This window comes from Siphateles boraxobius, unplaced genomic scaffold, assembly GCF_051911475.1.
Source record: "Siphateles boraxobius isolate OS27281-9 unplaced genomic scaffold, OSU_SipBor_1 35, whole genome shotgun sequence".
Classification (NCBI taxonomy): domain Eukaryota; kingdom Metazoa; phylum Chordata; class Actinopteri; order Cypriniformes; family Leuciscidae; genus Siphateles; species Siphateles boraxobius.
The window spans coordinates 4,215,417-4,359,595 of NW_027508975.1; the positions used below are offsets into that span (position 1 = coordinate 4,215,417).

The 144,179-nt window shown below is 39.3% G+C and overlaps 2 protein-coding genes and 1 long non-coding RNA gene across 7 annotated transcripts; 1 reads left to right on the forward strand and 2 right to left on the reverse strand.

The window, feature by feature from the left end:
• Positions 1–14,632: 14,632 nt before the first annotated feature.
• LOC143702626 (uncharacterized) lies at positions 14,633–16,904 on the forward strand. The gene is made up of 2 exons (XR_013190475.1): positions 14,633–14,850; positions 15,859–16,904. It is a non-coding gene; the product is annotated as an uncharacterized LOC143702626 (long non-coding RNA).
• Positions 16,905–25,104: 8,200 nt separating this feature from the next.
• Positions 25,105–28,465, reverse strand: LOC143702344 (uncharacterized). Its single transcript, XM_077196117.1, has 2 exons — positions 28,046–28,465; positions 25,105–26,587 (listed from the first exon to the last, which is right to left on the reverse strand). Exons 1-2 carry the CDS (start codon positions 28,324–28,326, stop codon positions 26,020–26,022), a joined length of 849 nt encoding a protein of 282 aa, XP_077052232.1. The 5' UTR covers positions 28,327–28,465; the 3' UTR covers positions 25,105–26,019.
• A 729-nt stretch (positions 28,466–29,194) lies between these two features.
• On the reverse strand, positions 29,195–59,940 carry sfpq (splicing factor proline/glutamine-rich). Of its 5 annotated transcripts, XR_013190427.1 has the most exons (12): positions 59,120–59,914; positions 58,467–58,655; positions 58,081–58,382; positions 57,876–57,971; positions 57,541–57,737; positions 57,339–57,423; positions 57,144–57,258; positions 57,004–57,052; positions 52,434–52,543; positions 30,031–30,083; positions 29,870–29,948; positions 29,195–29,310 (listed from the first exon to the last, which is right to left on the reverse strand). XR_013190427.1 is itself a non-coding variant. In XM_077196086.1 (11 exons), the coding sequence occupies exons 1-11, from the start codon at positions 59,753–59,755 to the stop codon at positions 46,482–46,484; spliced, it is 1,809 nt and encodes a 602-aa protein (XP_077052201.1). In that variant the 5' UTR covers positions 59,756–59,893; the 3' UTR covers positions 46,100–46,481. The 5 variants fall into 5 exon arrangements, 4 of the variants coding, with proteins under 4 accessions (XP_077052202.1, XP_077052201.1, XP_077052200.1 ...); XM_077196086.1 differs by lacking the exons at positions 29,195–29,310; positions 29,870–29,948; positions 30,031–30,083 and adding an exon at positions 46,100–46,601 and having other exon boundaries at positions 59,120–59,355; positions 59,446–59,893; XM_077196085.1 differs by lacking the exons at positions 29,195–29,310; positions 29,870–29,948; positions 30,031–30,083 and adding an exon at positions 46,100–46,601 and having other exon boundaries at positions 59,120–59,379; positions 59,428–59,893.
• Between the last annotated feature and the right edge of the window lie 84,239 nt (positions 59,941–144,179).

The following is a 144,179-nucleotide window of genomic DNA, read 5'->3' on the forward strand; positions in this document are numbered from 1 at the left end:
ACAGCTTTTCCAAGGTTGGATTTGGCCAGGCTCTCACTATAAACAGGAGAGTCCTCTCAAAACATCAAGATAATGCGTTCTTTCTCTCAAGGATAGCTAAACTTTAGTCTAACTGGAAAGAAAGGCTTTAACAAAGAAATGGCCCCTTAAACGATTGACTTCAATGACCCCTATATGTTTAAACACATTGAAGACCTTTCTCAAACACAAAACAAGTCCCCATTTCATTTCTGGAAGCTGTGTTAAATAAGCAAGCACTGCATTCAGATATCAAATACAGACATTAAAGAATACATGAAAAGAACATTTCAGTAATCACACTGGTAACTTATATAAATAAAGTAAAATCTCCAGAGAAGTCATTCAATTCATTTGATATTAAGAAGGAAAAATATTGATTAATACCTTAATTATAATCAATCATTACATATACATTGAAGCAGCAGTGGATTCCAATCCACCCCCTTCAGTACTTATTCATGGATTTAATCAGGTCCCTGATACATCCAGTGTATCCTATCTACAGGACCAGTCTGCGGCTAGTCTTGGCAAATTCAGAAACAAATCGATTCATGTCCAGACCTTTTGTGATTTTCTTTTCGTGTGCCAAAATGACCAAATCTCTCTTCCTTGAATGCAGCATTGATCTTCGGAGAGGGGTGAGAATGCGGCTCAAGGTAGAAAAAGAACTTTCACATGCAGCTAGGGGTGGGGGAAAAAATCGATTCTTAGATGCATCGCGATGCGGACGTGGACGATTCTGAATCGATTCACAAATGTCAAAAATCGATTTTCAAAAAAAAAAAATTTTTTTTTTTAGATATGTAGCCTATTTATAATGACGTAATATTGACGGAACGCAAAAGACGGAACTCTGCAGCGCGGAAGTGCAGTGCCCGGACCGTCTGTCTGTGGCGTGCGCACATAACAGAGACGCGATGGCTGAGCGCGAAATCCAAACACCCTCCTCGTTAAAAGCTGACGACGTGTGGAAATATTTTGGCTTCTATGAAGTTGAAGGGGGAAAGGAGCTGGACAAGAGCCACACTAGTTGTAAGCTTTGTAGAATAAAACTAAAATATTTCGGCAACACGACAAATATGAGAAGCCATATGACACGCTTCCAGCCAGAGGAGGAAAAACACTCGGCTGTACCAGAGCCGTTTCTCTCTATGGCTCTGGGCTGTACCGGTGTTCAGACGATTTCTGCTGCCTTGTCGAAAAATGCTACCCAAACGCGAATCGATCATAGATAATGTTGATTCATTCTCTATTGTTTCCATAATGGTGTAAATCTCACAATATTATAACATCGTTATTTCATTTTAATCAGGGTAAGTGTATGGGGAGCATATTTGGATATTTTAAATGAACTAGCAATTATCACATTTGATATAACAAGTAAAAATGATATTATTATATGAAATAAAATTATAATAAAATTCGAAGTTAAGAGTACAGTATAATGTACTGTTTTTATTTTTAAAACGGTGTGAAAAGTAAAAATTATCATCAAATATTCATCTTTGACCTGTCAAAGTTTCCTACAAGTCTCCACAGCAAGGATGCATAGATTTATGGGCGTGGTAAGCAGAAGAAAAATGAGTCTGCACATGCACCAGTAAGTAGCACATCTCGATGGGTAGCATGAATCGTCAGAACACCTGTTGTTGTTATATTATTAATTTACTACAAGTATGCTGCTAGTTCAGGCACACATTTATTTTCCTGTTGGTTCTTTGCAATGTTAATAAAATATATTGTACGTTAATTCTTTATGGGTCATTACTTTGTACTTTTAAAGCAAAGTATTTATATTCACACACACACACACACACACACACACACACAAAAGATTCAGATAATCGATAATCGCTTTTGAATCGAATCGCAGGCCTCTGAATCGTAATCGAATCGAATCGTGAGGTGCCTAGAGATTCCCACCCCTACATGCAGCTGAGGACACACCTATGATGAGTGCTGTGACATACAGCTTATGCAAAATGGGGAAGGCCTCTTTGTACTGCTGAATGCACTTGCATACTTCAGAGAGGTTAGCATCAGTGCACTTGAAGTGGCTTCAGGAGAGAAGGGTCAAGGAAAGACGCTGATTTTGGAAGGAGAAATGATGTTGCCCTCATTAAATCAACATTTCTTTGAGAGAATCTCGTCTCCATCTCCACAATAGCCCTATCAAGGATGTTGAACATAGCCCTTTTAAAAGTCTGATTAGGAGCAGTTTGGTCATCAGAGTCACCACCATGCCCTATTGTAGACAAGATAACACTACTGACAACTTGTGAATTAACTATCCGTCTTCTTTTAGGTGGGTTGGTAGGCCTACTTCCACACTGAGAGAAATGCTCCTCCCAGAATGAGTCGCATCGCATCTCCTTCAGTGTGCCCAGGGAAGCTGTCACCACTTCCCCTGCAGTGCATAAATCCACTGTTTGGTACTGCAGAATTGAATTGGCTGGCTTCACCGCACCAAGCACATGCAGAAGAAATTTGCCAGTGTCAAAGAAGTTCTGTCTGTTAAGCTGAGTCAAAAGACCACATGCCTCTGTGTTAATGTCAAATGGAGCACTGTCATCCTCTGCTATCTCAGACAGAAGCCTCCTGATGACATCCTCATTGTGAACAATAGACTTGGTGACATCATAATGACTGGTCCAGCGAATTTCTAATAGTCTTTTCAGTGTGGGCGTACTGTATCTATTTGCAACATAATGTCTGTGACAAAATGTGTTTAGTGAACTGGACCAGTCAAAGAACTTCTTTGCCACAGGTTCTGCATGCATTGCATGTACCACTGCCAAATGGAGTTGGTGGTTGTAGCCGTGCACATATGGGATATCTTTACCCACTTTGTTTTGCAGCAAAGCCTGCACACCGCCCCTCACTCCTGACATGACAGAAGCACCATCAAAACACTGAGACACTAAATTGTCACCATTGTAACCCAGGTCAGACAGATTAGACAGAATTTGCTCACACACATACTCAGCATCAAGCTGATTCAATTCAATGAGGCTCTGGGATTGAGTTGTGGACAAATCTAATGATGACTGACAAATTCTCAATGTTACACCGATCCCTGGTACCATCACTTTTAATACAAAGGCCAGGAGAGTCGGCCTCCTCATATTTGGTCTGGATGTCTTTTAGTACCATTTTGGCAAGAGTTTGAATTATCTCGTTCTGAATCAAATTGGACCTGTATTTTGCGTTTTCGGGAATGCTTTTTGCAATCTCTGCGAGTTTAGGGTCTTTTTGGAGGGTGTAATCAAATAGCCGAATTAAAAGACCTTCCTCATCCCCACCCCCGTGATGGTGCCCACGTAGAGCAAGTTCATTAACCGCCAGAAACTGAATAACTTCCCCAATACTTTTTACATAATATCTGTTTTTTTCTATGTGAGTTTGACCAAGCTGGTGAACAATGGTATTATCGGTCTCTGTCCGGCACTGGTATTCCTGCCACGCAGACATGCCTCTGACATGCGCAGTGCCGGAGGCATGTTTCTGAAAACCACTGTTTTTTATCAGCGCTTTTTTCCAATTGGTGTAGCCTACTTTTGTGAATGCGTCATCTCTTTCTGAATTGGAGACACTAAATTTACGGCAGGGAAAGCAAAAGCTGGCATCACGTAAGAGAGAATATTCGAGCCATGGTCGAGACTGATACCAGCCCGCATTGAAACACCTGAGAGCCTGTCCAAATGGGCGCTTAGGATAGCTACTTAGCTTGGGCTGGGATGGGCTATACAAATCTAAGTCAGGGGGAACAGACACGCTAGAGCTGGAGGAGGATTGTCTGTTTTGGGGAGGGCAGAATGTTGCTGGCTCCGACACAGATGCAGAGCTGGAGGATGGTGCATGTGGATTTTGTGGAGGACATGCGTTTGGAGGATTTACCGTTGTGGATGCAACAAGGCTCTGCTCGGTGTCGGAAGCAGAGGTACTGGGCTTGTCAGAGGCAGCATGTTCACTGTTGCTAGCAGGTGAGCTGAGCTCAACAGAGACAGTTTGTCTGGAGGGCGAAGGACAAGGTGCCTGTTTTTTAATGAGCCACTTATGCATTTTTTATGTTTAATAAAAACTGGTCTAATTATTAAATCCAAAAGCCTACTTCATTGACTTCAGTCAGTCAGTGCCAACTTCAGTGACTAGAGACTAGCAACTTAAGTGAGTGACTAGCAGCTAGCTAAGCAGCCTGAGCTACCCAACAAATTAATAGCCTGCTAAAATGACAAAAAAAGTGCACACAAAACTTAACTGTTCAACCACAAGAATTTCAGGAAAAGCTTATAAGCACACACTAGCATTAAATGAGAAAAGAACAAAGTTGTGATCAGTGAGACTTTTAACACGAGCTGCCAACAGATTCAAAATCTATATCGTCTGTGTGCAGAGTGACTGTGACTGCTGCGCTCTCTGGTTGTTAAAGTGATCCGGCAGCAGACTGACACACCCCCAATAACGGCCAATAGAAAAGCAATAGGTTAAAAAAAATATTAATGAACGTTCTGGTTAGGACTGTTCGTTTTTTATTTAAGGGGCTACTGGAGGAGTTTTGAGATCTATAGTCAAAATAGACTTAGATAGATGTATTTAATTGCATACTTATATTTTTCACAGTCATCTTTTTACTTTAAGACCGGGGTAAAGCAAGGAAGACTACAATTTACCTCAACAAGGCGACATAATGAACGATACTAGTCTCATTCGTGGAGGCGGAAAAACAAGTTCTTTGTGAAATGCAGGATTTATTGTATTAAAATTTAAATGCAAAAGAAAAGGTATGAGTCTGCTGTTTTTGTCAATTTTAAGTTTTAATTTAAAATGTTTGCGAATCAGATTTTAATATAAATACATGGTTAAATATTTTACCACTTGCTTGAGCAACTAAATATATTCTACATATAGCATACGCACTGCACACGGCTTTCTCTCATTCATCATTTGGCCATTTCAGTAGATTTACTCACTAACATTGTTGTGGAAACACATTAAGCGCATGGAAACTAAAATATGATATAGTATAATATGATAGTATCGTGCTGCAGCGCACATTCCATCAGCTGCAGTCCCAATACTCGACGTACATTCACATCACATGTTAATGCAGCGGTAGAGTTAAACTCACAGGACACTGCACTTATTCGCAATCACAAAAGTTCATTATTTGCTCGTGCTTTAAAGCTTTGACAGGTAAACATTTCATTGGCGTTCTGTTCTCACATTATTATGCACTTTTTCTGAGTGCGTATACGTCCGAAGCACGCGCACACTGTCAAACAGCGCCTAACTGGATTTTTGTTGGGTCAGACCCTTCCGCTAGCGATGGGAAAATATGCACAAAACAATCCACTTTTATCTTAATTTATCATCAGATGGACAGATAATTTCTCAGGGGAGGCAGGGCTTATCCTAGGGGAGGCACTGCCTCCCCCAGCCTCCCCCTAGACACGCCCCTGCTCCAGACGCGTGTGTGAGCGCGGCGCTACAACACCTGGCTGAACAAATATCTGAAACGGAACAAAGGCACCCGGACTCTCTTCTAATAATTATTGGGGATTTTAACAAAGCAAATCTTTCCCGTGAACTACCAAAATACAGACAGCACGTTACATGTCCCACCAGAGACAGTAATATACTGGACCACTGTTACACCACAATAAGGAATGCGTATCACTCCGTTTCACGAGCAGCTTTAGAGCTCTCTGATCACTGTTTGGTTCATCTTATTCCGACCTACAGGCAGAAACTGAAATCAGCTAAATCTGTGTTAAGGACTGTTAAAAGATGGACCAATGAAGCAGAGCAGGATCTACAGGCCTGCTTTGATTGCACTGATTGGACTGTTTTTGAAGCTGCTACCACCGATCTGGATGAGCTCACAGATACTGTAGCATCATATATAAGTTTCTGTGAGGATACATGCATTCCTACCAGGACATTCTTATCATTCACTAATGATAAACCATGGTTTACTGGGAAACTCAAACACCTTCGTCATGCCAAAGAGGATGCTTACAGAAGTGGGGATAAAATCTTGTATAACCAGGCCAGAAACAGACTGACAAAGGAGATCAGAGTTGCTAAAAGAAGCTACTCTGAAAAACTGAAAAACCAGCTTTCATCCAACGACCCATTATCAGTCTGGAATGGCCTGAGGAACATCACCAACTACAAGTCACCATCCCCCCGATCTGTTGACAATCAACACCTGGCTGACGATTTAAATTAATTTATTTGCAGGTTTGAAAAGCCCTCATTCACACCACACACCGGCTCTAACCTGCACTTCACACATTCACCATCACCTCCTGCACCTCCTGCCATCCAACCTGAGCTCAAGGTCTGTGTTGAGGACGTGAGCCGAGTCTTCAAAAAACAGAAGACTAGGAAAGCCTCAGGCCCAGACGGCATCTCATCTGCTTGTTTAAAAGCCTGTGCTGACCAACTGGCCCCGGTCTTCACACAGATCTTCAATAGATCATTGGAACAGTGTGAAGTTCCCTGCTGCTTCAAACGCTCCACTATCATTCCGGTCCCCAAAAAAAACCAAATCACTGGACTTAATGACTACAGACCTGTCGCTCTCACGTCTGTGGTCATGAAGTCGTTTGAAAGACTGGTGTTGGCCCACCTGAAGGACATCACTGGACCCCTGCTGGATCCCTTTCAGTTTGCTTACAGAGCAAACAGGTCTGTGGATGATGCAGTCAACATGGGACTGCATTATATCCTGCAACATCTCGACAGACCAGGGACTTATGCAAGGATCCTCTTTGTGGACTTCAGTTCAGCCTTCAATACCATCATGCCTGATCTTCTCACAGCCAAACTGACCCAGCTCTCCATACCATCCTCGATCTGTCAGTGGATCTCCAGCTTCCTGACGGACCGGCAGCAGCGAGTGAGACTGGGGAAACACACATCCAGGACTCTCACCACCAGCACTGGCGCCCCTCAAGGGTGCGTTCTCTCCTCACTGCTCTTCTCCCTGTACACTAATGACTGCACCTCTAAAGACCCCTCTGTCAAGCTCCTGAAATTTGCCGACGACACCACTGTCATCGGTCTCATCCGGAACGGTGACGAGTCTGCTTACAGACTGGAGGTTGAACAGCTGGCTGTCTGGTGCAGTTACAACAACCTTGAGCTGAACACGCTCAAAACAGTGGAGATGATCGTGGACTTCAGGAGGAACAGCTCAGCACTCCCCCCACTCACCATCATGAACAGCACTGTGGAAGCAGTGGAGTCATTCAGGTTCCTGGGCACTACCATCTCTCAGGATCTGAAGTGGGACAATCACATTGACTCCATTGTAAAAAAAGCCCAGCAGAGACTGAACTTCCTTCGCCAGCTGAGGAAGTTCAACCTGCCACAGGAGCTGCTGATTCAGTTCTACTCAGCCGTCATCGAGTCTGTCTTATGCACATCCATCACTGTCTGGTTTGGTTCAGCTACCAAATCAGACATCAGGAGACTACAACGTACAGTCCGGACTGCGGAGAGGATCATTGGTGCCCCCCTGCCATCCCTCCAGGACCTGTACTCTTCCAGAGTGAGGAAGAGAGCAGGTAAAATCATCACAGACTCCACTCACCCTGGTCACCACCTGTTTGAACGGTTACCGTCAAGACGGAGACTTAGATCACTGGCCACAAGAACATCTCGGCACAGGAACAGTTTCTTCCCACAGGCCATTTCCCTTCTGAACAGTTAACACTCCTCCGAAGGCATATGCCTCTAAGTGCAATACTCCCACTGTTTAGTGCAATATCCTACAACTCAGGTGATACTTATACTTATATTTAGATTTATTTATTATAATATTCAAAACACTGTAAATATGTTCATAATCTGTAAATCTGGAAATGTCTATTCTGACTAAACCTAACTGATACTTTTTATTCTCATATATTTATATTTTTATTCCTTATTCTTATAATTTGTAGTATTATGTTTCATGTTTCTTGTTGTATTTGTATAGTCCACTGGAAGCCTCAGCACCAAAACAAATTCCTTGTGTGTGCAAGCACACTTGGCAATAAAGCTCTTTCTGATTCTGATTCTGATTCCGGAACGATGTGTATGACGTCATTGACATTTAAAAAAAACTTTTTAAAGCAAATGAGTGACTCTAAAAAGTCTAACACCCAGCAATGAGTAATTTCTTTGCATCTCATTTCGAATACAAAATTCAAATTACTAGACAAAAAATGAAATCCTGAGAAAAGTTGATTTTTAGGGGTATAGCTCCAATGACCTCTATTCATTCTGCACTCGTCCTGTGAGCGCCTTCATATGGAACCAGAGTGGAACTGCAACCACTTCAGAAGCCGGAAGTTTACGGAGTGAACGTTCTCCCCATATTAGACATTCTCTGATACTACGTTTGTTAAAAGTGGTACAAAGCAAGAGGTTGTGTATTGTATTCCATGATGACTAGGAGGATAGTTGATAAATGATGGTGCATTTGTGGTTCATGTTAGCAGATGATAAAGCAAGGCCACATTGCATGAATGAAATTATATTTATTTTGTTTTCAATTAACAATTTGCTTTGACATTCTGTACATCTTTTTACATGCCTTTTTAAAATGTTTGTGAATCAAGTTTTTATATAACTGCTTAATAAATACATTAAGTCACTTATCTGTTTCTGTACTGATTGCATCCACAAAGACTCTTTAAAGGGTTAGTTCACCCAAAAATGAAAATTAAGTCATTAATTACTCACCCCCATGCTGTACCAACCCCGTAAGACCTTCGTTCATCTTCGGAACACAAATTAAGATATTTTTGATTAAATCTGAGAGGTGGATCACTGCTACATAGGCTGCCAGAGGGAATGAAACTTGACGGCCCAGAAAGTCATTAAAGAACATGTTTAAATATTCCATGTGCCTACAGTGGCTCAACTATAAGTTTATCAAGCGACGAGACTACTTTTTTCCCGAAAAAAAAAACATAATAACGACTTTATTCGACTATTCCTTTTCATTCCTTGTGGGCCTGAGACGAGAGTTCAAGAGATTTCCACGACGCATGCGCGAGAACTGAACAAGAAGTATTAGAAGAAGAACGTTCTCTTCTCAGTTCTCGCGCATGCGTCGTGGAAATCTCTTGAACTCTCGTCTCAGGCCCACAAGGAAGAAAAGGAATAGTCGAATAAAGTCGTTATTATGTTTTTTTTTTCGGGAAAAAAGTATTCTCGTCGCTTGATAAACTTATAGTTGAGCCACTGTAGGCACATGGAATATTTAAACATTTTCTTTAATGACTTTCTGGGCCGTCAAGTTTCATTCCCTCTGGCAGCCTATGTAGCAGTGATCCACCTCTCAGATTTAATCAAAAATATCTTCATTTGTGTTCCGAAGAGGAACGAAGGTCTTACGGGGTTGGTACAGCATGGGGGTGAGTAATTAATGACTTAATTTTCATTTTTGGGTGAACTAACCCTTTAAGTACACATAGACCGGGATGGGCAAATATACATCAAACTATTTTAAAATAAACTACCAAATACCCTCATTTTTACATGTGTCAACATTAACTGATGACAATAAGGCACAGTTGTATTTAACAAGTTACTCCATCTTGTGGCATTATAAAGTAATGTACAACAATTGTTTTCTTGCACAACCTATGAAAATTTAACATATGCTGAAAATAGCAAGCTAACATTAACTATGAGAGCTGCTTCTCAGGTCAAATAGCTAGAACATTGTGTACAATGGTAATCAACTTAGCATAGAACCAAAACCAAAATGTTCACTGCAAACCTTGGAGTCAGCGCCCATCGGAGGGCTCTCTCCTCCTCAGTTTATGAAAATGGACTGTTTTGTCCTTGGCTTTGACCCTGTAAAATTCGTTTTTACACCCAGGAGCAATACAATAGTGACCTCCCTTTTGTCTTCTGTCCTGTCGCTCCTTAGTCTCCATATTCCTCTAAGCTACTGTCTTTCACTGACTCATCCACTAACTTACCTCTCTCTTTCGCTATCTTTGTCTTTCGCTATCTTTGTCTTTCACTATCTTTGTCTTTCACTCTCTTTCACTATATTTGCCTTTCGCTATCTCTGTCGTTCACCTTTATCTCTGTTTTTCACTGCGTTTTACTAAACTCAGCCCAGAGATGTCACGTTATAATACTGCACAATGGCGGCGCCCTTGCCACGAAAGATATAACGGTGTTTCTTTTTTCGTTTATATCAGGGTTTCCACGTGTCCTGGAAAGCCTGGAAAATGAAAGACCAATTTTCCAGTCCTGGAAAACGTGGAAAATGGGGAAAAAGTTAAAATGTCCTGGAAACGTTTGTGTTGTCCTGGAAAATAATTTTTCCTCCTTGTGGATGAACGCAAACGGGTTAAACCTTTTACTCATGAATGTCTGTTTTCAGCTGCCTTCAACAGGGAATATTGGCCTGAAGCGCTTGTCTGCTTTCATTTCTGCATGTAGCCAGCACAGCGCCCCATGTGACAAAAACCTGCCAATATGTACGCATTTTGCGTAGCAAGTACGCAATTTGACATCTCAGTACGCTGGTAGGACTTGCCCCTCTAAACTACGGACATGTGAGTTCTGTGGCAAATGTGCATGTGCGGTACTCCTGTCTAACAACACGATGCAGCAGCGTAGTGAAGCAGTTTCAGCTAATCATTGTAGAAAAGCGTAGAATAAACGAGTCTACCGAACCTACAACGTAACATTGACGTCCCTCTCCTCCTACCCTCTGCCTCAGCGCCGCTCTACTCAATGGCACTCTGCCTCACTCTCTGTACCCCGTTCCCCATTCCCCATTCGCTGCAGTTGGGCATAAAAAGGTAGTGTGTGTGTGTGTGTGTGTGTGTGTACGTGCGTGCGCGCGTCTTGCTATACACAAGTTTACGCGGCAAATCGTGGGCGGCGCCATAACTCTACACATATGCACTTAATTTCCGCCGGAAGTGGTTTGCACAGCGTCTGCCGGTGTAAACACAGCTATTAAGATGCTAGCTTGGGAACACGGTTCCACTAATTTAACTGGAGATGGCGTTACTATCCCCCACCCGAATTCAGTACAGAACTGGGAGGATAACATGATGACGTGGCCCAGGATAACGTACAGTAATATTTGCTCCTACTTTATACAATCCATGGCAATAGACGGAAAAGCAATGGACAATCTGAAAGCCTCCGAGGCGTACCAATATCTGCACAGCAACAAAGTCGGTTGTGTTATGTCATACAAACATGATCACTTTATTTATCTTAAAGCAAATGTAGAGCCTAGCCAGTGTTTGAACAATGCGTGGCATAATGCTTGGGTGCTGGTAACTGAAGCTGGAGAAGTTAAAACTACGGGATGTACGTGTGTTGCTGGACCAGGTAGATCTTGTTCCCACTCATCTGCGATTCTGTGGAAGGTAACTAGATTATTTGACCATTGTAGCCTAGGCCTTTTTTATTGTTGGTATCCGAACTACATCATAGGCGACTTGGCTAGAGTGCAAAGTGTGTGTGCCATGATGATAATAATTAGGCGCGTGAGATGTGCGGGCGCGAACGTAACTGTGTGTGTGTGTGTGTGTGAGAGAGAGAGAGAGAGAGAGAGAAAGAGAGAAAAAAAGAGAGAGAGAGAGAGAGAGAGAAAAAGAGAGAGAGAGAGAGAAAGAGAGAAAACTTTACTGGCATGTTATTTTTTATTGTAACAAATACTTTTTATTAATGTGAATACATTTTTATTCATGTGATGCAATAAATGTGTTTTTAATTGACTTTAATTGTATGCATTTTCATTGTAAATGTATTTTAATTAATTGTGTATAGTGTTTAGTGTATATCTGAAGTTAATTCAATAAATACGTGTTTCATACACCTCAATGTAGTCCATTGTTGATTATTATGATTATTATCTTATGCCCCGATTCTGTAAAACCTACAATATAGGCCTGTCTTTTTAGCGCAGGGGAATTCTAAATTCCATTTTAAATTCTCAAAATTAATTAAGGCATAGACCATTTCTTTTACTGTGCGTCTTTGTTCCTGCCAGGTAAAAAATACATTCCAGGAGAGAAACGCATGATTGAATTGAAAGAAAAGGCACAATGTCTAAGAAAGTAAATAATAAGAAAAGTAAAATATAAATTTTTCCACAACACTACAAACATCACAATGGCAAAATTTGTATTACAACATTGCACTCACACTCACACACACACACCATCACAACAGCCTGCCACCTTGCATTGCATTTATGATGTAGACTGCGTTCACATGCTATGGAAAATATGATATTTCCCACTTGTGAACTGGTATTTACCAGTGTGTTGCGTTCAAGTGCTTTTGTTGTTGTAATGTGGTAAAAAGATGGAGATCCAGACCTGTTATTTAGCTAAAACTATTTTAGATTGCTTAAGTCATCTGCAACAGCAAGAAAATGATGCATCAAAACTCAAAAGGTAATAATAATAAAATAATATGCTATATATTTTTTATATCATGAATAGTATATATATTTTTACCATTCACGATTCTTGGGGTGCTCTCAGCCTTTTTGAAAAGTTCAAAGGTTATTTCATCTCGGCAACTCGTCCATCAAAATATTCTATGAGTTGCCCAGTGGAAAATACCACATGAGGGGTGTTCATGTGCATTTTCCACGTCGGCTTTTGGTATTTACCATAATTACCATCGCACATGAACGCAGCATACGGCACACACAGGCATGCACACACACACACACACACACACACACACAATTAATGATGTAGCTATCGTGGGCATTGTTTGTCCCATATCCAAAACAATCAACTGCCTCAGCAAAATACCGGTAGCAATGTTAATGTATGACAACTTGTTCATAATTAACAGTATTGTCAAATTCATAGCTAAATTTGCTTTACTTACCCTCAGATGCAAGTCTGCGTTTCTTTCTCTGGGTGGAGACAGTGGTCCGCTGGGTGAGTTGACGCCTCTTTGGCTGGGGAGGGCGATTGTATCCCAACCACAACTCTGGGAAAGGATTATCCTTGGTTGGTTTTTGGTCAACAAAGTGATAGGAACAAACAAAAACGGTGCGGGGTGGTTTCTTTAGATTCAATGCCTTCAGCCAGGTCCTTGATTCCGAGTCGGTATCAGGCTTGCGAAAAAATGTAAACAATGGAGCGCATGGACATTGCCTCTTCGTAGCTGGTTTGTGGTCGTAACACTCTCTATCTAACCACTCGTTCAGGTGCTTTCGCGAGTTTTTGCACCCAACTACCGCACACGTCGTTCCCGAACCACTTTTATTCATGTTGTAAGTTAATTGTTATCCTCTTTGTCACTGCGATATCAGTGCTTTGTCGGCACAACGGAGCTAGGTAGCATTACCAGCCCGCCAGAACGGAAGTGGATTGCATAAACGGGAGGAGTTTAGGATGTAGAGCGGAAACGGCTCAAAAACTTGTGTATACTTGTGTGGACCAACCTTTGACAGGCCACCATCATTGTGTGGACATTTGTAGTTGTGAGGACATTTTGCCTGGTCCACACAATGTTTAACAAGCGATTAAACTCTACCAGTTAGGTTTAGAGGTATGGTGTGAGAGTTAGACAGTACAATCAATGGAAGTCAATACAATGTCCACACAAGTATAGCAAGACAGGGGTGCTTGTGTGTGTGTGTGTGAGCGGATCTGCCAGCTTTTGGTAAATGTGAACCGTTACGGGTAAGGTTACTTTGTGGAAACATTCGAGCCGAAGTCTAAAGAAAAATAAAGTTTTGGGAGGTGTTTTTTCTTAGCAAATCAATCATGTTCAGCAACAAGTGTGTGTGAGTGTGTGTATGTGTGTTTTGCAGACTGTCGAAGCCATGTGGACTGTGGAGGGCAAAAATCTTTTTAAAGATTGTGGCCAGTGTACAAAATGTCTATATTTTCTTTATTAAAAGTATTGTAATCAAAAACATAGCCTAGGTTTTATTGTTTTTTTTAATAACCAATTTCTAGCCAGTGAATGGGGAAATTACTGCGTGCAAAGTAATGGAGTTGCAAAAGTCTGCAAAAAAAAAAAAAAAGCCTGCACAAGTACCGTACTCAAAGTATTTTGACGAAGTTGGCAGGTCTGTCTGGTCACGCAACCAACCAATTAAATTGCATATTTCCTTAGAACAGTTCTGCTTCCCAGTGTTTTCATCTGTCTTTGTTGCTGGATTTATTGATTTTTCAGACCCAAGCAGTGCTCGAAGTGGGGCGGTACTCACCGGTACGCAGTACCGGCACTTCTACATTTTTCTCTTAAGCTATGGAATTACTTTTGTGCCAATAATAATGAAAGTAACTTTTCAAGAAACTAATGAAAATATAAATTGAAACTGAAAAAAACATCTTTGAAACTGAAAAAGAATAAATCGCGGGCACATTTTTTTACTTCGTTCTTAATACACGGCATGTTTTGCTAACTATTTCTCATATTTCTTTCGCTAATCTGAATTTACAAATGCGCTTCCAGAATTTTCAGTTACGCTTCTGAAGTTTTCGTTTACGCTCCCTGAGTTTTCGTTCGCAGTTCTGACACATATCTCTCGTGGGGGCGGGGCTAGTAGCAGTGTGTTCTCATTGGCTTCTGAGTTTTTGATTGACAGCTTCGTGACCTGGAAGTGAAGACGTCAGTGTTGTGTTTACATGTTTGAATGTGAGCGTCTGTAAGCGCAGCTTTCTATTTCATTTTACTGATATTAAGTTTGTGTATTTATTTGCTGGTACACTATATTGTTGAGATGATTTCTTATAGAAGGAATAGTTGCCTACAGACGAATGATATCATTATCATTAGTCATCGTCACTATCAGGATACTGGATACTCGTGGTAAGTCTTTTTTTTTCTTTTTATATATACAATACTAATACTATTTATAATACAGTACTTGCTTTTTAAGGTGGTGAGGCATTTTAGAGCTCAGTGAGCCTATAACATTATTCTTTGTTGTCTTGATTCAACTGTTAGCCCAATCATTACATGACTTGTTTATCTACATACGATTATGTCTTTGATTAGATCATAGTTGCTTCGATTAGATAATATTCCCCCCAGCCACCCCAAACAACATTGGGCTAGAGTACTGTACAGTATCTGTACTGTGTAGCCTACAGTACAAAAAGTACTGTATCAGACAATGACCGATGCCATTGGACCAGAGCGCTGTCAATCACTGCCTGATTCAACCTTGGCAATGTAAAGCCTTTTTTTACCATGCCAATAAAGCTATTTAAACCTGAATTTCTCAATTTCTGATGAATTTGTGATGCAGAGTTTTTGAACTCAGACCACGTCTCTGTTCATGATATGTAAACACACAATTATTTTGAAGTATCACCCTGGTCACAATATTTATTCTGATTACTTTTGTGTGATAAAGATGACTGATAAAGCTATTATATGTAGCTAGTATGAGTAACAAAATGCTTTTTCTGTGTCCATATTTGACTAATAATAATGCAAAAATGTTCACTTCAAATTAACATTTCTGAGAAAAATGTTTAATCTTTAATACTCTTTAATAATAAATATATGTCCAAATTCAAAACTTAATACATGCAAGTAATTATGACTGAAAACATCCAGCAACTAGGGAATACACAGCCATGGATATATGTTTATATATAGGGCTATAACACCCATCTACTGGTTACACAACAGTATTACAGATGATAAATGGTGCATGACTCACATGTAAATATTTAGTACTGTAAAATCCCTTAAAACATTTATATAATTTGTTTGAAATAAATATTTTAAGTCTTCAACTTGTTACTGTATGTGGGAGTTCAAATCAGTTTGTATTGATTATAATATGTTTCCTTTCTCATTTTCCAGGGAGTTGAGCAACTTTTCCATAAACAAACTTCTGATGCTGACACAGAGGATGGAGTGATAGTACCAGAGATACACTGTCCACATCAGACTTTGTTCAGACACATCACATTTGAATGACTGGGATCTTGATCTTCAGACACCTGATAATTTTTTGTTTTTATAAAATAGCAAATATTTTAATTTCCTCTAGATCAAAACAAACACAGTTCACAAGTACACAAGAGGTTGCACTTAATTTATATTAGTTTATGCTGATCATGGATTAGCATACCAACAGCATATGAATGTTAAGGGGATAGTTCACCCAAAAATACAATTCTCACTTATTTTACTCACCCTCATGCTGTCCCAGATGCATTTTACTTTCTTTCTACAGATAAACACGAATTAAGGTTTTAAGGAAAGTAATCCATCTCTGCGAGTCCTAAAGATGCTTTAAAACCACACACAGTGACCGTGATGTCCATGCGACCTCAGTGGATGAATCAATCACTTCTGGAGGGAAACAATAGGCTAGACAAGAAAAATACTAATAATGTAAATTGTAAACCGTTTAAAACTATTAAAAGTCACTTCCGACCAACTATCATATGTACATGAATTACAATCCACTTGTATTATATGGACTCACAGAGATGGATTATTTCCTTAAAAATCTTTGTTTATGTTTATGTGAAGAAAGAAAGTCATATACATCTGGGATGGCATGAAGTGAGTAAATGATGAGAGAATTCTAATTTTTTGGCCGGACTATCCTTGTACCCACCCAGTCACTGCTTTGTTACTTTTACTATAACAGGAACTGTTCAAAGGATCATAGCATCATTTAAAATGTATATGAATTTTAAATATGTATTCTGTATTTGTAATTGTGCATTTTGTATAGTAATGTATATCATGATAATACTGTGCATTACATGTATAGTATGCAGGTAATGTTTTGTGGATTCTGGTCTTTCCTGTCACAACATTATTGCATCCAAGACTTTCACTTTGATACTTGTGTATATGCCGTATTGACAATAAAGAATGTACATTTATTTGAATTCATATTTGTAATTACTTTCATTTAACTGGTTGTATAAATCACAATTGAAATTGTTGATTGTTAAAATTTTAATTTTAAATTTTAAATGTTAGAAGATAATATTAACTAAATTAAATAACTAAATAAAATTATCAGCATGATAAAAATCATTCTTTGTGTGACATATGTAATGAAATGCCCTTTGAGGTCTGTATCATTTGACAACAGGCCACGATTGTAATTTTTATATTGTTTAAATTCCTCTTATGTAAGTGATCATTAATGTTGATGGTGTAAATGCATATGCTGACAATGAGTGATGTGATGGACATGGTTGCCAACCTTGATTACCTGGTTGAAGTGAAACTTTCTTCTCGACGACTGAATATCACACACTATGCTAGTATTATTTTTAAATTGTAACAGCTCAACCTAACCAGAGCCTAACATGCAAAAGAATCATCAGGAATAAACAAATATTCTCCGAAAACATTGGACACTATACAATATTTTCAGTATTATACAGTAGGCCTATTTTAATGTACAATTACACCTGAATAGTGAATAGACTCAATAGATCTCTTGCACTCCTAAAAGCTTCTGTCGACAAAGTAGTAGCAGCAGGTAAATACAGATAAAATTAAAAAACAAACATAACTTAATATCAGTAAAATGAAATAGAAAGCTGCGCTTACAGACGCTCATATTCAAACATGTAAACACAACACTGACGTCTTCACTTCCAGGTCACGAAGCTGTCAATCAAAAACTCAGTAGCCAATGAGAACACACTGCTACTAGCCCCGCCCCCACGAGAGATATGTGTCAGAACGAGTAGCATCTGCCTGCAAAAACGGAGGCTGCATTTTCAGGACCCCACTTCTAGGACCGCATTTCTAGGACCCTCGGTTTTTAGTGACAACGCCACCTACCGAATTAGAGGACCAGCGAAGATGGATGACATTCAGAATGTGAGTATCAAATGCGAATAGATTTTTATTTGTTTAACTTTAAAAACAATTGTGATGCATTTCATTGGAAAGTTAACGTTGCCAACGTGCTGGTGATTTGCTGAACAGTCTTGAATGCATAGCCATCATATATTAGCCTAGCTGGAAAATGAATTGTTAGCACGTTCATTAAACGGAACTGTTGCATGATAAGCCTGTGTTGACTTATTTACAGCACAATAAACTATAGCATGTTCGTTCTGAAAGCTTGTTAATTACTCACTGTTTTTCCATTTTAATGCAGTTAAAATAATCTTAATGTTTTCACTGTCACGTTCTCACAGTCAGCCTGTTTAACGTTACCCACAATACATGTTATGTGTAGCCTACATCTCTTCATTTTGACATGGTTTTATAAAGTTGGTTGTTGGATCTTTTAAATATGAAATTTAAAATTAGAGAGTAGAACATGTTCAACTAAATGTTCCTTATTTAATTCACTTCTCTTTCTCTCTCTTAGGAGTCAGTGATGATGTTGTCCATGTGTTTGTCCATCCATTGTAGTTCTGTCTATGTGGTTCACGTCATGATCAAATTTGTTTTTGTGTGTGTTCAAGTTCAGTTGTTATATATTATTTTGTAAAATATTTTGTGTTCAATTTCAGTTGTTATATATAATTTTGTAAAATATTTTGTGTGTTCAAGTTCAGTTGTTATATATTATTTTGTAAAATATTTTGTGTGTTCAATTTCAGTTGTTATATATAATTCTGTAAAATATTTTGTGTGTTCAATTTCAGTTGTTATATATTATTTTGTAAAATATTTTGTGTGTTCAAGTTCAGCTGTTATATATTATTTTGTAAAATACACAATCTTAAATCTACCCCCAGAGTCATCCTTGTCTTCCCTCTGTACTTGAAAATGTGGTCCATCTAGTGACTGAAAAGACTATAACGTGATTCCTTGTTTATTTTACTTGAGTTATATAGTATGCTACTTAGACCCAATAATTTCTCAACATTCCTAGGAACCTGGTTTAATTGCAATAAAGAACGTAGTATTTGGGTGTAATAAAACTTGAAAAAAAAAAAACTCTAATGAAGTTAAAATTGGGTGGAAATACTGCCTTGGTGGCACTTTTTTCGGTCCTCCAAAACTAGGGTCCTGGAAATGCGTTCCTGGGACTGCGGTTCTCCGACTCGGTAGGTGGCGCTGTCACAAAAAACTAGGGTCCTAGAAATGCGGTCCTAGAAGTGGGGTCCTGAAAATGCAGCCTCCGGGACTGCAGACAGATAATATTGGTCAGAACTGCGAACGAAAACTCAGGGAGCGTAAACGAAAACTTCAGAAGCGTAACTGAAAATTCTGGAAGCGCATTTGTAAGTTCAGATCAGCGAACGAAATATGAGAAATAGTTAGCAAAACATGCCGTGTATTAAGAACGAAGTAAAAAAATGTGCCCGCGATTTATTCTTTTTCAGTTTCAAAGATATTTTTTTCAGTTTCAATTTATATTTTCATCAGTTTCTTGAAAAGTTACGTTCATTATTATTGGCACAAAAGTAATTCCATATTATGCGTACCTGCACTTTTTCTTGCGTACCGCTACTTCTCGCATGTAGCCGGTACTCGACCACTGACAGAAAAGGCGCCAGTGTCACGCCCGTTGATATACTTCGTTTGCAGTGCGGATGCAGTGCGTATTTTTTCCGCACCCACGTTAACAGGTTCGAGCTTTCACACAGCACGCGCATGCGGTCCGTCAATGCACTCCTGGTGCTGTGCGTATACAGCAGTGCAGAGATCGTTCCGAGTCTATTTTTGCTGTGCTGCACGCGGTGAATTAAAGTGACAGCTCATGGTTCGTGGTCAAAACACAGATTGACATGAAAATATAATAATCTCACCATAAATGCATTTAATTAAATAAAATGTACTGTAGTAATCTAAATGTATTTTTGGACTTGCAGGCTTGGAGGAGTTCCGTTTTCGCACGCACGTGCACACACGCATGACTTGTTTTAATACATTTATGTTGTCAATAAATAACAATATTAATAAGTTTTGTTCTAAGTTTTGTTTTTCACTGTAGAAATCTCAAATGTCATGATTTGCCAATGCAAGAGAGTACCGGCACCTTTCTTTTCCCACTTCAAGCACTGGACCCAAGTGAGGATTTATTTATCCAAAGAAGGGCCAAAGCTAGCGACTTTCTGTTAAACATCTTCAGTTTCTGTTAAAGATTGTTGCTGTATCGCAGTATATCGAGTGAGAGGTTTTTCTCCCTCTTTCTGTTGAGGAGCAGTGGAGAGCTGTGGGCGTGTCGTCACTCATACATTTGCGTGAAAAAGTTTATATTAGTTAATATTTTCTAACGTTAGTGACTGATTGCGAATCAGCTTGACTGTGAGAGTTTGGACTTTTAAACTGATATCAGCAAGTAAAATAGCAGTGTATGGACTAAAGTAGAGAATAACTTTTATTAGTAGGGTGGCATTGCAAGTAGAGGAAAGCAGGTGGCATTGTGAAAGACAACAATCTTTGCACAACTATGATACAGATATAACGGTATAGGTACAATATCACATCTGTTTCAAAATATATCTCGATATGATAATATCGGTATATCGCCCAACCTTGGTTGTGATAACTTGATTCGCACTGTAGCAGCTGAACAAGTCTTGAAAATGTCCTGGAAAAGTCCTGGAAAATCATTTCAAGAAAAGAGTGGGAACCCTGTATGTTTACATTTGTCATGTTTCTTATATAATTGTTGATTATAGTGGAAATCCATCTTGTTAATCATGTAAACTTGACAAAAAGAATGTTCCCCATCCCTTATGATTGGGACATCTCACATAAATCAGCCGGTTTCGGCTTTTCAGCGAGCGGCCATTGCCCAGAACTCCGGATCAGTTTCACAAGTCCGCAAATGGTGGCGATCTGAACCCGGAGGCCATTCGCCCCCTAGCGGCTCACATAGCTGCGTGGGAAACTATCCCAGGGATTTTAGAATGGGTGCTGAGCACAATAAAGCAGGGCTATACACTTCAATTCATTCGCCGTCCCCCGCGCTTTCAAGCCCGGACCGCGACGATAGTGAATGCGGAAGTAGCACACCTACTTCACGCAGAAATAGCAAAGCTGCTGTGCAAAGGGGCGATTGAAAAGGTGCTGCCTTATCTGAGCGAGTCAGGCTTTTACAGCCGATATTTTTCTCTTACCCAAGAAGGACGGAGCCTTCAGACCTATCCTAGATCTGAGACATTTGAACAAAGTGCTTGCGAAAAGACCGTTCAAAATGCGTGCGACCAGGAAAATCCTCGCGCACGTTCGCCCGAGGGACTGGTTTATTTCTCTAGATCTGAAGGATGCCTATTTTCAGATTCAGATAATACCCCGTCACAGGCAATTGTTGAGATTCGCCTTCGACGGTGAGTTATATCAATACACCATCCTGCCGTTCGGCCTGTGCCTAGCACCCCGTATATTTACGAAGTGCATGGACGCGGCGCTCGCCCCCCTGAGAAGTCAGGGGCTGCGAATAATGAACTATCTGGACGATTGGCTGATATTGGCACAGTCAGAGACAGAACTGCTGTCTCACAGAACAGTGCTTCTCAGTCACCAGGAAAGCTTGGGTCTCACGGTCAACTGGACCAAGAGCTCATTACTGCCCAGCCAGTAAATTTCCTTTTTAGGAATAGAACTGGAGTCGGTGACCATGACGGCTCGTTTATCGACACGGCACGCACGCCGTGTTCGCCACCTAGCCGCATCTTTCCAGAAGGGCAGCTTTCTCCCTTTGAAAACATTTCAAAGGATGTTGGGCTGTATGGCATCAGCTGCAGCGGTGCTTCAGCTGGGCCTACTGCGCATGCGCCCGCTCCAACCCTGGCCGGCCAGAAAATCAGAGTGACTCAGACCTGCATAGCGGCTCTGCAGCCCTGGTTAGTAGCCGACTGGTACCAGTAGGGAGTGATGATGGGAACCATCTCTTATCGGTAAGTCATTTCGACAGACGCGTCCAACTCGGGTTGGGGCGCGCTGTTCGAGGGCAGACCGGTCTTCGGCCAGTGGTCAGACCAAGAGAAGTGTTTTCACATAAACTGTCTGGAGATGATAGCGGTTGAGAACGCGCTGAAGCGCTTCCTCCCGTTCATACAGGACCGACATGTTCTTGTCCGTTCGGACAACATGTCTATATTATCCTATGTAAACCGTCAGGGCGGTGTCAGATCCAGAAATCTCTGCAATCTGATGGAACGCCTCCTTATTTGGTCTCAGATGCACCTGCGCTCGCTGAGGGCGGCGCATGTGCCTGGCCATTTGAACGACGGCCTAGACAAACTGTCCAGGGACAATGTTCCCCCAGGGGAATGGTCCCTGCACCCCCAAACGGTCCAGAAGCTGTGGCGCCTATTCGGCAGAGCAGAAGTCGACCTATTTGCGTCAAAGGACAACGCTCAATGCCTGATGTTCTTCTCGAATTACGGGGACGCGCTGGCCCAGGTTGGCCCAGCCTCCCGCTATATGCTTTCCCTCCGGTCTCCCTGTTACCACAGGTGATCAAGAGAATCAGGGAAACGCGCCACTCGGTGCTCCTCATAGCCCCGCGTTGGGAGAATCAGATTGGTTCCCGGAACTAGCACGGCTGTCACAAACAGCTCCGTGGCCGATTCCGGTGAGGGGAGATCTCCTCTCTCAGGCTCGCGGCACGATCTGGCATCCCCATCCAGAGCGCTGGTCTCTGCACGCAGAACCGTTGATCAACGGGTACTCGTTGCCCTGCCAGAAGGAGTGATGAACACGATCAAGCAGTCTAGAGCTCCTTCCACGAGAAGGCTCTACTCGTCTAAATGATCGGTGTTCTCCGGATGGTGCACCGACAGAGGTCTGGACCCACGGACATGCGGGGTGGCGCATCTGCTCACCTTCCTACAAGAGCTGTTGGATAAGGGGAGGTCCCCATCAACGCTCAAAGTATACGTGGCGGCCGTGGCAGTGTTCGCAGAATCGACGCACGAACAGTCACTGGGAAGACATGAGTTGGTCATCCGCTTCCTTAGAGGAGCTAGAAGGATGAACCCGCCGCGCCCCCCGTTGGTTCCTATGTGGGATCTTTCATTGGTCCTCGAGGCCCTGAAAGCCTTTCCATTTGAACCACTAGACTCCGTGGGGTTGAAATATCTATCACTGAAAACAGTCTTTCTGACTGCACTGTCGTCAGTAAAACGTGTGGGGGACCTGCACGCGCTGTCTGTTAGCGCGTCGTGAGTTCAGGCCGAATGACTCTAAAGTCATCCTCAGACCTAGACATGGCTATGTTCCTAAAGTGATGGGCACTCCATTCAGAGCGCAAGTTATTTCGCTGTCAGCTCTGACAGCATCTGACACAAAAGTGATGTGAATCTCCTCTGCCCTGTCAGGGCGCTGATATTTTACATTACGCACTCCGCCTCCTTCAGGCGTTCAGAACAGCTTTTTTGTTTCGTTTGGTGGGCGCACCAAGGGTCTCGCCTCCTCGAAAAAGAGCCCGTCCAGATGGATATTGGACGCTATAGCGGCTGCTTACGCAAAAAGTCTGCAATGCCCTCTGGGCATCAGTGCTCATTCCACGAGAGGCGTGGCCTCGTCGTGGGCATCGTCCAGTGGGATTTCTATCCATGACATATGTGTAGCGGCGGGCTGGAGCTCCCCGTCTACCTTTGTCAGGTTTTATAACCTAGAAGTTCCTGCCTTGCAGGCTAAATTGTTGTCAGTGTGAAGGAGAGGTGTATTCTGCCCAGATCATCCTGCTCAGATCACTCTCACGTGACTCAGCTCTCCTGGTTGAGCTGCACTAGTAGGGTATGTGCCATGTGCCTATACAGACCGGCGGGTGTATTCCCTATGTGTGCTTATGTACAAGTGATGGCCCGCGTGGCTGGCCACCTTATTTTTTCCACTTATGGGGTTCCCCTGAAAGTTCGGGGTCTCATGGTGGATGCTTGGCGCGCATGGCGTTGACAAAGTGTTCCTGTAGCGTAAGCTAAACTTACGCAATATGAGAGAACCTCTCGTAAGAGAACGATACTCGGTTACTAATGTAACCTCGGTTCTCTCTAGAGAGGGAACGAGTATTGCATAACCGGCCGTGCTCGCGCCACGAGCGACTTCGCTTCAGTCGACGAAAAACCCGGGAAGTCAGCCTACAGCCCCTATGTTTATACGCTAAGCGACGCCCATTCTGGCGGGCTGTTACACTATGAAGGCGCGGGCGCCCTTCATTGGGCGTGACGTCACGCCGTGCTCACTGGTAGGCTGCAGCAGTTGCCCGCAGGGCAGCCAATGAGCACGCGAGATGGCCTGCTCTAGGTCTGCTAGCTGCTGCACTGCGTTGACAATGAATACAAAATTAAGGATAATTTTTTGGCTTCAATATCTCGAGAAGATGAATCTTTCCCGTAGCGTAAGCTAAACTTACGCAATACTCGTTCCCTCTCTAGAGAGAACCGGGGTTACGTTAGTAACCGAGTATCGTTTTGTTTTCTTCCAGTTTCGCTCCATTTTTCTGGCTGCTCTCTCTTTGTCGCCATCTCTGTTCGTAATCTACAATTGCATTTATTCGCGGAATTATCAACTTTATGTGGGTTGTGCCTCGGCACGGCACAGCGCGGATGAATCCAATGTTTTGAGGAGAATGTGTGGCTGTCAGTCACCACGCCAGTGTGGATCATAGACATCATGATGTCTATGGTGTGGATACTGTCATTCGGAATCACAGATTCTAATTTTTGGAAGTAGGACCGACATAAGAATTTTCACCGGAAAATGTCATCTGAACAAGTAACATCCACTTTTGTTCTGACCAACTAAGGGAAAAAAAGCATTGCAGTAAATTGTGCTGATTAAATCTAACGATTGCTTATCATATCACGTCAAACCGTGCAAATTATACTTTGTTCTTAAATTGTTAATGTTAACAACATCAGCATTGCTTGACTACATTTAATGCCCTTCCGATATTTATCCTTGTTTTCACATGGGCCCGGTTGCAGTCTCTTTTTTTTCTATAGCCACTCCGAGGTAGGGTGACCACTATCAAACAAACCAAATGTGGGACGATTATAAGTTTGTGTGGTACATGTTATCAACACTAAAACATAACCTGAAACTGTTATACAATGTTTATCTAACTTAATAAAAACATTTGTATTCTGCTTTCAGCTGATACAAATTATTTGTTCTTCAATCCCTTCCAGAAAACACCATTACATCACAATGTAACATAACATGTCTTTATTTTACATGACTTTTAAATTCAACATCACTGAGCCCAAAGGCAGCAGGCACCATACAATATTTTTGAAACAGTTCTGACCAAGTCCAACTACAATCCAACACAATAAATAATGAACAAATAAAATATAAACCAACATGAATTTAGATAATTGACAGTCTTAAATATTAAGAATATATTAAACCAAAAACGTTCATATTTTTTAGTAATGATGTGAATTAAAACAACCACAGCAGACAACAAGTTGATAAATTCTGTTAAATGTAAAATTTAATTTACCGAATTATCCATTTGTTTTCTGACAGAAACACATGGAACGAATCATCGTTCCACATTTTGATTGACAGCCGTCACAACCTACTAGTGACCGTGTTTACTCCTTTGCTTTCAACCATTGGATAGGATTTTTAAAATGACTGTTGTATTTGTACTTCTGACGAAACGCTGTTAAATACAGGTGAAAAACTACGCTGCAAAAATAATAAATAAAATGCTTTATTAAAAAGGCAAAAGAGCGCATGCACGTTTTCTTAATATGATCATTAAAAACCAACAGACTAATGAATATTCTTTCTCAAAATGCGACATGCGGGACAAGGGGTGAAAATGCTGTGCGGTACAACGCAAAGCGGTGGTCACCCTACTCCGAAGTCCGAAGTCTTTTGCATTTTACAACGGGTGAATCTCCAGTTGTCACTGGTGATTGTCGTTTGAAGCTTTCTGGATCCGCCATCAAATTGATAAGTTTAATTATATCAAGTGCTGTGAGAAAATTTTGGCTGTTTATAATTTTTATAGTTTATCATTAAAGTTTTTGTCGTTGGTGTTAACAGGCCTGTATTGTAGTATACTGTATAACAAGCTGTAGGGATATTATAAAATATCCTTCTTTTTATAAATCAGCACACAACACTGTTTATTATACCTGTCAGGGATTTTTCTAAATCACACTGCTTGGGTTTCTTTGGATATTGTTGAAGCCTTGCCCTCAGTTTGTTGACTTTGCTATCCAGCTCATCCATGAAACCCTCATCAACCAACTCACTGTCCCTGTCTTCCCCCGGCACAGCGCCCTCTGCAGGTAGGAACACATGCAGCTGATGTGTGTGAGACCGAGACTTGGAAGATGAAGCGCCGTCAGGGGAATGGCGGGTGGGGAGGAAAGTATTTCCCCTGACAGATAAAGTCTCGAAGTTTACGGGCTGCTTGCACTGCCTCTCTCTGCTCTCCGTGGGCCGCCGCTGACTGCGAGGAACGGTTTGTCCAGGCTTTGGTACAGGCCTGAGAGGCTGAGCGAAATGCATGTACACTTGATGCAAGCTCTGCTGAGGTGTCTTTGTGTTCTCAGGGGTCTTGCAGGAGGGAGGAGAGGGGCCATCACGTTTGCGTAGAAGGGGGTGGCGGTTTTTTGAAAACCCCTCGAAAACATCACTCTGGCCTGGGGTGAACAGGGAAGGCTCACTGATACTGGGAGGGAGACCAAAAACAGACATTTGAGGTTAATCAGAAAATATTCATGTAAGCGGAAGGAATGGGAAGGAATGGACCTACCGTTCAAAATAGTATTAGTTTGGGGGAAGTTATTTATATGTTATTTTATTAAGTTTAATAAAGACACGTTAAAATGATCAAAGGTGACAGTAAACACATGTATACTGTGCAAAAAGAAAAAAGATTTTAATAATACGAAATGTTTCTTGAGTTGAGCAGCACAGGTGTTTGAATTGAAGCAGCGCTGCGTGCGCAGACCGATCAGTGTACGACATCAAAGTACCGCGAGAGTTCTGTATGTTTTCGCGGTACTTTGATGTAGGCTTATGCACCGATCGGTCTGCGCAGCGTCGCTTTAAGTTGAACAAACTAATGATTTTCTGAAGGATCATGTGACAATGAAGACTGGACTAATGATGCTGATAATTCAGCTAACATATATCATCTCACGAATAAATTGAATTTTAAAATATATTCAAATAGAAAACAGTTGTTTTAAATATTTATTTTTCCACAATATTACTGTTTTAACTGTAATTTTTAATCAACTAGATGCAGTGTTGTTCAGCATAAGATTCTTAAAAATGTATATTATTTACACCAGACTTGAAAATTAGTTAACATTTTCACTTTAAGATGTTATAATTTTGATAATTACGACATACCAACTGAGACTCCGAAAGAATACAAAGATATTTTTGAAGGAATAATTCATGATAGTTGTAAAAAACAAAACATTAATAATAATTTACATCTTTCCTTTCCTCTGCTGCTTTTAAAATATGGCCATCATACACGTGTACTGCTTGAGAAACCCATAGGAACCGAAGCTGCTGTCATTGGATAATCAGTGTAATATAGCTGTTGTTTTTTCCTGCGAGCTGTTTGGGTGTGTTGCCACACAAGAGGAGTGTTTCTCAGGTTTCTAGAGCGTTCTCCATAGTGTATAGAACTTTTTGACACTTCATGTTACTGGATGATGAAGACGTGCCTACACACATTTGTACAGCTTTGAAGTTTAATGCAAACCCCAACAAACTACTAATTCTGGGTATTGCATTGATGTAAGCATTAAACTTATACTGAATTTTAAAAATTATTTGAAACAATTAGATGAAAAAAATTCTATTGAAATACTATAAACATTAAACCTAAAATTCAATTTCATGTGCTGTCAATTTTCTTAAGAATATTAATATGCTTAAAGTCTCATAATAAAATAGAGTATATAATACATAGATCCTGTTATCCAATTATTTTTTGATGTAGCCTATCACAGTTTCCTCCTGATTTAATGCATTAAAAATAGCTTTGTTGGTATAAACCAATATATTTAGATGGATTCAGTGACGTTAATATTTTTAATTAAAGACTTTTCTCAATTTGATCCTGGAGTCCCAGCGCTAGACTTCGAGGCACCAGATATCAGCTTACCTGAGAGGCACCATGGTGTTCCGACCATGTGTCGATCTGGACAATGATGGAAGCCTGAAATCATCTCTAGTCCATGAGCCAGGAAGAGGGTTCGCGGAGCTGGAGAGCAGGTGCGTCCGGACCAGAGTGCGATTTCTCTGCATAGCCCACTGATGTTTTAACTCCACAGTGTTCACGCTCAGTGCAGAAGGTCTGGTTGCACTCATGTCTGCACCAACAGCACCAGACGGACTGCAGTCGCCCCTCGGGGGAGCATGTGTCAACATACAGTGATCAATCATTCATGCACATTAAAAATACAGCAGGCAAGCCCATTGGTCGCACACCACCAAATTCTCCCTTTCTTCCGTTCTGTTGTCATCTTACAGCAAAAAGAAAGACTTGAGCGTTTCTGAGACATCATGGCACATGGAGATATCTGATGGCTTCAATTTAATAAATCCCAACGCTGGCAAATTAATTCTGACATGTACCTCAGAAGAACCATTTAAAATAAACTAGAACGCATGTATTTAAAAGGACCCTGAAAAGCAGCACATCCCAAGCTAAATACACAAAAAACCTAGTCTTAGGATTGTGCATCACAGGAAAGTTTTTAACTTTTGCTGCTATAACTGCCATGTCAGTAAATATTTATGGTGATTCAGTAAATATATAGTGACTGTCAAATTTATCAGTCTAAAAGGTTGCAAATGTAATAGTTGTTAATCGTAACACTAACAATCCCAGAGAAAATCATTAAAACATGGTCTAAAAAGCCCAAGCCACATTTACCCCACAACACTTCTCAGCCTGCAGGTTTATTTTTCTTTTTGAACTACTTCCAGAAGCAGCTGTCAGCCAATAGAACACAACGGTGATAAAACAAGAGAAACATAGCACCTTGACCTTAATGGATGCTGGACAGCGGTCTGGATGCTACTGGGTTACAGAGGTCTGTCTGCGTTTATAGACCTCAAACATGTCAGAGTTTGTTTTAAAGAAATCATGCCGGTAAGTTTAATAAACAGACATTAGATTTATATGTTAACACCAAAATGCTGATATACTAGCAACACCTCTAAACCATCAAGTCCGCTAGTGTCTGCACGTACAGTTAAAACTTGCAATGGTTTGATCTATAAAAAAAATATTCACAAAAACCAGACAAAGGGATCCTGACAGTTTATTAAAAAAAAACATTGTATATAATCATGATGCATCCAGTGCTGCACTGAAGATTTCCCAGCTGCCACGTCTCATCTGTGCGTCACACTCCCACAGGACTATACAGGACAAAGAAAAATAAGGTAACAATTAATAATTTGGTTACATAACAGTATTCTCTCATCTTGGATTAAAAACAGCAAGATTTACCGCCAAGTAACTTTCACAAGTAGTAAAAGGATGTTTTTACACTATAAAAAAAAAAAGTATAAATATATATATATATATATACACACACACACGAGAGGGAGAGAAAGAAATGTGAAATTTAACAAGTAATTTTTTTTGGAATTGTAAATCTTATTAAAATACACAGGTCAGTAAATTTAAACCCATAAATTATTAATGGGTTTGTGTGAAGAGTTTCAAATTCACTTAATTTTAAAGTGTATTTTAAAAATGATACATTCAATGATACAAAAAATGATACAACATTCAATTATACGGTAATGTTGAACGGCTATAATTCCTTTGTACTTAGTAAAAAAACACAATAACATTAATTTAAAGATGTGAAATTATTTACTACAATATTAAAACCTAAATTTTGTATCAATTGACAGCATTACACACACACACTAATATAAAACATTTTTCTATTACAACAACATCACAGACCTGAACGTTATTGTCCACTGCGCAGGAACATCTCGTGCCGAACAAGTCGATAGTTCCGAGAACAGGTTCCTTGGTTGCTCTAAAAGACAAGACTTTTACTCCATCACACAAACACATGCAGGATCATCACTTGCTGGTCATTGTCTTCAGTGAATGCTTACCCATTCTTGAAACGGTGTGATGCTTCTTAACCTCCTTCAATCACCTGAGGCCCCTGCAGTAAGAGAAGGACAGTGAGGATACAGAAGTACACAGGCTATTATCATTTACAACAATATCTAATACTACATACATGAAATGGAAGACAAAAGGAATTATAGCTACTTTAGTTCTCTTTCCAAAATGAAAATTCTCTCATGAAAAAAAATAAAGCACATAATGTGCAAGTAAGTGGTTAGGAATATTCAAGTTAAACATAGCTAAGTCACTACTTTTTCTTTTTCTTCTTTAAAAAAAATGTACTGCTGAAGAGCAAATACAACTTCATGCAAAAACACGGTTGCTGTACAGATCACTAGCTGACATGGTAAATGACATTTGGACTCATTTCAATACAGACGACACCACCTCAAACACGATTGCAGATTTCTAAAAGATAAGGATGTTGGGTTAAAGATCTTCCTCTCTGAGGCAGCCACTAGGTCAAAAGGGCAGTTCTGGCATCACACTCCATAGAGATGAAAACTCAAGGCCCATAATAGGGTTATCAAAAATGACAGATTGGGACCAAGGCGAATGGATCACAGTGTAGATAAATAGACACCTACACATACATCCAGACAGTCAAAATGCTGATCAGATCCAGCATTATACACATGTTGTAAAGATCTGCTCCTATCATCCGCAGAGTAGGAATACACACACACACACACACTCACCAGAGTGAATTTAGGGCACCATTAATAGAGTCTGCTCAATGTTCAGTAACATGGCTGCGATACACTGCTGGAGAATGAGTCACTGGCATGAGTGCAATACTTTTATGAAGAATAAAAGAACAATAGTTTTGTGAAAACACCAAAGAAATGTACGTTAAAGCACTTTCATTACCCAGAGTATGTCCCACCCCAGTCCATATAGAAAAAGTTCATAAAGAGTGGAGGCAGCATGTTTCTGTGATGTATAAATATACCAAATAGTTATGAATATAATATATACACCAAATAGTTATGAAGTAAACAGACTGGAAAGACTGCCAGGTTTGAGGAGAGAGAGAAAGAAAAACGACTTAAACTGACAGATGCATTTTTGCAACAAGACAAAAAAAAAATTAGACTACCCAATATAGTGATTGGTTGTACACTACGACAGATGTTGATAGACAAGGTTTAAGCACTCAAGAGATTGGAGAGAATATGAGTGGGAAAAGTCTGCTGAGTTATATTGTGGAATCTAATATGCTTGGAATCAGAAAATAAAGCTGAATTAATAGAAATAGTGTAGTAAGATAATCTGAACATCAGCCATCATCAACAGGGGAACTATTAAATACAGACAACTAATAAATACAATTATAAAATTGACTCGACAAGATTTTGATATAAAAAATTCTATTAAAAAAACTATTATTCAAAGTATCCTGTAACAAGTATCATGGTGTCTACTAGGGCTGGGACGGTATGGATTTTTTCTAAGCGCGGTTGAAAATCAAGAAATTCCCACGTTATACCGGTAAACCGCTTTAAATTTTTAATCTCATTTATGTTGATTATATGAAAAGTGAACAGCATCAGTAAGATAGGATCATACGATGGGTCAGACATGATTTTGACCACTTTATTAAGTTTTGTAGAAAGCCTTTCTTTAAATTGAATTTCGTTTTGTATAAATTGTATCTTAATTTTAATCACTGTTTCATCACCCAATTGCCTGGAATTAATAAATAAGAAGCAAATATAGCAGACATAATCAGGACGTGGAGACGCCGCTGCGATCACTTGCATTGCACGTGAACTGGAGCTCGTCTCATAAACGAACCGAAACTCAGTGTAAAGGCTACTTGCCTCACAGACATGAGAGAGAAATAAATAGAAAGCTTGAAATGTCTACTTTTAAACAAAATTAAAAAACGAAATGATAAAATTGTGGAGTAGCCTAGTCAGGTAAGGTCAGGTTTGCGTTTTATTTATGCCATTTATTCATTTTTGTCCCTGTGCGCCGATCGGAATTCTGGGGATACAATATTAACAGGCTATTAATATGGATTAATATCCAACAGGCTATACTAAAGACTTTAGCCTTTAAATATCTTTGCTGCATTGGATCAGTCTCCTTTCTAGAACATCCAAGAGCTTTCTAGCCTCGCGGCAGCAGCGCCTTGCATCGATCATAGACCTTAAAACAATCAGCGGATGGCGGGCGGTGCGGTTTTGAAAATTGATCAAGAAACGTTAGTGCGGATGGATGAGTTTTGTGATGCAGTTGCGGATGAAATAGCCCATCCGCGCATCTCTAATACGAATGGAATGTTATTGTGTCATGGAACATTGCGCTCCCCAACTCAAGAAAGGTCAGATTTGCTCCATCTTTTGATAAGTTTTGTTTAGAAAACCTTGAATCCATGTAAGACATAATGTCATTAGACATAATCCATGTCATTAGAATCGATGAATCCATGTCATTAGATACAACGTGCACACATGTGCAGGCCAATGTTTTTTTTGCGGTGATGACGGTGACGAGCTCAGACCCGCGGTAGGCGTCACATGACCGCGGTAGTGCGGTAATTGTCCCAGCCCTAGTCTCCACAAAAATATTAAGCAGCAAAATGTTTTAGCATTAAGAGATATTTCTTGAGCAGCAAATCAGCATACTAAAATGATTTCTGAAGGATCACGTGACGCTAATAACTGGAGTAATGATGTTGAAAATTCAGCTTTGTTATCAGGAATAAATTATTTACATTTGAATATAAGAATTATTTTAAATTGAAATAATCTCACAATATTACTGTTTTCACTGCATTTTGACCAAATAAATGCAGCCTTGGTGAGACTAATACATATACATATATAAACAGACACCAAACTTCGGAAGGATAGCAGTGTATGTATGTGTATATACAAGCAATGAATTGTGTCGGATTTTGCCGCTTGACCACTACAGTTTCCAAATTTCTATATGAAAACAAATAGTATGATTTCTCCATGCACTCATCTATTCTGAAATCTGTTCAACAAGGCAAAAACCATGTTGCTATTTTTCATTCATTAAAAAAAGTGACATATAGTACACAAAAAGGAAAATAAAGGCAATTACTATGAAATTGAGTGTAATTTTTTTTTCTGAGTGTTCCAAAAGCAAAATCATGTTTAGGAAGTCCCCATACACAACAGTGAAATGTGTTGTGTCTTAACTAAAATCAAAACTGAACTGAAAATAAGAGCTTTATCTGAACATTTCTATTCAGATTATAGTTCTCAGCACCCTTAACCATCATAAACAGACCACATTTTGTTTCACTCCTGCTCCTGATAAGCAGAAAGAAGATAATGCTTCTCACAGTACCTCGAGTCAATAGAATGCCACCACCCCCTCGATCGTGAGGTTCTTGATATTTCATTAGTGTGCAGTGCTTAAATGCATGATGCCTGGTGAAGCAGTGATGCTGCTGCTGTCCCTGAAGACAGCTACTGTGTGGAAGACATTACAGAGCAGCTGAAATACACACAGAGGGAGCCAAAGTACCAAACACATTTCAAATATTGCTTACAAAAACAATTTCTACACTGTGAATCCATTTTCAGGAGTGTGATGCCAGAACCGTGGTAGTATTTCAACACAGCTGATGAAAGTAGTACTTTATTTTCATGGAACAAAGACGAGATCACTTACCTTTTCCGGTGATATGCAAGCACACCTCTTGATGTAAATAAGTCCAGGCTCAACTGTCCACTGATCTGTAGAACTAATCCTCAATGTTACCAACTGCTGGAGTCTGTGGGTAAGCTGGACACTGGCCCCTAATGCTCAGCTATAGCACCACCATTCACTCAATACACAGTACAGACAGAGACAAGCTCTTGTCATGATGCTAAAATCTCAGGAGCCTGAAAAAGGCAAGTATCCACTGTATTCTGCCAAGGGGGAAAACAGTCTTAACCATAGAGTCTGAGTCACACTATAAATAATATATGGAAATTCATGGTCCCAGTGTAAAGTGCTAACTACATGCAGGGGATGTCAAAAAACTGGAGAAAGTTGACATACTTGGTGTAAATTCCTGCTAGCCTACCAAAATTTCAGAAAAGGAAAGCAAGGAATTTATTCACTTTTAAAATGTGTCTTGAATTAAGGCCCATTTACACCTAGGATGATAACTATAAAGATATAGTTCTAAAAGTCGTTACAGAATGTGAAATACTCAATATTAAAGAATAGTAGAGTCCACACCACAGCTATAACTACAACGGCATAGAAACGATATCGTTGGAATCACTTTCAGAACGATTTTATTCAGCTGATGAACGATAGAAACATTGACAGCCAATCAATAGAACTATTACGAGCTCGAACATTTAAAGCGACGGACAAGTATACACCAAGAATAAACAGAACAATACTGTCCGCTGGTGTGGACGAAAATATCATTATAGTTATAGGTGTAAACGGGCCTTTATACACTATATCAAAAATAATTCCAATGGCTCAAAAGTTGGATGTGTCAACTATTTACCCAAAAATGAAATGTGTAGGCTATAGTTAACAATCCTTTGTCACTCCAAACCAGTCTGACTTTCTTCTGACTAAGCCCGTTTACGCCGGTATTAGGATGTGATTTGGTGGATCGGACCACAAATAGACGAGGGAGACACATTCCAGATTACATATGGTTTTAGCGGCATTTATACAACATCTTTTAACTAAAATAAAAAAACACGACAATGGTGTTTTGGGGGGCCTGAAGACGCAAACTTTTGAAAGCGGGTTTTAAAGTCAAGTTTTTGAAAACAACACCGTTATTGTCTCCATGTAAACTACAAAAACTCAAATTTGTGATAACGGTGACGTTATGCACATGTGTATTACATGTTCGGTCTATAGGCGCGGTTTCTTTACAAAATTACATAGCAAATTACTGCTTTTTGAAAACGTTGTCTTCTGTATACGAAAAACGCAAATGAAACATTTTTTGTTTTTGGTGCATTATTTTTATGTGTAAACATACCCTTAATCAGTCTCCTTTATTCACTTGAAATCACTTCTGTCCTGATTTCTTAGAGAGGAGGGTCTATGTGAGGGTAAATATATGGGCTTACGACAGAAATACACAGCAGCTGTTTTCATTTCAGCTCTGATAGCAGCAGGATCTTGCTGAACCCAGTAAGTGTGTGTTAGAAATCAGCAATGTTGAGAGAACTTTGTGTTTTATACATATTCTTCTCAAAGCAAACTTGGGTCTTCAGCCAACAAAGTTTAAATCCTGTCTAGCTAACGTGCTTCCCATAATGTTTAGGCATTAGGTCAGTAGCCAGAGATTAGGCATCTTTTGTGGCTGTTCAAAGGAATTTGATAACATAAGCATCTACACTATGAAAGCAACCTAGTCTAATGCATTTTTGACTACCTCTGGAAGAGTTTGAAAGTGGACAAGTTCAAAACGTTTTAGACCCCATTTACATGTAACCAAAACCATTTAGTTTTGTCCACTTGTGACCTGATCGACCAAAACATCTTAATACCAGGTGTAAATGGGGCCTAAAGGTGCGGCAACATTTACCGGTGATCTGTGAAATTTCACACAGTTGTCTTTAGTCAACCCTTGAGTCATCTGAACAAATTCTATTAAGGCAATTCTAAGAGGCATATGGAATCATGATGGGCCATTCCACTCATGTAGCCTACCTAAAATACGGAATGAACAACTAGTCAAAAGTTAATTCACTTTTTTTTTTTTTTTTTACTTTCTATTCATAGAATCGCGATTTCCAAAAAATCATCAAGAAATACAACTGTTCAACAAATCATCATATTGGAATGATTTCTGAAGGATCATGTGACACTGAATAGTAATTTAATGGCTGCTAAAAATTCAGCTTTGATCACAGGATCAGGAAATCACCCACACCCACCCCCATAAATTCTCCACATTGACCTCTTGATTTGAAAAGCGAAATTTTGCCTGTGTGACCATGCTTTAACACAAAGGCATGGAATATATTGTACATTTCCTATGGACTAATATTGGAGCTTTTTGATGAGCTTGAAAAATGCTTTCAACTATTTATTTGTGCAACTCAGAAGAAAATCATAGAGGTTTGGAATGACACAAGGGTGAGTAATTTTCATTGAATGACCCATCTCTTTAAATATGGTCTGAAGTTGATCAGTGATTTTTTCCTCCCTGACCCCTCTTCGCCCAGTGTGAATAAGGACTAAAAATGTAAGAAAAAAAATCCACCTTATTCTTCAACGCGGAAGCTATTTTCTGTGAATGTTCTGAGCCTTCACATTAATTTGCCGCTATAGAGAAACTACAAGAATAAAAAAATGCTGCAAATGGTAAAATAATTTTAAATTAAAATAATATAAGTAGTATCAGTTTGCAATATCAAGCAGCATAACAGCCAGTTTTTGTACAGCTAAAATAACTGAAAGTGGATGAGACCAGAAACCGACACATTCCAGTTGCAATGGCAGCGCCCGCTCTTACGTTAAAAATAAGGTGGATCGAAGTAAATTGTAGAGCTAAATTGATGGGGAAAAAGATTTTCTAATAATAATTCCTTAACTATCAAACAGACAAAATTCAAATGGTTTGATTGCAGGACTTGGCAGACTGTGAAATAATCATGCATTTTGCACTTACCAAGCCTGGAGGTGGTGTAGTGTTCTTGCAAAATGAGAAGCTAGTTAATTTTTATCTTTCTCTTCCTGCTAATATTCAAGACACTAGCTACAAAAGCTTCAGGTGGGAATTTGAAAACTCTTCCCATTCATTCAAGGCCAAAAGTATTTTAGAACGTGAAAATGCAGGAGAATATTCAGATTAATTCATTTCCTAATGCTTCTAAACAGCCCTACTGTCTTTGTTCAAACACTGAATACTCGAAATAATATTAGAAAACTGACTGGTTGGTTTAGAGTAGTCTTAAGAAAAATATTAGATTGTGTTTTTTGACAATGCATAGTAGTGATGCACGGATCGCGGTTATATCTGAGGATGCTGCGGTCAAGAAACAAAAGCATTCCAAAAGCTGCAGTTGGATGAAAAATAAATCAATGCGTTGATTTTAAAGACCTGGAACTCTCATTTCACAGTAAAACGCAAGATGATTCACTCTTACTTTCGTTTTCAACAATGTATATCTCTTCAGGGAAAACCAATCAAAGAAAACAATGTCTAGAGACCTCTTAGTGGTCATTATATAAAACAAAAGGAACCTACATGAGGCATTGCTTAACTTGACAGCTTTAACTAAAAAATAAAGTGAATATTCTGAAGTCCGTTTTCCAACAATGATGGAAGCAATTTTTTGTAAAGTCTTTTCATTTAATCATCAACTAATTTCACGATCAAAGACCACAATGGGAGAGAGAGCGGCATCAGCACTGGTAATATAATTTAGTCTCGCTATTATTAATGAAGTCAACTGTGTGTTCAGGATGCAACTCTGAAAATTGTTTCTTCAAGCTGACACAAATGAAACTTCACTGAGCTACTTGAAACGCATGAAGAGACCAGCAATAACAGAGTTTGCACATGCATCACCGTCATCGTGCAATGTGTGGAATTTTTAAAAGGGCTTTATATACTTCATAGCTCCGAAATGTATACCATTGACGTTGTTTTTCCCCCCCTCAAAGCTAAATGGATCAAATAGCGGAAAAAGCTGTCAGTAACTATTGTGTGCGATGCGCTGCTCATGCTTTGAGAGCTGCACGGTTTCATTGCTTTATCTGAATTAAATGCACATCTCTCACTTTTGCTCATGTACCAGCAATTACCCCTCCGTGTGTCCTATAGGTTGCCGACCCCTAATTTACGCGATTATAGAAATATAATTTCTGCAAAGAATAACTTTTGCTTTAAATAAATGTTGATTTAAAAGCAGCCTCCTTCAGTGTTAATGTTACCATATCATCACGCTTAAGGTAATTGTAATTTAACGATTGGCTGCGGATATATAAAACAGAGAAAATACATAGGTTTGCGGTGGATTTAATAACAGTGGATTCGAGTGACGTTAGAGCTGATCCGCGCATCTCTAATGCATAGCAATTTGAAAGCAATTCATCTTTCTCAAAGCTTACAAATTTAAGTATTATGCAAATGTGAATTTATGACTCAAACAAGACAAAACAAAATCTCCAAACTGCCTAAATTAAGGGCAATCCTTCGCAGTTCTCATATGGTTCATCACTTGTTTCTTGAAATCAGTTTCTGCAATTTGATGGTTTGATTAGCTTCATAAGAAGTTAAGACCTTTTAATCCCATACTCAGTTTGAATTACTCAAAGATCATCTCATTGAACCAACATTACCTAAAATAAAAAAAGAAACAGGTATGTCAAAAAATATCTTCATCCTCAATGCAGTCAAGGAAATGTAGTCTAAACTGAAAAAGTTGCTCAAAAGGGACCAGATAATAGAACAACTTCAATATCAGAAATAATAATAGTTGCTATGCTACAACTATGGACTACAATATTTTAATTCTAAAATTATGAATTATGGCCGGATTAAAGGTCATAAGTTAAAACAATTTAAGAACAGTCTTACAAACTCCTTGGAGTTTATATTGTGTAATTCTTGAAAAATTCCAAAGTTCTCAAATATTTAAGAATTGTATATTTTTAATTTTTTCTCAGGTCTCTCAAGTAATAATCGGCTATAATTAATCTTAATTGGTTTAGACTTAATGCGGTATAAAGCGTGCCGGTGGTCAGCTTCAGCGCATGCAGCTCAAACAGCAATGCATGATTAATAATAACTACGATTGGGACTGTCATATTACATATCATTATATGGAACAATATTGTTATAAAACGTTATGAATTCTTTGGATTTGCTGTGTTTTAGCGTGTTGCTCCAGGACAAGCACATCCACAACAGGAGTTACACATTCTGACTAGCACGTAACTTTGCTCAAACTTGTGTATTCACTTCATTGTGTGTAGATATAATTTGTAATGTTTATTTTGTATATATCTGATTAACCTCATTTAGGTTGTTTCGTTGAGTTAAAATAACCCGCTAGCAAAAGCTCTTCAGTTTACCGATGTTCATTCAGCACATACAGCTCAAACAGCAATGCATGACTAATAACTACGATTGGGGCTGACATATTATAATGAGAAAACTGAGAACAATGAGAATTGTTGCGAATTCATTGGGTTTAGTTGCCATGTTTCAGTGCATTGTTACAGAAGCATCCACAACAGGAGTTATACATTCTGACTAGCACGCATCTGAGGCGGTTTTGTTGACACGTTGTAGGCTATTGGTTGTTTGATTACATAACTAATTTAATTAAATGATCAATCACATCGACTCAATTTACAATTCTACTAGCCCTTTATTAGGCTAAAATCCTTCTTATTCATTTGGTGGGGAACATGTTTTGATCAGAATTTGCATTTACGGTCATGCAGTTGGCTATTTGCCACTGATGTAGACGCATATTGCAATATTAACGTTTAATCTATTAATTAATTTAAACGATGATCGATCATGGAAACTTGTGTATATTGACATCCCTGATGCATCCATTTTGATTGTGTAATCAATCGAGCCAATAACAATTCAGTCAATTGACTCGAGCGTCTCACGCTGGCCTCAGGTAGTTTTTATAGTCAAGCCCTGGAATGATATGTGTGTGTGTGTGTGCGCGGTCTTACCTTTGGGGATTTAAGACAAGTAGAAGTTATCTTAACTTTAAGAGTTTGTTCAAATGACTTTAAGACCTTTTTTCCCCCAGATGTTTTTTGTATCTATGAAACTATGAAAAGATTTATCAAATGTTTCATGAATTCTGGCCAAGAACTTTAAAATTAATACCAACACTCTAAATTTGGGACACAAAGATGTAAGGTGGCACACTAATAATTGTAATGAAGCAAAATAAACTTGGTTGTTTCAAATTGGACAAACAAGCCAACATGGATTTGGTCAATGATAAATAAATGATTACATACCATAATGTCAAATTTTGTAGTGGATTAGGCTCACATATTCATTCTGCCCAAAATCAGATGACCTAGAGCAAAAGAGGTGACAAACTGACATGAACTGACCAAGCATGGTCTGTTTAACACATGGTGCTTCAGAGGTAAAACTCAAAGAAATAGACGTAACATACAGGGTGTGGTCAATGATGACTTGTGTACTTGCTACCAAGTGTCTTGAACAAAGCTCTTGAAGTTTTAATGCCTCGACCCTCACAATCTTTGGTAAATCCAGCGTTAAGTTCTTCCCTTGAAGTGCTCATTGAAGAAGCCTGGGAAATAGTAAATATTTCCAGGTAGGCTGACAAAAACCTAAGCATCCTGAAAATTAAAAGCCAGCCAATCAGACTAGAGCCTGGTATTTTAAAAAAAACTCCAGCCATTTTGTGAGCATTATGCATTAGACAGCTGGTGAACAGTCCATGGGCATGCCGTATGAGGCTTAGATTAATAGTGGATAAATGGCTAAAATCCAAAAGAGTTCCAAACTCGAAGATACTTCGGAAGTCACGAACAAACCTGTTAAGGAAAAAAATTTATAGAAATCCAACACAATAGACAATACATTTTACCACAATGTATCTTGTAATATCTGTAAGTGAAGTTACCTTTTTCCAGCTCCAATCTTGATCAAGCCATGTGATTTAAACAAGCGGCAACCTCTCTGTCTCTCTCTTGAAACCAACACTGAAGTGAATTAAACTGCAATTCATCGCCTTGCCGCTTGAGGCTGGCAGCAAAAGTGAGTCAAATCTGTATCTCCCCCATGTTAAAATGCCCAACTTTACCACAGAAAAAAATATGTTTACAGCCTGGTGTCCTAAGTTGTTTTGGTCTATACAGCTAATTTTGCCCTTCATGACAACTGTGAGGGGGGGGGGGGGGGGGGGATGTTTTTTAGAACTCATCTGTTTAAATTATATTAAGCCTTAAAATGCTGCATAATCAAGGGCGTGGCCACTTGAGTGACAGGTGGATTGCCGCTGCTGTTACTAGCCGTTTGTCTGCTCTGTTAGCCATCATGTCACCTCAGCTGATTCCAGCTGCTGAACTTGTCATCTCTGCCATGTTTGTACTTTTTTTGGGGTTATTTCATTAAGTTTATTACACGCCGCCCTTATAGCTTCGCCCACACTGTTGGATTCCATCGTTGTAGAGTATCAAGAGAACAACCAGCGCTGTTCTTCAGTTGTTTTCCTCTGTGAACATGCACTCATGGATGTCTGACAATATCGTTGCTTTTTGGAGTTCAGATTTAAAAACGTCTAAGATATAGAGGCCACACTCGTTCTGCGGTGCCGTTGATCTTACGGAGCAGATAGACTATAGTACGCTTATTTAACTTTTTAGTGTTCAATAAAAAGTACCGTCAGATGAAATCCTGCAGGTGTCAGTGCTTTCTCTTCGTCCCTTAAATGAGCGTGGATTTCTAGTGCATTACTTGAACTTCTTAGGTAATATCTATCAGAATTGAAAATGGACTGAATAAAGCTCTCTACGAACTTGACGTGCTATGCCGCGCTGACTGACATGTATGCGCATGAATCACTGTCACACACAAGCTCAGAGCAAATATTGTAAGTTACTGCATGAGAATAATAATGCATCACAATACACATAGTCTCACGGTTAGTTATGTCTTTTAACTATTATAGTATTTCAAAGGGCAAAAACATGAACTTTAACTATTGGCTTTAGGTCTACTTCAAGTCAGCTGTCACTTTAGCACGAGCACATTATCTTAGCCGGAGCAAACTCGATCACGTCGAGCTAGGCAGGCGTAGTTTCAGCATCCAGGCACCTCAACTCCACGTCCCGCCTTTTTGCCCATTTTCGTTTATCCGGGAGTGATGCACTGTGACGCGCTTCCAAGATGGCGAAGAGTGACTCCGCCCACTTTAGGCTTCAAAAACACTCTTCAGAAACCTACGGGTGACGTCATGGACACTACGTCCATATTTTTTTTACAGTCTATGGATTTAAAATACAAAATGTTACATTAAATGTTCACTAGCAACACAATGTCATCTCATTTTGCACATGGCGTTCAAATTAAGAAATATTTGTTTTAATAATTATAGTACCATTACATTTTTGTAGAAAGAAATAATGTAGAAGAAATCAAGCTAATTGGTAGCTGTGCCCTTGCTCCAAAAGGCAATAACAAAAGAGTGACTTGTAAATGACCAACGGCAAGGGTCATGAATAAGGACTTTTTACACAGAAAACTGGTCAACTTAACAAATGCCCAACATATAGGTCTCACATCATGCAAAGTGAAATTAAATTAATTTAGCAATTATATTAGTAACTTTTAGATATAAATTTAATAGTGAGATAATTGCCAAATTAATTGCTTCTGTCTCCAGCTTTGTCAGCAGCAGAACATGTTAGAAGAAAAGCTTGACAGTGTCAACAGTTAATTGGTGGAGAAGACAATATAAATTGGTATATCACTTATTCCAAAAGATAACAGCTTTGAGGGATGTTAATGCCAAAGTGTTTCTCTCCCAAAAAATATAATTTTAAATTATTCAGTGATATTACAATATAGAAGTCAAGCTTTAATATGAAAAATGCAACGTTATAATTATTTTAATAGAGAATTATTAACTGTTATAACTGACCTAGAGAGGTCAGTCTTTACAAAGATTAGAAAGGTCCAAACTATTTCTAGAAACCGTGTTACCCACAACGTAATCCTTGCTTGTTTATTTTGATTTGTAGGTTGCATTATAATATTTTGCTCATCGTTTCCAAGCTAACCCGCAATTGGGCCTTACTCCAATGCTTACTAATGGCTGCCATTAAGGTGTTGCAAATTTACAGAATTAACATTCTATGCAGCACCTCTCAAATAATACATAGACATGGAGGGTAAAGCAAAGCAAGCAATTTCATTGTCTTGGCCCATTGAAAAATGCTACCAACTATGCAAACTGATTTTGTTTTGACTGTCAAAACGAAATACAATGGAGTGGATACTACACATCAAGCAAAATTCAACAATTTAAACTGCTTTCAAGCATAAATGTGTAGCAATATTTTGAAATCTTTATTTTGAGTCATCCATTGTAACTAGAAAAGGATAAAATGGTAGAAATTAAATCACAACAAGTAACATGCTACTTGGTGAACAAGTATCTGTGTCCCTGTAACCGCTGCACAATTAGTCGACTTTTACTAGTTCTACTTGTATAATAACTAGGGCTGGGTGATTTTTTTGCTATATATAAAAATATCCTGCAAATGTTGTTCTCCAAACAATGTAGAAATTGAAGGCTATGAAAAAATATACAGGGGATGTATCCATGTAGGCTAGGCTGTAAATTGTGCAAAATAAGTTTAAAATATAAGTATTACGTTCTAAAATTGCTTCTTAAAGTAATTTAAATCAAATAATTGTTAATCTAAAAAAAATATTAAATAAAAGCACAGACTAATGTTAATTGGTAAGAAGTTGAAAGGAACATTCATCTTATAGTAATTATATTACATTTGTTTTACCCATTACAATAGTCCCTTTACAGTTACTACTTGCCTGTACCATATGTAACATTTTAAAGAGTCTAAAAAATATCGTTGTAAAATGTATCTAAAATATTTCAGAATTATTGCAAGATTTAAAAAAGACAGTAAAATGTTAATTTCCCAAAAACAGCAATCACTATGGTTATATCAAAACATTGATCGGTATATTGGACATTCATGCACACACCGGTGCTCGTTCAGAGAAGTGAAGACTTTCTTGCGGTCAGGATAAGCCTTAATGCAAAACAGAAATACTTGTGTAACTTTCTAACTTTCGTCGTGTAGTGAGGAAAACATCTCGAACATCAGAGCAACTTAATATGAAGCATATCTCAGGTTTAAGACAAATTGGATCATGCTCTTTCCCACAGCAGCTCCCTCTCAGAATAAATGGTAATGTCTTATCACATAAGACTTTTTGTGAAAATATATCTATATACACCTTACAAAGTCTATACAACACCCAGACCTAATAAGATCATGTCAAATCATAAAATGTTATAGTTTAATGACAGTAGTATACTTTTTAAATGGATACTTGTAAATCATGTAAACAAAATCTGATTTGTGAATTAATGTTAAATTAAATTAATGTTTGTGAAAGTTAGATTGCCATCCAAAAACTCAGATTAGTTTGCTTCTCCAATCCCTTTTAGTTTTATAACTTAACAGGCATTGCTTATGAATCAACTGTCCGCACATGCCAGGCATTAATGATTTGTTCCAAAATGTAAATTTAATCAATGTTTTCCCATTCTTCCGTAAAGAAATTGAAGTGCAACAAATATTAATCAGAAGAGTTCCATTCAAGTTTCAAAGGATTCTGTCAAGAGCCGAAATGTTGTATGTCCATGACATTTTATATATATTGAAGAAAAAAAAACAGATTAAAAAAAGACAGTAAAATGTTAATTTCCCAAAAAAAGCAATCACTATGGTTATATCAAAACATTGATGAAGGTGGGTGTACACTGGAAAAATGGTTTTAATAATTTTTTTCCTCAATACCACTTGGTGACACTAGTGGCATCAAAGTGACATACTCATCCAAAATAATCCAATTAAACTATAAGTAGAAGCAAAAAACAATCCAAAATAATCCAATTAAACTATAGGTAGAATCAAAAAACAAACAAAAAAAACAATCAAAATACTGGTTTGCCAGTATAAACTTAAGGGAAAAAAACAAACTTTTCAAAATAATTAATAGAATACATTTGTCTGCGATTGTGATCCAGTTAACCTTTTTGTCTTAAAAAAAAAAAAACTAATTTATGATTGAAATCAATGCAATATTGTGTTCTTGCTGTAGAACCAATCTGGGGTCTAATTTGTAAACAAATGAAACCAGGTCATCTTGTTCAAACTATAATTCCAAATAATAAAAGAAAAGTAAATTGATACACCAGCAATCAATATTTAACTTAATAGCCAAGTTGTTCTATGTCAATGCTAAATCTACACTTAACTATAATATTAAAATATCTAGGGCTGCCCCCTAATAGTCAACTAATTGTATTACTCTGTTAGTCGCAAAAAACCAACAAAAAAAACCCCACAGAAAGCATTTGCAAGTAGTACATGCAAGTAGTAGCTACTTTACATGGTTGCTCACTTTAACGTTAACCTAGATAAATGTGCGCTATTATTAGGCGCATATCCAAGTCCTTGTGCGAAGTGTGAAAGCTCAAGTATTAGCGCGCTTACTACATGCCTCTCACTTGCATTTATTCCTGATAACAGTGGAAATAACTTACAATTATTTCAAACAAAATTTTGAACTTTTTTTGTTTTAATTTTTTATTTTCAACTTAATCAAACAAAATGTTGTGCTTTTTTAAAATAAAGGGGGAAAAAAATGTGCTTTCTGTCCTCTCGGTTTTACGTGAACTGGAGCGTGTCACAAAAATTTACCAAAACTCAGTATATAGGCTAAATGCATCACAGACACATATATATATATATATATATATACATATATATATATATATATATATATATATATATATATATATATATATATATATATATATAGAAAGCTTGAAATGTCTACTTTTAAAACGAACCAATTCAAATTGAAACCAAATACCTGAAATATAATCTGTATGAAAGGTGCATTTCTCTCTAAAGGTGCATCCAGCCACTAAACTGCAGAGATGGCGAGTCAGCATAGTTAATCTCATCTTTACAGATTACAGGGACTTAGAAAACACTAGTTTATTAATAAATTAAAATATATTGTAGCTATGAGCACGAAATAGGCTATATATTAAACCTAGGCCTAAATATTAAATGCTCAGTATATACTTACATAGAAAAGCCAGATTAGTCAACCAATGCTTAATGAACGACTACTAGTCGATTAGAAAAATCTTAAGTCGGGGGCAGCCCTAAAGGTTTCATTAAGTACAACTCCAAGCAACAACCTTTAAGATGAAGAAAATGTCCTATATGCCCATGGGTGTATGATGTGTCAGGTGTTAAGAGGCCTGACACATCACAAAATTAAACATTGTGCCAACAACACCTGAATGGGGTTTGGGAGAACCAACTGCACTCTTTATTGAAAATGTACATGTAGTATTTTAAATGTTAATGGCACAGAACACAGCCATAGAAAGATCAGAACAAATTTACAATATTCACCAGCATAACACAAGTAACATGACAAGATAAAGACTAATTAGAAAGTGGATTACATGTTAGCAGCACTAAGCCAGTGCTGACTTCAATGGTTTTATTAAACCTATTAAGAATACAAAATAAAAATGGGACGAAAAAGATCTTGCCACAAATGGGATGAGTTTTCAGGCTAAAATTGCAAGAAAATTCTTTAAACTTAAATACATCAATTGTGACTCCAGAATTGAGCCTCTGGAATTCCACATACAAACTTTGCTTTTTAAGTGCCAGATCAGAAGCGAGGCTTCTTGGCAGCTCCATCATATTCCTCACGGACCCTGCCAAATCCTGGGTTTCCAGCACCCATGCCCCTTGGACCACCGGGCCCACCTTGTGGGAAACGCTCATTGCGCTACACAGACCGTTTTCAGTTATGTATCAGTTGGGGATTTAGTTTTGTAGAAATTATGGAGTTTACATCCATGGGAATGGGAGAAAAGCAATAAAGGGTAGTAACGAGTTCCATGAGTTCATATTTTGAGCAAAAGTATTATTTAAGTGGGATCCAAGGAAAACAATCGGCGAAACAGTTCCAACACGCAGATCCACAGGTGCCAGAGGTGACATAGGAAAAGGAAGAGAGGGTAATGTATTCATTAGTCAAATACCATTACATTGCATTCCAATAGCGCTGCTAAGATAAAAAACTGCAGGATTTAAATGCTAGATCGAAGCAGAATTGTCTCAAAGTTGAGCTTACTGTTTGATACCCTAAAGTTAAGATTATGGCAAAGGGGTTTGTACTTCATTAATAGACAAGAATCATCCTATCCCAATGGGGAATTACAAAGTACTACATTATGAATAGAAAATCATATTTAATCAAAATTATTTTAAAACTTTCTAAAAATTCATTGGGGAACATATGCGTTAAGTATTTACAGTAGTTTTACTTATTTATACAAATCGCATTTGAAAGTTTTTTACATTCAAATATCTGATTTCAGAATTTTTTTAATGCTATGTTTGTAAACTATTTAGCCATCACAGTTCAATTTGAGACATTTTTCTTATATTTATTGTAATTATGATGTTCATCAGATATAGGCTAAGACACTTGTCAGCATTTGTGATGGTTAATTGGATAAAATGGAGGCAGTGCCTGAATAAGCAAGCAGCATTTTCCCATTTTATCTTTTTTCAAGGGTCAACTGAAAAGTTTAGCCCATGGAGACTAACACAAAAAGTGATGCATTGAATCGAAATGTTACCGATCATAATTCGTTTAATACTGTGAAAGCATAGGGTTGTTAAAGTTTTATATTAAACATTGCTACAGCACATTGACAATCTGCAAAAAGAACTGCCACTTGTTGCAAGTTTGTTTTTTTCCTCTTCAAAAATGGTTGACCGCATAGACAACATGAAACTAATTGCAAACCATTTTTGTTCTGTAAAGCAACATTTCTAAGCCAAACAATATTCAACATAGAAAAAAAAATTCTAAGGCAGGACTTTTCTATTCTCTATACTATTATAGAGTTATACTATTACTCTCATACTATTCTCCTAGTATGGAGATTCTCCTCATAAAACGCAACCAGCACTCATAGGCCTAAATTTAGGTGATGTTGGTGACATCATCCAACAAAGACAATAGTTTGAGGTGGAGCAAGTTATAAAAATTTTTTAAATAAAAAAGCACAAAAAAAGTAACTTGCATTGAAGAAAGTACATGGGGGCCATTTTGATTTCAAGTTGATTTTAAAAGTTAAAAATATGAGATTCTCACCTACTAAAAGTTAATTCGGGTATAAAACTAAACATTTTAAGACAAAATACTTGCCTTCAGACACTTAAAAAGATCATACAGTTTCAAAACAGAATAAACCCTCTTTCTGCTTTGCTAATTGCAATTTCCAGGGGTGAGTTCCACTTTTGTTCAAACCACTATTGACTTTTATAATCTGACAACAGGATGAAATCATGCTCATAAGGTTTCACTTACAGATTCTACTCCTTAAATATCTCTTTGAAACGTGGAGATATTTTATTCCTACTTGCGGAATCATATCGGACGGAAAACCCAATTCCCCCATTTCTAGCAACTCTGCCTGTTAACTGGGGAATCAAAAGGTTCAGCTATAAAAATACTGAAGTGAAAGTAGCACACAGGCAACAAGTCCAACAATTTGTAAAGCACTGGCCTTCCTGCTGAATTACTTTCCTGCAACACAGAGCTTCTCAGCAAAAGCTTGGGCAAGAAACATGTAACAGAAATTCACAGGTCTGTGATATGTATCATAGGGGTGTGCAATATATCATCTACGATAATATAGGCTAGTAATTGTTGTTTTAACGATGTGCATGTGCCATTGAGTAGGTCCCTCACTTTACAAAAACCAACAAAAACATAGCTAGGGAGCAAACTGCATGATGAAACCATATCAATTGAGGCTAGACTGTGCGTGCGTATATAGAGGGCATGCTCTCACTTCGTGATTTACTCAATACAGGGGCATTTTAATAGTGTATTTGTCTTTTAGGCTATATTTATATCATGATATAGCTTAGTTAAGCAAATCACATGAAGAATGCAGTGTTCCCACCACCTACTGGTGATTTAGTTAGTCATATCAATGTTTTATTTTTAAAACAACATTATTTTTTCATTTTCAACTGTAAAGTGCAATTGTCATCCCTAAGCAGCATTAAACAGTGTGTAAATTAGGGATGGGCATTTCAAGCAAAAATAATATTCGAAGATCGCTGGGTATTATTCGAAAATCGCACCCCTCCACCACATGCACGCACACATGCATGTATAGGCTACACACCAGAGCATGTGAGCAAAGCGGAGCGGGGTGTGACGCTAAAGTTAAAAAAAATTAAAACATACATTTCATATTTATGTTTAATATGTTTTTTTTATTTCATCTATGTTGATTATATGAAAAGGGAACCGCATGAGTTGAGTAAGATAGGATCATAAGATGTCCAGTCCAATATATCAAAACATTTGGAATGGGTCAGACGTGATTTTGACCACTTAAGTTTTGTATTAAGCCTTTCTTTAAAGTGAATTTCATTTAGTATAAATTGTATCTTCATTTTAATCAATGTTTCATTAATATATTGCCTGAATTAATAAATAAGCAGCAAATATAGTAGACAATATAACCAGGACACAAAGGCCCCAGCGCGTGAACTTGAGCGCGTCTCAAATGCCAACTTTACATTTGCAGCCGACACTGACAGAAAACACTAGTTTATTAATAAACAACTCAAATGTTTCATGCATAATCATCACTTTTGCCGTTTTTTGTGGCAAGCTTTATGCGTGTGTTGAGATGCGGAATAGGCAATATATTACGAAAACGCTCATTATGGTTTAGCATTCTCTCCCATATATAGGTTAGTATATATATTTATCTGAGTAATGAAATCAATACATGTATGAGATTAGATTAATGGCTTAAATTAACTACTACTAGTTGACTAGAAAAAAGAAAAGAAAAAAACTTTAGTCATGCACAGGCAGCCCTACTTATTTCACATTTTTATAACCAGCATGTCACAAAGGGCGTTCTGAGAGAGCAGCACGTAATCTTCAGAAATGCACTCTCCGCTCTGGAGGAAATATTACCACTCCGCTCACGTGCTTTGATGTGAGACAATGTGCATCATCTTCTGTTGTTTGAGAATTGACTAACAGATTTTAGATGTATTATTGGCATCGACACCCTCTGGTTACATGAACGTGTCACCGCATCAGAACCAAAAACATGGGGATTTTTTATAGACAATAAATTGCACAACCTATTTGATATTCTATAATACAATCAACAAATCGAATATTCTAAAATCGTGAATCATCCCTAGTGTAAATACATCTAAATGCCACTTCAGATGCAACATCTGTGTTTCCTTTTTAGTTGATACCGAGTTCATTTGATTGATAACCTAGTTTATTTGACAGGGCCCTTTAGTGTCTTAATCTAATTTAATATTCATCAAATGTAATGCTTATACGAAAAATTAATTTGTCACTGCTGCGAACAGACCACTGCACAGAACATAAAAAATAACAAACACTTTAGGACTCAGCAGTCCACGGCAGTCCTAAATCTGCCAAGGTACCATCACAACACACTAAGCAAAGTCGTTATTAACAAAATCCTATGAAATATTGAGATATTTTGTAGGGCTGGGTATTGACACAAATTTCACAATTCGATTTCGATTCACAAGCTTGCAATTCGATTCGATTTCGATTCGATTCAATATTGATTATTTTGGATACAGGTACAATACATGGCAAATTTTCTCAAGGAAAACAAATCTCTTAACCAATGCTGTAAACTATGGGAGTCAGTTGTATCATTAAAATGGTTTCATTAGCCTACTATAGCCTAATATTAAAGGTAAAGATTTACTGATTTGTATACAAACAATTACACTTTTATGTATTTTTCTAATAATAAAGTTATATGAAATATAAATATTTAAATGGTGGCTGTCATAAAAACTTGCCAGATTTATTCAAACATGCATTAAATATTGAAAAACATAAAATAATTATAAAATAACATAAAATGCATATGTAATATGGTGCATATATTTAGCAAAATGCTCCTCTCTAGAGTTAATTTTTCTAGCTGACTAACGAGTTCATGGTCACTGGATATGGTTTTTCTGAGTTAAATGTGACGTTACATGACATTGTTTACAAGCTGTTTCACTGACGTCTTTCCTCGGTTGAAACAATGATTGAGTGATTCCATGTGACAACAAGGATTTCGATAAGTTATACTCTATCTTTTAACACACTTTCAGATGCTCATTCATGTTTATTTCACGCTGTAACTGGTAATATTAAGGCGGAAGAGAAGATTATGTGTGCTCGGCGCTGCTGCTTCCCTTGAGCTGCGCCAGAGCGATCTCACGCCACAGCGCCAAAACGGTATTTATGTTTTTGAATTTCGTAAGAAAATGGACGTAATTTGAAATCTGAGACTTTGTTTCATATCAATAGTAACAAAGCACAAAGATTATTGCGTTTATTGGATGGGATGCGCGCTACAATGTTCCATTCATTCATCAACTGAAAACAGGATGACTAATCGATTCTTGGGATTTAAGAATCGATATCGGTTCGTAAAAATGAGAATCGATTAAAATCGAGAAATCGATATTTTTTACCCAGCCCTAATATTTTGTCAATATCGCACACCCCTAAATGATGGTCTTAAAAGGTTTAAATGGTAGGTTTCATAGTGTAGCTAGTAGCTACATAATACAAACTGCTGTTGTACTTGTTTTGAGACCTAAATGCTTAAACTCTTTAATTAAAATTGTAGAAATATCCAAAGCACACCAGAAAAAAAACTTATCTCTTGACAATTAGAGAATGTGTGCCATGTTTAAGCAGACACCTTATTTTCTTTACAGCAAATGTGGGTCAAACCCAACTCCAATTTCACCATCCAATGAATGCCAACCAGGACACCTCCAACCAGCTACTCAAAAGCTCAGCCACAGTCACTGTAACTTAATTTCATCTTCATTTTATGATTAAGTTGCTCAAGTTTATCTGCACTAAATGCCCAGTCTCTCAAAATTACCAAAAAGAGCTCGAAGCATGGAAATAGCATTTCCATGCGATTACCCTTGCAGCACTGACATGACTTTGACATTGATTTGCAACAGTAAAAAAAAAAGAAAAAAGAAAAGTTTCACAACAAAAACGGGCACAGCATTTTATAGGGTATTGTTCCACCACATACGGTTTCACCAACCAGGACTTGTGTTTGAAAAGATGGCACATTGCTAATTCAAAGGCTACACGTCAAACAGAGCGCAAACATGCCTGTCTTTATTTGCAATTTAGACAGGACTTACAAGTACATGTTGCAAGCAGGTGTATAAAAAATCATTGGCCTTAGTGCAGACAGACTAGCAAAGCAACAAGAGAAGGAACCTGTGAGGGGAGCTGAGCTTGAGTGCTGACAACTTCTGCCACTAGCTGGAGGGACTATAATAAAATCACAACAGGGATCGAAAACACAATTCCCACTGACGGATCTACAAATAATCCATCCACACCTAACTTGTAAACCTTCAAGCACAAAATGGCCTCAGTTCCTATGAACCACAATAGCTCAACTCAAAGATTAGCACGCATTCAATACACACACATACTCCCGCCACATTCACTCCAGCTTTCAACTCAAGAATACATTACCATTTCGTTGGACGCCATGCCCCCTGGTGCTGATCCCCCCATTCCTTGGTGTCCTTCAAAATTCATTCCTGCCAATGGGAACTTCTGGCCAGGTGACCCAAACTGCATATCTGTTTATATTTTTAAAAAGGCATACATTAGTTTCATTAAACCTTAAAGATTTGCAAATATTTCACAGCAATTAAGTTTAAGTACCACAACCTGAAGGCAAATATCTATAAAATAACTAAAAAATAAATATCAATCATAGGGAAGGATGCATGTGGTAGATTGTGCAACAGGTTTTTCGGCAATGTTTTGATCATGTTGATAATTTAGAGGCCCTGGAAATAGGCCATTGCAGATTTAACAGTTTGATTCTGATTCTCAAGTTCACAGTTCGATTTGGATTCAATTCGATTCGACTTATTTGGATAAATCAGGTACAGTATATGGCAAATTCTCTCAAAGAAAAAAACAAAACATGGGAGTCAGTTGGTATTAATGTTCATTCATTATTGTGTGCTATAACTTGGTAGTAAACGTGGAAGTAATCAGTGTCATGCCACGTCACATTAAAAAGTGCAAAAACAGTATTTATTGTTTGAATTTTTGAACTTTTTCATATAAAAAGTAACAAAGCTTATTGAGATTTATTTGATGCGAGGCGTGCTACAATGTTCTGATCATTTATCAATTGAAACCAGCATAGACCAAAGATCGATTCTTTAATCCCAATAATTTATATCGGTTCATAAAAATGAGAACAGATTAAAATTTAGAAATCAATATTTTACCCAGTCCTAGTATCAAATATACTATCATCATATCTATTGAGGTCCAATATGCTTGGTTTTATCTGTGGTTATAACCTAAATGTATGGTACAGTTTTTACTAGGGCTGTCATGAATCCTCAATTAAATTTAAGTATTTGATTTTAAAAAATCCTCGATTGCAATTTAACCCGTCGAGTAAAAATACCGGAAATACCATTGATTCCACGGACGAGAATTCATAAACTGCAGTCCGTTTTCCAAGGCTGCACGATGTATTAGAACAGTTAAAAAAACAACAACAACACGATAGCAAAGGGGTATTGTGAAATAGCAACGGCTGCAATTCAATTAAATAAATGCATGTCCTGAGGGTTTAATATATGCACTTTATTTACATGCGTGTAGGTTACGCGGGTCTCAGAACAGCTTCTTGCACAGTAAATGTTGCTCCATATGAACTGTTATTTACATGCGTGGAGCACGTCTCAAACTATCTCTGCATATGCTGAAAGTTTGGGTTACTTATAATGTTCATTTGGGAACGCAACGTTCGCTATTTCATCAGTTTTGCAAGGAAAATCATTTATAAACCTATGCCAACACAGGAGAATATGTAAGTGTTTCTAAATATGTGAACTGTTGTTCATCGCAATTTTAAAGCAAGTTTAAAACCTTGCTCGGAGTTTGAATGTTTTCATGTCCACAGCTTGCCCACTTGTTTAAGAAATTACAGTGGCTGTAGCATTTCTATCATAAAGTAGGCAAATGTAAAAGAATAGGTAAAAATTTGAATTAAAATGTAATTTGGCCATTATTAAACAACGATTTATTCTACTGTAAAGTGTAACAAAGCTGTCGGTCGCCTCTGCAGGCATTTGCTATAATACACAATTGTTTATATTGTGTATATTACCGTAAAACTTCAAATAATAGCAGTCTCAAATAGACGCCTGTCTCTTTTACACGCCTGGTGTGGCGACAGGTTTGGGTAAATAAAGGCCGGTCTCAAATAGAGGCAGGGTCTGTTTTTTAGTTTCGGGTTGTATTTAATCTTCTAAAACCCGTGAGATCGTCCGCTTTTTGGCGGCCGCCAAAGCAAATTTGTGTCCCGCCAAAGCCTTTTTTGATCTGTGAGTGATGTAATAGAATGACTGCTGCGCTTGACAGGGCGCAAAATAGCAGAGAGAGAGCGCCCCGGCCACACTCACGTCTTCAAACAACACGAGTGCTGTCTTAATCTCTCTCCCTCGCGCATATTAATCAACATCATTTGACAAGATAGTAAAAGGTCGGAAGACCGCAGTTTCACGTGGAGCATTTGGAGATTTTTAGAGATTAGAGACTTTAGGAACAACATCCCAATGAACAACATCTCAACACTAAATTATAAAGGCATGTCTCATAGAGACGCCTGTCTCAAATACAAGCCGGTGCAGTTTGACGATTTGGGAAAATATGCATTTTTGTTTATGCATTTGCATCCCAACTCAAGCAATATTATTTACTTATATGCATTCAATTAATGCTGGTGCTCACAGGGTGCCCACACCTTGGTTAACTTCAAATTCAAGTACCATTGAAGGACTTTCCGGGTCTAATACCCTCAAATTCAAGGACTTAATGTGGGGACACATTTGTTGTGTCCAACAACAAACGTTGAGTGAACATCGTAGTAGTTTCATGCGCGTGTGAACGTCATGGCAATGTACAACACAAAGTACCTCACACGGGAAACACTTAACGTACTGTTCAAATGTGCATAACTAACGTAAATCAGATAAGCTAGAATGCATAGGCCACAAAGTGTTGACGAAATAACACATTAACGAACTGGAGGGAATAATATGAATTTTTTTCCAGAAAACTTCTTGCATAAAATAAATTCAAGCACTTTCAAGGACTTTTATCTATGTAGGGATGGGAATTGATACGATTTTATCAATATCAATGCCACTGACAATTCTGCCTATCGATCCGATTCTTAAATTACTCATTCTTTCAGTTAAACATGTGCCCTGTCACAAGCGCAGCATTTCATCTACATTACTCACCGATCAAATAAGACTTTGGCGGGACAAAAATTCGCTTTGGCGGGCGCTAAAAAAATTCAATGCAGGAAAAACCCTGTTGTTGCAAACAGGAAACAGCATAACTTGTCTCATTTAGTAAAATAAAGCCAAGATTTAGATCGTCTTTTCCACTCCATGTTTACCTCCTCTGCTCAAATCGCTTTGACATCATGACGAACAGATGCGAATAGGACGCGCGCTATGATGCCCGATAAAGGACAAAAGGGAAAGTTGGGAGTTCGCGGTCTGTATATTATGACTGGGACTCGGAGCAGGAGCATCGATAAGAGGAATCGTTAACGTCGAGGGCATACAATATTGATGTTTCGTAAAACTTAGAACCGGTTCTCGAGTGGAACCGGTTTTCAATTCCGATCCCTATATCTATGTATGTTTATTTTCAAAAACTTTCCAGGGCCTTGAATTTTTTTTTCTTCAGACTCACAAACTTTCAAGAACCCGTGGGAACCCTGTGCTTATTCATGATCAATTTTGTTAATCTTACATGAGTTACATAGGTTTCCTTACATGATACTGGCATACCTTTTAATCAAGAGAAAATGTAATTTTTGTTTTTTTTTTACATAGATGTGTGTGTAACCATTGCATGTATTGAAAACAGATTTTCTACCTTTATTGTTTTTATAATGTAAAACTCATATATTGCCATTTGTGCTTCTCTCTCTCTCTGATGTTTCAAAGCTAATCAACAAATGCTGTGCGAAGCAACTTGGGAATAATGATTTCTTTCTGCAGTCAAGGTAGAGTTTAGGGAGTCACATGAGATTTTCTTCAAAAACATCCGGTGGGTATGCATATTATGGGATGTCGTTGAACCGGAAAATGTACTTGTATGATAAAAGTAGAAGGCCTTATGATAATCTGCTTATTTGTTTATCCAATCAACTTTGAAAGACTTTGTTCAATGAAAAATGTATACGTATGATTTGACTGAATTAATACTGTTTTGCTTGGAGCTCTCTAGTTATGTTTTGGCTTAAGAGAGACTAACCGGAATTTCAATTTTCAGAAATAAATTTGGCTCGATATTTTTACTATTGAGTGGCCTGACTTTAATCTTATAGGTGAATTTCCACCACACTAATACTACGACGGTCAACTTAAGCTTCTGCCAAATGTGCATTTCTAAGAGACAAAGCATGTAGTATTAATATTGCAGACTGCACTACAAACTGTGTCGAAGGCGCACGTAAAAGTCAGGCAACACAAACCTGTGTCATGATTTGAAACCGTATCACCTGTTATAACATGCAAAAACTAAGAAATTAATTTTTCTATTAAGATATTTATTTTTGTTAAGGAAAAATGACTGGAAAAAGTGTAAAGAATTCAAAAAACGAGAAATCGAGTAGTTTAAAACCAAAATTAAATGTCAGGTTTGTACAAACTTTCACTTAAGAGCAAAAATATGCCTTTAAAAGATTGTAGGTTTATCATGACAATTATAGTTAGTGACTGATGTGAAAAATTAACATGATCACCCAGCCCTACAATACAGCAGGCTTTATGTGGTTAATAGACAATGGAGTGTTGGAATACTGAATTTCTAGACAGTGAACCACAGAGGAATGCTAAAAATATTTAATTGTTCATTACACTTGTTATCCATATATATATATATATATATATATATATATATATATATATATATATATATATTCTTTAATTATATCAGCAAACAGCATGTTCATTTTATGAGGTTTCAGACCTATAATGCATCTTACCAGTCAACCCCAGGCCTCCACTAGAATTCATTCTCATCTCCCTGTCTCGCTGTAAAAAAAGGGGGGAAAATTGTTTTATTTAAAAGGATTCAACAAATATGGCATTTAAATGCTAAGAGCTTTCTAACTGCATTACTTACATTATCCATGAAGCCACCCATTCTGTAAGACTCATCACGTTTACGCCTCATCTGTTCTTCAAGTTCCCTCTGCCGCATCATCTCCTCCTCTCTCCTACGGCGTTCCTCTTCCTGCCTGTGGGTGAGAACAATCACTCAGTTAACTACTATCACAGCAAGGGTTTTCAGCAGCACAATACACAACATCAGACATACCGGAGTTGCATCTCTTTACGTTTCTGCATCTCTTGACTGTGCATTTCTTCCATCCGACGAAGTTCCTCTTGACGTCTAAGCAGGTCTTTTAAAACAAAATGAACCCCACAAACAATTATTCATCCCATAATCTTACTTTAAAAAAAAACAATGCAGGAAAAATGCCAAAAACAAATAAACAGATTCAAGAGACAATACTCACCCTGTCTGAGCATGTTCGCTTGATGCTCATGATAGGCATCTTCCATCTCCCCTTCCAGCTTCTCACGGGCCTCACGTATGTTTTTCTCCACTTGCTGCCTCTGTTGTTTCTCCATCTCATCAAGTGACTTCCATCGCTGGGAGTATTCAAACTCAAAGGTGCCAGGACGGGCAAAACGAGGAGGCTGATCTCGCTCTCTGAGGACAAATCAAAGCCAATTAACAAATGTATCTATGATTATGACCAATACACCATACAAGATATTAACTGCTAGTCTCAAGAGACTTTGATTCTAGTCACAGAATGTAAAATAAACATGATTATTTGGAACTTACTTCTGATAACTGGGGTTCTTCTGTGCAAGCTTCTCTGGCAAACCATCCTCATCATCGTACTGCTCTAACAATTCAACCACAATCGGACGGGGTGATCTATAAAAATAATAAAATGATGTAAAGACATTTTCTACAAGTCTATCCAGTAAAAAGAATGACCATTTTATGAGACCATAGGGTGTTTGTACATATTATAATAACTTACGCCGTGAGAAGGAACACTCCATCACTGATACGATCAATAGCCTTCCGTGCAGCTGGTTTGGAAGAAAACTCAACAATGCCCTTTCCCGTTGAGCGCCCACGGTCATCTACAATAACTACAGCCCTCTCCACCACTCCAAACTGAGAGAAGGCCTCTTCCAGCAGCTCATTGGACACAAATGGAGATAAGTTGCGCACAGAAAGTGCAGCAGAATGAGTGGCAAAACGAACTCTGAGAGGCCTGCCTTTCATCGGAATATCATCCAGCTCAGCTTTTGCAACCTCTGCCAAAGCACGGGATTCCTTGAAATAAATAAGACTAAATTAATTTATGCATATTTAAAAATACTTACTATACACCTACAATGAATGAATTATAACTCTCACCAGCCTGATGAATCCAAAACCTTTGCTTTGATTGATAAAAATCTCACTGGGTTCCCCATACTTTGCAAACAATTTCCTGAATTCGGCTTCAGTGATGTCGTTCGGTAGGTTCCCAATAAACAGACGGCAACGTTGAGTGTAGGTTTTCTCCCCAGGCTTGCGCAGCAAAGATAGCGTGGCCTTCAATTCCTAAATCCAAAAATCAAACAATAATCCAAATATGCTGGTAAACCAATCGTGGGCCTAAATTTGAGCGTCAGATTGCAAATCAATGTTACTTCACAATGCGTGCGAACGGTCTCATCTACAATACAAAACGTGAGCTAAATTTATCAAAACAACTAAGTTAGGCCACACGAAAACAAAAATCAATAGCAAAACGCGTTTTTAATGTTCGTAGAGCGCAATAAACGTCAAAACAAATAACATTCAATGCACTTTATACAGACAGAGCCACCGAAACAGCGGGGGGGCAGTAACGTTAGCGAGTCCAACCTTTGTTTAAGAGTCTACAAAATGGCGGATCTAACTCTGTACCCCGTACTACTGAAAATGCGTTTTAAAATGATAACTTCGTAAATTTAATGTACACAAATCCCTCATATCACTAAAAACGACTATTTTACGTTTTTCCAAGAATAAAGTTATTTTACCTGAGGCTGGGAGCCGTCGTTGCTCGTTGTAACGTTAACGTTACTCTGTTGTTGCTGTGGTAGCATCTTTTCCGGTTGTTTCTGCATGGGAACAGGCTGTTTTTGACCATTCCCCAATCCAACTTTTGGTTGGTTCTTTCTGAGATGGTTCTGTGGGGAACCGAGATCTGGGGTTTTCGCGATATTCTGTGGCGGTGGAGGCTGGATCTGCGGTGGAGACTGGATCTTCTGTGGCGGTGGAGACTGGATCTTCTGTGGCGGTGGAGACTGGATCTGCGGTGGTGGAGACTGGATCTGCGGTGGTGGAGACTGGATCTTCGGCGGAGCGGCGATGGCGTTCTGTTGTGGCGAAGGGCCTTTGTTGTTGCTCTGCTGGGCCAGACCAGGGCCTTGCGCCGGAGGTGACTGAACCACTGGCTTGTTCTGATTGGATTCCTGCGGCTTCTGTGTTATGGAGGCCTGGTTTCCCTGATTTGGCTTAAACCCGCCACCCATATGGTGTCCTCGGTTTTGATAAGGATGCTGGTTTTGATTTCGAAAGTTAGGGTTTCCCATCCCACCACGCATTCCCATTCCCATTCCTCCGCGGCCTCGGTGCTGGAATCCTCCACGGTTACGGGAACGGTCACGAGACATTTTCTCACAAGCGGGCAGCAAAAACCGTTAAAAAAACCTTTCGAGAGTAATAGAATAGGTTAAATAGCGCACTATATTCAAAACTAACGATAAGATGCCGACGAGGACTGATAACCGGCTCTCTACACGCTGGCTTTGTAAAATGGCCGTTGGTTGCGTGAGAAGATCGTAGAAATGGGAGGAATGACGTGCTCAAGAGCCTCCGCCCCAAGTCAGATCCTACGGTCCAAATGGTTAATGGCGCGCTCTAGTGGAGCTCGTGAGTTCCACCATTACTGAGTGCACTAAAAAGTAGGCTACTTGGCTTTTTGGCACATGGAGCTTTTTTTTTAAACCATATACTGTATATCCTAACAGTTTTTTGTAGGGTATATATTTCGAGGTAGCCTACTTTTTATCGGACGATGGTAAACTACCCAAATATAGGCTACTATGAGTAAAAGCAATTCCCTTGTGGAAAACAAGTAGCTTACGCTTCATTAAACTCAACATTGAATGATTTGGCTTTTAGTCTGAATATGTTAGCCTTGCTGTTATAAGATATAGTGTGCTCCAAAACAATGACAAAGTTCAAGTCAAGTCAACTTTATTTATATATCGCTTTTTACAATGTAGATCGTTTCAAAGCAGCTTTACAGAGATAACAGTAAAATAATGTTGTAATAATATTGTTAAATATAAAATTAAATGGCCCCAACTAAGCAAGCCAAAAGCCAATGGCGACAAAGGTGAAAAAGGCACAGTGGCAAGGAAGATAGAAAGATAGAAAAGATAGAAAGATAGAAGATAAGCAATCAAAACTTATAGTCTCCCACTTCTGCCAATATGGATCAATGATTTTGATGTCATCACTCTGCACTTCAGCTTCTCCTCAGTTTTTCTGTCCAATGAAATGCTGTCTAGAATCTAAAGTGTCCCGGCCCCTACATTATAAATAGATGCTGAAGGTGCAGCTAAAAGTAACTTCTTCATACATTTACTATTTTCTACATGGTGAATGGCACATAGTGCACTAGGGGATAGGGAGCAATTCATACAGTGTAAATATGATTTTCATTGGGGCTAATGAAGTGTGGTTTCACGTTAGTGTCAGGCGAACCGCCGCAGCTCCGGTCCAGAGACACGATAGCACAGAGCGAATCATGCGTGAGTCGGCTCAGGCCAGAAAATGTATCGGACCCATTTGAATACTGCAGAATGCTATTGAAAGCAATATGGAGAAGATTAGAAGGAAACTGGGGCTTTACCTAGCTCAATGGCTCTGGCTGAGCTGTGATAGACTATACGTTATTGGCTATTTTAAAAAAAGTGGGAGGAGCTGTTTGATATGTCAGCCATGTCTTCCTGTTTCAGTGGAAATAGAGCACTGAATAATGCTGTGCGTTTCAAGGCACTTCTGTGGGCCTTGAATTTTATACACTACATTGCATGAAATAATTTTTTTGTATATTTTCATGTGTTTGAAAGACAAAAGCCTTCCAAAGACATAGTTAAATGTCTCACTGAGTAATAATTTAAATAGCCTATTAATTAATGTGCTTGTCAGAAGTTGATTAGATATGCAATGTCAATGTTAAGGAAACACTTCTTGAAAGTTAAACGTTAGCTGTAAATCCAGTGATCAAATGGCTGGTCTGTGTGTGCAATTCCACAAACCATACCCTCTGAATGTATACAAGCAGAAGGCGTTTTAAGAAAGGAACATTTAAAAGATAAAATGAAGTATAGGGAGCATCAATGAATTAAGTATAATTTACTGCCATTGTGAGAATATCTGATCAATCAATAAAAAATAACCCATGTACCTTGTACACTTTCCTGGTATCTTCAAGAAGAGATTGAGCCAAAGTAGCCAGGTTTATTATTATTATTAATATTTGCAGTTAAATGCAGTTAAAATTAGCATCCCAGTTCGCACACCATTCATTCTATTTGATTCAAGAGACGTTTTCTCATGCTAATAGATAAGCAGATGTATGTTTGTGAGGAAATCGGCATATCATATATTGTGTTAATTTTTTTTTAATTACAACACATGACAACTGTTCCTAGTCTCTGTTTTTATTTGAGCTCCATCGGATGAGGCATGCTACACATAGAAACATTCTCTTGCAGTTTACTGTCAATTGCAGAGACTATTTTAGCTTAATGATGGCACTTAATGATTTTACTTTTTTTAATAGTAACATTAATGCAAAGATTTATGGCTTTAATGTTTTTATTGTGGTAACCATTTGATAATAAAGTACTCGACATGTGCTGTAGCCTAGCCTTCATGTTCCAATCCACGCGGTGCCTAACAACGCTCTTTTTTTCGTGACTGTAACAATACAGCATGGCCTCTTGTACCTTATTGTTTACAGATAATCAATTTTCATGATGTGACAAATATAGAGGTTTTTACAGTGCAGCCCCATGTAATCTTGATACCTATCAGCCTGAACCACTTCAGTTAGTACATAATTGCTCAGTGCATTCTCAAAATTAAATGTACATACAATGCCACAAAATAGCCAGATTAAATTGTGCCTCAAATAATACAGTTGTAATTGCTGTGCTAATGCATTGTGCCATCTCTGAGCACCATTAAGCAGTCTGTGCAAAAATAACTAAATGCCACTTCAGAAGCACTTCTGTGTCACTCTCATCTACCTTGCTGGGAAGACTAAATCCAACCCTAAGCCCATATCTTGCAGTGCCAGCTTTGCACTGACTACTCTTGTCTTGAACAAAGACGAGATGTTGTGTTCTGTGTGGTTTTCTCTTTGTGGTTTGGCAAAATGGCTCCAAAAACACAAAGAGTCATTTCAATTCATACCGTTTCTATCAGGGCCGTTGCTATTGGGGCTAAAGGTGGTGACGTTTCTAGAGGCCCCGACCTCAGGGGCCGACACTTTTGACAGAAGTCTAATGTTCTTGCATTATTAAGCCTGTGTGATGAGAACACATTCATTTGCTGCTTCAGAGCAAAACCACTCAACTTAAAAAGAGGGTTTTAGCATCTTTAATACTCAGCACTGTCAATTTAAATGATACATTTTTTGTGTTTTGTGAATTACTTCAATGTGACAAGAGAAAATTTAGTTTAGCTCATTATTATGGGTTGCATTGCCTCAACAGTCCAATTATTTTTGACACAACTTCAAACAATAGTTTGTTGGCCTGAAGCTAGACATGCCCTGAAGCTTTTCAAATTTAGGTTTTTGACTCTAATTGTTTTCTTAAACTGAAGTTTGCAGAGTCTAGTTGCTGACCCTCAGTGTGACGTTGTCTGTTTCTATTTGAATGTACTCTCAGTGCACACTGAAATACACTCGCTAAATACACTTGTACTGAGCAGTACCAATACATTTCATGTGTACACTGTATGCTTTTCATTTCAACTCTTAAAGTAACTTATTCTTCTGATACACATTTCAAGGACAGGCAAGTACATTAGAACATTAATGAACATTTACAATTAAACTTAAAGTATACCTTCTCCTGTCCTAAAACACTACTTTCTTTCATTCAGTTGCATCTGGATCACTTCCATTACCAAAAGTATTTTCACATTATAGACGGGTTACATTCCCAATCCCAAGCTCCCCACGATTTTAATCAAGGGGGCCACCCCCCAGAACACAATAACAAGAGGGCCCGTATACTGTGGGTTTAGTGTGATATTTGGACAGGCCACATAGTGGACATTATTAAGTGCCCTCATTCAATACCATAATGCACCGCAATAACGAGTGTACAACCAATGTAGGCTGTGTCCGAAAACTTAGGCAGTTGAGTTGTTGCTTCGCTGCCTTATCAGGCAATGTCTTTGTAGGCAGCATTCGTGCACAAATATTATGAAATTGATTCCGGATAGACTTCTGAGGCGGTGTAACGGTTTAATGATGTACAACAAAATGGAGAAAATATATATATATATGCATATATTTAATTAATACAATTATTTCTTGCAAGAAATTACATCAGAAGTGAAATACATTGCTCAAAAACACATATTTGCACAAACTGACCATGCACCAACTACAACTTTCAGATGCCATATTTAATTTTTTTTTAGCTCAACTGTCACAGAATTGAAAGCACAGGATTGTGGGATATCAGAGGCAGCAAAGAATACATATATGCTGCCTTCAAAAATCAGATGATGGTATCTAGGAGACAGGAAGTGAAGCTAACATTGGATTCAGACGTGCCTTGATGCCTTCCTCTTGGAATACATTTGGAATACATCTTCCGAAGGGACCATTTTTAAGTTTTCGGATGTACCCGTATACTCAACGGCTAGATAATACCCAAAATGCACTGTGAGGGTCATGCCAAATTAATTCCCACTTCTGACCAGAAGATGGCGCCCAGAGCTGAATCATCCATCCAGTAATTTTTCTAAAGCGCTGGTCCAATGTGGGCACAGCGTATCACACAGGAATAAATTCCTTTTTAATCGATTATTCATGCCCCTTTTACACGAAGGGAAGACGCAGATATTTCCCTGCGGTTTGGCCTCTCATTTACACGTAAACCCCATTTTTATCACAGAAAACGATTATTTCTAAAAACTCCGACCAAAGTGGAGATTTCCGATATCGCCGGTTCCCTTTCGAGAGGTCTCTCCTATTGCGTAAGTAGCTTACGCTATGGGAAAACTCCTTTTCTCGAGAATATTGAAGTCTTTATGTAAAACGCATTGCAGCTGCACAGCTGACAGCAATGAACGAAGGAAGCTCGGTCATTGGCTGTGCTGCGGCAACTTGCTCGAACCAATGACGGGGCGACTCTGAATGCGCGACCAATGAGCGCGCTTCGCGCCTGCGCGCGTCAGAGCCCGCCAAGATGGGCGTGGCCAAGAGCTATTTATTGGGCGCCCCGTCATGAGAGTTCTTTAGATTTAATCTCCTTCAGCGAACACCTTCTTCGCTGGATCCTCCGGATTATTGAAGCCTTCGCCGCCGTCGAAAAGCATACCAGCGGGATTGCTACGAGGACGTCGGCACCTTCAGCCGCCTTCGAACGCCATCCTACTGAGCCATCCGGCGTGCCACACACGCAGAAGCTGCTTTGACCAAGGGCGGATGCCCGGAATGTGATGACCTGGGTCTCTCCGCACTGCGGGCTCGCCTCGCCGCTTTCGCCGTGAGCGAGCCCATCGCCGCACCCCTCTGTTAGAGCCGCGCACTAAGAAAAAGCGCCGCTCACAGAGGCTTCCTGAACCGGAGCTCAGTGACGTCACGCCGAGCCAGTCTCCGCGTGCTTCACCGCCGCTCTTACCTTCCCCACCGCCGGTTCAGTTCACCCAGCCAGACCCACACCCCTCTAGCAGAGCGGTGGGCCTTGTGACCTTCGGCGCGTCCGAGGACGATGGGGGAATGGATGATAGCTTGTCCATCGACGCTGTATCGGACGACTGGCCGGGCTCCACTCTCGACCCCGCCCCGTCGACGCTAGCTAGCACGAGCGGGGGCTCCACCATGGATACGGAGATTATCCGCGTCCTCTCGAAGGCCGTAGAGGACCTCGGGCTCGATTGGTCTTCTCCCGAAGAACCAACCCGAAGCCGACTGGATGAGTGGTTTCTGCAGGGGCGCCAGCAGGCCCCTCGGCAAAGGCCTTCTCCCTTCTTCCCGGAGGTTCATGACGAACTCACCAAGTCATGGAAAGCCCCCCACTCTGCGCGTCTGAAGCCTTCTTTTTCTTCGAGGCCGTGGCCAATCATCTCTGCCCGCCCTCCACCACTGGATGGAAAGCCAAAGCTTCCCACCCCTCGAAGCCCTGCCGCACTACTTCTGCTCTCGCCGGTCGCGCCTACGCCACCACCGGCCAAGCTGCATCAGCGCTTCACTCAATGGCGGTACTTCAAGTGTTCCAAGCTAAGCTTCTCCGCTCTATGGACGAGTCTGGCCCCGAACCCGAAGCCTTTAAGGACCTACGCAGCGCAACTGATATAGCTCTGCGAGCCACGAAGGCCACCGCCCAGTCTATTGGCCGTGCCATGGCTAATTTGACTGTTCTAGAGCACCATCTGTGGCTGACTCTGACGGAGATGAAGGACGCGGATAAGGCACCGTTTCTCGACGCGCCTATCTCCACCAGCGGGCTGTTTGGACCGGCGGTTAAAGGTTTCGCCGAACGCTTCACTGAGGCCCAGAACGCTTCACAAGCTATGCGCCATTTCCTGCCCAAGCGCTCCAGCTCATCGCAGAGCAGACAGAGACCGCCACAGCCGCAGCGGGCTAGAACAGCTCCCACCGCCTCTCAGCCCGCGCCTCATGCTGACGCTCGACGCCGCTCACGCTCCCACAACCGCAAGCCGCCTCCTGAGCGACGGGGTCCTCGGCCCAAGATTGTGCTGAACCCTGAGCCTCGAAAGCCGTCCTAGCCACAGGAATGAGAAGAGAGAGTGCGTGTCTCGCAAAAGCCGGACCACTCTCTCTGCAAAAGCTCAAACATTACCCAGTCCCCTTACAGGCGGCTGGAAATGTCCTTACAGCAGTCAATGGGCCAGTCACAGAGCTCGCTCACCTGCAAACAAACGCCGTTTTTACGGCGACGCACAGAAAACACAAAAAGAGTCTTTTCCTGCCTGTGTCACTAAGGGTTCACATGTCCACAAAGTTTGCATTCCCAGATACTGTCAAAACAGTGCCAAATTCATTCCCAGCTCAGGCTGCGCACCCCATGAATGTAGATCACGTGCCTACGGTCATGTACGCACCACTACACACAAGCACTGTTCACACAGTTATGAATTCATCCCCAGTAAAAGCGGGATACATTATAAAAGTGACGCGTGTGCCTACCACTGTTTATGCACCCCCACTTATAAACACTGTCCTTACAGTGTCAAACACAACCCCAGCTCAGGCTGCGAGTTTTACAGACATAGCGCGCGCTGTTGTAAGCACACACGCGCCCATTCACTCAGCTGCTCAGCGCGCGCCCACGCCTCTGAGAGCTACGAGCTCAGGCGATTCGCTGGCCGGGTCCCTACGTCACAGCGGCCCGCGCCTAGCCTGTATTCAGCCCATATCTGTACACGCAGCGGCATGGGAAAACATTCCAGATATGCCGAAATGGGTATTAAATATAGTAAAGCACGGATACTCGCTCCAGTTCGCTCGCAGACCACCACGTTTTACGACTGTGGTCGAGACGAAAGTGAGAAAGGAGTGTTCACAGGTTCTACGCACCGAGGTGCGCAAACTAATAGAAAAGGGCGCTGTGGAAACTGTTCCCCCCTCTATGAGCGAGGCAGGTTTTTACAGCCGCTATTTTCTCGTCCCGAAAAAGGATGGTGGTCTCCGCCCCATCCTAGATCTCAGACACCTGAACAAAGCACTAATGATTCGCTCGTTCAGAATGTTAACAACCAAGCATATCCTCGCGCAAGTACGCCCAGGAGATTGGTTTCTCTCAGTGGATCTGAAAGATGCTTACTTTCACATTCCAATAGCGCCTCATCACAGGCCGTTTCTGAGATTCGCTTTCGAGGGACAATCTTACCAGTACACAGTACTTCCGTTCGGCCTGTCCCTGGCTCCCCGTACATTCACGAAATGTATGGACGCAGCACTTTCCCCCTTGAGACGAAGGGGAGTGCGAATACTGAATTATCTCGACGATTGGCTGGTCCTAGCATAATCAGAGAGTCAGTTAATAACACACAGATCTTGGATTATCAGCCATTTAGAATGCCTGGGTCTAAGAATCAATTTTGCAAAAAGCATACTATCTCCCAGCCAGAGGATTTCTTTCCTGGGAATAGTTCTAGACTCGATGCAAATGACAGCGCGTCTCTCATCAGAGCGCGCGCTCACCATCCGGCGCCTTGCAACATCATTCAGGGCGGGCGCGCGCGCCCCCGTCAAGCGGTTTCAGAGGATGCTCGGTCTCATGGCCTCAGCATCGGCCGTACTCCAGGTAGGATTGTTGCATATGCGCCCTCTCCAACGCTGGCTCAAGATCCGCGTCCCTACTCACGCGTGGCGTTCGGGCCACTTTTTAATCAGAGCGAACCACGGCTGTATAAAAGCCCTGACGCACTGGAAAGCCGCCGACTGGTACCAGTCGGGCGTGAGTCTGGGTGTGAACACAAGGAGAAAGATGATAACGACAGATGCCTCCAAAATAGGTTGGGGGGCCCTTTACGAGGGCAGGCCTGTCTCCGGCTTTTGGTCAAACCCGGAGAAGCGCCTACACATAAACTGTCTGGAGATGAAAGCGGTCGCTTTGGCTCTCAGAGCCCTGCTTCCACATCTAAAAAACGAACACGTCCTGGTCCGAACGGACAACATGACGGTAGTGGCGTACATAAATCGCCAGGGTGGACTCAGGTCGAGCTCCATGCATTCAATGGCCAGGAGACTCATTTTATGGTCCCAGCACAACTTGCGCGCGCTGAGAGCAGCGCATGTGCCAGGCGCCCTGAACCAGGGGGCAGACATGCTATCCAGAGACAAGATTCTCCCAGGAGAATGGGCTCTCAACCCGCTGACGATTCAAGGGTTATGGAAAACCTTTGGCAAAGCGGAGATCGACCTCTTCGCCTCCAAGGAGAACGCACACTGCTCTCTTTTCTTCACGAAGAGCACGGACGCGCTCGCCCAGAGCTGGCCGAGCCGCCCCTTATATGCCTTTCCCCCGATCGCGATGCTGCCACAGGTCATCAGTCGGGTCAGAGAGGAGAAAAACGCAGTGCTTCTGATAGCCCCACTCTGGAAGAACCAAACATGGTTTCCAGATCTGATGCAAATGCAATCTGCACCACGGCCGATTCCACTGAGGCCAGACCTCCTCAGTCAGGCCAGCGGGATGATATTTCATCCCCGCCCCGATCTGTGGGCCCTTCACGCATGGCCCCTCAACGGGTTCCCAGGAACCTCACGAGCGGAGCGCTAAAAACCATCGCTGAGGCGTGGGCGCCCTCCACGAGACACTTATATGCCCAGAAATGGAAAGTGTTCAGTGACTGGTGTAATGCCAAGGGCCTGAACCCTGAGACATGCGAGATTACGAACGTACTCGCTTTTCTACAAGGGCTTCTGGAGTCGGGCCGCACCCCCTCCACGCTCAAAGTATATGTGGCGGCCATCACAGCGTCACACAACCCTGTTATGGAACGTCCATTGGGAAGAAACGACCTAATTATTCGTTTCCTAAGGGGCGCTAGGAGGATGAACCCTTCACACCCCCCCTCAGTGCCGATCTGGGACCTAGCTACTGTCCTAGACGCTCTTAAAGGGCCCCCGTTCGAACAACTCCGAACCATGCACCTTAAACAGCTCTCGCTCAAGACTGCGCTCTTGCTGGCACTCGCCTCGGTCAAGAGAGTGGGCGACCTACACGCGCTTTCGACAAGCGCTGCCTGCCTAGAATTCGGACCTAACGACTGCAGGGTCGTCCTTAGACCGAAACATTGGTATATTCCTAAAGTGCTCACCACTCCCTTCAGAGCAAAGGTTATCTCCCTAATTTCGCTATCGTCTCCAGCAGACGAACACGACGCTAATCTACTCTGCCCCGTTAGGGCTCTCAGAGTGTATTTGGAGCGTTCTGCCCTATTCAGACAGACAGAACAACTGTTTGTATGCTTTGGCGGCCGTACGAAAGGTTCCGCCGTTTCAAAGCAGAGAATCTCTCACTGGATAGTTGAGGCTATAGCGCTGGCTTATGAAGCTAAGGGACTTCAATGCCCCTGGGGAGTCAAAGCACACTCCACCAGGAGTGTGGCTTCTTCCTTGGCATGGTCGAGCGGGATACCGATCGAGGATATTTGTGCGGCGGCAGGCTGGGCCTCACCGTCCACATTTATCAGGTTCTACAACCTACAGGTCCCGACATTGCATTCCAATGTACTATCAGCATGACACTAGTTGAACTATGAGTTCGTATCTAGATTATGTATGTGCTTGTGTCACACTGAGCGCCTTCTAGCTGCTCTGTATTTTTCCCACATATAAAGCTCGCCTCTGCCGGCTAGTTGGATGATAACTTTGCTTTTCAGCTCCGGCACCTGCCTCTGGCTATCATAAGGCGAAGTTCAGCACGCACTGCGTTTTGCATGGTGTTCCCATAGCGTAAGCTACTTACGCAATAGGAGAGACCTCTCGAAAGGGAACGACTCGGATACTAACGTAACCTCGGTTCCCTGAGAGGAGGGAACGAGTATTGCGTAAGCTGCCGTGCTTGTGCTTGGTTAGTTCGCTTCAGTCGTTTTAACCTAAAGAACTCTCATGACGGGGCGCCCAATAAATAGCTCTTGGCCACGCCCATCTTGGCGGGCTCTGACGCGCGCGGGCGCGAAGCGCGCTCATTGGTCGCGCATTCAGAGTCGCCCCGTCATTGGTTCGAGCAAGTTGCCACAGCACAGCCAATGACCGAGCTTCCTTCGTTCATTGCTGTCAGCTGTGCAGCTGCAATGCGTTTTACATAAAGACTTCAATATTCTCGAGAAAAGGAGTTTTCCCATAGCGTAAGCTACTTACGCAATACTCGTTCCCTCCTCTCAGGGAACCGAGGCTACGTTAGTAACCGAGTCATTATGTATTGCCATGTCACCTGGGAGAAACGGGGTTTTAGGTTCTAAAACATCACATTATGTGCCAGAAAATGCTTAACGTCATGTGAGCGCCCAGTTTGGCATAGTTATGATGGCGCTCGACGGCGTATTCATGCGGGTTGATGTAAATGTCAACTTTTTTTAAAACAATGTTGTGTGCACAATGTTATTATTGAAAACGGAGCGGGGGGGGGGTGGGGGGGGGGGGGGATATTCGTTTCTCTAAATACCGGCTATGTGTAAATGTGGCCTAAATTGTTTTATTAAGGTTTATACATGCTAGTTTCCATGACAGAGTTCAAGATAAATCTTTTCTTTACTACTGGAGCTGCCCATTTAAGTTTCAAATGATTATTAAACAGAAAACACAAACTATGCAAAAGCGGGAGCCCTTCCGGCGCGCACAGTGTCCGAATTTGCTCACTCATTTTCATTCACTCCTTCAAATTGACTATATTGATATAGGGAATAGTGAATGAGAGTATAGGGGGCGATTTCAAACAGTTATTGTCTTGGAAATGGGGCAAGCTTTACGTTAGGTAACGTGAAAATAAGTGGGACAGTTTCAAACCTGGACCAATAGAATTTATTCTGAGCATGCAGCGCCATGACAGGTATGAAAACGAGGCTGTGAGGGATACACTTAACATGTTTTCAACGGCATCTGATGTAAAGAGCTGTATAAAACTCCTAGATCACTCATAATTTTCCACAGCTCATATTTTCTGGAGTTTTTGGTCTACTGAAATGTCTTTAAAATATATTTTTGCAGTGTTTCGTCAGCTGAACAATCCAAAAGCACATTAAATAACTGTACAACCGACTGAAGAGATGTATGCCTATACCTCACAGCCTCGCTTTCATTCCCTTTAAAGGGTAACTAAACACTAAAACTTTTTTTAGTTAATGATCTGTAAGAAGCTTCATAAATGCTGTTCATTGATTCAAGTAATTTTTTTGACAGTTGGGTTTAAAGTGTTTTATTTCTACAATATATGGTTTAAAAACGTCTGAGTGCTGCTCTCTTCAGGTTGAACGGTGGCTACTGCAGTTGAATTTTCCTATTGGTGGTTGCGGTGGTTTGTGACGTAGCGGTTGCAGGTGACGTAGGCAGGTTCCATACAAAGAGATGCATCTCAGGTGCATGCCCCCCTCCGCTGGGTTCTGCCCACTTTTCCAGCATTTTTCAAATATTGCCAGTAGGTGGAGGCTCTGACCAGGGGTTTAGTTACCCTTTAAAAATCAAAGATGGCGCTGTCTGCTGTGAATAAGGTTGCTGCAGTTCCATTTTTCACCACAGATTTACATTGGAAAATTATGGGGCGCTGTAGCACTAAACACTTTCTCATTTTTTTTTAAAATTGAGTTCAATAAATTTAGTTCAGAATGTATAAAACAAAGAATAACAACAACAACTAAAGTATAAAATGAACATGTATGTAAAAAAAATAAAAAAAATAAAAAAAAATAATAAAAAATAATAATAAAAATAATAAAAGTTTATAAAATCAGGGCAGTTATATCTATTTGAAAAGATTTTAAATTATTATTGTTTTTATAAGCTTTTTGTTTTGTGATCTCATGTTTGAAAGAGTTTCAAAGTATATTGTCAGATCGGTGTCATAAAAGGTAATATAGGAGGGTTTCTTTTGTGTTATTTTTGTCTTATGAATAGAAAACTTCGCCAAAATAATTAAAAGATTAATGATATAATTGTGTTTTTCAGAAAAATATGGGTTTTGAAAACAAAGTAAAATGTCATGGTTCTAAATTAAGGGATCTGTTTATTTTTTTGTCATGTCTAAAGTCAGTCCAAAAATAAATAGAAAAAGTGCAATACAAAAATAAATGTTCAGTATCTTCAAGTGATGTTACAAAAGTAAATTTATCACAAACAGAATGAATATATAATGGCTGTATTTACATGATAACATCTATGAATAATTTAGTTACTTCTTTTACTTTATTAGAAATACATATTTATAGGGTATATTTATAGTGTAATGTTCAAATGCTGTGCCAAGATATACAATAAGGTTTAAGCCATTTTGATTTACATGGAGGACTGGATCCGACATTAAAGGAACATTTTTTATTAAAACCAAATAATCAAATAAGGAGAGACCATTTACAAAAAGTTGAGGATTTTGCAAGGTTGTATTATTAATATCTACCTCAGAGAATTTGGTTAATATTATTATGCCATTAGGGATAGCCTTAATTACTTTGTATCATTCTTTTTCATTCACAAATAAACCATATTTTCAAATAAAATTAGGGTGGGGGTGGATTGAAATCCACTACTGCTTCAATGTATATGTAATGAGTGATTAAATTCAAGGTATTAATCAATATTTTTCCTTCTAAATATCAAATGAGTTGAATGACTTCTCTGGAGATTTTGCTTTGTTATAGAAGTTACCAGTGTGATTACTGAAATGTTTTTTTTCATGTATTCTTCAATGTCTGTATTTCATATCTGAATGCAGTAGTAGTGCTTGCTTATTTAGCCCGGCTTCCAGAAACTTGTTTTGTGTTTGAGAAAAATCTTCAATGTGTTAAAAAATAATGGGGTCATTGAAGCTAATAGTTTAAGGGACCACTTCTTTGTTAAAGCCTTACTTTCCAGTTAGTAAGGCAATAGTTTAGCTATCATTGAGAGAAAGAATGCATCATCTTTTTTTTTTTAGAGGACTCTCCTGTTATTAGTTAGAGCCTGGCCAAATACAACCTTGGAAAAGCTGTGTGTCGGTGTGTGTGTTAGTCTTCTTGGTTACAGGTTAAGGAACCACTGGCATTATTGGAGATTGACTGAGTTGTTGTTTTGGACATGCTGGTGCCCAACAACCCAAATCTGAGACCTGGAAGATCACAACGTGCCTAACTTCAGGGTCTGAGTGTCAGCTGCCTAATTGATGTTATATGCTTCCTGTATATGTGTGGAAAATGACTATGTTTATCTATCTCTTAGCCAATCAGAAACTGCAACCTTGAAAAATTGTGTTTGTACAAAAGTGACCAGAACAGTAATGCTTGTTTGTGATAATTGGCCAAAGCAATTGGAGGCAGTTATATATAAGGAGACTGCAACAAAAAATGTAATCCCCCAAGTCTTTCAAATAAAAAATATGGGACTATATAGAATAAACTTGTTTGATTATTTTAAAACGTTTTTAAGCCAATTATTTTTTTAGAATTTGGTTGAAAATAGCAAAATTAAGAACATTTAACCCACCATCAGATCATTTATTAGGACACTTTTCTTAATTTTATGAGGTTTGTTCTCCAGATGAAATTAAAAAGTAATTTATCCATTTGTAAGCATATATCCTTTGGGGCACTAAGTGAAGAGAAAAGGTATGCTGCTCTCGAAAGACCTACTCAATAGAATTCTCCCTTGAATAGAAAGATCTTTTGTTAACCATGAGTTATATTTCTTTTGTATTTTTTCAATAACAGGCCTGAAATTAGAGTTGACCATTACATCAGTGGTTTTAGAGATTTTAATTCCAAAATAGGTTACCATTTAACAGGAATATAACACACAGTGGATAGGTTGTTGGTTTTAAGTTGTAGGATCTCACATTTAGACCAATTTAAATTCAAACCAGAGAGAGCTAAAGGTACCTCAGAACTTTCACAAAGAAAGATTGTCGTGTCATCAGCAAGTTGCGATATTTTAATTTGTCTTTCATGAATTTCAATTCCTTAGGGGTGTTGGTTTATCATATTACTTAACACTTGAGCTACAACTAAAAAAAGGAAAGAAGAAATGGGGCAGCCTTGTCGGATGCCTCGGTTTATTTCAAATCTGGGAGATGTTCCAAGTTAGCAAGTTTAATAGCTATTATACCATAGTACATAGTTTTTACACTTTTTATGAAATATTCCCCGAACCCAAAGAGTTTTAAGGAATCAAATATAAACTTATGGCTTACTGTATCGAAAGCTTTTCTAAAATCTAAAAAAAGTATTAAAGGGTCTCCATTTAGTAAATTGCTATATTGTACTAAATCAATAACTAAACAAATATTACACTGTAAAATCTAACATTGTTCTTACTAACTATTGTTTAGTTAACTTTACTTAATCTCCGATAATGTGTTGAACTTACTTAAAAAAAATTAGTAATCTGTAACGTTTGCATGCTATGCCTTCATTACTCAGAAAACCCTATTAAACATTACTTGACTGGTTTGAGTAACATTTTGCCAAAGCAAAAAAAAAAAAAAAAAAAAGGCGGGACAAATGTGTTTTGATGCAGGGCAATTCTTAATAGACTTTTCACTAATTTCTTCCACTTCTGCAGTCATCGTTCTTCTTAGTTGCATACGCTCCTTTTCCAGTCATCTTGAATGTTATTGTCAATACAACTAAACATTTTGGGAGAACGTCACATAAGTTGACTTCATAAATTCATGTTGATTTCCTAAAAACCAAAAACAACAAGTTTAAAAAAAAAATTTTTTTATTTAATTAATTAGACCATTGCAATTTTGTTGGGTCATTATCATGAACCATATTCAAATCTCCACCAATAATTACCTTTGCCATTGGAAATTTAGTTTTTGTGTCTAACAAATCACAATTTTGACCATTTTGTCTTTAAAAATCATTTGCTATGTAGTGACCTTTAATTTGGAGTAGAAACAGGTGGAGTGACTTTATCGCATCAGGCATGTGTCACTTTGCTCACAGCTGATTGGTCCAAGTTCGGTTTGCAACCTCTTACCTAGAACATAACCTGCCCCGGACCAGGTTAGCCGTGGAGCGCAAGTTACTATGGCGATGAACACTGCTTAAAGCCAAACCATTTTCATGGTCCCTAAAACCCAGGGTTGTCGCAAACTAAACTGAAACATAGCTGGCTAGCCACCTAAACCAGCTTCATGGTATAGGCCCCTGGTTTTTCCAAAACAAAACATCTTCCGCACTTGAGTGGGATTCTTGTAAAAAAATTAAATCTGCCTTCATTTCTTTGCAAAAAAAAAAATATTGCTTTTCTTTTAACAATATCTTGAATGCCCAGATAAGTGATAACTATGTTGTGAAATAACAACAGGAGAAAAAAGAACAGAAGTATGAGGTGGGTTTGGTCTATCCTCAATTTTTAAGAGGAGAAAGAAAAAAGAAAACAACACCTTGATAAATTAGACCTAGGCCACAATATGAACTCATATGAACATCAATTATGAACTAAGAAACTTGTGGCCATTCATCTAAAAGGTCTGAGGATCCGCCTATAGTACTGTTCAGTTTATCTTTTGGCCTTCCGCATTCAGTTTGATTTCGATACCTTCAATGAATGCCTTGGACCCGACATAGTAGGCTTTTCTGTAGTCTTCGCGTGCTTTTTTAACATGTGCCCATAAAAAGGGATCATCTGTCCTTGTCCTCTTTGGTCAGATCTTCCACGAAGCGAAGCTTGTGTTGTTTCAGTAATTCGTTGTTTTTTTTGGAATTCTTCCAAATGGCATCTCGCACAGATCGTAAAGCGAAACCTTTTTAGCAAGACTCAGGGGCAACCACGTTACAAATTTCGACAGTTTTTTCTTTTACATCTTCGTTTGATTGCTCAGAGAGGTCATAGAGACTTAGCCACCAGCGTGTTTTGTAATGTTCAGCATCGGCACCTCGTTCTTCCAGATTGACAAGATATTTTTGCTGCTGCGTGAATTTCTCACTCAGCTTGGTTTTGTCATCGTTAATATCCTGAATATCAGCATAAAGATGATTTAAGGATGTTTTGAGGTCCTCAATTGTGTTGGAATTGGTAACTATCATCTTCTCGAGTGAGTCTCTTTGAATCATTTTCAGGGTGAGGCAGGGGCGTTTCTAGGTTTTAAAAACATCAGGGGCTGAGCCCGAAACATCAGGGGCTGGGGTGGATAATAAGATAACATGATTCGATACAGAGAATAATGTATATTGTAGGCCTATTTGCAGGGGGCAGATTGGTAAAAAAATTCAGCCCTGGCACTGTAGCCACAACAGCTCACATTACACATGCACATTCAAATGTGAGGTAGCTAGGGTGGTTCGGGCGCTCCCCCGAGAAAATTTTGATTTCTCGGACCTACATATGTGCATTTTAAGGTGTTTGAAGGCCAAAAAAAATTGGATAACAATAGCATTAAAAGCATGTCAGTGGGCAGTAGTATACATTATTTGTCAAGCAGATAACAGATTCTTAAACATGAGAATGAGGATAAATTAAATCATCCCACCTTACATATACCTAAACCTACCCATCTCCGCCCCCTAATCCCTAAACCCACCCCTAATCCTGCCCATCGCCACCCCTTGGATCTTGATCCGACTCCTCCCCGTGGATTTCGTGTACTGCATTGAGGTGCTATGGGCAAATGAGCAATTTATATATTAGCAATAAAGATTGGTTTCAGCAACTTGTTTCTTTCTTGAGTTAAGCAATGTTTTTGGCGCTAATCAGTTCAATTAAAGTTAAATTGTTCACTCATAAAGACAGTCACTAGTCGTCACCTACTGGCTTAATGATGCAAGTTGTGCAAACACAGACAAGCGGATTGATTCAAACGGTGAAAAGGCTGATACTGGTGAAATATTCGAACACATTCAAGGAGGACCATACAAATAAATATATATATTTATACTTATACATTTTATAAATATATATATATATTTATACTTATACATTTTATAAATAAATCTATTTATACTTATGAATTTTGCTTATAGTTTCTATAATTAGCCAAGCACATCTGTGTTAAATAGGAATACATTGTAGGAATAATGTTAATCAAGCTGACTAAATCACACGACTGCGCAGCCTTCACACTCACAATAAAAAAATTCAATATAATTTATAACAAAGACAACCTCATTATACACAGGAAATAATATTACAGATCTAGACAAATTGGGTTGCTATAGTTAAAAGAATGCCATGAACGATAATTTAGGCTAGATGTATTTTTCAAATTTTTGGTCACAAAATATATATTTTTTAATGACCCAAGTCAGTTTTGATGACTTTCCAATATTGATAAAATGTTAAAATAATAATAATGAAAAATTAGTAGGGCTACGCCAAAATGTGTAACATTTATGTAGCCTACAAAGGAATACAAAAGCCCCGACATAGAGTTTTGACGCAGCTTTAATCTCCCTTTTGGTTATTTCAATACTTAATTGACGACAGAACACAACGTTACATAGGCTACTCGTAGTTTCTTTTGCGTGATACAGGGCGCGCCGCATTTGCGCGTGATATTGAAGAGTTGCGCACCGCGAACACACAGCTGACACGACAGGAAAGTTTGTTTTTCTGAGTTTTACTTAAATAAAGCCTGACAACATCTCATCTGACAGAGGACTGTGCGGCGGTGCTGACTGCCTTATTTATTTATTTTTTTAAATTGCTGTGAGATTGTTTGCTGTTGCGCGCAAATCCTGGAGATATTCTACGATAGGCTGAACAGTGAAAACACTCACGTGGTGCGTCTGTGTGAGACAGATTTCAACAATCACCAGTCAGAGACAGCAGCAAAGCCAAAGCACAATGAAACAAGGCAACTTATGATTTCGGGGGTTTACATAACGTTAGGCTATATTGTCCGGTTTCATATCAGTCAACTTTTCAAAATACATTCGGGGCTACACTCAAAACATTCGGGGCTGAAGCCCCGGTAAAATCGGCTGACGACGCCCCTGGGGTGAGGGCCATGATGATATTTTCCTGCAACTCAGATAGGGAAGGCTCGCCTCTGTTTTCTTCAGCATGGGGATGCTCAGTGAAGTGTCGGGAGCGGGAGGAAGAATTACTGGTAGGTCTCCTGAAGATGATTCAGTTGGAGAGGTGGGATCAGCTGTGTAGAAGTGGTCTGAGATCGCTTTCTTTCGTTTGTTTTTGGCGCTCATTTTAATCCCTTGTTGCGAGCAACGTTGTTATAGATCAGCAACTTATTCTTAGTGCTTTTTGTAAGAAAAAAATAAAGTTTTGCTATGACAGTATTTTACACTATGGTTTCAAGTTAGCTTTTTTAAAAGATTTAACACATGACAATTATTTTCAAAAAGGATATAATCAAAACCCTACAGAGCGTTTCAACATACGTCTGTCTTGGTGGCCATCTTGTCCCGACCCTTTCTCATAATTAAAGTTGTTTTGTTTTACTTTTTTGGATAAAATCTGTCCGTTTGAACCTGTCTGTGGGGTTTGTGGTGCATTTATCTAGTCTGACAAAATTATAAACCTTCTGCAGCTGCTTTATTATTTTTTTTACACTAGAGGACAGTATCAGCCCACATAAAAACGTCAGTTTTCTCTTGCCTTTACTTTCAGTGAGGATCTATTATACATAATTGTTAATTTGGCCAGTTTTTCCATTTCATCAGGTTATGCTTATTGCTTTAACAGAGCAACGTGTTTTCACCGAATTAAATGGCGCATTTACGAATAAAACAAAAAAGACCAGATAATATGAGGCATGGGGTGATCTTTTCTTTCCTTTTTTTCTAAAAGAAAAATGATTAAACAGGATTTTGTATGGATCACAGCATTATGCTTGTCATTTCATTCCATTGCATTTTTCATGAGATACCATAAGAAACCTATGAAATGAAGGCTACTGTTATTAAGACTTGCCATTTAAAAATGACACAAGTGCGCCGTTTGTTAGTACTAATGAGTTTTGCCTGAAACATTTGATTGCTTCTGACACATTTGAGAAAATCAAACAAATATGATTACTGCCATTAGTAACTAATACAGGAATAAATATGTGTTAAACACATACATCAATTAGTCTGTTTTGAACAATTGTTTCTGCTCAGTGCACTCTGAGTTAATTCCCAGGGTGATGAGAACACATTCATTTGATGGTGCTTCAGAGCAAAACCACTCAAATTAAAAGAGGGTTTCAGCATCTTTAAGTCTCAGCACTGTCATTTTAAATGATCATTTTTTTTGTTAATTACTTCAGCGTGACAAGAGAAAATTTAGTTTAGCTCATTATTATGGGTTGCATTGTCTCGTCAGTCCAATTTTTTGACACATCTTCAAACAATAGTTTGTTGGCCTGAAGCTAGACATGCCCTGAAGCTTTTCAACTTTAGGTTTTAGACTTTAAACAGTTATTCTACTTTAAACTGCAAGTGTGTGATGTCTATTTGCTGACCCTCAGTGTGGCGTTGTCTGTTTCAATTTAAAGGTACTCTTAGTGCACACTTAATACACTTGCTAAACACACTTGTACTGCACACTACATTTCATACTCTGTTTGCTTTTTAAATACTCTTAAAGTAGCCATAGTCTTCTAATACACTTACATTTCAAGGACGCACAAGTACATTATAGCAAACATTAATGAACACTCACAATTAAACTTCAAATGCCTTCCTTGCCCTAAAACACTTACTCTCACTCAGTTACATCTGGATCACTTCAATTACCATAAGTGCATTCACATTATATGGTTACACTCCCAGACAGCCAGTTGTCCCGAATATTAAAGTAAAAATGAATGCACATGATACAGACATTGCAGACAGGGAAAAAGTGGTACTTCTTGAGATTTCTTAATTCATTCAGATCAATTGAAAAAAAAAATATCCTCATCGTTTGAAGGAGCTGAAAGGGTGCAGGATGAAGATCAGTAGTCCTCACTCTCAGAAGAAAAGGTTCTACTGTAGATCCTTAAAGGGTTTTGTCAGGTGCTTCATAGAACCTTTCAGGGGTTTCATCAAGGGATCATTTTATGGATTTTGTTTAAATTCATTATTCATTTTAATGAAATTTTATGAATTAAACAGCTCATAATCATAATTTTTCACTAGAAAAATTTAAATTACCTGTTAAACATGGACATACAGTCTTATGCAATCATTAAGACAATTTTCTTTGAACCTTTTTGGCAAGTCAAGAATATATATATAGAGAGAGTAAAATGATCAGGAATTAAATGTTGAGTTAGAGGATATGTTTATCAGCCACTTGATGGCTCTAGTGCTGCAACATCGAGGAGAGATTTAGGGCCAGATATAATGAGTCACAGCTTCAAGGAGACACTAAATGAACATAGCATGTAAAATATCACCATTTCAGAGCCATCAAATGGGATATATTCAGTTCTTATGTAATTATATGAATGAGTGATGATGTGGTTGTTTTTTTACCGTATGTTCTCATGATATTTGATGCCCCTCTTGGTAACTATTGTAATAGTATCGTCATTGTCTTGTGGTTGTGCTTGATGGTGGTGACTGGCACAAAACAAATTTCTGAGAGACAGGAATTATGAATTATGAATAAAGAATTATGATAATTGTGATTAATAATCCGACAATTAGGGCTATTAACTAATAACACTGAATAACACAGCGAATGTAGGTTAATTTATGTATACTAGGTAATAAGTAAATTTTACTGTATTTTTTTTTTTTTTGGCAAGGCAGTGAGAAAACCAGATGCATAGGAAACCTTGGAGCAAACATTTAGCATTTAGAAACACTATTCAAAACAACAGACAGATAGACATGAGGGACACTTCATACAGACTATACACACAATAGAATAAGCATAAATCAGCTAGAGCAATATCCTTTAACAAAATAAAGATAAATTGCTTGTCTTTTATAGTGAGTGTAATAATTTGTAAAATTGCTGGAATTTTTTTTTTTTTTAAATGTCACTTGTGCAATTTATTGACCCATATAATCCAGATAAGTATTCAGATATGTCATGTATGAGCAGTCAGAAAAAAAGAAATTATTCTAAAGAAAATTGCCTGTGGAAAGATTTTTTTTGTGTTGTTCTTGAGGGTTGAGTGCACAAGCTGTGTGAAGGATGAGTGAGGTTGTTCCTGATGACAGTGGACTTCCTTTTGCTCCATACAGTGTAGTGGAAGGGAGGTGGTCGCCAGTCATAGTAAAAACTGCCCACTGGGCACTTTGTAACATGCTCCTTAAGACCTTCCTGTCAGAGCATCTATAGCAGACAGTAATGTTGTTTGCCAGAACACTCTTTATGACACATATGTAGAAGCTGACGAGGATGGGGGTCTTCTGGTCAGTTAATTTTACACGGCTGTCTGGAATACTTTATTCTGATTGATTGGTCAATCATGGTCAGACATGCAGTAGCCAGATATTCTCCATCATCAATGGCAACGTTGACGCTCAAGCTGGCACTACTTTCATGTCTCACTTATCACACTGCAGACTCTTTTGTTTCATTCGACCAGATCTGGTGCCATCTTGGGTCTCAGTTATTATCCACTGTAAAAACGACCTCAGTATTAGTATTACTGTAAGAGCCCTTCAGATTGAATGCGTTTTTTTCCATTCCACTGCGTCAATTTCCATTTGTTTTTCAATGTAAACACACCCCTGATGGACATCTTTTGGGGCCGTTCATACAGAATGTGTTTTTCCATTCTTATGTGCTACTTTTCATTGTTTTTCAATGTAAACATGTGCTAGACAGACGTCTTTAACTGCTGCGTTCACGTCTCGCTTTGTTTGCAGCGTCTCGCAAATGACACAACATTCTAAAAATACAGCTCTTACAGAGGTTTTTTTTAAGCGTGACCGAGGAATTTCAAGGAGCAGCTGATTTTGCGATCTCAGAGATCTCTGTGAGCAACTAAAATGTAAGCTCCAGAACATATTTTGGTGCCAGTCCATGCAGAGTTTTAAAAGTATACAAAAGTACCTTGTACTTTATTCTAATTCAAATCAGTTGTTGGGCGGTCTCACAGCAAATAGCCTTCTATTGAGAAAATTAGTGGTTGTCATTTTAATCAACTTGAGTTACTGAGGGCATCGGTTACAGCTGAGGTACCTTTTTAAGACTTGTTTTTTAGAATGTGGTAGCCAAAGCTTTTGAGGCTGAGTGCACAATCCTATCTTCCTTTGTGGCAGAGTTGAGTAACCAATCATGCATTGATGGAGGGGAAAAGCATGTAGCACACTTTCTTGTCCGCTCGGTAGAACTACAGAACTCCTCTCTTCTACACCCCATCATTTTGAGCTAAAATAGGAAAAAGAGTCTAGTGGATGTTCTTTACAGTCTTGGTACAGTCTTGGTGTTTTGTTTGTTTTAGAGGAAGAAGAAACTGAAATAGTTCACCCAAAAATTAAGTTTCTCGCCACTGAGTTTCTCGTACTCAGCCACCTATTAGACTTTATTCTGTTCATGGAACACAAAATCAGAAATTTATTGCAAAATGTCTACAACAAAAGTTAGTGGTGATAAAGGCTATCAAACAAGTTTCGGTGGCCGTTTTTGGGTGAACCATCCCTTCAAGATCTGCTGCCATCATTCTTTGAAAATCAAACATCAACTTTGTTTTGGAGACACTGTGTAAATTTTTAACCTTAACTAAGGTCAAATCCCAAATGACACAGGAAGTGATTAACTCTGCAGGCACTGAAATAATGACAACAAACCTATAACATGTTGGGATTTGCATTGCAATTAAAAATATCAGCAAAGACTGAGGCAAGGTCATCTATAATTTTTGGAGTTGCAGAAGATATCAAACCAAGGTCTGTTGCTTTGCTGCTGTTCTGATCATTGATCATTGCATGAGCTCTGCAATTCAGCATTCCAGTCAAGTCATGTCACGTTTAATTATAAACCACTTTATACATTTTTTGATTTTTTTTAAACCAAGCAGCTTTACAGTGTTAAACACGAAAAAAAAAAAGTTAAACTATGATTTCAAATATAAAGCAGCTCTCCAGTGTTTGTTTATACACGCGGACGTCTGACCTCGACCGCGAAATGAACCAGAGAATATTTCCATGTCAAAGAGGGCGGAGCCCCAGAGCCACACCTACCTATTACTTAACCGCCACGAACCAATGGTAGTTGAAGGTGTTAACCAGTCAGAGCGGACCTTTCCGGAAAGTTTGCTTTGGCAAGCTGTTTCGAACTCTCGAAACAAACTTCAAACAAAGATAGTTTTGGCCTGATTTTATTCTAAATTATGTAACATCATCTCGTCATTTGCTTAAAATATATTGGGGCCTTAAGTTAAACTAGGTGTCGCTTTGGTGAACGTGATTTCACCAAGTACCACATGATCCTGGATCAACATCTTTGATCAACCAATCAGATTTCAGGGACAAGTTTACAGTTTATGTCAAGTTTAGGCTTAGAACCAGGGTAAGGTGCTTCAACATCAGTGTTATTCACCTATCATTTCCTTCTGATTTAAGGGAAAAGTTATGGGTAGGGTTAGGTTTAGGGGTAGGGATAGCAGGGATAGTGTAAGGACTAAATTTTGGGACAGGAATGTTGTTCCAGGATCAACAAAATACGTTGATCCAGGAATATTTGGCAAATCGCTTTCTTTAAGTGGTGCAAGACAGTGGTTAAGGGTTGTACAGTGTAGCTTTCACTTAGCTCATGCAAATTAGGCATTGCTTAAACAATTTGAAATGATTTTGCTCTTGATAAATAGTCTATAATGTATTGATCAAAGTATGAAGAAAGATTATTTGCTCATTTCCGAGTCAAACTGAAATGTAAACACTAGCATTGTGATTAGAAATGTCAAAAAATCAGTACACTTTTAACAGCCCACTTACTATTTTCACCATAAATATAATAATCTACAGTTCTGACTTTATGTACAGTAAAATTTGTTTGCATTTAGCTGGAAATGCAATTTTTTGGGAAACATTATTGTGACATGTTGGTGTACACATACAGTACATTTCCATCCACAAGGGTTTGTAGTTACGTATTGTCAGTATTAGCAGTAAATATACATGTGCAATTTCATCTGCTTGAACCTCATATCCCCTGAAGTTCACTAAAAAAAATAGTTTGGTCTCTGGAGTTTATACTAGGTCTGCAAACAATCTCAGTGTCAAGAGCTAAGCTTTAAATTAACATCTTCTTTATCAAAGCACACTTCCAATGAAGACTGTGAAGGACTCCTTTTGAATAGCTTCTTTTACATTTTACAGATAGCTAATCTATATTGTATTGAGAGATGTACAAGCAGTCAGACGCCAATGATTATGCACTGGTTGCAGGTCATGGCTTCGAGCACCCACAGTACTCGAGTGTGCCCACATAGTAGAGTGGGTATCTTTAGAGAGAAAGAGGAGATGATCGAGCTGAATGATGGGTGCATTATCCTCAAGATCATGGGCTCATTGTTGGGGGATCAAAGTACTATTTATTCCTGCAGTTGAATAACGCAACAGGGCCCTTAAGTGAGTCAATTAGGGGATAAAAGGGAATGAGCCGAGAACTATAACAGGAGATCAGAGCAGTCATTACGTCAAGAGCCATCTAACCTTGGATATTAAAACACACAAATGTTAAGAGAGATGGATATGCCTTATTCTTGGTCTCAACACTTTAGCATTGCCTTTATTATATTACATGTTCAAGGTCATTTGAGCATTGTATATAAACAGCTATGCTGAACTTGGGCACTATGTAAAGTCTCAATGCATTTTACTTCAAATGATTCAAAAGAGCCCATTAAATGCTGCATTAATGGAGCACTGCTCGGAAAATGTGCACACAGAAGCATGATGCTAATGCACACTCCTCCAAAATCTTATGAAATGCAGAAGTCTGAAAGATTAAAGTGGTTTTGATCACTGTTTATTTCTTGATGAAATGTGTACATTCACCCAAGAGAAAATAATTAATGTCTCAAGGGGTGTTATTTCCGTCTTCCTACAAACTTTTCAGAATTTATTGAGATTTATTGAAATGCTTTAGTGAACCGCCCTGCACTCTTCACAGGGAAGGCAAGCATTTCCCCCACTTCCTTAATTCTGATCAATCAGAAATTGTTGGAGAGCTTGACAAGTTTAGTTCACAAATGAATCAGTTTTCTTATGCTGTAAGCTGCTCATAAAAACTTTAAAGCTGTCCAAGATTCAGTCATCACATTAAACTGAAATATACAGTGCATTCCAAAAATGCTCTAGGATTCAAAGTGGGGCTTTGGACAATATCACCATGAATCCTTATCATTTCTTGTCATAAATGCATTAAAATATTTTATTTTATAAGTTAAATTCTACCGAGCCCCTAAAGGGACATGGTGAAGGAAAAAAATATGAGATGGGAGGAAAAATTATGCGTCTCTACTTTTGCGTTCGCTCGCAAAATCTTTGTATTCCCTTGTAAAGGTTTTGCTTTCCCCAGAGAAATGTTGCGAGAAACGAATGAAAAGTAACAGAATATATATATATATATATATATTAGTATAAATATTTAGTATAAATATCCATCACCATGTCACTTTAGGGGCTCTGTACAATTAAGTTGGGATATAGAGAGCAGTTAAAATTTGGTCCTCATTTTTGAAAGTGCTTTTCTCGAAAGCATCGTTAGCCAACTATGGTCGTAAGTTCCGTCATTATCAGCAAAGTTTATCAAGTCGGCGTTTCCCAAACCCATAGTTCCAACGAACATGTTCAAACAGCATTTAAAGTTGTGTGGTTGGAATTACAGCTCTGGAGCTGGGATTTGAAGCATAGGTTCTTGGTTGCATGAAATGTGACTTAATAAATCCTAAAAATCCTTATCTTTTGCAAAATAAGCAAGCTAAAATTCAGTACAATTTACATCTTTAAATTAAAATATATACAAATGTAATGTACGTCTTTTAGTTTGTCAAGACATTTAAAGTGCCATTTAAAAAAAAGTAACTGAGAAAATTGAGAATTGGTCCTCAGATGTCCATAATTTATAGCAAAAAAAAAAAATAAAGCATTAATTCGGTTTCAAATGGATTCAATAAAATAAGTTATTACTCTGCCATGTGAGTGACAAATAACTTATCACTCAACCAATGTGATTGAATGACAAATTTGCGACAATACAGTTTCAGGAAACAGTCGTGACGAGTTGATTTTTTTCAATGATGCATCATGAATCAGTCTACCAGTAGTTTACATATTATTGTGTCTGCATATTAAGCCGAACATTTAACACTCAAGAAAACTTCTAGATCATAAATTCCTTTATTTTCATTCATGTATTCAGTGATTGTTGGAGGTGTGTAGGAGGTGTGGCTGCATCGATCAGACATCTCAGTCCTCCCGATTCCCTGAATTTCCTTTTCAAATTCCGCAAATGTCTTTGGGGTAATACGGTCCCGCCCTGTGGCTCACCCTGCCTCTCATATGGCATGAACAGCAAGGATTAGTTCTAAGGTGGTGGGGAAAGATAAACGATGGCAGTCATGCAGATGTACTCTCATATAAATGTTGTGCATTTCCCCTTGAGTCTGACCTTCCCTGCATGGCAACTGGCATAGACGATAATGATGTAGGAGGCAATTTTCTTTCTGAGGTCACAGGGGGGAAGAATTTGAGATATTTGAAACTTTAGAGGAGCTCGGGGACCATGTAGGAGATGCTAATGGGTGTGTGTCTCATATGAACTGAGGTTTTGTGCTTGGTTTAACATTATTAACTAATTTTTAATCTTATAAACTCCTTGTAGCTTCTTTTTTAGTTTGATTACAACTCATTTTTCTTTTTCTTATCCCTTCAGTTCATTTACTCTTTTGATACACGCTTTACACAAAGCGATATTATTGTCTTTTTAGGACATAGAATATTCATATCAGTGAGGAACAATTTTTAATTAGACTTTTTGAGAACTGCTTGCAAATCAAGGCAAGAGCTCTGCACAAAAATGTAACCTTTTTATATGTTTGACAAACTATTTGCCTTTTTTATTCACTGATTGTGCTTATTATTATTTTTTTACTACAGAGTAGACCATTAGGAACTAATATAATATACAGCCAATTTATTTTAATTCTTGATGAACTTTCATTGCACTCACTGCACTTTTGCACAACACTCACTGCACCATCTTTTTCTCAGAGGAAATGCAAATCATTCTCATCTTCTGATATATCTCATTATTAGCTGCATTTGAAAATGTATGCTATTGTTGGTTTAAATACAGTACACTGGAAACAAATAGTGTAGGATTTACTTTAAAACAATTTTCACTCAGAAACTGCAAATAAATTACAAAGAAATGGCAAGTAACTGACGGAATTAAAGGGGCTGTATTTGAGAATTTTCATGTATTAATCCCTTTTTTAATTGGCAACGTGTGGACACCTTGTAACAAAACTTAAAAAATGAAACCCTGGCTTGTCTAAGAAAGCCTGTAGACTGATTTTAATGTGAAGGATTCGGGCCGGTTTCTCTGGTAAAATCCAAAGGATGTGACGCTTATGCAACTCGAGCCTCTCTTCCATTCAATGACACATGAAATGAATGCTTATACAATAGGATAATGCCGAAAGAGCTATTCTGTACTGTAATGTCAATTATCATGCAAAGAAAAGGGATTAATTCAAACTAGTAGCCAGATCTATATAGTCTAAACTCTAAAGTCTCAAATATCAAGTATCAGAGCGGTGTCATTGTTAATTAGGCCTACCTCATCTGTCATCATGATGTCAGTGAATCATAGTGTTTGTGCAAACATATCCACATCACTTTTATCATATGCTTTCGTTGTTTTCTCATTGCTTGTTTTGTTTATTTTGTTATTGAGAGGAAAGTGCGCTGCATACATTTACATAATCATCTAAACATTGCTCTCAGCAGCGTGGACGGCGTCAGGATGTTCGCTGCAAAAAGGTATTTCCAACTTTTTATTTCTAAGTAGAGAAGGAAAAATAACTTCGTAGTGAGTATATCGGGGCCTTGAATCACGTTCAGTCTCTTGTATTGTGATGGACTTCATCAGGCATCTACATTGTATTGCTGCTGTCAGACGAAAAACAAATAGCAAACTACTCTGTGATATTTATTGACTGGGGATGCTGTCTCTAATATTTTTCTTCTTTCTCTTTACTTTAAACTTTGGTGCACTGCAGATTTTATAAACTGTATACACTGTGGATACATGGTGTTTTCCTTTAGTTGAGATGATGTTGCAGAACAAGCATGAATCAAAAATGATCACTTGGGACATTGTGTTCAGGCAGAAGGAGTTTGGTTCAAGCAAGGTCACGGTTTCCCACCGCTTCTAACAACAGCCGAGATCTGTTCCTTATCTTGGATTCCAAAAAGGATTTAAAGACTTTTTTCCCTCTTTCTTTGTTCAGAACTTCACTGAATGAACAGATGACCTGCTATTTTTTGTTAACTTGTCTGTTGGTCTATAAATCATGCAGTCCAGACTTTTTGGACTGGAATGCAGCATAGATTGATTCATAGTATTAATAAACATAATAATAGTAATGATAAGTATTATTATTATTAGTAGTAGCATTACTGTTGTTGTTTTAAAATATTACATTTGATAAATAAATAAAGCTAGCCCTATTTAGACATTTATCTATTAATGAGAATATATATACACTTCAGAATGGCAAGGTAAAAGTTTAGATAAAGCAGAATGTATTTATAGAAAAGTAAAGAAAGTAAGAATTTTAATTTTTAATATATGATTGATTATAAGTGTCATTTCAGACATGGGAGACCCATTATTGTTATATGTGTTGACCAAGAAGTTTTTGAAATTGTGAATTTTATGAAAGCAACACACCTTTTATAAAATCCCAAGGCTGACACACTGTTCAGCGATATTTCAACATAAAGAAAAGAAACGAAAAGGTGATTTGCATAATGTTCCCAAATGTTTTGTTTATTTGCTTTTGCCACAGGCAGCGCTAACAAACAGCCTCTCGTAAATTCGTCCATTAATTTGTATCCAAAAAATCAGCATCTGCAATTACACGTCGATTGTTTCATTGACCCTCAAGCACTCCATCACGGATAATCCGGATTTCTTGTAGCAAACAGACAGATGGACATCCAGAAGGCAGATTGATACTGCGAAAGAACTATGCTGAAGGAGCATCAGTGCTACGAGTTTCGCTTTGTCTCAATGACAGGATTTAGTCTCTCAAATGAATGCTAACACGATGCTCCAGAGCCACCTGCTGCCACCTCATGTTTGCCTTCCTCAGATAGTAGGCAGTGGCGACAAACAAAACAGCTTGATTTGAGGGATACATCTGCCTCTTTGAGACATATTTGTGTTCCTGGTCCAATGTAAATACAATACCAATGTGAATATATATTAATTTTTACCTCAACCTGTGGCCCAGCATGTTACATTTTTGGTGCAGTGCTGGATGACATGTATGAGAGTCATCCGGTTTGCATTCCCACGCATCAGTCCACTGGATACACTACAACCCGAGTTAATGCAAAGCATATGATAATGATTTCTCAGCGGCAGATATTCGATTATACATTCAGAAATTCTTCCATAATTTAAGCCTAATGCGTGACTAATAGCATCTTCCTCCATCTCTATCACCAGGGCTCTTGTTTTAATAGCCTTCTATTGTGCAGATTTCAAGAGTTTGTTACAAGTTTAGAAGATAGAGAAAAAAAAAGCAACCAAAAGATGGAATTCATGCTGTCGTTCAGCCAAAGGAAGATTTAATTGGTGCCCTGGGGAGATGCACTCTTTACATTTGCAAATTTCTGCCTTTGTAGCGGAGACGAAGACTTGAGCGCCCATTGGGGACGACGAACAGTTATGTTGACAAAAAGTTAAAAGGGCTTAGCTGGTATATACCGAACGTGTTTCTTTGCAAATTTATTACAAGGCTGAACATTTCCTCTGAATGTTAAAGAATAAGGCGTTGTTGCCTTTATACTTTTCCTTTTCTTTTTAACTGTACATGCATTTGTCTACATGACCCTCCTAAAGGGAGCTGGTACCTTTTTTGATAGTATTGAGCTGTTTCCTGCGAACAGGACAAGGGACTGAGATTTCAGACCTTAAAGAAATGTATACATCAAGGAAGGTACATGAAGTGCAATGGGCTGAAATAACAATGGCTTAGGGAGACAAGATTGACAGTCAGCCATCACACATGAGTAATTACCTGCCACTTCACATTTCGCTTTGCAGTCAAATCCTTGAAAGGTCATCGGTGCCATTTGTGGATGTACAAAAATGGAAGTAGAGGTTCATGCTTAAGGGTGCGTATGGAGCTCTTGCACCAGTGTAAAAGTAAAAGCCTGTAGAAACATTTGCATTTCAATAGAGCTCGTCAGCCAGCACTTGTGAAAAAATGTCTGATCATGGGTTCTGGTCCCACTCTTTTAGTTTCTTTACTATACCTACATTCAGATCATACACATATTTATTAATGTCCTGCCTTTTTGCCTAAAATGATTAATTGCCTAGACAAACTAAAACAATAAACAGTTCATTGTGAGATTCCAAGATAAGACAGTCTAGTGATACAGTTTTTGTGCAAGGAAAAAGGGAATAAACATATATTAAGTTTTATATGTGTAAATATTATTTAGATATATATAATTTTTCTATACAGATAGAGGTTTGTGCATAGGTTTATATTTATTTATTTACTCAATAAAAATGTATAAAACATAAAAACAACTTTACAAAAAGGTTACATTTCTTAAGGTGTTTAATTTGTTAGTTAATATTTTAGGTATCACAAACTAAATTAACCTAAAATAAATTAACATTATTTAATGTTTTCTGAGTGAAAAAGTACATACAGGTATAATCTTGTACATTTATTATTGCTGTTCAGGGGCGGAGCTAGACTCTCAGTGCAGTGGGGGCGGAGCTTCATCATGGGGCCCTACCAAGTCATTTTAAAATTAAAACCGTAAAAAAAAACGTAAAATAAAATATGCAACAGGCACGTTTAAACGACAAACAATAAAATCCAAACCAGCGTTTCAGTTACGTTCATGGTTCCAGTCAGTGGCCTTAATGCATGCACGGCTTTTCAAAATGTCACAAAGCGTTTTGACATTATTTTGAATGAAATATTGAAGTTTATAATTAAGTGTTTTGGCACACCACGCTGAGTGGCGCTATGCATTTTTCTAAAGTCGGGTTTTATTCTGGCATGTTGAATTAGTGTTCGACAAACGCGGCGGCGCGTTCATTTGGATTTATTTTTCTCATAACAGCACAAACAACTTAATAGGCTACTCCGTAATTGTTTGGTCATACAGATAAGAGTAGAGTAGCCTACATTGTTCAAAACTGTAAACTTTCATTCATATTAGGCTAACGACAATTATCTGTCATCTCTGTCTCCGGGAACTGCGAGTCACAAAAATGAACCGAAAGCACAAGTTTGCCACAGCTCAGTCCCGATAAGAAATCGGCTATGTCTAAAGCCTTTAAATATCTAAATATTTAATAAATGTCATCTGATTATGTAATCCATCTGAAACCGAGAGGTTCAGAGGATCTACTCAAACATGTTTAGCTATCATGTGAGCGCTTCCCAATGAGGAAAGGACAAGGCAAGGGTGAAAATCTCGCTCTAATTAAATGTAAATTAAAATGTAAAAAAAGATCAAATAATTTATTTTTCGAAATGTTGCGATATTGTTTCATTTAAGTTCATAATTAATATATAAATGTTATTTAGTTTAACAGCAGCACCGCGAAGCACTGTTTATTTGAGATAAAAGAGATTTATTTGAATAAAAAAATTAATACAACTTAATTCATAAATTGCATGCACCCTGGTTGTAAGGATCCAAAGATCCCTGTGGAATTTAATATTGAGTTGAACATTTTGTTCATGACAGCAAATGAACATGCGTTTAAAGATTGTATGTTTTGCTTGTATGTTTTGCTTGGGGGTTTGGAGGGGTTTGGGGGCAGTCATGGCCTAATGGTAGCAGAGTTGGACTGGTGACCCAAAGGTTGCTGGTTCAATTCCAGTACCGGCAGGAATATGACTGAGGTGTCCTTGAGCAAGGCACCTAACCCCCAATCGCTCCCCGGGCGCCACTCAAGGCTGCCCGCTGCTCCGGGTGTGTGTATCCACGTTTGCAGTGTGTGTGTGTGTACACTACTCACTACTCTGCTCCTAATGTGTGTGCACTTACTTGGATGGGTTAAATGCAGAGGTCAAATTCCAAGTATGGGTTACCATACTTGGCCATCACGTGTCACTTTCACTTTCACTTTCAGTTCATTGCTTCATCGTGCTTGCAGGACAATAGGTGCATGTTAATGTGCCGTCTTTCATATGGAGAGTGTCGGATAGCCAGCCTGTTGAGCATGCAAAGGCAAATTGATAAAAGCACAAATCTCTCGATGAGTCCAAAAATGTAGGCCCTATATCTTATTAAATTATAAATATTGTAGTTTATTTATTGTATCTAAAGTTTTTTCACACAATATTTCAATTGAAGTTTTCAATCCAGTTGTTTCAACTGGTTTTGTAGAGTTTTAGAATGTTTGAGCAGTGTGTAGGCTATGAATGTCAACAATCTGGCATTATCTAAACATGAACTGGTGACGGAACGCGTTCATACCAGGAAATGCAGTAAGCAGAGAGCTCTTTAATTCGTTTTAAGACGTTTTAAATTCGTTTAACCTCGTTTTATTGTAATTAATTCAACAAGGTATGTCTTTGAAGCAACAAAAGCTAAATAATTTGTTACAGGTTTTTTTCGTGATTTGTATGGATTTTCACGCAGCGACATATAGCCTACAGTACTATCAGCTGTATGGTGTGTTTTTACCCTGAAATGTTTAATTTCGAGAGAGACCCGGCGCGCAGTGAGACAAAATAAACTTTCTAAAAATAGATCCGAAAGAGAGGCAAAGAAAAATGCATGTTCTTAATTTATGTTGCTTTGGACTATTTTCGTTTTGTACTGTTTTAATTGTTTAATTTAGCTGCAATTTCTTTTGCAATACAAATTTAAAATGTCGCAAGAATAAGATTCTGTGTTTCTTATTTTACATCGCAAAGGAAATAAACTCTGAACTCGATGCAACCCTGTTTTAAATAAACAAACTGTCTCGACACTTTAGTCAAACTTGAAATGTGCTATGGGGTTTCAAACTTAATTAATTTTAGATTTTTTTTACATTTTCCTTGGTTTTTATATTGAAAGCAGTCACTCTGAATGAGCCACGGCGTGGCGGCAGATTACACAATAGAGAGAATAAACGGACACTTTTCAAAGTCTGTGATTGTAGCGCCTCTTAGCGTAAAAGGCAGCAAATACACACCCGCAATTTACCGCCGCGGGAACGTATTAATCTGGTCGAGTACCAACTGTACTTTGCCTGGGCCCCGTTCCTGTCCAGTGAAACAAGATCGGCAGCGTTTGAGGGGCCCCTAATTGGCACAGGGCCCTGGGGCGGCCGCACCCAAGCACCCACGCTATCTCCGCTACAGTTGCTGTTCATTAAAAAATATACTAAATATAGCTATAGAGTAGCGGCCAAAAGGTATGTCCCTTAGCAAAATTGACAATTCAGCCTTTATTCAAATATTATTAAAAATGTGTTAAAGATTTTGTAAGCATATTGCGTAGTTGAGCTTGGAGTCGATTGTTTGTGATAACGCAATAAACATGCCAAATTGCTCAGACATAATTTTTGGCCTGGCTGTGATACAAAGAAATTATGAACAGATGCAAAAACAAGAGAAAACCAACAATATATTATTAACTGATTATGTAGTCAATGTATGAGTTTCCTGTGGGCTACTTGTTTTTCTATGCATTTTTTTTTTTTGCATGGTAAAATAAAACCTGTAACTATAGTTTGCCATTTTTTGCCAAATAATTTTATCAGATAAATACTAACCAAGATTAGTGTTTTGCTCTTACCTAATATTTAAAATATTTAAAAACAAATCTAAAATATTACTCTCATATTTTGATGGTTTAATTAAAAATGCAGGGTCATTAAAAACAAATATCGCCTCCACACATGACCTTTGGTCACTACTGTATTTAGTATGTATAGTTAGAATGTATGGTTAGTTTTGACCTCATAATACACAAAGTGATATTGACACAACAAAGTATATTTGTTGCCTACATTAATTGTGCCACATAGTTCTCAAAGACACAATAATTGTTTGTTTTTTAAATTTATGCTGCTGAAAAAAAAAAAAAAACAGGTGGTGTTTTCTTGCACTCCTAACCTTTTCTTCCAGTCAAGCAGAGTACTGCACCTCAAATACCTCTGCGCTAACCCCCTCCCTGTGGGTTTCCATGCTGGGTTTAATAATGGATACCGCACAAGGATGGCTCCGCACACAGATCGGGCAGCACATAGACTGGGGAAGAGTAATATAGTTGTGATGAAAGATTCATGGCCGAGAGTGGGTCAGCTAGTGCTTAACTAAGCCCACGCTGTCTCACGGCCCTGCTGAAGTGGTGCGTTTTGTGCAAATGTGGATAACTAACTTCATTTATAACCTGAAGTAACCCCGCAGACTTCCATCCCGATGTTAACTCAGTGTGATGCTATTCATGCCTGCACAAGTTTTGTTGAAATTTAGCAGAGAAAAAGTGTTAAAACATTTTGGTTATTGATCTGACCTTGTTATGATTAATTCCTATATGTTAATGACTTTTTGTTTCTATTGTGCTGCATATAGAAAAGGAGTGTGTGGGGTGAAATATGTTGAATGGCATTGGCTGATGGGATCCACGATACTGTAAGCTACCTCTCCAGGTATGAGCACATAATGTCTTGAGGCTGAAAATGATGATGTATCAGCTAATATAATTCTTGGCAAGGCTTTCGCTTGATGGCAGCACATTTTTTTCCAATTTTTTTCGTCTCCTGAAAGCACAAAGAAAATGTCATGCAGTCTTCACAGAACGTTGACTGACTATATTCATTTTCAAGGCTTTTAAAATTGTATATATTTCCCCAGCAAGAACATGGCTAAAATGAACAGATTGAATTGTAAAAATGTAACCCATCTGACTATTAAATGATCAGATTCTTGTAATTGTCCAGCATGTTTCACTGGTTGAAATGGCAGATATCTTGAACTGGCTACTCACACTTATTATTATTATTTTTTTCTTTTAATCTGCTTTTTATCTGGCAAAAATGATCAAATGAATAGTTTTTGGCTGGTCATGTGATCTCAACATGTCTGCCTCTATGAATGATCATGCCCTATGTTAAATAAATCAGCTCTTTTAGATGTCTTCAATGAGTCTTCATCTCATGTAAGTGTAGATTATATTCCATATGTTATTTAAAAAGCCCTATTCATTTCATTATGTATAACCAGGGGTGTATTAATATTAGCAAATTGAACTTAATAAGAGACACATTCCTCAGTGCCCCTTAAAACAGGAAATCTAGAAATTTTATTATGCTAAAAAAAAACATTGTTTACTCCTTCCTCAATATTTGAAAATACTTTTTTAGGTTATACACTTCCATTGTTCTAGTTCTGCAATCTTATACTTTTTATTTGTTTTGTTGCCATACATGCATGTGTCTGTTCTCAGCTTCAATAAATCCTGAGTCATAAGCACATCTGCATAATTCCTCTGTGCATCTGTCAGCTTCGATTTACACTGGATTCTGTTCCTTTAGCCTGTGGCCATGTACCAATTCCATTAGTCACAATGTTTATACCTTTTTTCTTTTCTTTGTCCCTTTTGGATTCCTATGAATGAGAATGGCAGAGGCTGGGGCAGTGCTCTCATTCTCTCTCAGTATTATTTCTGCACCGAGAACCCTAGACTGGACATTATCCTTATGTCACCTGTGGCAGAAACAAAACTAATAGACACATCCTCTTGTCTGCTGTATCTGACAGTCATTCACTCTCAGACTATGATCAAACCAACACTCCAGATAAAACAGAAGAAAAAATAATGTGCAAAGTTGTACTTTTTTCTTTTTCTAATTAGAATGCATACAGAAAGGTCACAAAAGTTAGGGAACTTATTGAGTAAAGTAAAATAGAGTTTGTGTAACATGGGTAGATAGTTCTGTTTCATTTAAATTGGATGATAATTGCATTCTATGACACCTTTATCCTCATACACCTGGAAAAGCATGTACATTGCGTTACAAAGCTGCGTTAATTTATTCTTACATTTTTACAAAGGCCAACTGAAGAAGACGATCAAGATCAATCCTGCTAGTAATTGACAGCCAGTTTGCAGGGGTCAAAGGCCGAACATCAAACGCCTACAGTTGGAATTAACCTATTTTTAGTTCTCCATACCTATTTCATCATATTCACCTATATTCATCAACATTTTCTCAAAATAAATAACATATTTTGTATGTCCACGTATAATATTATGGAATCTGTTGAGTTTTTCTTTTCAGAAAGTTTTCAAATACATTTCTTTTTTCAAATAAATGAAGAAAATAATTTGATGAAGAGAAATGTAACACCTTTTTGGAGAACATTGGATGTTAATTGGATGAACATTTTCTCAAAAAAAATAAAACATATTATGTCTGTAACGTTCACCAGCTGGAGTCCCCTTGAGAGCCACCAGAGGGCACTCCACAACACACAATTGTCAGTCCCTCACAAACTACATCTCGAATAATTATCTGCCTGGACTCATTAGCACTCATTGTTTTCACCTGTGTCTCATCTTTTTGTTTGCTCACCCTATATAAGCCTGGTTTGATCAATCTGCCCCAGTTCCACAGGTCGGATGCCCAACTTCGAGCGGCATTCCGGATGTCACTTCATGAAAGCTTTAGCGTAAATTCTGCCTGGAAGAACCAATCTTTACGTCACTTATTGCCTTCACATCTGACCAATCATGTTTTAATACTTATAAAAAGATCGGTAGGCTACTTGCGCATGTCTGAGTTCGCAGATGCTGACGCAAAAAAATTACCTCCATCCTCCCTACCAACACCAGGATGGACCCTTCCCCTCCATCCTCCCCACCACCACCAGGATGGTCCTTTCCCATACCTCCCGGGGGGTCGGCTGCGCCCCTGCCTTCGTTTTCAGGCAGGAAATGCAGATTCCGTAACCTCGGATTGCGCTACGGACGTGGACTACGCCAAAGAACTTTATAAATGCTTGCTGGGCTGTTAATAAATATATGCTTTTGTAACATAAATTTATCTCCCGAGTCTTTCTGGCAGAACTAGTAGGAAGTTGGGAAAAACTAGTTCCGAGTTGTCTGGAATGCAGCAATACTTCAAGTGAAACTGGTATGATATCATTTCAAAATACATCAGGCCAAAATAAAGTTCATTTGGAGATTGTTTCAGGAGTTCAAAACAGCTTTTTCAAAAGCCTTTCCGGAAAAGTTCACTCTGGCTGGTAAACGTCTTCAAAATACCATTGGTCCATGGGGATTTGGGTGTGGCTCTGAGGCTCCGCCTTCTTTGACGTGTCTGTTAATTTCTTCTGTTCAGTCCGTTGAGGTCAGAGCAGAGTAAAAACAAAAACCCACGGGAGAGCTGCTTTATGGAAAGTTGTAATTCTAATTCTACCTGAAAGAGAGAGACACTTATGTTTAATACAGTAAAGCTGCTTGCTTTAAAAAAATCTACTGTATAAAGTGCTATATAAATAAACGTGATGTAACTTGACTGGAGAGCCTAATTGCAGAGCTCGTACAAACATCCACATCACACAGACTATGCTCAGATTCAGATGCTTTTTGATACCTTTAAGAGGTCATGTGATGAAATCCCAAGTGAACATATATACTGCCAAAAACGTTAGTGCATGTCATTTTAGGTTTCCTCTAAAACCCTTTCCTTATCTCCTCTAAAACCCTTTATCTAAAGCCATCTCATGTTTTTTGTTTAGTGTTTTTTATTTTTAAATGAGAATGATACATCTGATGCCTTTCTTTATATTTCTGTAATATAGGTTTCCATGCTATGGAAATTTTTCAGCCTGCCGTAATGAGCTGCCGAGAGAAACATTCATATTTTACCAACTTATTCGGCCCATCTCTATCCTCCCTTCCCATCAATGACTCCGTATGATGCAGAGGCTGAATGTGCTGCTCAGGGCAGCTTTAATAAAGGCTGTGTGCTCGACAGAAATGTTTCATGGGGTGAGGAATGGGACCGAACGAGTCTTACCTCTGCTCTGCTTTTGCGTCTTGCCATCTCACCACTGATTTATGCTGATGGGCTGTTTGTCAAAATGTCTAAATATTTAAGCGCACTGTGGAAAATATGAGCCCTTGGAATGAAAGCAGCGTTGATCTTGTGCTCTCTCATTGTATTTTGCTTTAAGCTGATTTGAACTTAGTGCTGTACAACCCCCAAAAAGGGATCTTAGTTGTGTGTTTAAACATTTTGATTAAATGTCTGTCAGAGATTAATAGCGTCTTTTTGTACCCGAAAGATATAACCAACTTTTTCTTTCATCTTACATCCTGTGTGTCACGATAAAGCAACAAGCAATTAAAACTAGTTTATTTTTCATGACACTGTTTGTACAAACACATTATGTTTGAATGTGTATTTACACTACAGTACAATTGTTTGGGGTCTGTACGCTCACCAAAGCAGCATTTATTTGATCAAAACCATTAATCCAGTCTTCAGTGTCACATGATTCTTCAAAAATCATTCTAATATACTGATTTTCTTCTCAAGAAACATTTCTTATTAATATCAATGTTGAAAACAGTCGTGCTGCTTAATATTTTTGTGGAAACGGGGGCACATTTTTTTTTTCAGGATTAGTAGAAAAGTAAAAATAAGCAGTATTAATTTGAAATACAAAATACTTTGTAACATTATAAATGTCTTTACTGACACTTTTTTTAAACTCTTTTTATTATTATTATTATTATTATTATTATTATTATTAGAAACAGCATGTACTAACGGATACACATCAATAATAGCCAACAGGGGTACGACTACAACAGTTAAAAGAGATTGGATAATAAAAAAGTAACAATAATAATAATAATAATAATTAAAAAATAATATTTAAAAAATAAAATAAATAAATACAATAAAAAAAGTATAAACACAACACATTTGTTTTTGCCCCCATTTTCATGAGCTGAACTCAAAGATCTAAGACTTTTTCTATGTGCAAAAAAAAGCCTATTTCTAAATCTGTGTTAGTGAGCACTTCTCCTTTGCCGAGATAATCCATCCACCTCACAGGTGTGGCATATCAGGATGCTGATTAGACAGCATGATTATTGCACAGGTGTGCCTTAGGCTGGCCACAATAAAAGGCCACTCTAAAATGTGCAGTTTTACTCTATTAGGGGGGTCTGAAAACCAGTCAGTATCTGGTGTGACCACCATTTGCCTCACGCAGTGCAACACAATAATCAATAATCATCAAATCACAATAATCTGTGCAATAATCATGCTGTCTAATCAGCATCCTGATATGCCACTCCTGTGTGGTGGATGGATTATCTCAGCAAAGGAGAAGTGCTCAATAACACAGATTTAGAGAGATTTGTGAACAATATTTGAGAGAAATAGGCCTTTTGTGTACATCGAAAAAGTCTTATATCTTTGAGTTCAGCTCATGAAAAATCAGGGCAAAAACAAAAGTGTTGCGTTCATAATTTTGTTCAGTATATATCTGCCCAAACCTCCTGAGTGATCGCCTCCTGTGTTTCTGCATCCCATCGTTCTTTATAAGCCAAAATAGTTATTTGAGTGAACTTTCAGCATACTCTGATATACAGTAGTTTAGAGATAACCCTCTTATCTGTGTTTGCCATTTGTATATTCATCATTATTTTCTCTATTTTGTTTGGATTAACAATTCCCTCCCAGTCTTTGTGTTTTGTAAGGAAGTCTCTCATTTGTAGATACCTATAAAAGTATATTTTCGGTAGCTTAAATTCTCTTTGCAATTGCTCGAATGACTTAAAAATACCTAATGAATTGATGTATAAAGTTGAGTTCATAATTTGCTCATTTTTAGTCTTATTCAAATTATTTTCAGTCTAATTCAAATAGTAAAAATGTATTTATTGTACTAGATAAAGGGGAGATGGAATGAGTAAATATCAATGATGATTGTACCTTATTCCATATTTTTAAAATAATTCATGTCCATTTACCTATTACCATTTTATCACCGTGGGCATCTACAAAAGGAAGTGAGGTCAAAGGATGTTTACAGAGACTTTTCTCTATGTTTAGCCTGTGTGTATCAGTGTCTTTACCCATGTCTCAATTGGTTTTTAGCTGTGCTGCCCAATAATAATACTTGAAATTTGGAAGACACACTCCCCCATTGATTTTCATAAGTCGTAAGGTTTTATACTTAATTCTTGGCCTCTGCTCTGCCCAAATAAATTTAGAAATCTGTTTCTCTAACTTGACAAATACATTTTTGGGAATTTCTACAGGCGACATTTGAAAGGGGTAAAGAAGTCTAGGTAGTATGTTCATTCATATGCTTTCTAACCGACCTAGAAAAGATAGAGGTGTTGCTGACCACCGTTGCAGATCTTTATAGATGCATTTGATTAATTTAGGGTAATTTGCTTCATATAGATTTTGTAATTAGGGGGGTATTTACAGGTCCTTCTAAAAAAATTAGCATATTGTGATAAATTTCATTATTTTCCATAATGTAATGATACAAATATTTCAGGTCTATTATTGTTTTAATACTGATGATTTTGGCATACAGCTCATGAAAACCCCCATCATCAAATCCTTTTGCAGAAATGACTGCTTCAATGCGGCGTGGCATGGAGGCAATCAGCCTGTGGCACTGCTGAGGTGTTATGGAGGCCCAGGATGCTTCGATAGCGGCCTTAAGCTCATCCAGAGTGTTGGGTCTTGCGTCTCTCAACTTTCTCTTCACAATATCCCACAGATTCTCTATGGGGTTCAGGTCAGGAGAGTTGGCAGGCAAATTGAGCACAGTAATACCATGGTCAGTAAACCATTTATCAGTGGTTTTGGCACTGTGAGCAGGTGCCAGGTCGTGCTGAAAAATGAAATCTTCATCTCCATAAAGCTTTTCAGCAGATGGAAGCATGAAGTGCTCCAATATCTCCTGATAGCTAGCTGCATTGACCCTGCCCTTGATAAAACACAGTGGACCAACACCAGCAGCTGACATGGCACCCCAGACCATCACTGACTGTGGGTACTTGACACTGGACTTCAGGCATTTTGGCATTTCCTTCTCCCCAGTCTTCCTCCAGACTCTGCCACCTTGATTTCCAAATGACATGCAAAATTTGATTTTCATCCGAAAAAAGTACTTTGGACCACTGAGCAACAGTCCAGTGCTGCTTCTCTGTAGCCCAGGTCAGGCGCTTCTGCCGCTGTTTCTGGTTCAAAAGTGGCTTGACCTGGGGAATGCGGCACCTGTAGCCCATTTCCTGCACACGCCTGTGCACGGTGGCTCTGGATGTTTCTACTCCAGACTCAGTCCACTGCTTCCGCAGGCCCCCCAAGGTCTGGAATCGGTCCTTCTCCACAATCTTCCTCAGGGTCCGGTCACCTCTTCTCGTTGTGCAGCGTTTTTTGCCACACTTTTTCCTTTCCACAGACTTCCCACTGAGGTGCCTTGATACAGCACTCTGGGAACAGCCTATTTGTTCAGAAATTTCTTTCTGTGTCTTACCCTCTTGCTTGAGGGTGTCAATGATGGCCTTCTGGACAGCAGTCAGGTCGGCAGTCTTACCCATGATTGCGGTTTTGAGTACTGAAACAGGCTGGGAGTTTTTAAAAGCCTCAGGAATCTTTTGCAGGTGTTTAGAGTTAATTAGTTGATTCAGATGATTAGGTTAATAGCTCGTTTAGAGACCCTTTTCATGAAATGCTAATTTTTTGAGATAGGAATTTTGGGTTTTCATGAGCTGTATGCCAAAATCATCAGTATTAAAACAATAAAAGACATGAAATATTTCAGTTGGTGTGCAATGAATCTAAAATATATGAAAGTTAAATTTTTATCATTACATTATGGAAAATAATGAACTTTATCACAATATGCTAATTTTTTGAGAAGGACCTGTAGATCCCCAGGTACTTGATGACCTCTTTGGGCCACTTAAAGCCACTCAGTTTTATCACCTCATTTGGCATCCAATATTCAGGGCCTCAGTTTTGTCTATATTCACTCTATACCTGAAAAGTGTCCAAACTTGGAGATTAGATTTTTGAGTTGGGAAATTGTCAATTGAGGGTTTGATAAGTAAAGTAGGACATCATCTGCATATAGCGAGATTTTAGACTCCTCTCCTCCTATCACAATGACAGCACTTTGTCTTATGAGCTGGGCGAGAGGCTCTATGCTTATGGCAAATAATAATGGGGACAGTGCACAGCCCTGTCTACAACCTCGCTCTGATCTTTGAACTTCCCTGATTTATATCCGTTAACTCTAATTGAAGCTTGTGGATTAGAGTACAGAGTTTGTATCCATTTAAGAAAGTTAGGTCCAAGATTAAATGTCTTCATGGTATGAAACAGGAACTGCCAGGACACTCGATCAAATGCTTTATATGCATCCAATTAAATAATTGCAATCTCTTCTGTTTTAAGTTTTGAGAAAATGACTATATTTAATAGTCTACGTATATTATCACCACAATATCCCCCTTTTATAAAACAAGTCTGGTCTGGATTTATAATATTGGTAGTCATTTGATTTATCGTTGAGATAATATGGTTGTCAATATACGAAGATCTCCATTTAATATAGACATGGGCCTATACGATTGACATAATATTGGGACCTTTCCTTCCTTATGTATAAAGATTATTGTTGCATCATTCCATGAGGGGGCCAAGACACCTGCCTCTAGTGCCACCTGATATGCATTTAGTAAAAGTGGGAATAATGAAATTAATGAAATTAATGAAATTAAATAACTTCATTAATTAACTTCAATAAATTCATTTGAATAACTATCCAGGCCTGGGCTTTTGTTATTTTTAAGTCTTGAAATTGTCTCCAGAATCTACTCTTCTGTAATAGGTCTATCTAATTCAGATCAGTTAGCTGTGGTAACTGTATATTCCCTATGTAACATTTTAATTCTTCATTATTTGTGCCATGTATCAGTATTTTTATACAGGGACTTATAAAAGTCAGCAAACACTTCAGAAATCTCATCGGGTTTTGTGAGGGGAGTAGATGAATTTTTAGATTTTAGCTTTTATACTATGTTCGTGGATACTATGTTTTTTGTTTTTTTTTAGACGGGAGTGCTAAAAATATGCTCGCTCTATTCCTGCTTAGCAAACCTCAGCCTGCCTTACACAAGAGTATTTAATGTATTTAGTTCTCTATGTACTGGAATCAATGCAGTTAATAATGCAATGGTTGGGGCCTATTTATGTTGTTGATCTAATTTCGTAATGGTATTCTCTAATTGTTGGTGTCTACATTTTTGTTCCTTTTTTTTTTTTTGCACTTGCAAATGCAATTTAAAGACCTCTCAGATAGGCTTTAGCACAGTCCCACAATGTTAATGGAGATATCTCTGGAGTAGAATTGGTATCCAGGTAGAACTGTAATTCATCTTTTATAAATGTGATAAATGCATTATCATTGAGCAAAGATGCATTCAATCTCCATTGTCTGGATATCGGTCTATGACCTAGATCCCATAACATCGTCAAGGGTGCGTGGTCTGAGAGTGTTGTGGGCAGTATTTTAATATCGGTTATACTCTATGTAATTCTGAACCAGGCGTGAGTAAATAATCAATTTGTGAATATGATGAATGTCTAATAGAGAAAAAGGAAAAATCTTTAATATCTGGGAATTTCTGTCTCCACACATCCACTAGACCACCCCCTTAAGTTGTCCAGATACCATCTTACTGATTTTAGGGAGAGGGGATTTTGGAGTCGGCTGCCTATCCAAATACTGTGACAAAATACTCCACCCAACAAGAGGATCCCTTTTCTGTGTTGCAAAATAACCCCAAAGACAGTTTTTTATAAAATTTGGATCATCTTCATTTGGAGCATAGACGTTCATTAATGAAACCTCTACTCCATCAATAACTCCATTTACCAGGATAAAATTGCTTTCCGTATCTTTATGAACTTCAGATTCATTAAAATTCAGTAAAATTCTGAAAAATGTAAAAAAAAAATTTTTTTTTCAGATTTCTATGGACTAACATGCAAACTCCCCTCCTCTTTCCTGATTTATGGGATAAATAAAAGCTTTGTCTGCCCAGGACCTTTTCAATTTCTCATGTTCTGCATCTGAAAAATGTGTTTCCTGAATAAATTCTATCTGACACTGTTGTTGTCTCAACTGATTTAAAATGGTCTTTCTTTTTATGGGACTATTGTACACCATTTACATTATAACTTATTATCTTAAGATAACCCATTGTGTTGTAGGGTAGAAAAGGGAGCTTGGGGGCATGAAATGACTGAGGATAGCAGTGTGTGTGTGTGTGTGTGTGTGTGTGTGTGTGTGTGTGTGTGTGTGTTGTGTGTGTGTGTGTGTGTGTGTGTGAGAGAGAGAGTATGTGTGTGCCTGTGCATTCATATGGCCAACAAAAAACAAAATAAATTAAAAGAAAAGTTTTCCATATAATTAAAAACAAAAACTGTATTAACTTTCCAGAATTCAGAACCCCACAGAGACCACAAAGCATGAACACTTCCCAGGGGGAACATGGGTTTTGACAAAGAGGGTAGAACTTCCCTTAACAGTCAAAGAAGTCTAAACCAAAACCAAAAGTTTAATATGCCTTTGTACCTGTCCTTAAGTTACATTTGAGTACCCTTAAGCTCCAGCAGACACATATTTCACCTATGTTAGTTTAAGCAGAGACTATCACTATTTTAACTAGTCGCCCTTAGCATTATTTCAGGGATTAAGTGATTTAAGCTACCACAAATATTAAAGCTAACCATGGATATTGACAGTTTCCGTAAATCAGTTCTCTCATTTGCAATACTCCAGTCCACGAGTCAGTTATTCACTCGTTTGTCACTCATTTAGTCCGAGAGATAGTTATTCATTCATTTAAACATCTTTAGTCAGTAGGCAACTTATCCACTCGATTGCACATCTCTAGTCTATGAAACCGGCCTATTACTCACTCGCTGATCTCCACGTACTTGTTACGATGGTGTTAGTCACAAAGTCCATGGCTTTGTCTGGATCGGTGAATTCTCTTTGATCACTGTTAAACGTAATCCATAACAGACATCTGATCGGTTGTAGATCCGTTTTTTCACTTCTGTGAATGCCGCTCTGGCTTTTGCGACACTTGCTGTGAAGTCGGGAAAGATGGCTATCTGTTGTCCTTTGAACTTAAGTGGTGCCAGCTGTTGCACTTTCTTCAAAATCTCCTCCTGATCTTGATAATAATACATGCGAACAATGATGGCTCACGGGTTCCCTTCTGGTCGTCTAGGTGAAAGGTTGCGGTGAGAGCGATCAACTTGCAATTCTCTTTCCATTTTAGCTTCTCAAAGCAATTTAGACACCGCAGACGTGCTACTTGAGCCCGGCTTTTTGGCTACTCCCACAATCTGCACATTGTTTCTCCTCCTCCTTCCCTCCATATCTTCACATTTCTCTTCCAAATTTTTTACTTTCCAGTTTGGTCACCGTTGTTTGCAGCGTTACAACTTGTCTCTGATGTTAGCATTCACTTTGTCAAGTTCGGTGCGCATAGCTGATGTATTATTAGCTATTTCCGATCTCATTTTTTGTAACTCACTTTTAAGACTTTCCTCCGCCAACACCGCTTTCATCTTGGATTGTATTATTGAACCGATCTCCTATCTCATGACATCCAGGATTTCGGATTTTAGCGCGTCCGTGTCCATTACATCACGTCCGGCTTGACGGGAGACGGGGGTTTGACTAGATTGGCTGGCAGATCCCTTCCCAGCAGAATCGCTAGGCCGCGAATTCCCTGACCCGTTGAGAATTTTCTGAATTTTGCGCCCATAATTCACTCTCACGACGAGCCCATTAAGGCACTGACAGTACTAATAACTTAACCAGCCGTTGGAGTATGTTATGTCTGCAATTATACTTGAAATAATTAAATTTCTGCCGGAGCTCTCAAAAAACTGACTTACGCCATGCTTTGCTCACGAGCACCCCCCTTACACTTTTGATCAGTTTAATGTATCTTTGCTGAATTATGGTATTCATTTCTTTCAAAATTTACCCTAAACTTAATATTGTATAGCACTTTATAAACTCTGTTTTGGCATCCCGGTCCTAAATCACTGTACATTTTACACGTTCTGATCGGCTGTGATTGTGTCACATGAAGCCAAATGAGAAGATAACTATTATCTTAATGTTCATCATATGATTTAAACCAATTAAACTACAGAAAGGCTCCAGAAGAAGTAACTTTTGACACAATGGAAAGGTTTTTGAGAACTCCACAGTCACAACATTACTCACATGTTCTTTCATCATATTCGTTACAAAAAAAAATTAATTAAAGTGTTAAATTGAAAGAAGGAACAATGTGTTCAGGGACATAGACAAGTATGTATTGTTTTCCTCAGTTTCAAATGCATTTAGAAATAATTTTATTAGCTGAATGCTTTTTTAGTTGCTATTTACTGAGAAAATAGTACTTGTAGAATATTATGTGATTCAGATAAGTGTTTTTGTGCTTGATGAACTAGGCAAGAAACAAAAGTAAATAATTATCTTTCAGGTTTCATGAACATATTGTTTGCCTTTACACTGATTTGTCGGTAACAGTTTACAATACGGGTGCACTAATAAGCATTAATTCATGCTTAACTAATGCACAGATAATACTGAATTAATGTGTAACTAATGATTGTCTAAGCTATTCATTAATGATTACCACATTAGGAACTAATTAAGAGTCTGTATGGTTGATGTTTTAGTTCATACATGAATTGATATTAATTAAATATGTAATTGTGAATTAATTCCCTAATAACTCATTTTTTTTAACTAATAGTGTTAATTAATATGTTAATTACCAGAATGAGCCAAAGCCTTGTTTTTCAACTTCCAGATAATACAGGTACACATTAATACATCATTAATTACTTCATTGTTAGTGCAAATTCATGTGTAAATTACTACAATTACTAAATGACTAGTTAATAATGATGTGCCTCAACAAGTAAAGTCATAGCATAATGATACCTTTGCAAATCATTAGCTAATGATTAATTAAAGCAGACAACTGGTAGTTGAAGTGCATAGCTTTGACTAATTGTGGTAATTAACACATTAATTTACACTATTAGTTAATAAAATATGTTATTAAGGAATTAATACACAATGACACATTGAATTACTATCAATTCATGTATTACTTAATCTATTAATCATATAGACTCTTTATTAGTTGCTGATGCAGTAATAATTAATTAATGGTTTAGTTCTTCATGAATCATAAATTAACTCATGATTATCTGTACATTAGTTAAACATGAATTAATGCATATTAGTGCACCCGTATTGTAAAGTGTTACCGATTTGTCTAATATCATCCATTTTGTCACCCTAAACTACACATATATTATCATCACGCTGAACATCACTAAAAGTCATATTGGCAACATAATCTGACAGTTCCTCCTGTTTCCCCTGTAGTATAAGTTATTATTAGATATTCAACAAATTAGAGACCTGCAATCAATCTTTTCTGTCAAGGTGCTGTACTTACTACAGTCTTAGAAGATAAGGTTTTATATAGAACCTCAAAGGATTCTGTCAGGCACTTCATATAGAACATTTTAGAGATTCCATTTTATGAATTAAGTTTTAGGGTGTGTTCACACTTGTAGTTCGATTCTCCTGGTTCTTTTGGTCTGGAACAAAAAAGAAAATGATACATTTAGTTAGACCAAACATAAAGATAAAAATAAATAAATAAACGCTTTAATATTTCGCGACAGAACTTACCGAACATCCAAAACAATGCTGTGTGCTGAGCTAAATGTGCTCATTGTATGTGCATACATATGGTATTTTTACCAGCTGAGCTGGATGTGTAGGAGACGTTCGGTTCTGACTGTAATGGACGATGTAGCTCCTGTGACAAAAGAACCAGGAATGCTTGAGTATTCGGTTCTTTTTAGGGTCAAAACTTGTGACATCATGTCCTATTTTTGGGTTATGTGTCTTTAGGTGCGTTCACACCATGTCGGGATTACCGTAATTTCGAGATTTCAAATTGTAAAAAGCGTTCATGTCCTCATAGTGCTCGTAATTACAACTAGTAAACTGGGAATTTTCTGAGAGCTCCTACAGTATACTTGTACCACATGACTGCTGCAATTTCATTTTGGCGTTGCTAGTGTTCCTATAGAAATGCATAATTCCCAGTCCGATGACGTTAACAGCTCTGAGTAGAGCATCACTTGTTGTCATCTCTAAATTACGGTAATTATGACATGCCGTGACTGGAGCATTTGGTCCGTGTTGAGTTCATATTTCAGTCGAACTGCACCAGGGTTCGGATCGTGTGTTCACATTTGGCAGGTTTGGTTTGATGAAAACGAACTCTGGTGCGATTGCTCTGTAAGTGCAGTTCATTTGAATACGCGTGAACACTACCATCCGAACAGTGCGCTCCAAACAAGTGGACAGAGACCCCTGAAAAGATGAGTCTCAGTCCACTTTCAAACGAACTCTGGTGTGGTTTAACTGAAATATGAACGCAACATGGACAAAAGACATGTAAATAGAACCAAAAACAGGACATGATGTCCCAACACGCAACCATTAAAAAGGACAGAATGCTCAAGCATATCTGTTTTTTCTAATCATAGTTGCTATGTTGCCCATCATAGTTCGGTACAGGCATCAGCAGATCTCCGCTTGTGCACGTGACGGAAGGATTCGTGACGCTTTTTTGACTCTTTTTTGACTCTTTTACACATTTACGAGTGCATTTAGCCCAGAATGCAGATATTTTTAGATGTCCGACAAGTTCTGTTACAAAATTTGCATCATAAAAGCCATTTTTTATATGGTTCGGTGTCAAAATCCCCTCTTTTTCTAAGAGTGTAGTGGCTTTATATATAAGTGCTACATGTGAAATTATGTGAGGCCACGGTAATGTTAAAATGGTATGGCGGTGTAGATGAAATAAAACATTCATGTGTGGAGGGCAGTTTGCTTCCTTATCAAGTCAGGACACCCTTTGGCTACATTAGCATCTTTATCTTCCTCAGATGTTTCATGTGAATCCTGTAAAAGACGAAACAGTTTTCAGTTCAGTATCATAAAATAGCCTATGTTAGTATACTTTTCATTTATCATCCCTGAAGTGTCAGTGTTGCCGTAGCTGTGCCACTGTGTGCCACGGTAGACAAAAGTGTGAGAGGAGGCACTACCTCTCTCAGAGACAAGCAAATGGAGCTTGAAATGAGAAGTGCATTGTGCCGCATTAGCATGGCCCTCCGTATTACCCAGCACATGTTGCTTTTCCACGGTAACACGATTTACCAAACTACTGGGATCTTCTGCAAGTTCCTTGCCCCTGATGAGAACCCTCTCCATTAGCATTCTCTTTGTGCCCCTCAATTAATATTGAACACATTACCATCCTACACATTTGAAATCCTGTCAAATGAAGCAAACAACCTGCCCCTGAGATATTTTTTTTGGGTGAGTGCCAAGAAAATTCCAGTTTTCAGTTGATTTTCCTAGTACAGTGGGCCTTACTCAGCTGCTTTCATCAGATGGCATAAATATTTCAAGTATAGCACAACAACAGAGCACAGAAATAGCTGTGTTTTAAGTGCAGCCGTTTGTGGGCCTCAAAGGGATGTACTAAACTTACTAGTGTAACTATTCTTGTATAGAGCAGCACAAAATAGTGCATTAAGTGAAAAAAAAAACACGTCTAACCAAAACTAAAGAAAGCATTTCATTTATTTTTAGGCCATATGATGATTTAAATCCAGCTGACAGGGAACATTCTTAGACATTTGGCTAACGTTCTGGCAAGGTTCTCTCAAAGTTATCACCAACAAACATTCTTCCAGTAACGTTAATAGAATGTTTGTTTAAAGTTATCTGATCTTTAATAGACCTTAGTCAGGTTAGACTGCATTATTGAATTTAACGTGGATGAAAACTGTGAGGGATAGACTTACAATGGCACACATTGTATTAAAGGGTTAGTTCAGCCAATTCGAATTCTGTCGTTAATTACTCACCCTCACGTTGTTCCAAACCCGTAAGACCTTCGTTCATCTTTGGAACACAAATTAAGATGCTTTTGATGAAATCCAAGAGGTTTCTGAACCACCCATAGGCAGCAACGTCATTGCAACTTTCAAGGCTCAGAAAGGTAAAGACATTGTTAAAATAATGTGACTACAGTGGTTCAATTTCACATTCTGACATAGAACCGGAAGTGCTACACTGTGTTTACCCAGTCAACACGCTAGATCATGTGAGGCATCACACCATTCGCATATTGTGATTCTCACAGTATGAACTCATTGTGAATTCAAAATGTTGAGCAGGTTGAGAGGAGGCAGTTCAAATGTTGTCACTTGGGAAACATTATACTTCCTGTTTCTCAAGATGGAAAAACCTGCAGGATACTGCAGGAGTTCTTAGCAAACTGTGTGTGCTGTATACAGTTGTGTTCTGTACTCAGCATGGAATTGTTACACCGGAGAAATGATGAGTGATCTCTTTAATTGCTATTCACATATGATATTCTAATGCCAATTTGCACTGTGGTCTGGCCCTGTGTTAGCAGAATACTGGCACATGTGAACCAGCCATCTTGCCATCTCAAGTGTAGAATCACCTGGCTTCAGTAATCACACCAGTAATCAAACTGATTGCATTGACATATTGCTCTCTGTGTTTCAGGATGTCAAGTCTTTTCAAGGGGAAAAAGAGGTTAAGAAGTGAAATGGAGTCTTCAAAACACCACCGGAATCTGAATGCATCTGTCAAATAGAAATATTTGTGTCAAATGCCAACACCAGGCTGCAAAGAATACAAAATAAACAAGGAAACTGAATTTTTTAATACCTTGTTGATGGAAATAAAATGAAGAGTTTCATTCAGACTGCCTGCATGAACATATGGGTGATGTGTTATATGGGTGAAGACTCCAGTATATAGTACTGCCTGGCAGCTGAGTTCACTTCTCTGTCAATGGAGATGTTTCTAAATTCCTCTTCATGTATTAATCAGACTGTACATCACACACGCTTCTCTAGTTGTGTTTGAAAAGACAATTTTAACCTTGTTTCTGGACTGTTTTTTGCTTCCCTGGTTGCTCTTTTAATATTCAGACCAAGGATAATGGAAATGCCTCTGCTACCATTTCTGTGCAATGTAAATAATGTACATGTGAAAGATTACAGTCAAAATAAAAGAGATAAGAAAAAATGGTTTAGGGGAAGAATAACTTTAGCTCAACTCACTATAGGCCTATAAAAAATGTAAAAACGTGGAAAAAGGTGTATTTTGAACTAACGTTGTGTCTGCAGTCCTTTTTTGGGGTCTGGTGCTTAAGTTGAAATTTTCGGCATGTTGTACTGCGAAGAATGAATCAATGTAACTTTATTGATTTATTATTAAAACTATGAACAACTCTATATTACTATTAACTTGTGTGTTGCATCAGTTTGGAGCACGTTTATAAGTTTATAATATGCAGCACATGAATCATAAATATTAAATTCTCCCATCTAATCAATAATCTAAATTAAAAATTTCCGCTAAGGTTTCATGAAAACTGACCATATATTATCTGTTTGTCATATAACAAATAACAAACCAAATATTTATTTTATAAAATAAACATCGAATTAGCTGTTTCATTAGGGCTGTCCATCTGTGTATTTTTATGCACATTTTGGATATTTTGCATAAACCAACCAACCAACTGTTGAACACTTGCAAAGAAGGACTGCTTTATTTACAATATCTTTTTATGATTTTTTCTCTTTCAGAAATAAAAAATGCAACGCTGATAAGAACGAGGCTATTTTTAGGAGGCAACTGCACATTACATGCATTAAAAAGCTATATAAAAATAAATGTCCATATGTAAATCTCGCCCACACTGCATCTCAATAGCTACTTTCAAGTTGACACCTTAAAGTGTGGGGCTGTGGCCTGTTTACATCTAGCATAGACAGAAAACAAGAACACATCCTGTGTGAATGACCCATTAACCTGTATGCGGATTGGGATTTTTAGCACCCACAGCTGACATTCATCCAGTGTAACTACAGCTGAGATGACCTTGTCTTTGTTCTGAAACTGTAATTAATTAACAGGTAAGAATTTAAAAAAGACTCAGTGGAGTGAGTGCCCTAAATGGCTTGATTGCTGAAGTGGGCACACACAGCATGAGGTTAATTAGACACTGCTCAAACTTACTTTCGAAAGCACAGGGAGGAAAATCACATCCATTCAATATCCTCATAGGACATCTTTTTCATTATGATCATCAGCATCCAACACACCCCTGTTCATTAAATTCGGAAGTTCTACAATTTAGATGTGTGTGATTTGCTAGAGATACATTGAGATATAAAGTGTAGCGTTAGTTCTAGCGGGTCACGTCAGTGAAGCTTGTATCAGCTGACTCAGCTAGTGATGGGTCGATCATGAACGATTTGTTCATTTTAAACAAATTTTGGTAACACTTTACAATAAGGTTCATTAGTTAACATTAGTTAACTATCTTAGGGTGCTTTCACACCTGTAGTTCGGTTCATTTGGTCTGGACTAAGGGCGAAAAATTATACTTTGTATCATTTTCAGGCGTTTTGGTTCCTTTTCACTCCACACTGATTGCTCTGGTCCAAATCAGTTGATTAGTTGATGTAACGAACCAAAATGCAGTCACGTGACAACATCCACATCACTCGTTGGCCAGATGTGTCTTGAACATATTTCCACAACTGCACTTTGATTGGTCAGAATTAACGTGCGAGAAAAGTCCAACAGAACTCCCGGAAGTAAACAAATAGGAAAGTCCGGCAGACATGCGGAGAACTCACTCACAATGTATGTTCAGAATCAGCACAAGCTTTATCCTTTCGCAAATCCCCCCATAAACAACAAAGTCTAGATGCGATATAAATAAGAAATTCACTGTGCAGTGCAGACAACTTCTAGACAACTTCAGTGTTTATGATGAGATTTTAGTGAGAGTGCAGAACGCGGTAAGTCAGTCATGTATTAAAGGGAGCGCTATTGACAATCTAAATAATAATTTTGTTTGACTACGGCAGCTGGTTTAGTCCAAAAATGAGCAGTTCTTTGGCAGTTGGGTCTGTTTGAGGTCGGATCACGTTCTCACCACAAACGAACCGCTCCAGAGTTCGCTCGAAAGCGTACCGAGACCTCCTCGAACGCTTATTTGATCCGCTTGTGGTGCGCACCCGAGTTCGATTGCTGCTTTCACACCTGCCCAAACGAACCGCACCAAGGGGGAAATCGAACTCTAGAGCGATTCAACCAAACTAAATGAGGCAGATGTGAAAGCACCCTTAGTTAACATGAACTAAATATTAACAATACTTCTTCAGCATTAATTCATCTTAATTAATATTAATTTCAACATTTAGTAATACATTTTTAAAATCAAAGGTTGTATTTGTTAACATTAGTTAATGCACCGTTAACTAACATGAACAAACAATGAACAGCTGGATTTTTATTAATTAACATTAACAAAGATTAATAAATACTGCAACAAATGTATTGCTCATTGTTAGTTCATGTTAGTTAATACATTAACTAATGTTAACTAATGAACTTTATAGTAAAGTGTTACACAAATTTTTAATATCGGGAACTTTGGCTGCATCCAAAATCACATACACTCTTGAGTAGGTACTTAATTTGAGTAAGTAATTGCTTCACAACCGCTAAAAAAGTACATTCTATACAGTATGAATGTGTGTAGTATGCGTCCATGGCAGTAGAGTCTGCTCATCAATGGCACTGCGGATTTCTAACGCATTCTCATCCTTTGGCGTCATATGTGACGCCATATGACAAAACGGCGAAATACTACGCACATGGCACCCTTTATCGTCAATATAACACGCACTGTGATGGGTAGGTTTAGGTGTGGGGTAGGGTCTGCGTCTCATATTCACGCTAAAGGATGCCAGTCAACTTTATGACGCCTTGGGTTCGCGTGTTATATTCACGCTAAAGGGTGCCATGTGCGTAGTATTTCGCCGTTTTGTCATATGGCGTCACATATGCCGCCAAAGGATGAGAACGGGCTCGGATTTCCTACAGCGGCGAGGTTTTTACTACTTTACTACCTTACTAGCAGGGTTTTGTAGCTATGTTAAAGGCTCAGGGAAGAAGGAGGCGGGATTAGCAATCGCTCATTAGCAATCGCGCCACCGGCCTCGCTCCATTCTCACGGCTATTGGCCCCGCCCTGCTTGCCACAATAAAGAAGTTATGAGAAAAATATTCACATTGTGGAATCGAAAGCCACAATTGTAATATATAAAGTTCCACAAAAGGTCTTACTTGGTAACTCCTACTCAGTGTTGTCAAAGCTCCTCGCTGTTTTATGCAGATATTAACATACCTTTGATCACACCACCGCCACCTCCTCTTGAACGCAGGTGCTTTTTTCCAATTTCTTAGCCCTAGTCAGCAGTTAACAATGCTCATTTAAAAATGACTTTAGATGGAATTAGAATTAAGAGCGGCTTTGATATGCTAATGCAGCATACACAGGCCGTTTGCTCTTGATTCTCTTGATGAATGAATGAGGATTGTAGCGCTGACAGAGGGGTGGAACTCTGCGCAGAAGTAAGCAGCGTTCAGTCACAGCAAACAGATTTCTGCATCCCTGAAGGCCATGAAAGAGTTACTCCATCTCTTCCTAGTGCCTGCCCTCCTCTTCCCCTGGAGGTGTCGAGATTGTCTTGTCATATTTCTTTCTTTTCTTCCTCTTCTCATCCAGCAGCTCTCTGGATATGTAAAGTAATTATTTATCATTCATTCATTTCAAAGGAAATTATGTCTGCCATCATCTCGATATTGTCACTGTTGGCGAGGCGGTTTTAGCAGGCCGGGGCAGAGATTTTATGATTGTGGATCCTCCCTGCGGTAGTGCTGAAGAGCAAGACTGATGGAGGATTGTTACTCACAGCGCTGCTGGGGAACCTGGATCACATTTGGTGAGAGATAGGCTTTATATACCTGTGTGAAGGGCTTGATATTGGGTGGATGAGCGGTGTAAATACAGAAAGTAGAGCTGCACAATTCCTAGATAAATTGAGAATCACAATATTTTTGTGAAAGTTTGAATTTGAAAGTTCACTGTGATCGTACTTGTCAAAGGTTTAATAGACAGGCGAATCGTCGACCTTTTGGTATAAGATTGTGTGGGTGTTTGAGGTGTTTTCACATATAGTTCGGCTTAAAAGAACCAAACCAAGAATCAAGAATTATAATTTTTTTATATGCATCTATATGCATTTATATGCATTTTTTATATGTTTTATATACATGCATCTCAGCGCTGTACGCGGTGTAGATCAGGTGAGTACCCTTCGTAATATTCCATTTCACAACAAACAGGATTCTTCTTTCCCTGAGTTTTAATTACTGTATGTTCATTAATTAGGCTTATTTGGCACCTCAATTATGCTTTTTAATGTACTGACCTAAATCTGAGGCTAAACACATTTTGCTGTCATTGCTAACAATAGCCCTGCTGATCTTTGAGTAATTATAAGTACAATGCTAATTAATCTCTCACGGTCAGTCGTTCCTGTAACGACTGTGAGACCTCTTGACAAGTCATTTATTATAATTCATAAAAAGCGTAAAACTCATTTATAGAGCATTTGGTGAAATAGTATGTGTATCATCATTAATAAAGGATAAATGCCTCATAACAAATGCAACATATTTGGATCAAGGATTACCAGTTATGCATGTGGAAACCTTTTGGCACTATATAAAGTAGCAATTAGGAAAAAATAAATTGGAGTTGTCAGATATTAAAGTGGCAATTCAACCAAAAATGAACATTTTGTCATCATTTACTCACCCTCCTGTCGTTCCCACCTGTATGACTTTCTTTCTTTTTCTGAAAAACAAAAGACAATATTTTGATGAATGTTGGTAATCAAACAGTTTTGGTTACGATTGGCTTAGATTGTATGAACAAACAAAAGTTTTCAAAAAAACAAAAAAATTACGTTCCATATAGAGACAAGAAAGTCATAAACGAAGATTTTATTTGGGGGGGTGGACTGTCCTTTTGAGAAAAATTGTGACATTATTAAAATTGAGACATTACTACACTAATATAGTCCACTTGAAGGAGTGAATGAAAACGAGTAAGTGAGTTCGGACACTGTGTCAGAAAACACGGAAACACACATTCTAAAAATCACAGTGCTGGTGCTAGCCATAATAAACTTGCCTGTTCAGATTGCGTGTTCAAACAAACAGTCTCCTGAAGACAAGAAGAGGATGACGTTTGGCACCGGAGCCCTTTATACTCTCGGTCTCACCTGTAGTGACGTCATAGGCTGCCGCCTGCCAATGTCAAGTTCATTGTTGTGTTTAGATTCCTTTCTTCAGACACCAGTCACACCAAAGGTATTCCCCATAGCGCCCTCCAGAGGACCCAGTGTCTAGTTTTTTTGATTATGAGGGCAAAAAGTCATAATTACATTCATTTTCACAGGCAGAAACTAATAAAAATCAAAAAGAATCAAAGATGTGAACATTTCAAGCGTGCTTGCAAATTTTGTGGTTAACAGACCAAAGATTTGGTAAGTCGCTAAAAAAATTAAAGATGGTATGTGACTACTAGTACCTATACTAAATCACATTGCATATTGAATAAATAACTTCAGGGTTACCCTGTAGTGGCTGTGTGCAGATTATACGTTTCTTATAGTGGGGGAGATTCAGAGATAATAATAAAGACAGTAAATCTAGCAGAAGGCTTCAGCTTGTCTATAATTAAGTAGAGCTTTGTGGTTTCTGTCTTCAGTTGCATCCCACAGCATCACAATCATTTATGATTTTTGTTTTCATTTTGACAGTAGCCTTTGAATCACTTGCCACTTTGCATACAATGTTAACTCGAAATGTTCACCCTAAACACTGCGAATAACTTGAGTAGAGCTTTTCTGTTGAACCTTTACCAGTCATACATGGAGAATGGATAGGGATGCAACAAACACACACACAATGCTTCATAAGTATGATTTTGAGAGGTATTTGTGCTCTGGAATGAAGGGTTAAAAATACAATAAATAAACGAAACAAAAAAGCTGATGCAATTTGTTGTCCTCTTGCACCTCTGGCGAGGTTTATTATGTTCCGTCATTTTGTGTATTGATAAAGACATTGCTCAGAAAAGCCAATAACAAGGAATTGATTTGAGTTATATGATAGTATATTAAGCTAAAACTTTGCAATTGTGTCAGCTGTGTTGTAAAATGAACTCAGCCATAGATTTTCAATTACCGAATTCCAGAGGGGACATTAGTTTGTTCTGAAAGCAAACAGTTAGGAATGGATTGAATGCTCACCAACACTATTGTGCAAATGCATTTACCTCACAAAAACATAACATGGATGAGAAATTATATTACTATAAAAGAATAGGTGCTAGGTCTTAACCAGAGTAGAAATAGATAATGAACCAGAGGTAGGAGTAAATCACACATGTGCAAGTCACAAGCAAGTCTCAAGTCTTAACCTTCGAGTCTCAAGCAAGTCCAAGTAAATTTTTTATAAAGGCAAGTCAAGTCAAGTCACTGCCTTATGTCAAGCAAGTCAAGTCAAGTCGTAGCTTGGGTCACAAGTCACTGGCAAGTCATACAAACGTTTGACGATTTCACTGAATTTATATATTAAAATAAGTTAAAACTACAGAAGTTGTGGACTATGGTTTTATTTGCAACATTTTATTTTAATATATGCATTTCCACATATAGATGAGTGGTTACTACAATAAAAATCTAAATGTAACTGAAATTAGGCCAACATTAATTCATGAAAAAATAAATATGCCTCAAACATTGCAGAAGACCATTAAAAGGTATTAAACAATTCACAATTCACAAAAAAAAAAAAAAACAGAAAATATTTGGAATATTAGGCTATGTCTAAATGTCACATCACAATATTCACTCTTTGTTTACTGAACTGTTTTATAAAATCATTATTACATTTGCAATCGCGTCAATATTCTGGAAATATTTTTAAAATATCATATGTTATAATTATGAAAATAACTCATACTAGGGCATTTTTTCCCACCACATTTTTGAATTTTGGGTGCAATTAATTCTTGCTATTGCTATTAATTCTGCTGGCATTTTGATAACATCTAATAGATGTAACGTCTCAGGTTACGACTGTAACCTATGTTCCCTGAGAACAGGGAACGAGACAATAAGTCAACGACGTTATTGGGAACGCCTCAGGCGTGACAGGTGTCTGAAATCACTATCAAATCACATCAATCATATCGACCGGCGACAGCCCGTGAATCATTAGCGTGAATGATTAACGTGCGACCTGGAAGTATAAAAGGGCGCCTTGCAAACATGACAAATCACCTTATCGTCTGAAGGGACTGTACGGTAGGCAAGCCCCGAGGCATGGCAGGGAGACGTATTGTCTCGTTCCCTGTTCTCAGGGAACATAGGTTACAGTCGTAACCTGAGACGTTCCCTTTCGAAGGGAACTCAACAATACGTCAACGACGTTATGGGGAACGATATATACCAACGCCGCCATGCTAAGGGGAGTGCATGCCAAGTGGCAGTGACAACTGTCAGAACCAGCAACTTCAAATGAAACGCTAGAACCACTCACCCTCAGGTCACACTGGGCTGTCAGTGACAGCATTCCCTACGGTCATAGCCCAAGCTACAGCCTCACAGAAAAACCTTCATAAACATGGTTAAATGAAAGGTCTACCAGGGCCGGCTCCGGGCCTGAAACCTCAGCTTCCAATTAGAAGGGGTCCCTTCTAGGGAATGTGGCTAGGGAACCCAAGGGAACCCCAGCCAGTCACTATTCAGGGGAACGTACTCACCCCGAAATGCCACCAGGACGGCCTGACCTGGCGCCAGTACATAGACACTTAGTCTGGCCAAATCCTGTCTGTCTGAAGACAGAGCCTCTGGACAAATGCCTTAAGTAAGGCATCCAACCCGAGGGACTGCGAAGCTGGCAGAGAACCACTCGGCCCGGATCTCAGAGACGGGATATCCCGGAGAGTATGACTCAGCATAGTGCTTTTCAACCCTTGCTAGCGAGGGGAGTTCTCTACTCGATCCATGGATCAACCCAGTGTCTGTGTTTCAAAACACTGAGGAGGCCTGTGAAGGCCTAAGGGCTGATCTAACTGGGAGGCCTCACGAGAGGCCTACGACCGTCTGACCAGACTCAGGAAGCCGCATGCTCATAGAGACCCTCGGTGAGGGGAGCACAAGGTCTGCCTGGTAGGCAAACCAGGCTGTAGGCAGAAAAGGTTCCGGGAGGGAACCAATAGCAGAGAATGAACACTTTAGCGAGCCAGGGCGCAAGCTCGCCTTCAGCAGCTGCCTATTAAGGCTAGCTGAAACTGATAGCAAGTGACCACTAGCTTCATAAACCCAGCACCACTAGGGAACGTTACAGGGAGGCCCGGAGAGGCCTACTACCTGATAGCCAACGTAAGTGGGAATTCACCTTCAGGGAGGGCCGTGAGGCCTGCTACCTGATAACCACAGTATGTGGGGTGCTCACCTTCAGGGAGGCCCAGAGAGGCCTACTACCTGATAACCACAGTATGTGAGATGCTCACCTTCAGAGAGGCCAAGAGAGCCCTACTACCTGATAACCACAGTACGTGGGAACTCACCTTCAGGGAGGCCCGGTGAGGCCAGCTACCTTACAACCACAGTATGTGGGGAGCTCACCTTCAGGGAGGCCTGGTGAGGCCTACTACCTGGTAACCACTATCTGTGGGAACTCACCTTCAGGGAGGCCTGGTGAGGCCTACTACCTGACCGTTCTCATTCAAGGTGGCCTGGAGGAGCCTACTACCTGATAATCACAGCATGTGGGAACTCACCTTCAGGGAGGCCTGGTGAGGCCTACTACCTGACAGCCACAATATTTGGGAGCTCACATTCAGGGAGGCCCAGAGAGGCCTACTACCTGATAACCACAGTATGTGAGATGCTCACCTTCAGAGAGGCCAAGAGAGGCCTACTACCTGATAACCACAGTACGTGGGAACTCACCTTCAGGGAGGCCCGGTGAGGCCTGCTTCCTTACAACCACAGTATGTGGGGAGCTCACCTTCAGGGAGGCCTGGTGAGGCCTACTACCTGGTCACCACTATCTGTGGGAACTCACCTTCAGGGAGGCCTGGTGAGGCCTACTACCTGACCGTTCTCATTCAAGGAGGCCTGGAGGAGCCTACTACCTGATAATCACAGCATGTGGGAACTCACCTTCAGGGAGGCCTGGTGAGGCCTACTACCTGACAGCCACAATATTTGGGAGCTCACATTCAGGGAGGCCCAGAGAGGCCTACTACCTGATAGCCAACGTAAGTGGGAATTCGCCTTCAGGGCGGCCGGGTGAGGCCTACTAACTGATAACCATCTTAAGTGGGAATTCACCTTCAGGGAGGCCTGAGTGGCCTACTACCTGATAACCACTGGTAGCTTTGAGCCCTGAGTCAGGGTGATAGTATAAGGTGGCCTGCTAAGGCCAGTCAGCTGGGGACTCGCCTATCAGGGAGGCCTGGTTGGGCCTACTAGCTAATAGCAAGTCATATTCTGCCATAAAGTACACTGTTGGAAACCATACTACACAGCATAATTTACTAATGGGCTTCCAGTAGCGCTATAAGGTATGTCCCACAATGTTGGGACTCACCTCCGAGGAGGCCTGTTTAAGGCCTACTACCCATCAGTGAGTCAACTGCCCGAACCACCAAGGCCAACCACGTAAAGTGAGCTGGCCTACAGTGCCCTCTGGGGGGCTGTCCAATCAAGGAGGCCTGCTGAGGCCTACTACCTAATGGCGCAGCATTCGTTGGCAGAAAAACTGTTTACACAGCGCCTACAGCATCCTGGTGCCTAATCACATTGCCCATGGCAGTGTACTCCGCAAGAAAGCTAGCACCCTTAAAACAAGGGGAGTACAACATACGCCACTCTGCCTCAACGGAGGCCCCAGTTAATCAGGGGCCTACCATCTATGCATGGGCGTCAGCTCAGGGCAATGCTCTGGCTTCAGGGGAGCGTACTTCGACCAAAGAAGAAGTGAAGCTTACTTCATACTCGACCCGAGCCATAGTGGTGCGAGGTAGGATAAAACAGAACTGGGAGTGAAGTGCTCAGACCTACCCTGTATCACAGGGGAATACTCACACCTCACCCTGAGGTTACCAGGGTGCGGGCCTGCCAGCGGCTCTAGGGGTGACAGAAATGTATCTGTGCCCAACCTAGGGGAGTGGGGCTTGAATGAAAGCCAACCACCTACAACCTAGCGCTCGAGCAGTAGCTCAGCGAGGTGAGTGAAGCCTAAACTGGCGGCCTAAATCCGTAGGCCAGTTCTGCATGGCAGGGTCGGGCAGGAAACCCAGTCTTCCTCGTGAAGCGAAAGACGGCCTAACCCTGCTCAATAAAGACATATACAGTATACCACGGAGGCCTGTTTGAGGCCTACCATGTCCTTACAAACCATCCTCTGCACCACGCTGCATTACTCTAGTCACCCCAGAATGCAGAGAAGGGGGCGGGCCTTGGCCTAACGACTCCCACGGGAGGAGGCTGTTTATACAGGGATGCTAGAAACCAACATTCACAAAGTGAAGGGTCAGAGGAAGAAATGCTATTTTTTTTTTTTTTTTTTTTTTTTAGCAGAGCGCCTCTATTATCCCTGGCACAGCCTAGGCCAGCTACAGAGGTGGCCCTGGTGAGGGCCAGCCTGCAAGCATAGATCAATCTGAGGGCTCGGAGGAGCCACAGCCTTACTAAAGAATATAGTCTGTATTATTCCATACAAAGGGCTGCAGAATCGCTCAGCCTAATGACACCCAAACAGAGCTCAAGGGGCGAAATACTCAGGAAGAAGTCAACGGACCCGTGGGCCGGACATAAGATCTATCTGAAGCTCTAGCGTCAGTCAACACTCTAAGTAAAAAATTCTAAGAGAGAGACCAACTACTCTACCCTGAGGTGGCTAACAGCCCGAAGGCTAACATAGTTATCGTTCTGGCCACCTAACGGGGAACTTCAGGGCCCTAATGATCCAGGAAACTTCTCTTACCTTATTACCTTGACATGTCCCCATAGCTCTATACAGGGAACGAGGTCTGTAGAGAGATACATCTCGGAATTTTAATTCACAAAAAATTACTCTTAAAAGACCAGTCAGCTCACCTGCGGCGTGCGGAGTGAAGACTCGCCAGATAGTTCTTTATGACCATGGGGTCCACCACTTTACATGCCTGAAAGAGGCGTTTCTACTAGCCAAGCCTAGGCGGGCCATTGGAACATTGTTCTTATCATAGGCCCAGCCCCAGGCCTGATGTAATGAACGTCTGGGGAGTCAGAAGAGAGGAGAGGGCTGGATTTCTTTTTAATGAAGCCCTCCGGGGAGATTATCCATCAGCGACACTGTGTTCGCTTGTGCTGGATAACCTCCCTCAGATCCCTCTTCTTGCGGGTGTCACGCCTCTTCTGCGCCCTGTTCCTCCACGGAGGGGGCGCACGAGAGGCGACACTGGCTCTCTGGCCCTGTCTACGGTCCTCGGACCGTGAAGGGCCAGGCCCTCCCGCCTGCCTGGGTGTGGAACCGGATCTCAGCGGTATGCAGGATCCTGCAGCAGGTCGGCCTGGTATGCCTGCAGCACCGCCATAGTGTGCAGGGAAGCAACAGCCTGAACCGCTGTCGTGTATGCTCTGCCATTCAAACGTGCTGTTGACTTTAGCGGTTTGGATGGCAGGGTTGGAGCTCTCAGTGTCGACGCCTGCCCAGACACGAGATAGTTCGCAAACGACTCGTCAAATGGGCGGCATCGACACATACCCATGCTCTGCGATCCCCTCAACATCAGCGAAATTAACCCGCTGATGTCGGGGAATACGGGCAGAGTATGGGCTCTTCCATGCCCTCTCGATCTCCGTGTGAAGATCAGGAAGGAATGGAAGGCTCACCTGAGCTGGTGGTGTATGGCAGGGGAGAAACCGATCGCCAAGCCTACCGCGAGCGGTCTCTCCTCTAGCGCGTCGCCATGGCAGCTACAGCCTGTTGGCGGCGCGCTCCACAACATCCACCAGGTCTGCATACACGGGGCAGGGTGGTTGAGAGGGTTCAGGATCTACCTGATTATAAACCTCCTCAGCCATCTCCTGCTCGTCCTGAAGAGCAGCAACTGCAGGAAACCATTGGTGCCTGCAGTTCGCCCTCGTCAGCCGTCGAATCATTTGAGAGGTTTACAGAACTCTCAAGATGATCGATGAGCTCTATCTGGAAGCCCGTGATGCAAGTCGCCGCTCTGCCTCGGCACGAGCGGGACCACGCGGACCAGACGTTGAACCCCCTTCACTCGAGAAGAGGGCCAGACGAGAGCGGAGCGTTTTAAGAGAAAAACGCTCACAGTTCACACAGAGGATTCCCTCGAGAACCTCCCGTGCGCGCTCTTCTCCCAGGCAGGAAAAAACACACTCGTGTGCTGTACATTTCATTTTCTTACCGTTTCATTGAGTAGCGTTTTCAAACAGACAGTCCCTGAAGACGATGAGATGATTTGTCATGTTTGCAAGGCGCCCTTTTATACTTCCAGGTCGCACGTTAATCATTCACGCTAATGATTCACGGGCTGTCGCCGGTCGATATGATTGATGTGATTTGATAGTGATTTCAGACACCTGTCACGCCTGAGGCGTTCCCCATAACGTCGTTGACGTATTGTTGAGTTCCCTTCGAAAGGGAACCCCTGATTACATCTAACCCTGCTTTAAGAGAAACATAAAACACGACAAAACATTAACAGTTTTCTATGTTGTTTTTTTGTCATTGGAAAGAAAAACATATTTGGCTTTAAAGCATGATTTAAAAAGAAATGTGGCAAATGTTATACAAAACATATGACATCATTAATTATCATTTGAAAATTGACAACATTAAGCTACATTTGAAAACATAATTGTGTATAAAGAGGCATGCTGTTTTGACCAATATTCTCGATTTAAAGATAGTTAAATTAACTATAACAAACAGGTTAAACAAGCCATAGCTTACTTTTAGACGTGGTGAATGAAGTTCGACTGTTCGAGATTGTGATGGTCGTCCGATATCCCTTGCCAGTTATTATGCGTACAGCAAATCTTCTTGTATGAATATAGTCAATTTCTAGTGTTTATATTCAAAAAGAAACGATGCTGGGAGATGTTTTTGTATTTAGCGCGCTCACCGCGATGTATGTTTTTTCTGGGCTTGTGCAGTGTCACGCAATCGCGCAGAATCTGATGATGGCGTCAATGGTTCCGTTGCTTTCATTTTGTTCATCAATTGATGTTGCGATGATAAATGTATATCAAGTCATTCTCGAGTCATACAGTTCAAGTCAAGTCAAGTCTCAAGTCATTGGATCTCAAGTCAAAGTCAAGTCGAGTCATTTTCTTAATTTAGTCAAGCAAGTCTCAAGTCCTTAAATTTGCGACTCGAGTCTGACTCGAGTCAAATCATGTGACTCGAGTCCCCCATCTCTGAAATGCACATTTCTCAGTAATACCAGTGGTGTTGCTCATTACAATAAATAGGTATGCTTGAATACAATATTAATACAATTACAATGAAATGTGCTATTTTTTTCCCAATTCAGTTCATAATCCTGTAAAGCCCTGAAAAGAATCAGCATTTTTAATCTACGTATTTGCTCAAGAATTTATGGTAGGTTTTTAAAATGAGTAAAATAAGGTCTGTGGTTAATATTCTCTAAAGAGACTTTAGCGTAATGACTAAACAGAGTTGTAAGTTATATTTAAACTATGGCCTGTTACATAAACTGCTTAGACTAGTCCTAAAAGTTAGTCATCTATTTTATTTCTTCAATACTGGAAACTGGTAGTTTGTTCTAATTTGAGTTGGAAAATCAAGACTAATTACATCTTGTCTAACTGCTAGTTGGTCAAACTATTTCTTAAGACACAGTCTTCAGTGGCTAAGTAAATGCAACTTGCCACTGAAGTGCTTTGTTTACATTAGTTCAAAATTAATGTTAGTTTTAATGTAAAATAATGTAATTAACTTAATAAACTATACATCATTAAAAAGGTAGAATAGTCAAGCTTTGTTTTACTGTAAAAAATTCCTGTGGTGACAGAAATTTCTGAATTGTGTTAAAATTTAAGAAAATTAAAAACGGAATCGATACATTTAGTATGAAATATGAGACAACGGCCCTTAGGGCTTTTAGTTCAAAAGTGATGACATTTGGAGAAATATTAATGGATTCTCATGTTTACTTCAAATTTCTATAGAAAGGAGTAATATTTATTCAATTTTTTACCCATAATCAGGCAGTGTAAGCATCATGGATCGCTAAATACTTTCATTTAATGTCTGCTTCATTCATACTGGAAGCCGGAGGGCGCCCTTACGCAGAAAGTCCATGTATGAGACTCGTAAAATCATAAATAATATGACATTCCTGGACATCATTTATGTGGACAAAGGCATCCAGATAATGTTGAAGCTGAATTGCAAGCAGATAGAGACGTTTTGACTATAGAAACTTAAAGACAATAAACATGATTGGGACGATATATGGTTTATCTGTCTTCTTCAAGGCATCTTGGGTATTTTCATAAGAATAAAGTATAGTTATAAGGCAATGTCATTATCATGAGCAAGAGTGCTTTTTAGTGTTTAGTTCCTGAATGGAAGTGATGAAAGGGGCTGCATCCGAAATCACATACTTCCCTATATAATAGGAGAAAAACAGTATGTTAGAAAAGAAGAATGTCCCGAAATAATTACTTATTCAATATAAGTACCTTCTAAAGAAAATATGAACATAGACATAGCCACTGTTTTGAACGAATCAGAAAATGACTGGATGCCCCATTTAACATAAGACAGTCACTTGCTACACTTTCTGTCATAATGATGTAACCTGCAGAAAGACTCACTGATGGCTGTACATTTGGGTCTTTCACTCAGATTCAGCTTTTTATAAAATAATGAGTGCTTTTGTTTGTTTAGTTTGAGTGGGGGCGTGAAACTTTCCTAATCAATCTACTCGACACAACTGAACCTCACACACACAGAGCTCTACCATGAACAGCATTTCCTGTTCCTGTTGTGCTTTCACACTTCAAGCCTTTGCTGTGTTAGACACATAAGGTCGGTGGTCTTTAAAAGGACGAGCCTGTGCAAACATCAGCATTTCATCGATACAGAAGTCAGACGCTCAGCACAGCTTCAATCAATATTGAATCAACGGCTTGTTTGATTCCCCTGAAGTTAAGCACAACGAGTCCTGTAATCGAATCGCTTTCTTTCTCTGTTAATTAATGCTTAGATAGGGAGAGGATCTAATTTCACAGCGGCCTTTGCAAAAAGCTGAGGTAGAGATTTCTATCTATGAACGAGTATTGTTTATAATGATCCTAATGTCACATGATCCTTCAGAAATCCTTCTATATGCTGTCACTTTAATGCATCCTTGCTAAATAGAAGTATTAATTTCTTTAAAAAAAATCTAATTGACACCAAACATTTGAACGATACTGAATATCAAGTCTAGATTAACTGGAAAATGGTCTGAAATAGTTTGACATTTATTGAGCTAAAGCATTTTTTCATCACTAAATAAGATCTGCTTATCATAATACATTTCAGATCACAGTGGCACACAAAATCATTTCTGTAAAGCATTCCTGCAGCTCAAATAATAGAACATAGCACTAGCAAAGCCAAGGTTATGGGTTTGACTATCAAAGAACCCAAGACTGCATAAAAGTGAACGCAAATCTGTTAAATTTAATGTAAAAGTAAATGAAAAACAAGCTTTTTACTTTTACCCACTTTGTTTTTAATTTATAAACTTGCACACAAAATATGAAGTCTGATATGATAAAGTGCATTTACTGAAGAATATTCAAATGTGTGGAATTTTTAGCTTCTGAAATATATCCTGGAATGTCAATGCACCATGGTAACAATGGACAATAAAACTAAATATTCACTTTCCAGCTTTAGCACTATTTAGCCCTCCACAGATCCCAAATCCTGACGGATTGATTTGATTGCAGCAATCCGGATTCCAGCGGTATTTCAGGGACTATCTGATGTGTGTATTCAAGATGTCATAAAGTGCTCATGAGACAAGAGCTTATGAAAGCAGCGAATATTACTGTGTGGGATATTAATTACAGCTGAGGGTGGATTGTAAAGCATTATGGGTTTAATCCAATCACTCAGACCGCACTCTTCTTCCGTTGGCTTCTACAATGCCTGTCACTGTTCAGTTGTTACTTTATTCAGTACACCTTTTCACTTGCACATTAATGCATCTAATCAGCTAATCACGAGTCAGCAACCTTGCATGCAGACTGAGTCAGAAACGGCATTCTTGTCTAGTACATTGTTTTTTAGTAGTACATACTGAGTACATTTACAAGACAACATTGTCTTCAAAAAACTAAAAATTTATTTTTAGCTGTATTATCATGGCCAGGAAAGTAGTTGGCGATGTCACTTTGTAAAGAAAACCACACGCATATCGACTGAACATGTCATACGCATGCACATAACGTCACCATTTTAACAAATTCACGTTTTTTATTGTTTACACATAGACGATAATAGCATAGTTTTCACAAACTTAAACTGTGAAACCGTCTCAGGTTACGCATGTAACCCTGGTTCCCTGATAGGGAACGAGACGCTGCGTTTGAGACGCGGTGGGAACGCTCTGCGTGATTACGTCGTGAAGCACGTGTAAAATCAGTCCAATGGAAGCCCGCTACGACATAGGTGACGTCATAGACCAGGAAACTATAAAGCAACCCTGAAATCAGACCGCGATAGCTTCTAAAAAACCTGAAGCAAGTCGATCAGGGCATGCAGGAAGTATGGCAGGCAATCGCAGCATCTCGTTCCCTATCAGGGAACCAGGGTTACATACGTAACCTGAGAGGTTCCCTTTCAAGGGAACTCGAGCTGCGTTTGAGACGCGGTGGGAACCCCATACCCACTACGCCATAGTGACAAATGCCCGTTCTGTGTGAAGTCCTGCGCACACTAAGAAGCAAGCAACCTCGCCCCAGGAGTGGAGAGGTCAAGGTCATAAAACCTGACAAATGTATGCGGAGAGGACCATCCTGCCGCATTACACACGTCAAGAAGGGAAACTCCCGAAATTAAGGCCATAGAGGCCGCCATACTCCGAGTAGAATGGGCCTGCACAGCCATAGGTGAAGGCTGTCCGGCCGCTTCATAAGCCAATAAAATAGCCTTGACTATCCATTTACTCATAACCTGCTTAGATGCAGGGCATCCTCTCTTGAGTGACCCAAAACAGACAAATAGTTGCTCAGATTTACGCCACAGGGCAGCTCTGTGAACGTAGTCATCTAAAGCCCGGACTGGACATAACAGGTTAAGCTGTTCCTGGTCAGGGGTATTAAAGGGTGGAGGATAAAAGGCCTGCAGCACTATTGGGCCCCCAACATTCAGTGGGACCTTAGGAATATAACCCGGCCTGGGGTAGAGAAATGCCTTCACCATACCAGGTGCAAATTCCAGACATGAAGGAGCAACCGACAGAGCATGTCAATCACCAAATCTCTTGATAGATGAGTTAGCAAGGAGAAATAAAGTCTTTAGAGTGAGGAATATTTATGAAACCTCCTTGATGGGCTCGAAGGGAGCTAAAGCCAGACCCTCGAGTACAATGGCCAAGTCCCAAGCCGGTGCTCTAGAGTGCAGTGCAGGTCTCAACCTCAATGTACCACGGAGAAAGCGAGAAATTAAAGGGTTTCTCGCGATAGAAGTACCCCCCAGAGGGGTGTGGTAGGCAGATATAGCCGCCACGTAAACCTTTAGGGTGGAAGGAGATAACCTGGCCGAGAAACAGTCTTGCAGAAAATCAAGAACTGAACCAACAGGGCAGTTAACAGGATCTAACTGACGTTCAACACACCACGCAGTGAACAGTTTCCATTTTAGCGAATACAGCCTTCTCGTGGAAGGAGCTCTGGATTGAAGAATGGTTTCTACAACATCGGTCGAAAGACCGGTTTCCCTGAGCCTGGCCCCCTCAGAGGCCAGGCCCACAGTTTCCACAACTCCGGCCGAGGGTGAAATATCGTGCCCCAGGCCTGGGACAGGAGGTCCACCCTGAGTGGGATCTCCAAGGGGGAGCCGTCCAGCAGAGACACCAGGTCCGAGAACCAAACTCGGGTCGGCCAATAAGGGGCTACTAGTAGCAGACGAGCCCCTTCTCGGCGAACCCTCTCCAGAACCCCCGGAAGCATAGATATCGGGGGAAAGGCGTACAGGTGCAGCCTCGGCCACACCTGCACCATCGCATCCAGACCGGGAGGAGCTGGGTGCGTTAGAGAGAACCACATGGGACAATGGGTTGAATCTGATGATGCGAAAAGGTCTACCTGAGCACGACCGAACTCTTCCCACAGGAGCTCCACCACTTCGGGGTGAAGTCTCCACTCCCCGGGCCTCAGCCCCTGTCTCGACAGAATATCTGCTCCCACATTCTAAAGCCCCGGAATATATACCGCCTTGAGCGACAATAACTTCCCCTGGGCCCATAGGAGGGTCTGATGGGCCAATTATGCAAAGATGACGCGACCTCAGACCCCCCTGATGGTTGATATAGGAGACCACCGAAGTGTTGTCTGTGCGGACCAACACATGATGGCCTCTCAGGTCTGGCAGGAAATATTTGAGTGCTCAAAATACCGCCATCAACTCCAAACGATTTATGTGCCAGGAACATTGATGGTCCTGCCAAAGACCTTGTGCCGAGTTGCCACTCATGACCGCCCCCCATCCCGTGAGGGAAGCATCCGTCGAAAGCGTGACTCGTCGACAAGGAGCCCCCAACACTGGGCCCTGGGTGAGGAACCAAGGTTTCTTCCACATGACCAAGGCACGAAGGCATAGCCTGGTGACCTTGATCCTGCGGAACGGATTTCCCCTCGGAGAAAACCCCTTGGTCCTGAGCCACCACTGCAGGGGTCTCATGTACAGAAGGCCAAAAGTAATAACGTTGGACGCAGCTGCCATGAGACCCAACAGTCTCTGAAACTGTTTCACAGTGAGTGACTGGCCTAGTTTGACATTCTTTGCGGCTGTGAGAATCGCAGAAATACGAGCAGGAGACAGGCGTGCCTGCATTGTGGTTGAATCCCAAATTATACCTAGAAAAATGGTCCTCTGAACAGGAAGGAGCACACTCTTTTTGGTGTTGAGCCGCAACCCCAAACTCTTTATGTGGGACAGAACAGCATCTCGATGCTGAACTGCTACCTGCTCTGACTGAGCCAAAATCAACCAATCGTTGATATAATTTAATACGCAGATGCCCTGGAGTCTCAACGGAGCCAGAGCTGCATCCACCCATTTTGTAAAAGTGCGGCCCTAAACTTAGACCAAATGGAAGAACCCGATATTGGTATGCTTCGCCCCTGAAAGCAAACCTCAGGAACCTCCTGTGATGAGGATGGATAGATACATGGAAGTACGCGTCCTTCAAGTCTATTGTGACAAACCAGTCCTTGGACTGAATCTGTGATACAATCTGTTTGAGTGTAAGCATTCTGAACTTGAGTTTCTGAACTCTGCTGTTTAACTGGCGCAGATCTAGAATAGGACGCAACCCTCCATCCTTCTTTGGAACAACGGCTGTAAAACCCCGACTCTCTGCTGGGAGGAGAAACCCTTTCTATAGCTCCTTTTCGAAGAAGTGTCAGTACTTCTTGCTCCATAACCAGAGCCTGCTGTGAGTCCACCATGAAAATCTGGGCGGACGAGTACTGAACTGAATTCTTCAACCCTTTTCTATTATGTGCAGGACCCATAGAGAAATATTTGGCAGAAGTTTCCACGCTGCCAGAAATGCCGATAAGGGAACCAGTCTCTCGAGACTGGCCTCTGGATTTGATTGAACAATCATTTCGGCGCCCTGAAGCGGCGAACCGGCAGGGAACAACTGAACTGACCGTTCTACAACCCTCCTCAGAGGATTGCACGGGGACGCTGACACCTCGGCGCCCTGAAGCGGCGAACCGGCAGGGAACAACCGAAGTGGCAACGCTGCGGCTCTCCTCGGAGAGTCGCTCCCCGGAGGGTGCCAAGGAGGGACGGTTCCTCGGAATCGTTTCTCCCTGGAGGGGACCAACCTGAGAAGCCTGATAGCCTTTTTGGCGTCAGGACTTCTTCTTAGACCAAGCTCTCCTAGAGATAACAGTCCTCAGATCTTGTCTACCCCTAACAGGCTTGGGCTGCGACCGCCACTCAGGAACCGTAGATTGAGGAGGTGCCCGAGCGGCGACGCTCTGTTTTTGCTGAACTCTGTGAGCGGAGCTCGTAGACGGACGAGGCTGCTCAGCCTTTATACCACGAGCAGCCTCGGGGACACTAGACCGGCGAGGAAGAAACCTCTGAAACGCAGCCGCTTGTTTCTTATTTTCTTAAAACCTATCGACAACACAATTTATAGCGTCGCCGAACAGACTTGTAGGTGACAGCGGTGCGTTCAGAAGAACAGATCTATCTTTATCCTTTATTTCAGTTAAATTTAACCATAAATGGTGTTCCGTGGCCATAGAAGATAAATAGAGATAAATCTGTCGTGCGACGCAATTCTCGAATTGCGTCAGCACTAACTTCCTCACAATCGTCTATGTCCCTCAGCAGGTCAGCCTGATACGCTTGGAGAATCGACATAGTGTGCAAACATGCCGCGGCATGACCTGCTGCCGAATACGCGTTACCCACCAACAAAGATATATTTTTTAAAGGTTTGGTGGGTAACGTCGGGGCTTTCAGAGGAGAAGATGACTCGGGGGAAAGATAACTCGCTAGTGTGTCTTCCGCGCGAGGCATAGAAAGATAACCAAAATGCTCAATACCTTGAATTTTGCTAAAATTACTGGTCTGAGGGTTATGTACTCTGAAAGATGCCGGTTTGTTCCACGATCTCGACACCTCAGTGTGGAGATCGGGAAAGAACGGGATTTACCGACGAGGAGGTTGTGATCTAGATGGTAGAAAACGCTCATCTAACAGACTTTTTCTAGATACCACATCAACATCATCCGCTGGCCAGTTAATATTTAATTTAGCTACAGCACGAGATAAAACCACCGTAAGCTCCTCATCAGCAGGGGTATGAGCTGGCGAACACTCAAAATCCCCCATACTCGCGACATCCAGATCCTCAGAACTGGATAGCCGCAATATTGGTGCCCCAGCCCTGGAAGGAGAAGCCGCAGAGCGGGCTCCTTCCTGGGCAGAGACACCGGATCCAGCAAGTAAGGGCTGAGAAAGGGCCAGGCCCGTCTCAAGCCCCGCTACTAGATCCATCTGCGAACCCCAAGATGAAAGTCGACGCTGAGCCTCAGCAGCAGCGGGACCCGCACCCCGGGGAACGCGAACTGAACCGCCCTCCTTAAAGAACGATCGGTGGGAACGGAGATAGACTCATACAATGCACACAATCAGCCCCCTCGAGGACTGACTGGGCATGCTCCACTCCCAAACAATCAACACAAAGCTGATGCGTGTCCCCACCCGTGATATAGCGAGGGCAGGGAACAACACACCGTCTATAATCTTGCTTACTCGCCATTTTCTGATAGATATATGAATATATATTGGGCTTGACAGACAACGATTAATAGACAAGGACAGATATAAAGAGAGCGCTTACTGAAGGTACAGAAGATATCGCGGCCTGATTTCAGGGTTGCTTTATAGTTTCCTGGTCTATGACGTCACCTATGTCGTAGCAGGCTTCCATTGGACTGATTTTACAAGTGCTTCACGACGTAATCATGCAGGGCGTTCCCTCCGCGTCTCAAACGCAGCTCGAGTTCCCTTGAAAGGTAACCCTTTTTTAAAACTTTGCGTTTTCAGGCCCCCAAAATGGCGTTGTTGTGTAAATGAATGCAAAAAAAGTTTTCCATTTTTAGTTGAAAGCGGTGTTGTGTAAATGCCCCATAAGTCTGATTTCAAACATTAATGACTTTTAAAAATATCTAGGCCTATAATGAATAATTTAATTAATTGTCAGGATTCACTGAAACGAAGCACCCAAATGCAGTTAGAAGCTCAAACAAAAGCTTTATTCAGTGATAATGGTAGTAGATGGCGAGCTGACAAATTCCAGGTCAGCAATCCAAAGGCACAATGGAAAGAGAGGTCAAAGTCCAGGCAGTGGTCAGGTACCAGGTGAGCAGCTGCACATCGAATAGACAATAGTCAGAGACAGACAAGGTTCATTAAAGATGATTATCCCAGGCAATCAAACAGAGTTGGAAGGATCCACGGATATGAGTAACAGTCCAGAGCAAGAGTCTGAAATCCTGATGAACAAGCCACTGGTCAGTGAGCAGCACAGCCAATACAGGCATAAAAGGTAATAACTGGGCAGATAAAAGAAAAACAGAGAGAGACATAAGAGATAACTGATAAACCAAAACAAGAGATGCGTGTAAAGCGCTGTAAATGACAAAAGACACTGGCAAAGAAAAAGGTGAAAACAGGAGGTTTAAATAAGTAGAGAATAGATGAAAAAATAACAAACAGCTAGGAGCCTGTTTATTATAAAAACAAATGCTGCGTCCAAAATCTTATACTCTCTTGAGTAGGTACTTATTTTGAATAATTACTTCACGGTACTAAAAAAGTATGTTCTATATATTACTATGAGTGTGTGCAGTATGTACATAATCTGGACATACTACATTCTCTATGCTGTCATTATCATGTGACCTACCAGCATCAGTTGCATTGCTTCACTGCCATTCATGAATCCTCTACCGAGGACTCATGGGATAGTAAAGTGTGCATGCACACTTCAGAATCTCGAAGCATAGGTCATCTGGGTACTTTTTGCCTACTCTTTTATGAGTACTGTGAATTTGGACTTACTCTTTTGTCACATACTGTTTTTTGCCTACTAGTGTAGGGGAGTATGCGATTTCAGATGCAGGCAAAGACTCATGCAGGAGAAAAAAGACAGATCAAACCTGAGCCCTGACAATTTATATAATTAAACAGAGGGATAATATAAATGGGAGTTTATTAATTTACATAATCTTATTAACTTATATTTATCCTTTAATGTTTAATTGTTTTCTCTGGCGTATGCACATATTTACCATTATTACATTGTTTTTTTTCACTGTGCCGAACGCACCTACAGTACACATTTTAGGAAAGATGCTGTTCATTCCAATTAGCAAAAATGTAAATGATCTGCAATCACTATCACATACTCTGTCTTTGCTTTTCCACAGACATTTTTCTCTAACACAAGTCCATTAATTCAGTCACAGTGAATGCTTTAAGATCAACACAGCCTTGCTCTCTCTCTCTTCATGAGAGCCAATCAAGCAAAAAGGAGAATATAAAGTGGCTTTTAATAAATTCGTCACCCCATAAATATTCAACCCTCTCCTGATCTGGGAAAATCTATTATTTCTTAAGTGACAACAATCTATGATTGGGAAGCCTCATAGGCTGTCATTTATATGCTACCTTTATCACCACCCGGGAGGAATTAGGGCCTAATTTCTTTCACAAGGAGTATTGGGGAAAGCAGCTATGCACTTAGTGTGATTTGTTGATTATGAGACATGTGAATATATGTGTGCACTTGGTAAATATTTAACCATGAGAAAATGAAAAATCATTCTTGAATGGCAGAGCGAATAATTTACACTTTTCACCCAGCAGTCACCGGTCGCATCAACTGTTTCCCAAGCCAGATTGAGTCTTAGGAAAATATGACCCTCTTGGAGAGTCTAAAGGTGATGCCATCAGTATAATGCGAGTGATTCGGTGGAAAGATGCACCTCTTCATAATGTCATATTTGCCAAGTGGGCTCCATAGCACTTTATGAAGAGAAATATGCGTAATTTACAGCTATGACAAATAAACAGCTCATAAATCTTGAAAGAGATGGGCATGTTGTGCTTGATGCTCCTGCGGGACCACAAATTGCTTTCATTATTTTCCTTGAGCTTTATTGAATGTGGGTGTTGGGCATGGAATGTCCAGTAATAGATTTTAATATTCACTGGGTGTGTATCGTTTCATCATCATAACCCTGTCTTAACGGGTGGTGCACGCTAGACTTACAATATTTAATATATACAATTTATGGGTGACTTTGTTTTGTTAATATTCTGTTGCTGTAAACCTTGCAAAACATCTTAAGCTCTTTATACATTTGTGCTTTGTGCTGTGGGGCTTTTGGGTCATTTTGGTCGTAAGATGGTGTGTGGCGCCTATTCTTTTTATCGACTTTTTTGACTGCAAATGATCAAATGAAACAAATGAGAGTATTAACAGAGTATTTAGACACAATATTGCCTCTTACTTTTCCTCTGATAAAGATAATAGTTCCAAGGAATTGAGGAATCCAGGATCGACTGTCTTCTGCTTGGACTGTATTATAAAAAAAAAAAAAAAAAAAAAAAAAATTTCAATTGACCGGATGATTCAATGACTCACTCTTATAGACAGTCACTTAATTTTTGTGTTCTTTAATTTAACTGTTGATTTAAAAATTCAATGACTCATTTATAACTTCCTGAATGAATCGTTTTTCAATGAATTAGTCAAAGACCGTCACTTGTCGCCACCTACTGGCGTAATGATGTAGCCCAACCTATAGAATAGTATATCAAATCACTATCAAAATCTCTTTTTTTATCAACTCGTGAGAACTTTTACCATTTTCTATATTATAAATTTTCCTAAAGCAAGGATTAAAAAAGTGAAGTCACATATTGTCACACAACAGTGAAGCATTTCCATTAGAAAAAGCTATTAGCAATTGACGTTTGAAACACTGGCAAAATGTTTTTAATTATTTTCCCAAATATTCCATTCAAAAGTAAAGCTTGTAATTGAGTGAGGGATTACAATATTCAATATGCTGTATTGTTTGACTCTTGAAGCTGTGCGTGCTGGAAGCTAGAAAAAAAAGAACACTGACAAGGATATTATAATAAATTGAATGCATATGTCTCTAACGAAGCTTAGTATGAATAGAATAATCACAGTGTGTGAATAGTCCTCATTACAAAGTCTTCCAACTCATTTTACAGGATGACCTTCACAACCTCAAAGGTGGAACATGAAATAACCTTATAGCCTTGCTATTGTTTTGCTTTCAATACAGAGAGAAACTTCCGTTGTTTTTAGAATACTTTTTTAAAGCATATCTATGGCAGAAATAGTAAGTTTACTATTTCTAGTATGAGGTTCCGAATAGCATTCATCTTGTAACAATTGCAGGACTACATGACTCTATTTGTTGAGGTACTCACCCTCGGGTGGTGGGTGCTCATTTGGGGTCTTGACAAGATGGCAGCTTTCTGCTGAGAGCTGTCTGGAAAAGCTGCTATTTTGTTTTAGAATCCACCGTTGTTTTGGAGAAAGTCCTAGTGGACACAACTGTTATTAAGCTAAGTGCCTGAGGACAGGGAGTTTGGGTACAAGAGAAAGATGGGAAACTGGGACAAATGTGTGTTGAAAGCTATACTACTGTAGTAGTAGTAGTAGTAGTAGTAGTAGTAGTAGTAGTAGTATTAGTAGTAGTAGTAGTAGTAATAGTACTAGTACTAGAATCAAGCTAGATAAAATAAAAATAAACAGATAATAAAAGTAAGAAAAAAGCATTCTTACTGCCATTCTATTATTCCAAACTTGTATATTCTGTTATTTTTGTGGCACTTGCCTTTTGAATAAAATAAATAAATAATTATACAGTTAAAAAAATAAATACAAATATTGGTGAGTAAAGGGCTGTATATCAATATACAGTGCCGGTTTCACTTTGATTCTGTATTGCAAAACATCAATCTATTTGGGTGTATTTCAATTATAATGAATAGTCTAATTCTATATAATGGCTATTACATATTGTAGAGGGAATACAACGGCTGAGGGAGTGATGGAAAATTTCACTTCTGACTGCTGTAATCTCTCAATATTTTTCCCTCATTTGGAAAGTCGTGGAAATGTTAAAGGGTTAGTTCACCCAAAAATGAAAATTAAGTCATTAATTACTCACCCCCATGCTGTACCAACCCCGTAAGACCTTCGTTCATCTTCGGAACACAAATGAAGATATTTTTGATTAAATCTGAGAGGTGGATCACTGCTACATAGGCTGCCAGAGGGAATGAAACTTGACGGCCCAGAAAGTCATTAAAGAACATGTTTAAATATTCCATGTGCCTACAGTGGCTCAACTATAAGTTTATCAAGCGACGAGACTACTTTTTTCCCGAAAAAAAAAACATAATAACGACTTTATTCGACTATTCCTTTTCATTCCTTGTGGGCCTGAGACGAGAGTTCAAGAGATTTCCACGACGCATGCGCGAGAACTGAACAAGAAGTATTAGAAGAAGAACGTTCTCTTCTCAGTTCTCGCGCATGCGTCGTGGAAATCTCTTGAACTCTCGTCTCAGGCCCACAAGGAAGAAAAGGAATAGTCGAATAAAGTCGTTATTATGTTTTTTTTTCGGGGAAAAAAGTATTCTCGTCGCTTGATAAACTTATAGTTGAGCCACTGTAGGCACATGGAATATTTAAACATGTTCTTTACTGACTTTCTGGGCCGTCAAGTTTCATTCCCTCTGGCAGCCTATGTAGCAGTGATCCACCTCTCAGATTTAATCAAAAATATCTTCATTTGTGTTCCGAAGATGAACGAAGGTCTTACGGGGTTGGTACAGCATGGGGGTGAGTAATTAATGACTTAATTTTCATTTTTGGGTGAACTAACCCTTTAAGTATTTTTTCTTTTGCTTCTGAAGTGAATACAAAAATGATATTTGCTGTCGCATCCCATTCAGCACTATAGACGTTTACCCATATATGAAGACTTCCTCTTCTGAGAACCACGGAAATATAAAAAGCGTCCATTAATTGTGATTGAAATTAGGACATTTTCTTTTAAAATACTTCAGTTATTTAATGTATGATCTTACATATAATATATATAACATAAATATCATAACATACTATTTCTAACATATATGTTAGTGCTGGCAGTAATGTATGTGCTTGCTTTCTTGTGTGTCTAATATCTTCTCCCTGTGAGCTCATCTATCATCCATCACCTCTACTCTCCCACAGCGCTGGGTCACATGACTCCTGCACATTTATTGACACATCATTAAAGAATTAATTCCACAGAGAACACCGTGTACTCTTCAATTTGAGACGTGTTAAGTTTGACATGGCTGTAATTGGACAGCAATTAATGAATTGCATAAATGAATAGTGTCATCACCTTCATCAAGGCTATAAAACATGGTATCCCTCCCTTGGAAGATAGCGGTCTTCATTCATATGCCTTTAGGCTGAATTCTTTTATTATCTGTTATAGTAGTTTCTCTGTTTTTGATGTCAAGGACCCTTGAATATGATCATCCTTGTGTGAGGGATCTTATTTAAAAAAAATATATATTTATTTATTTTTTTACACTGTTTTTAAACATTCCCATGGATCCCCTATAGAGCTTTGCGTCCAAAGACCTCAGTTTGAAAACCCATGCTCTAAACTGATCGACCAGACCAGCACTTCACACCAGAGTATGCAAGGCGAGTGGAAGCCTAGCAAGAAGTGATCTTCAATTACTAAATTGTACGCAGGTAAACATTTTTATACCTCACAGAGTAGCAGGCAAGGCTCTCATTAGACCAGCCATACTAAGTTTAACACAGGTGGCACACAGTATGTAGTGGTTCCCCACTGTGGGTCAATAAAGGAGTCGAGGTGGTGTTATACGAACAGCAGTCGTTTGACATATATAACTGACGCAGTGAAAGAGGAGGATGTGTGGGAGGTTGTCCATCAGAGCTAATGAGAGTTAAACCTGCGTTTTACACAGACTGTTTATGCTTGGGTGATGAAGCTTCTGCTCAAACAGGGTGGAGGAGGCAGAAACATGCCACCTTGGTGCAATGAAACCCAGACGAGATTGGCAAGGACGGGTACTCTCAGACTGACAGTCACATGACAGACGCTACGATGTCAGGTGATTGGATGTACAGGTAGGGCGCACTAATGAAACCTGTACGATTCACATATCAGAGGCATTCAAAGAGATTAAGAACCCTCGCTAGAATTATTTTGTAGAAGAAATTTAATTTCAAAAGGGGAGAAAAAAAATCAATGAATATCAAATTAGTGGAAGTCCGACTGCAATTCAAATTTAAACTTTGGCAGCCTTGGTGAGTGTGGCGAGCAGGACGAGGTCGAGGGCCGTGGGAGGACGGCGCGAGGCCGGTGGTGTGATTACTGATGAGCGACACTTGTGCGACGCACCGGTCTTGTGTCTCTCACGGAGGAGCGGAAGCATAAAAGGAGCGACGACAGTGGAGATCGAGAGAGGCCAGGCCTGGATTTTATTTGTGTTTTGTTATATGTGACAGCAATCGTCCGTGAGGGGCTACTGTCTTTACTTTCATTTTGTATTTGTTTATTTTACGTTTATTTAAGTTTTTGAATGTTTGCCGGTTCCCGTCTCCTTCTTCCCATAACATCTAACCTTGTTACAGTGAGCATAAGAGACTTATTTCAAAACATTAAAAATCTTACTGACCCCAAACATTTTAGCAATATATGAATTTTCCCAATTTCATATTTGACTGAATCATATAATATTATGTTTAGCAAACTATATTTATATTTACTACTGATTAAAAATTAGAATATTTATCAATAAATTAGAGACGCATAAGTGGTGATTAAACATTTATTATTTGACTTACGCCTTCTTTATGAGTTCTCCATGCTTCTATAAAGTGCAAAAGGTTAAAAAAATGATCTATGCCGAAGTATTTGGCAAACATGCACATCATGCTTTTGCATGTAGTTTAAAACTATAAACAAACATAAATAAATGCATGAATTGGTTCAAAGCACACATACAGTGTCAGTTTATTATGATCATACAGGGTCATCTTTTCTGCATCATATTCAGGAAGCTAAACACAGAAGCACATAATGCTTGTACATTGTTGTTACGTGTCAGAACATACGTTTTTAATTCTGTCTAAAACAAATGAGTTTGCGCATGCTTTCTTTTTGTTTTTGTTTCTCTCTCTCTCTCCCTGTCGCTTTATGCTCATTTGAGTGTAACAGGTGCAGCTGCTTAGAAAGGTGGGGCTGTTGGACTCAGCCCATGAATATAAGCTGTGTGGAAGGCTTGTTCAACGAGTTCCCCCTCCTGCTTCATCGTGTTGTGAACTGTGTGTGTGAACGGGTTTTCGACCAACATAGTGGAGTTGGCCGTTTTGTGCTTCTCTTAGAGTAAGCCGCTTGTGAGCGGCGTTCTGATTGTTAACGGTATAGGCCGGTAATTGTGTTCACTGAGATTAATTGAGAGGTCTGAGGCCCTTTTCTTTCTTTTTAACATTTTTCTCCTGTTTGTTGGTTAGCAGGGAGGTAAGAATTGTACTTTATTTTGTACTACATTTCTAATTTCAGGAAAGACGAGCTAAAACTTAGTTAGAAGACCTGTTTTGTTTGTTGTTTTGCAGCCGACTGAACCCTCTCACCGATTAATATATTTTCCTTTACAGAACGAATGAAATCTTACCCCTAAAATAAACCTTCATTCTCTTTGACTTCAATTGTTTCGTTGTGTGTTTTACGGGAGCAGGAGATGGAACTCTGGTCGTCGCCTTTTAACAGGCGTCGCCCTGTGTGTTAGTGTGTTAGTGTTAGGCACGTAACAATTGTATATAACGCAGACTGACACATCAACCTTTGATAGAGAAAAACCCTGTTAACCCTACATTTTTTTTTGTCCACCATAATATTAGATTATAATTACTGTTTTTCAATATTGGCAACACTAGTAATGTATCATGAAAACAATATGACAAATAGATAGGCAATAAATATTGATGGTGCTATCCAGAATGCAGCTTGCTAAAAGCTTTATTAAAGGGGTGCAGTGATAAATAAGCGAATATAAAAAACAAAGGGCAGCATTATTGAATATGCACAATCCGATATGCAATACTTTATGCTACTCCAATGAAATAACATGTTTTAAGAGACAGCCAACTTGCTGGGCAACGATTAATCGCATCTAAAATACCTTTCCTTTCCTTTCCTTTCCTTTCCTTTCCTGTTGTGTGGGAACCTTACCCGTCTTCTGTCGTCTGCCATCCGTCTGTGTCTGGAATTGTCATCTGCAAATAGAGACATTTATTCACAGAAAGCTCACTCATCCTTCATCTGTTTTCATCCATCATACCACCAGTCTACATTACTGTTCAGTTCCATGTATCTGTCCAATAAACTCTGTTTGAACTCTTACCTGTCTGCATCCTTCAGTTTGGTGACAATATGTGTGTGTACTGTGTATAATTATTTTGTATATATAAATACACACACATGCATGTATATATTTAAGAAAAAACGTATTTATATATTACATATTTATATATAATATATATTATTTATACACATGCAAGTGTGTATTTATTTGTACAAAATAATTATACACAGTACACACACATATATTATCTATACACAAACTTTTATTTTAGATGCGATTAATTGTTGCCCAGCACTGAAAAGAAACCATGTGGTGTGTTATTTGATAAAATGATTAAGTGGGTGCACACAACAATTCAAGAAGGGTTTTACCTTTGTAAAATCCCAAAACAACAGAATTAGGAATGAAAATGTCACTGGTACCCCAGACAAAAAGGATATACAGTATGTGGTCTGTTCGTGAAAAGGGCTATTCTGATTAAAATGTCAGTCACTTAACAGCTTCAGTGCTTTTAGTTCTTCTGAACTCAAGTGTACACTGCCCGAATTACACATTAATATTTCAAAAATACATACCAGTGGCTGGAAGATATTGTATTGTCTCATAATGTATAGTAGGGCATTCAAGTTTAGCGGTGGTGCTGTGTAATAATTCATTCCGTTTACAGTCCTTTACAAGAACTGTATCTTTAAGTGTCTGCCTTTGACTTTCAAGCCTGACCCACTTGCATATTTGAAGAGTTACAAAATTGCACAATAAATCAAACTATATTGTAAAAGCTACAATGTCATCTGTCAAAAAGTGCATTCTGCCTAAAGTCACACTCTTTTTATGAAAGCCGATCAGAGAGAGAGAGAGGTCATGCAAAAACCCTACAGTGTTGTTGCATTGGCCAGGGAGAGTTTGATTATACAAGCAGCCACATATCAAGCCTGAAACCTGCTGTTCTTCAGTATTGTTGCCCACAGAGCAGGGCTGGACCGGGCCCGAGGCACAGCAGAACCCACAGAGCTACGAGACAAGGACTCGGAGGAGACTTTAGACAGGAGGTGGAGAGAGCAGGGTCAAGGGAGTGAGAAACGATTCTGTGCACTCCTCCTTTTTTGATTTGATTCTGCTTACCCACCCTGATCATATTAAATTGACCAGCTCGTAATTATGTACATAGACATTTGTATATATCTGGATGCGCTGCAACGTACAATATACATGTATTGATGTACACTACTATTTCAAATTTTGGGGTCATTAAGATTGTTTGGTAACACTTTAGTTTAGGGTCCAATTCTCACTATTAACTCTCTTATTATTATGCATATTACTTGGATATTGGCTGTTTATTAGCACATATTAATGCCGTATTCTTTATGAACACATTCTACATCCCTTAATCCTACCGAATACCTAAACTCATCAACTACCTTATTAACTATTAATAAGCAGTAATTAGGAGTTTATTGAGTTAAAAGTCATAGGTAATAGTTAATAATGAGAATTAGACCCTATAAACGAAAGTGTGACTGATTTTTTTTTCTAAGAAATGAAAACTTATTCACCAAAGATTAATTAATTTGGTAAAAAAAGTGAGAGTTCAAGACTTTTACACTGTCACAAAACATATTTAAAATAAATGCCTTTCTTTTGAACCTTGTTCATCAAAGAATCCTGAAAAAACAATTATCACCGTTTCCACAAAACATTAAGCAGAACAACTGTTTTCAACATTGATACTAATTTGAAATGTTTCTTGAACTGAATTATTTCTGCAGAATCATGTGACACTGAAGACTGGAGTAATGTTACTGAAAATTCCACAGGAATAACTTGCATTTTGAAATATATTAAAACTGTAATTTAATTTTCACAATTAAATTTCACAATATTACTGTTTCTACTGTTTTTTTTTAAATCAAATAAATGCAGCCTTTGTGAACAAAAACCTGAAAACCCTAAACTTTTGGACTTGTGTGTATCTAAAATGTATTTATTATGTATTTAAAAGTATTTATTTACACACAGCTTTAGAAATATAACAGTTATTTATAGCATAAATATATGTGTATAGTTACGTTTTACTATTATATAACTCTAAAGATTTTTCAGTTCTTTCTTTTCTGATTTCAAATAGTTTATTAGGCTACTGATATGACTGTAGTCTTCATGTCATGGGAGTATACACGATTTAACACTTTATTTTACAGTGTCCTTTTTACACGTTACATGGACTTCCTACAGTTATAACAGTAAATTATGCATAATTAAATGCTGCAACTAACCCTAAACCAAGCCCCGTAGCTCTTTTTTTTTACGGTCCTGTTTTTCATGTACATACTATGTACTTTTTATAGTAATTGCAATAACTGGTTAATAACTAGGTAATAACCCTGAACCTACCCCTAAACCTACCCTTAACCCATGTAGTTACCTTATATTACCAGTACTTCTTAGGTAAGTACACTGTAAGTACACATAAGTGCATGTACGGTAAAATAAAGTACAACCCCAAACCCTATCCCTATAGTAAATACATGTTGTTAATAAATATTACTCAGTAATTAAATGTATAATTACAAGTCAAACTGGATGTG

Coding starts and splice junctions, on each gene's coding strand:
- LOC143702344 (XM_077196117.1), bottom strand. CDS start 28,326: ATGATTGATCACTGTATGTTGACACATGCTCCCCCGAGGGGCGACTGC. Junction 26,588..28,045: donor AACACCATGGTGCCTCTCAG/GTAAGCTGATAT, acceptor TCTCCCTCCCAG/TATCAGTGAGCCTTCCCTGT.
- sfpq (XM_077196084.1), bottom strand. CDS start 59,755: ATGTCTCGTGACCGTTCCCGTAACCGTGGAGGATTCCAGCACCGAGGC. Junction 58,383..58,466: donor GTTTTGGATTCATCAGGCTG/GTGAGAGTTATA, acceptor ATTTATTTCAAG/GAATCCCGTGCTTTGGCAGA. Junction 57,259..57,338: donor CGTAAAGAGATGCAACTCCG/GTATGTCTGATG, acceptor TCTCACCCACAG/GCAGGAAGAGGAACGCCGTA.